The 143,774-nt window shown below is 40.2% G+C and overlaps 6 protein-coding genes across 8 annotated transcripts in view; 2 read left to right on the top strand and 4 right to left on the bottom strand.

Annotated features, from left to right (window-relative positions):
* Window positions 1-38,449, bottom strand: part of LOC129100199 (dedicator of cytokinesis protein 3-like) — a 55,742-nt gene extending 17,293 nt beyond the window's left edge. Inside the window, 33 exon segments of the mRNA XM_054609772.1 lie at window positions 1-6; window positions 102-250; window positions 353-411; window positions 505-605; window positions 734-809; window positions 1,013-1,107; window positions 1,217-1,315; window positions 1,405-1,551; window positions 1,724-1,851; window positions 1,957-2,149; window positions 2,822-2,992; window positions 4,169-4,250; window positions 4,345-4,445; window positions 4,548-4,631; window positions 5,097-5,194; window positions 5,955-6,126; window positions 6,869-6,975; window positions 7,111-7,273; window positions 7,420-7,544; window positions 11,579-11,704; window positions 13,864-13,952; window positions 15,085-15,232; window positions 15,332-15,392; window positions 15,786-15,867; window positions 16,051-16,205; window positions 17,912-17,953; window positions 19,370-19,454; window positions 21,374-21,522; window positions 23,068-23,164; window positions 26,771-26,826; window positions 28,849-28,889; window positions 30,875-30,958; window positions 38,413-38,449. The exon segment at window positions 1-6 is cut by the window's left edge and continues 80 nt beyond it. Of these exon segments, the coding sequence (XP_054465747.1) occupies window positions 1-6; window positions 102-250; window positions 353-411; window positions 505-605; window positions 734-809; window positions 1,013-1,107; window positions 1,217-1,315; window positions 1,405-1,551; window positions 1,724-1,851; window positions 1,957-2,149; window positions 2,822-2,992; window positions 4,169-4,250; window positions 4,345-4,445; window positions 4,548-4,631; window positions 5,097-5,194; window positions 5,955-6,126; window positions 6,869-6,975; window positions 7,111-7,273; window positions 7,420-7,544; window positions 11,579-11,704; window positions 13,864-13,952; window positions 15,085-15,232; window positions 15,332-15,392; window positions 15,786-15,867; window positions 16,051-16,205; window positions 17,912-17,953; window positions 19,370-19,454; window positions 21,374-21,522; window positions 23,068-23,164; window positions 26,771-26,826; window positions 28,849-28,889; window positions 30,875-30,958; window positions 38,413-38,449 (3,408 nt within the window).
* Window positions 38,450-43,890: 5,441 nt separating this feature from the next.
* LOC129100196 (DDB1- and CUL4-associated factor 1-like) lies at window positions 43,891-62,211 on the bottom strand. The gene is made up of 25 exons (XM_054609768.1): window positions 62,004-62,211; window positions 61,159-61,279; window positions 60,506-60,582; window positions 60,336-60,409; window positions 60,126-60,239; window positions 59,271-59,408; window positions 58,513-59,100; window positions 57,211-57,312; window positions 56,967-57,125; window positions 56,128-56,307; window positions 55,722-55,931; window positions 54,888-55,057; window positions 54,630-54,754; window positions 54,058-54,293; window positions 51,168-52,243; window positions 50,864-51,062; window positions 50,449-50,531; window positions 49,187-49,271; window positions 48,851-49,084; window positions 47,507-47,600; window positions 46,845-46,949; window positions 46,298-46,371; window positions 46,082-46,177; window positions 45,727-45,991; window positions 43,891-44,634 (listed from the first exon to the last, which is right to left on the bottom strand). The coding sequence occupies exons 2-25, from the start codon at window positions 61,269-61,271 to the stop codon at window positions 44,579-44,581; spliced, it is 4,653 nt and encodes a 1,550-aa protein (XP_054465743.1). The 5' UTR covers window positions 61,272-61,279; window positions 62,004-62,211; the 3' UTR covers window positions 43,891-44,578.
* A 142-nt stretch (window positions 62,212-62,353) lies between these two features.
* Window positions 62,354-68,169, bottom strand: ssuh2rs1 (ssu-2 homolog, related sequence 1). Of its 2 annotated transcripts, XM_054609769.1 has the most exons (14): window positions 67,976-68,169; window positions 67,856-67,887; window positions 67,651-67,715; window positions 66,994-67,098; window positions 66,120-66,195; window positions 65,360-65,489; window positions 65,156-65,216; window positions 64,941-65,062; window positions 64,785-64,847; window positions 64,567-64,649; window positions 64,382-64,474; window positions 64,159-64,264; window positions 63,259-63,366; window positions 62,354-63,113 (listed from the first exon to the last, which is right to left on the bottom strand). In XM_054609769.1, exons 2-14 carry the CDS (start codon window positions 67,876-67,878, stop codon window positions 62,973-62,975), a joined length of 1,176 nt encoding a protein of 391 aa, XP_054465744.1. In that variant the 5' UTR covers window positions 67,879-67,887; window positions 67,976-68,169; the 3' UTR covers window positions 62,354-62,972. The 2 variants fall into 2 exon arrangements, with proteins under 2 accessions (XP_054465744.1, XP_054465745.1); XM_054609770.1 differs by lacking the exons at window positions 67,651-67,715; window positions 67,856-67,887; window positions 67,976-68,169 and adding an exon at window positions 67,355-67,635.
* A 260-nt stretch (window positions 68,170-68,429) lies between these two features.
* On the top strand, window positions 68,430-72,565 carry rpl32 (ribosomal protein L32). Its single transcript, XM_054609771.1, has 4 exons — window positions 68,430-68,481; window positions 68,922-69,022; window positions 70,035-70,216; window positions 72,400-72,565. Exons 2-4 carry the CDS (start codon window positions 68,927-68,929, stop codon window positions 72,527-72,529), a joined length of 408 nt encoding a protein of 135 aa, XP_054465746.1. The 5' UTR covers window positions 68,430-68,481; window positions 68,922-68,926; the 3' UTR covers window positions 72,530-72,565.
* A 2,298-nt stretch (window positions 72,566-74,863) lies between these two features.
* Window positions 74,864-113,984, top strand: grip2a (glutamate receptor interacting protein 2a). The gene is made up of 24 exons (XM_054609542.1): window positions 74,864-75,041; window positions 82,719-82,799; window positions 83,454-83,592; window positions 86,507-86,652; window positions 88,008-88,091; window positions 88,186-88,261; window positions 88,899-89,044; window positions 92,903-93,050; window positions 93,130-93,299; window positions 97,195-97,320; window positions 97,569-97,733; window positions 98,835-99,021; window positions 102,295-102,440; window positions 102,529-102,609; window positions 103,428-103,491; window positions 103,862-104,007; window positions 104,873-105,017; window positions 105,295-105,434; window positions 105,991-106,173; window positions 106,272-106,431; window positions 107,766-107,880; window positions 108,242-108,472; window positions 111,224-111,370; window positions 112,100-113,984. Exons 1-24 carry the CDS (start codon window positions 74,864-74,866, stop codon window positions 112,295-112,297), a joined length of 3,402 nt encoding a protein of 1,133 aa, XP_054465517.1. The 3' UTR covers window positions 112,298-113,984.
* A 2,400-nt stretch (window positions 113,985-116,384) lies between these two features.
* Window positions 116,385-137,449, bottom strand: slc6a6a (solute carrier family 6 member 6a). Of its 2 annotated transcripts, none has more exons than XM_054609541.1 (14): window positions 137,314-137,449; window positions 132,330-132,559; window positions 132,102-132,236; window positions 129,296-129,530; window positions 128,543-128,675; window positions 127,016-127,150; window positions 124,967-125,070; window positions 124,688-124,812; window positions 123,001-123,113; window positions 121,840-121,977; window positions 121,297-121,399; window positions 119,091-119,191; window positions 118,777-118,947; window positions 116,385-118,158 (listed from the first exon to the last, which is right to left on the bottom strand). In XM_054609541.1, exons 2-14 carry the CDS (start codon window positions 132,556-132,558, stop codon window positions 118,003-118,005), a joined length of 1,878 nt encoding a protein of 625 aa, XP_054465516.1. In that variant the 5' UTR covers window position 132,559; window positions 137,314-137,449; the 3' UTR covers window positions 116,385-118,002. The 2 variants fall into 2 exon arrangements, with proteins under 2 accessions (XP_054465516.1, XP_054465515.1); XM_054609540.1 differs by lacking the exon at window positions 137,314-137,449 and adding an exon at window positions 134,619-134,671.
* Window positions 137,450-143,774: the final 6,325 nt, after the last annotated feature.

The raw sequence follows: 143,774 nt of genomic DNA, 5'->3' as shown, positions 1-143,774 counted from the left end.
TTCCACCTACACACACACACACATTCAGCCATTTTAGCAATGTTAAGTCAAAAAAAGCAACACACAATCTGTAGCTCATAACGTAACAATGTCACAATGACCTGTTTGAAGTTGCCGTTTTTCCTCTGCTCCCAATCCATCATGTCGTGGAAAATGGGGATCATGATGTTTCGAACCTCGATCTGAGGCACCAGGGTCACGCCGAGGAACGGACCCATCATTCCTGGGATGAAGTGGGGCTTGTTGTCGCCTGGATTACACACATTCACAAAGATAGGAGTCGTTTTGATCTTGCATATTTCATAAAAATCGAGTAATACGTGTTGTGTTTGAGTGTGGAGTTGGGACGCACCTAATTTTTGCCACATGCTGAAGAGCTCGTACGCCATAGTCACTCTCATATCTCCATGCCTAGATAGAGAGGAGAGTGATGTGTACAAAGAGAGTTAAGTACTGGAGAAAATGGAGAGAATACATTCAATGAATACACGGCTGTTTTCTTACTTGTCCAGGACTTTCTTCCTCTTAGCCGGGCCGAGCGCCTCCAGCTGCAGACTGGGCTGGTTGATGTAGAGGACAGTGAGGCTGAAAAACGAGTTCCACACCTGAAACACACCACAGATAAAAAACAAGAGTAAATAAATGATACGTTGAATCATTAACACTAGTTCCAGAAAATGAATTATGGTAGTACGTGGGTTTCCTAAATGTTCAAAGACACACACACACACACCTTGAAATCAAAATCGGCCTCTGAGAAGTTCTTGTGCAGCGCAGGAGACAGGAACTGTGTTGTCACTACGATGATTCTGCAGAAAACAAACGATACACTGTCAGCTTAAGAAACGATGTCGCTGCCAAAAATAGATGGGAAAAAAAACAAAAACTTGCAACACAAGCGTCACCTTCAGAGCAGGATAGTCTGAAGAGTCTGATCTAATGGTTGGCTGTATTCCCTTACCCTCTCTGGGACAAAGAACACTGCATGACAGATATGGAAAAGCAGACTCACTGACTAGTCAGAAGCCTCATGACGCTCCAGTCTCGGGGGAAGATAGTCAGTTTCATCAGATTGCGGAACACGCAGAAGATCTTCAACAGGAACTCCTGCCAGGGAAGATAATAAGAACATGTATGCAGTCAAGGTATGTAGTAGGCAGGCTGCGGCAAAATGCTCGTGATCATGTGCAGCTCTGTGACTCAGAGAGGTTCACACCTTCAGCTCCTCTTTGCTATGGAAGTTGTTGAGTAGATGGTGGAAGTGGAGCTCCGTCATCTGCCGGAGCAGAGAGAGAAGACAGGAAACATACTCCCCCTGCACCAAGGGAAGCAAAAAGGTTAATCAACGCAAAATCCACCTGTTTTTAAATGTACACAAAAGAGGTACATTGAGTGGAAGCTCACCGTTATCTCGGCGGTGCACTGAGGACAGCGCTGTCCTCTGGCCGTCTCCACAGAGTGAGACTTGCTCATGATGGACAGCAGAGTCTGCAGCAGCACATCCAGGAGGCTCTCCACCATCATCTCCACTTCCTCCTGAACAGAAGACTCCTGAGGAAACACACAGATGCAAACATGCTGCTTAACGCTTCAGTGTTTGTGCCAACATGCTGCAGCTGCATTATCAAAATCCTATATACTTTATAAGGAAATAGACATTTTATAGTGCAACTCCTTTTGTGATCACATGTGATTTTAAGTCACTCGGTAAATTGTACTGTACCATGGAGCTAGTCTTAATTATGGAAAAGATGCTGGTAAGGATCCCAGAACAGATGAGCAGCTCCCTCTGCTGGCGCAGATGCAGGTGGATGTGATGCAGAACCACCGGCAGCAGAATACTACGAGACTCTGAGGGAGGAGAGTAAAAAAGAAAGGAGGAAGAGTGAGGATGAAGCTGAAAATGTGTATGTTTTAGTTTCGTTAGAGAAAGAAAACACTTCGTAATTGTCTCACCGGGGAAGAAGAAGAGGCGGCTCTCCACCGTGCGAGCGATGGACTGCAGTTTGACTACATCCATGGACTGGCCGATGTCCACTGTGCTGGGCATGCTCCCTAGGGTGCCCCTGACATATTCGGCCACCTCCTGAACGGTGAACATCTGCAGCAGCTCATCAAAGATATCAGGGAAGCTGTTCAACAGTGCTGCCTGTGAGAGGGAGAAGCAAAGGACACAGAGAGGGAGTTTGTAGCGCACATGAGGAATATTGTGTTTCAAATAAGATACACTTACGTTAAAACATCACAAATATGCTTTTTTTCTGAGTGACACTGATACAAAACAAAATAGCCAAAAATGAAACTATTCTTCTTCAGAGAGCTCCCAGATCTTAAAAGAGCAACACCATTTATCTCTTTCCACAGCCATAAATAATCTCTGTTTCTATCTAAAGCGCTGGCTGCATATCAGTTACTGAAGAACACATCATCCTGGACACACAGCATCTGCTGCATGGAGGAACCAACACAGGGGGGCGCTGTGACTTACTGAGATGGACGAGAGCCCAGAGGCATGACCACAGAGAGGCATGCAGCTGATCACACCCCTAAACTGTCCCAGAGCAAGACAAGGACGGGGGGGAGGGAGGGAGGCGTGGGATTGAAGCATCAGTCACAAACATGCACAAAATGAAAAGTGAAAGAATGAAAAGTTAACAGACAAAAAATAATCAGTGAATCATGAACGCAAACTAAGAGGATGGATGAAAGAGAAAATAAAAACATGTATAACCAAAGATTTGAAAAAGTAAGGCCGCAGAGCAGGTGACGTCATCAGAACAGGAGACGGTGTTTGATCATTGTCATGTGTGAACTATCCGACCTGCGTGAACACCAGGTTCTCTGAGCTGCGGCTGTCCAGACTCAGGACGAAGCGGATCGACTGGAAGAGCTCCTGGATGCTGGCTCTGAACTGCTCCTCCTCCATGCCGCAGGTGGCTCTGGAGTACAGGATACGAGACTGGACGATGAACTTGAACAGGTACTCTAGAGCCTGAGGGGAAGGCGGAGACGTACAGTCAGCGAAGGTACACGTCATTCTGTTTGATAAATTCAATCAAAGAAATTACAATGAATAAGAAGTGAGCTCTGAATGGGTTTGTGGTTGATCGTCCAGAGAAAATCAATACATAATCATAAACTTCACATTATCTCATCGGAAAAGTACATTTCAAAGACTGTGTGAAAACTCTCTTCATGCCTTTACACAATTCTTTTTTTGGTGCGATTATCAGTACGTCAATATATTATATAACTGTTTTTGCGCCGAAGAAGCCCAGTCATTTCTGTCCGGATCAAGGTTTCCCACCGCAATTAAAGGAACCAAACAACAAAAATAATAATAAATTCATAAATATGGTACTTTTCAAGCCTTTTTTTTCAAGCAAAGTGCTTTCTGGATTAAAATATTTACAAAATAAATAAAAAATCCCCCTGCCCCCTCTAAGAAATGCTACAAACAATAGCATCAAGCAGCTTGAGGTGCAAGTGCGAAAATAAGAAATATGTTCATATATGTAATTAAGAAAATCACAATCACGTTATCTTTAAAACGTGCGTCGTAAAGTACAACAACACAGGGCTTTGTAGTCCGAACCAGGAAATCAAACTTTATTACTACTTTCAACCTTGACAAAGGCATCGCAGACCAGATCTTTCCCTTTTTACCTCTCACAATAAAAGCCCTAGACATATGGACTGTGCAACTGCTAACAAGGGCAAAATTCACTCAGGGCATGTCACTAAAAGGAAACTCAATAAAATATCTCACAGTTATTTAGACTATACAACAGTCTACCTCAGACGGACTGCTCTGGGTCAATAGGATCCTGGTAGTTGGTCCTCTGCCTGCACAAATCTATTGGACCCTATTATTGAAAAAGTGTTGCAACTGTCACAAATTCACATCCCTGCCAGTATGAAATATTCACAGCTGAGTTCTTTGCATAGTCGTGTAATTTATTAGTCTTGACCCCAGGTGTGTAAAGTCCTGCAGAAGACGTCAATATCTGCAGAGATTTCAAATAACTTCCTTTCTCTCTGGAGGCAAGTAGAGCCTTTTAAGGCATCACATAAATCCTTTAAGTCCTTTTGTTACCATTCCCTACTAATTAATCCCAGTAGAGGGAGCGAGGACGGACCAGGAGGAAGTGTGTGTGTGATACTTTACCCTCATGGCCTCCTGGATGTGGTCCTGTCGTACGACCTCAGCCGAGCGGTCCATGTACCACTTCAGACACCGAATCAATTCTCTGCAGACAGATAGTTAGAAAAGAGTCAATATCAAGTGTGACTTTTTGCAGGTATCTTAATTCAGATTTTTTGTGTTTTGCTTTGTTCTTGTACTTGTATGCCAAAGCTCCAGCAAAGTGGTTTTGGATGTAGGAGTCCATGACAGGTCTGAAGTGGTAGAACCGACTGTCCCTGAGCAGGTTAATGATGAACACCTAAGCACACAAACATATATATAGATGTAACTCTTATACCCGCTACTCATACATCAGCAGAATAAATCAAATATTATAGTTGTCCTCCGTTAATGTTCCTACCAGTGACTGGAAAACTAGTGGCCCGTATTTATCAGTGTTGTCATCTAACAGACAGAAGAGCGTATCCAGGACATCTCGCAGGAACTGTGATAAGAAAAAGGAACAGCACCGAACACAAGCATCACATTAAAGGACGGACTAAAAATAGAAACAAAGGGTAGTCCCTTCATCCAAAAAACCATGGCAATAAAACCTATTTTTAATTCTGAGATGGTGATGTGACTTCTAAACAGTATCGAGTATGTTTTACACAGTGAAACAGATGTTTTACCTGAAAGACTCAACATGCATTCTGAATATAAAATCATGTGAATTCTAAGCTGTAAAAGCTTAATATCCAATCGGATTAAACACTATATAAGAATAGCATTTTAATTTGACCTATTATTAATAAAGTCACACTTAAAGTTTTTAACTTTATTTGTTTCTCAGCCTTTCCTCGTGATGTTCTAAATGTTTGTTGTTATCAAGTTCACCCTACAGCCACACAGAAGGTAAATACACTCGACAGCGTTCACATCAATAGATAAATAAAGTGATGACAGCGACCTTGACAATCTCCTCTCCGCTAATCTGACGCAATCGACCGAGGATGTCCAACACCCGGTCTGGATGGGCCTTCCAATTCAGGAGAGCCAGCAGGTCCACTGAAAACAGAGCGAAATATATTAAAGTTGAATAAATTTAATAAGAAGAAGACATTCTATGACTTTTTTGACATACTATACTATGACTTATGATAATTCTATAAAATGATATATTGTCTTTAAATGGATTCGTATGTTGATGACATATTATATCAAGACATCGTAATTCACAATTACGTCCTTTAAATTGATATTAACAACAAGCGCATACGGATCAGATTTCTCAGAAAATCTAATCAAAACTCAGTTAAATCAAACTATTGTCTTCATCAAATTAGTACGTATTTGTGTGAATGCTCGTGATCATATTCAGAGTATAGCTAGAAATGTTTATTTTTTCTATTTATTTGTCATTTATCTAATTCACACAGGAGTATGCAAAAGTTATTTCATGAAAACTATTAACTTATTCAACTGCAAGAAAACATGCTATATCATGATGTATATCGTCATTGAGCATATGATATACTTATATGGAGTTTAAATATTTTGCCCATATCCCCTAGCCTTAATAGAACTATTTAAGTGTTTACTTCTCCTTACTACTTTATATTCTGTATGTGTTTACTGTATTGATTACCTTGTATTTGTGTGAACGCATTTAAACATAGTCAGTGTATAGCTAGAAATATATTTGAATAAAACATGCTATATCGTGATGAATATCATGATAAAGATATGAAATTACCCATATTGTGATAGTAAAGCCCTAGTGGGGAGTGAAAATACATAAAGAAGAGCATGTAAACTGTTTCATTACCATTCTGTGTGAGTTTGGTGGAGCAGAGTATCGTGGAGACCCAGAAGGTTTCTTTGGGGCTTCTCTGGAAGGGCAGGTTGGCCGGCAGGTTGGGGCAGCTGTTGAAGTCCTCTTTGCAGCAGGGCAGACTGAGGTACAGGCCCTGGTTACTGAAGGTGGCATTCTCATCACACTGGAGGACGGACATCAGGGGGAAAAGAAGAGGTTAACTAAAGTAATGGAACAATGGCACTACACCAAAGAAGTTGACGTACTGTTTTAGCATCTTAGCACAATATACTTTGAGTAAGTTTCTGGCTAATGTGTTGGGATATCACACAAAAATGTTATTCTGAGTGTGACAGAGCAAGCTAACAACCAGCTTTGTTGCTCATACATACTGCTAGCATGCAAAAAAATATTGGCATGTGTGACGGGGATATAAACTAGAATAGAGTTTGGGGTCACTCGCTTCCAAATGCATAGACTAAAAAAATCCTCACATACATAATATTTACATCCTCCAAGTTCGATGTCATATTGTGTCATATTTGAAATGATTATTTATGAGACAGAGGTGTGGTCCTCCTTCATTTTAGGGCCTTATAAGGGGAATCAGAGGCCAGAAAACTCAAATGATTGCCTCTAGACAAAACACTTTTCATGGTATTGATGGACTAAGATATCACAGTGTAGCTTCTGCACATGTTTTGGTGAAGGAGAGCAAACAAGATGGAAAGTGCATTTAGTTCGATGTTCTCAGACTGCTGAGAAAATACATTAAAGTCACACAGACAGCCGTGCAACTTCAATGCACTCAACTAGATTTTTTAAAAAGACACAAAAGGTCAAAGTAAAGACGCACCATACATCTTAAAATGTGTGTGTGTGTGTGTGTGTGTGTGTGTGTGTGTGTGTGTTAAACCTGCACATACCTTGTACACATATAGCTCATGGCTTTCATCTGACAGTGTGGTCCCGTCTTCTCTCATCAGAGGAGTGAAAGCAAAACCAAACAGCTTCTTCTCTCCTTTGTCTTTAGCTGAAAGGAAGCAGTATCGTGCATCAATGTTGTGTATCTACACAGCACAAAACCACACTGGTATAACTCATAAACGTGACCCAGTCTGTCCTAATAAACCTGTGTGCTGAGGGATGGGCCGCATTAGTGACTCACTGGAGCAGTGTCTGAACTCGAAGCGTAGGTGGGATCCTCTGAAACGATCTATGGGGATGGGCAGCTTGACCATCTCACTCCAGCGAGGGCTGTTGTTGTGGTAAAGGACAAATGAGCGATATTCACTGTTGTTGGGCTCTCCGCTGCCCAAACTGATGCAGTCCTGAGAAGAAAAAAATAAATAAAAAGGAGGCATGGTGGATTGTTTTTAATGACAAAACATCCAAATGAATGTGTGGGTGCGTGGCAGGAAGGTTACACTGATCGTGACTCATGCATGGCACACAAAAACTCATGTTTGTGTCATACTTTCAGTGTGTCCCCGTCGGCATACAGCACATAAAGCGTGACTTCGATGTTCTTCTGGACGCTCTTGCCGCCCCTCTCAAACTCCCCACGCTCCAAGGTCAGGTACAGGTCGTTGCGTGTGTCACCTAAGACGAAGTACAGAGAGGGAAACTTTAGTTAAAAGGGAAACTTCATCAACATATCAAAAACTGTCTACAGGTCTTAGAGGGTACTACTGCATGTTTAAAGCCCTTTGTGGTTCCCTCTGGAGTGCCTCAAGTGATGTCACCTGAGGCGACTACACTTGTGGGAACTTCATTTTGAATCTGGTTTAAATCTGGAGCATAGATGTGTTAAAAGAACTGGAAAAATTCATCAAGTTGCTTTACTGTGTATTACCTGCAGAAAAAAATAAATATCAGCAACTTTTGAGTTTCTGCCTTAACGCTTCGTGTTCCCTCCCACTCGCTCCTTAGCGGTGAATAACATCACATTAATAAAAGTTGTTTTGTTCTCGATTTTTGGAAAGATTAATATTTATAAACCTCCATTTATAAATAAAGAAAAAGAAACATAAAACAAAGAGTAAATAATGAATTTGTTCACAGTTTGAGGTGTTCTTTCAACAGTTTACATCCGTCTCTTCTAAATAAGAGCATGTAGAAAAACAGAGTGAAAAGATACATTTTGATTTAACTGAGTTCTATCAGATTTTCTAAGAAAAACTTCTAAGTGTGTGTTTGTCATTATGATATATATATGTAGAGGACTTTATTGTGTATCGCTATATCTCCATATATGAATCCTCACAGTACAATTCCATTTAAAGACGATGAATCATCATATTGAATCATCACCCAGCCCTAAAGCCTACCTCCTTCTGTAACTTAAATAGTGAACTGACACATAAAGAAAAATAATCTTCATAATGAAACAAATAAAAATAACGACAACATCAAAAACAAGCGTCATAGTCCCAAGAGAGACGGGACCCTTTCTTCATCCCTGTATCTCTCAAAAACCTTCTTTTATTTATATCTTTACTCTTTTATAATAGCGGCCTATAGGGAAAATAGTCTTTGGGCCTCAGGTGATATTTTCATTAAAATATCGCAAGTGGCTACTGGAATTAATTTGTAGGACGGCTATTTGTCTGTATCCAGCTCTTCTAACATCTATGGTGTGGAGGAAATGTGAGGCCGTGTTGCATTGTGGGAAATGTAGGCGTCAGGTTGTGACAAGAACAAGAATGCGTGGAATACATAAAGACAATATCTGTGGTTCTGCGGCATGGAGTTTCATCCTGTGCGATGCTAATGCTAAACCAGTGGAGCACTCTTTAATCTACACACACCAACTAGGACGTCATGCACAAAAGCATTGCCCTGTTGAGGGCCGAGCTAGAGGCAACAACAGGACAAAGACATCTCAGACAGTCCCAGACTATGAGGACAAACATGTCCCCTGCCTTGGCGATGTTAATAAGTTATAATGTACATGTCAGCCTCTGCTTCACAAACTGAACCGCGAGTGGTCAACATAAATTAAGACTAAGATGTTCACCACACGTCATCGCTCTCTGAGATGAGAAATGACCCCGCTGAGTCGTAGCACACTGTAGCTCATGACTGCCTCAGCACCTTTTGTGAGGTCAGTGTTTAATGCAATAAATATCGGCGGCAACAGCGGAGGAAGATATTGCAGTTATTTATAAAATCAGATTATAGTTATTTATACCCAAGTCATTTCCTTGGGGACGGATGAGTCACAAGGGGTGATACTGGGAGGTATTTCAGGCTAACTGGAGAGGAGTGGAGAGGAGAGGAGAGAGGGAGAGAGGAGAGGAGAGACAGGAGAAGATAGGGGAGGAAAATGAGGAACGAAGAGGAAAGGAGAGGATTGGAGAAGGGTGAATGTGAGAAGAGAGGAGAGGATGGGGGAGAAGAAGAGAGAAAGGGAGAAGGTAGGGGGAGGAGAGGATGGGATAGGAAACGGGAGAATGAGAGATGATGGGAGAAGGTAGGATGGGAGAGGATGGGGGTGAAGAAGAGAGGATGGGAGAGGAGAGGAAAGAGGAGACAGGAGAAGAGAGGGGAGGAAAATGAGGAAAGAAGAGGAGAGGAGAGGCAAGGACAGGAGAAGGTTGAATGTGAGAAGAGAGGAGAGGATGAGAGAGGATGGGGGAGAAGAAGAGAGGGGGATTGGAGAGGATTGGAGAGAATGGGGATGAGATGAGAGGATGAGAGAAGATGGGAGAGGAGCTGCAGAGGATGGGAGAAAAGAGGAGAGGATGAAAGAGGATGATGGGAGAGAAGAAGAGAGGAAAGGAGAAGAGATGGGAGGAAAGGAGAGGATGGGAGAGGAAAGAGGGATGATGGGAGAGAAGAAAGAGAGAAGGTAATGGGAGGAGAAGAGATGGGAGGAAAATTAGGAAAGAAGAGGAGAGGAGAGGAGAGGATCTTACACTCTTAAGGCAGAACAATGTTATCTGATGAAATATACCGAAATAAACACACCTCTCCTTTTCTCTCTCTCACTCTCTCTCTTTCTTTAAGTTTTCTTTGAAGACCTCTGCTCCTCATAAGTTGCTCAACACCTGACCTAAATCCTCATCTCACGCAAATAGGGAGTGACAAATCTGAGAGCCTCCTAAATACCAGTGGTGGAAGAAGAACCACTAACGAAACAATCATTTAAGAATACTCCACTAAAAACATCCTGCAGTCAAAATTGTACTTGTTTATACTGATGCATCACACCCACACTCATCTTCCACTATTATTCCGAATATGACAATATTTTGAATGTGATATGGTTCATGTAAACATCATATTCTGTTTTTATATACTGAATAAGGTCTTATTCTGTATGCAGCATTTTCTGATTAAAACAAGTGAGATATGCACATATTATTTAGGTTTTAGGAACATTCTTTGAACATGTATACAGCTCATTCACCATATGTGTCTCAATAGTTTTTTTCGGTACTTTGCCAATAGTTTGCAAAGCTGGAGTAGAGATGGATGCCCACATTTCCATATTTAAAAGAAAAACACACCTTGAACATTATGGAGGACTTGTATATAAACAGGTTTTTGGATATGCACACGTTTCGCAACATCGACCTTCTCCAGAGGATGGTTGAAGGAATGAAAGAGGGAGGATGAGTTCACACAGTCCAACAAGAAAACGTATTATTATAAACTAATTAACATATTTTGACGCAAAGAAGCAAAATGCCACAAGCAGCTCCTGCCTTTCCACCTTTTTCCATATTTTGACATGATAAACAACATGTCAGGGCGTTGACTCTTGTTAAACACAGCCGAGAATGGCGTCCACGTGAGATTCACTGGTCCAGGTGCTAAGGACGTGTCATGGGGTCATTTTACGTTAATCAGAGTTTATGCACAGCTGCATTTAAACGGGAATATTAGTGGAATATTCATCTTAATTAGCCATGTAAAAATCGTATTGGGAATATCTTCTCTTTTGAAATAAGGGCAAAAACTGGTATATTTGGTACATGTAAACGTAGTCAGTGTGTAAGTAGCATTTTGCAGTTGTAGCTAGTTGCTGTGTGTCTAATTTTAACTACTTTATTTGCAGTTATTTAATGTTCCCAACCTAGGGGTCGGGTCACCTGATGGGTCACCAGATAAAACAGATGGGTCATGAAATGATTAATGAGATACAAAAGAAGAAAAAGTTCAAAAAAATATATATTTTACGTCTTTGAGCCTCATGAAACTTTAAAGCTTTAACAATTCATCGACATCTAACATGTAATAAGAGGTCACTAGTATTCTACAAATGTCGTACAAATATTGTATTTTATCAGCTTAGTGAATGTTTTTAATTCCTATGAAAAGTAACTGTAGCAGTAAGATAAATGTACAACATTTTCTGCTGCAGTATAGAAGTATGATGTAGCATCAAATGGAAGTACCTCAATGTTGTATTTAACTACAGTACTTCCATACAATCTTTAACCCCTATTCTAGCTGTTCTTACATCCTTCTTGTCCTATCCCTGTCCTTCATCGGTGCCCGTCTCCTCCTTTCATATCCTCCTGAAGTGCCCGTCTCCTCCTTTCATATCCTCCTGAAGCCTTCTGTCCTCCACCTCCTCCCTGAACCTCCTCCTCCCCCATTACCGCCCACTGCTCCGTGCTCCTTACCTGGCAGGATGACATCTGGGAAGCCCAGTTTGCGCGTGAGAGCCAGGGCCCTGTTGAACACCGCCTGGTTCTCCCGTCTGATCTGCTCCAGCTCACCCCGAAGCAGCTGCAGGGAGATGATGAGGCCTGGGGGGAGCAGGAAAAGGGGGGGGGGTTGAGGAGGTGTGGGGTTGTGGGAGGAAAGTTAAAGACAGTAAAGGGACAATGGGAGGGACAGAGGGGGGTTTAAAAGGACATTAGTCAGAATGTGGGGGAGGAAAAGAAAGACACAAGAGTGAGACGTGATCAGAACCATGGAGGGAGGGAGGAGAAATGGTGTAGTGGATTACAATGGAAAAAATAAAGGCTACCACACAAATCTAGTGACAGATTGTTTGTGAGGAATGAGTCACGTATCAAACTGTGAATTGCTCATAAAGAAAGAGAAGTAATAGTGAATTTAATCGTGAAGCCATTTTGATAAAACTCCACACGGTAAGAGTGTTATTTACCAGATATTTTAAGGAATACTTTGACATTTTTGCTTTCTTGCCGAGAGCTAGGTGAAAAGATCTGTACCACGATCCTTGTAAATAAGAATCTAGAAAAAGCTGCGGGTTAGCTTAGCACAAAGATTAGCAATCTTTAGCAAAAGGTACCTGCTTTACCTTTTCATAGGAGCGAACACAATAGCTGAGCTGATGTGTTTTCTCCTTCAGGTGATTATTATCACAAAGACAGCTATGAGGAGGGGGTCATATACTGTGAAGTCATTTTAATTGATTTTCATAAAAATCAGGGTGTAGTTTCTATTCCATCTTGGATTGTAAAACCATTTATTGATACATAAACCAGAGGCGAACGTGGTTTTTTTGTCTGATCCAATGACTAAAAAATGAATTTGGGGATTTAAATTATTCGCTTTCAGAGCAGAAACTATTACTTATTGCCTAATTGGTTTGTCGATCAACAGAAAAAATAATAAGGAAAACAATCTTCATATTCAGTTCATCATCATTTTAAAATGTTTTAACAAAATTCTGAAAGATTCTAAAATGTGAATATTTGGCTTGTTTTCAAAGTCTTCTATGAACAAACAATATGAAATACGAAGACGTCACTGCTTACTTTTTATAGGCCAAACAATCAATTCAGAAATGACTCTGCAGCCCTGTTCACTTTCTTGCCGAGAGTTAGATGGGAATATCGATGCCACTCTCTAATTTGTCCTTTCAGTACGAAGCTACAGCCAGGAGTCGATTAGCTTACCTAAGGACAATTTCTGATTCTTGGCTGCGAGTAGTGAAACATGAAATATTCCCCTCACATAATCCCCAGTAAAATCACAAAGTGTTCATGTGTTTGTTTGGAATAAAAACAAGAAAGAGATACCAGGCTTTAATTCATGAGTTTTAGAGGTGCTGGTAGGTGTATGCTTTATAACTATTGTGCAGATCAAAGCTAGCTGGTGCTAATCTTTGTGCTAAGCTAACCTGCAGCTTTCTCTAGATCCTTATTTACATCGTAGTACAGATTTTTTTCAGCTAACTCTCGTTAAGAAAGCCAAAAAGCCGAATGTTGAAATATTGCTTCAAGAATCTGGAAAAAGCAACGTCCTTCATTACATTGCAAATGCAAAAACAGCAATAACTTAATACAACCAGAGATGTTAAAGGAAGAGTTTCCTAAATAGTATATGAACATTAATTTAGAACAATAGTTAGAGTTAATATAAGTTAATCTTCTCATGGTTCATATTATCATTTTAACTTGAAACTATTCACAAAAAAGATTTTTCTTTTTGGCATAATATTGATAATTTAGATTTTGTTGATTTTACATAGTCGTCAAAAGCAACGTGTCTTTCCTAAAACAGTTTCCTGTCTTGTCAGAATAATCGACAGACCGTACAAACACAATTATCTTTGGAAGTGTTTTCTACGAAGGAAATAATAATTCCTATAAAAACTGTAGACAGCATGTTCACCATGACGCTGTGTCTAGAGAGACTTTCAATGTTTTAAAAAGAAATGAGTGGGTGGAAATTTCAAAATCTGGGAAAAATAAAACCCAAACTGTCTGTATGTTTAGATACCAAACCATAACTGCATATCCTTCTCTTTAGCCAATATACTGTATATATATCAGCAGTCACATGACCCAAGACTGGATTTTGGGATTAAAAAACATCTGCAATAAACATTTACGTTGACTTTTTCCGCTTTACATATAAAAAAAAAAGGTGCAAATCTAATCACTGAGGAGACCAAACAGGTTAACAGATCTGCAGAGACACACATATTTACCATAGTTGGTGCTTGGAGCTGAGTACTTTGTGTTCGACTTGCGGATGATGTTCTCCTGTATCTGGTGCCACTCGTTCTCGTTGTTACACCTGGAGACAGAAAAAAAAAGGACAGGTTGGGGCGGGACAGTTAACAACGCACCCATTAGTGGAGCCCAGATGGAAGGAATCGGATCTGAGTGCACGGGGACTACATGAACAGCATGTGTCCCAGAGCCGATTTCCTCCTGGAGAAAAGGTAGCAGCAGGGGGAGGCGCTATCAAGCAGCACATTAGCCCAAATGCACAGCTCACTAAGCAAACCTGACAGCCAGCTCTCTACCAGCCTTTTTCATTACTGTGGGCCCGAAGGCCCCTGGGATGGCATGGGGAAATGCACAGACTGGAGCGTTATAGGAGCCGACAGTTTGGAGGCAGCTCGGCACTGAATCACTGCTTGCGTCTTCTTCTTTTTTTTCCCTTCTTTTTTTAAAGGGAAGAGCTCTTCGCCTCGGCAGAAGAATCCAATAAAAACGACAGCTTTCTATTCTGGAAATCTTTATCTCACACTGAGCTGTAAAGTTATCCTGAAAACACGAGGAAGAAATGTCTCTCACACACACACACACACACAACAGGATTGCCAAGTGTGCAAATGACCTCTGACCCTGAGAGGACGCTGAGGAGGGCAGCGCAGACACAAGGAGACGTTCTTAGCTGTTGACTGACACAAGGATATGCTGAGCTTGTTGTTCTTTGCTTCTCTTCTTTGTCCTCTAACTTCTCTCCATTATCCGAGTGTCATCTCCATCTCCATCTCTTCCCCTTCTCCTTCTCCGTGTCTCACCCTCCTTCACTGCGTTGGCCGGTGTACAGGAGTGGCTCTCTGTGGCGAAAGCCTAACAGAAGCAGCCAGATTCACGACACGCCAAGTGCCCTATCTCAGGCACCGGGGTGAGCAGCTATTGATTTTCCCGGAGGACACTTCATTATCATTCTGGTCAAAACACACCAGGCATCAACGCTGAAGCGCTAGGTTGTCATGCACGACATCTGCAGGAACATTCCCGCTCCAATGCTTCTTTAACTCTACACCCAGAAGAACAGACGCCATGCAGCTTAAAAATATACTGACAGCTGTCGATTGTGGGTTTTTTTTTTTTGCACTTTTAAAAGAAAATGCTATTGAGTTCTCTTTTTGTGCTGCTCTATTTCTAATCAAGGGCTTCGCATGTGTACTCACGTGTACACTTTGAGCACAAAGTCCTTCTCCTCTTTGAGGTCCGTGATGGTGTGGAAAACATCACTCATGGCGAGAACGGCGCAGCCATAAGGTCGTCTGTACTGCACGTGAGGCGGGCCTTTCTTTGAGTCGTTTAGCAGCATACGACCTGGAAACAAAAATAAAAGGAGAGGGACAAACTTAGAAGAAGGACTAATAAATAAAAAAATTAATTAAACTCTGTCATTAATCACTTTACTTCACTTACCAGTTCTTATGACATGTGCAACTATGTACAGGTCTCTCTTCAAGTCTTTGCTGCTCAGGTCCTAAAGAGAAATGGTAAAAATTGTATTTTTTTCAGTTAAATTCAATGTGGCTTTATTGACATGAAAGTCTCAAAAAAACAATGTTGCCAAAGCATCAAAATAAAATAAATACACATTAATATTAATATGAATATTAACATAAAATTAACATAACGTTACTTTTGTTATATACAAGTTTATATACAGTATTAGAATTACATTTCAGCAAACACTGTCGCATGATTGTTGCATGATGATACATATATTGGGCTGCATGACTCCTTCTTCTAGGGGTGTTTCTTATTTTGTCGGGTTTTCTAAATAAATGTTCCTTGTTTCATTGCTTGTTTTACATTTGAGGAGTAGGTGCGTCTCTGTTTGTGTATTTATGTCAACAAGGGGAAAATACATTACCGTGAAGAGAGCACACAGACGATCGACCTTCTCCGGATTCTTTGGTCCTCCGTTTTTGTTCAGTTTCACCATGAACTTCTCGCTGCAAAAAGAACCGAGTTCACAGTTTCAGAGTGTCTGTCAACCACAGAATGCCTCGGTCAATCTGCCGGTCAGAGACAGTGTGTGGACATACTGTGTGTGCTTGCTCTTTGCATGCACACACAATATGGGATTATTGTTATGGGTGAACTGACATCTCTCCCCCCTCCTCCCCCTGTGGTACCTGATCTGTTTGGCCTCCCGAGTGTCGTACAGGGAGAAGAAGACGTCTGCATCCTCGCTGATGCTGTTGTATGTGAAGCTCTTCAGATTGATGAAGAGGTGGTGAGACACGGGGACACGGCAACCGTCACCGTGCCGCTGTCTCGTGCTGTCACCCTGGGAAACGGAGAAGAAAGTGACTAGACGGGTCCGTGCTGCGAGCCAGGCCAAGTACCTGCCACTCTGTGTATAGATAAGCTTATTTAACAGATCAATGAGGGGAGTGTAAGCAGTGAATAATTCATTGATAAATGCTCTCCTGTGTGTTTCCCTCCTGTCACATGTGCATGCTGTTTACAGTAGACTGAGTAGACATGCACATTACAAGAAATGATGAATGAATGATGGAAACTGCAGCTGTGGAGGGTCTGCATTTGCTGTTAGAGGATGCTGGGAGGAGGGCACATTCATTCTGTATTTATATGATTTATGGCAACTTTAACCAAACTTTCAGTGATTCTGTCCCTCTCAGTCTTCAAGGAGGATCACAATCTGCCATATTTTCTGTTTTGTTGTTGGAAATTACTTCATTTATCCTATAGAAATTAGATTTATCGTTGGACTAGTATCAGGGATATTGTTGCCTTTTCAATGAAAACGATGACAACAAATTAAATACTTTTTTATTGTTAAATGGTTTTTTTTTTAGCAGCAACGCTTTGGTCTGTCTGTCTTCACCAGCAGTTAGCTTAGTTTTGAACAAAGATGGAAGACAGGAGGAAGCAGTCAGTCTTTACTCTGTCAAAATGTATTAAAATCCATGTTCCGCCTCTCTTATGCTCACTGATTAATGTTATATCTTGTTTATTTAACATTATTTTCAGGAGCAGAACTGTTCAAAAGTCAGAGGGACTATTTTGTCACCCTCAAACAGAGCCACGCTAGCTTTTCCTTGTTTCCAGTCTCTGTGCTAAGCTAACTAGCTTCTGGTGGTAGCTTCATATTTAATGGACAGACATCTATTCTTTTAAGGGCATTGTATCGGTAAATGTGAGTTTATGGAAGATTCACAAGGGTCTACATGAAAAACTAGGACAGAATATTTTAAAAAGTCTTCAAACTGTTTTTTTCCACACAAATGAAATTCAGAAGACACAACTTTCTAAAGAGCCCTACAGAATCATTTATGAAACACATCTGGGCTTTTGTCATCCCAGTGGGAACCTTTAGTTGGTATGAGCTTCTTATGGAACATTGCAGCGACACCTTGTAATTTTAATAATCTATGGAGGGCTTTTAACCCTACGAGCTAATGTGCACTTTCGGTTCCCTTGTCTCAAAGTCAATGGGTTTTCTGAATGTGTTCTAGGTTACATGCCTGAAATAAGGTCTGTGGTTAACAAGAGCTTAAGAGATTTAATGTTTTGTTCTACAGTATCGTCCTACACGTGTATGTGACCGTGGTGTCGTTCGTTTGTAGCCTGACGTTAGCTTCTTACTTATGGGGAACGTATTCACACTTCAAATTTTTTTAAAGTGGTGTTCATTTGTGAAGATTATCTTGCTGAACAAAATGTGAAAGTATCATAAACGTTTGTTTTCAACTGCGCTTATTTTTCTCCAATAATCCAAAATCAAATAGAAAAATTGGCTTTTTCTCGAGGGAACCAGTGGGACTCTAACTTCCGAGGTTGGCCTACAAAATACGTCATCCAGCTAGAGACATTTGTGGATCACCAGGTCTAAAGGTGATGAGTTCCCTGACTTCAGGTCACTTACTAGCTCCAGAGTGATCAGAGAGAAATTCAAAATGAGAAATGAAGAGACCAACATAGTATGAAAGTTTCTGATGATTTTTATAAACAGTTTTGAAATGACTATACCTGCGTTGTGCTTTGCTGACCACAGTGTCTGCTGGATACATGCTGAAAGAGACGGAAAGGTTCAAAGCAAAGATGTCAGATCAGTCGGTCCATTCTTTGCTCTTCCCACACAGCATTGCACTCATATACCTAACAGCAGCTTCAGACACACACCACCTGAGCGACACCAACATTTTCACCTACGTATGCTGCCGAGTGGACTATACTACAGCTCCTGCAGCGCTAAGAGGGAGCCTACGTGAGGCAAAACGTGAGTGTGTGGGAGAGGAGAGGACAAAGCCGGTGTCGCCCACACACACACACACACACACACACACACACACACACACACACACACACACACACACACACAGAGACACACACACACACACCACTCTGTTCGGCAGCCTAAAAGAACTCCTCTACTCCCCTACCTGACGAGGTGCCAAGGCCTCGCGACCAGCCAAAAACAAGCTCACTTTCATCGACAGAGTCAGGAGGCTTTTTGGCAAAGGAAGAGCCTCGCTGTTGTTTCTGGACCGAGCTTTTAGTGCACAAACATTCTGCGTGCAAAGCCGAGAAACACGGCAATTGGATAATGGGAGGGCTGTGGGGCGTTTGGAGTGTTTCGATCAGCATATGGAGCTTTGACTTCTGACCACAAAGGATCTCCCTTCCTGGATAACAGTCTCCAGCAGTATTACATCTGTGCTGTAATCGCATATTTCTAAAATTGGATCTGCTTCAGTTATTCTCCCCTCTCTCTCTCTTTGTGTGTGTGTCTCTCTGTGTGTGTGTGTGTGTGTGTGTGTGTGTGTGTGTGTGTGTGTGTGTGTGTGTGTGTGTGTGTGTGTGTGTTTGAAAGTCACATGTCACTGAAGCCAAAATACATTTGAGGCATTATTTATTTATGGAAATGCGATTCTAGTCTGCTTGCTGGATTACAGCAACCAAGACTAAAATATGTAAAAAATAAAAAATTAAACAATAAAAAATTGATTTGTATGTATTTTCCCATAGCTTCACCCGGGGACTGTAACTTTGCATCATGTCTGCAAGCTGGCAATCACGCTAGTGAGAGTCACGTGCATGCAAGAAGAGGGACACGCTCAATATGGCGGTAAGATAAGCATAAAGAACCGGTCACATGAGGCAGCTCCGACAGCTGAATCGCTCGCTCTCTTGTGAGTCACCTTCTTATGGATGATTTGATAATCGGTACATTTCACACATCCCTACACATCCAACAACACGTTCTTGTATGTAAAACCAGGCTATGCAATAATACAAAAAAGGTCATAGTGTGTTAAGACGGCATCATTTTAGTCATTGCAATAGATCAATGCATGCAGAAGGATTTAATTGCATTTCTATCCGTCATAGAATGCACATTTGCTTTATTAATTTATTGTATTCAATAATTCATGGGATGACTTTGTACAGCATGCACTGGTTGAAGAATATTCACACCCAACGTACCAGTTTGTGCAGCTCTGATATGCTGATCTGATCCGGATCCACCATCTCAAACTCTTTTCTGGGAACGAGGTCTAAACCGAGGTGCCTGGTGAAAGAAAGGATTAAGTATTAGGAATTACAAAGAAGACAAAAAAAGACATGAATCAGAGCTTATCAAAAAAAAATGAGGTTCTTAATCAAACAATGTCACATTACAGCTTTTAGTGTAAGTGCATTAAATGTTGAGCTTTACGTATTCATTCTTTATGATCTTGTTCACTAGGAGTTGGTTATTACAGATAAGATTTTTACAAACTTGCCTCATTCAACTTTTTAATATATCCAAATCAAATCTTAAACATTTCTTTATAGCCATGCTTTGTACAGTTACTTTTATTAGGTCTAATAAAAGTATTTATGTTACATACTAAAATATTTAATATGTTAAATATTAAACTTTTAAAATAAATAGTTTGACATTATGTGTAATATATTTATTGATTTCTGTCGGAGAGTTAGATGAAGTAAGATACATGTTTGTGTATGTTAGCTTAGCTTAGCACAAAGACAGGAGGAAACAACATGGATCTGCCTTAAAGTGGCTAAATCTGCCTACCAGCACCTCTAAAAGCTCACAAATTCACACGTTCTATCTTGTTTGTTTAATCTGCACAAAAATCAAGTGTAAAAGTGTCTGTTTGCTGTTTAAATGGGGGTTTCAATGTGCCAGACTGTCTCTTGGCTAACTTCCTGTCGTCTCCGCAGGTTGCCTGGCAACTGCTCAGGACCACGATTAAGTGGTAAAAGGCTTATTTCTCAAGATGTTGAACTTTTGTTTTAAGATTTCATTTAAAATCACAGGATTTCTTATTAATATCAAACATCATGAATCTTTGTAGGTTTAGTAACTACACAGCAGTATTTAAAATTGATAAATGTTATCCTCGAATGGCTGCAACATTAAAACACTGATATTAATATATATTAATGCATGATTTTAATAATCAATGATGTCATATATAATACAATACAATAGTAAAAGGGGCCATTCTGCATAATGGAAGCATTTCTTATTTTCATAATGTACTGTTAATTGGTTTAAACTCCAGCAATGCATCATGAAATAATTATCATTATTATAATGTTTTCCTCCTTGTAAAAAAAATTGCTGTCAGAAGAATGAAATATGGTCTAATATTGACATTAGAAGTAAATGTTATGGAGTAAAAAATATAATGTAAGAAAAAATCAAATCCAACCGACTTTTCTTCGAGTAGTTTTGTGCATAAAACATTTTTGGAAACTTTGGAAACATTTGGATCTGTAATTGGGATTTACGTGTTTGAAAAGTACTTAAACACTCAACATGAGTTTGTATTAAAGCGACCCATCAAATAGTCTTTAGGGATTAAAGAGGTTAAGTACAGCACTGGATTAAATGTTTTCTTACACCTCGGGTTCATGCTCTTGTTGTATCATACTCTGCAGCCTCAAATCGTGGAGTACTATCAGCGCTGCTGTGATCTCTTGACCATGAAATCAGATCACTACAGCGCTCAGGTCAGTGTGCACTACAGAGCACTGACTTCAACACGCATTGGTGAACAAAATACAGTGAGTTTACAGACTCTACCTATGAGGTTTTTTTTTTTTTAACATTAACACATGTAGTTCAAGTGAATTTCTGTGCAATGAATCTTATAATAAACTGACAGATGGGCCATCCACATAAAGACCCCTCCTTAGCCGAGCCGGAGCCATCACATCTTTATCTCTGTTATGGATGCCTGTCACAGCTCAGTACGAGGGAGTGAACAGTTAGAATATGGCTTTACAGTGCCTCCAGGGGGATGTGCGTTGACTTTAAGCCGCTTGAGATTCACTCATCTGCTAAATGACCATAAAATTACATCATGGAGGATGCTATTTCGCACCCACTCATCCAGTGTCGTAGATCTCTCCAAGTGCCAAAGGAATATTGTGTATTTCTTTGGGAGCCGATCTCAGTGCGAGGGGTTAACTCACTCATTGCCCCAGTCGAGCCGTACGGTGATGTGCCGCTTGATCTCCCGGGTCTGGTCCTGGGCGAGGTGACCCTGGATCAGCTGCCGACGCAGGTCGATGAGCTCGTTCATCACATGACGCAGCTTATGGAACAGATCCACCTTGTGTTTCTATTGAAGCAGCCAAACAAAAAGCATTAGTTAGGGCATGTGATCTCCTTCTTTTGTGCAGCATCTTTGTAGGGACTATTAATGAAATTCTAATCCAGAATGTACTTGATTTCATCTGTTGTGTTTGTTATATAGTATAACTATTACTACAAAGCTGGACAGTAATAAGACAGAAGTCTGGTTCTCTGATATCAGACTCAGATGAAATCCCATTCTAAGCACTTCTTCCAGCCTGCGCAGGATAAATAAGTGTTGCTACAGATATTTAAAGCCCACTGGTTTTGTTAATGAAACAAAAAAAAAAAAAAAAAGAATTCCCCTTGCAAGTCCGCTTTGACCTCCTAACGGTAATACATTTCATCACCAATTTCTCGCAGACCAAGGACGACACTTTTAATTCAGGCATTTTCTGTTCTCCCTAATGGCACGACAAGACCACATTACCGCCCAGGTTTGTTTACATAAATGCAAAGATTAAGCGGCGCCACAATGCCGATGTAAATTTAATGAGGATAAACACTGCATGTTCTCAAAGGCTGCTGGGAAAACAAAGATTTTTGTCAGGGTTGATGAGCCCTTTCGGGTGCCTGTTCTGCGGGGCTAATTACCTACATTATAACAGATACACAGTTATGCTTAGGCCATTGCTCCCTGAAGTAATAACATGGATTGTAATTGGCAACAATAAGGTGAAATGTATCAACATCCAGCCAATGCTACACCCCATTATTATGGATGCAACTGTGGCAACACGGCCCATATCACACAGAGGGTGAGCACCAAAAAACGAGCACTGTGAAATCAGCGCTGCGCATTAGTCGAGCTTCAGAGGAAGTTACATCACCACACCAGAGCCTCGGGCTCCTCAGTTGCTCAGAGCATGAGCAGTCCTCAGCGAGAGGTTATGTAAAAACCCGCTGCCAGCGCTGCAACGTATCCACTCAGCTCCCAACTCAGAACCCTACCAACCATTTTCTGCCTGCCCCCTCGACAACGTCGCAGGATTAAGGACGTTTTGGGTTCCCAGTAATCACTTTTGCCCGGCGAGTAGAGGCGGACTGAAGGTGGCGAGCTGAGCTGGATCTTAAGATGGCGCAGGAACTATGAGGGGCAGGCTTAAATCAAATCTAGGACTGAATGACACAGCATGAAATTGCATACGACATGTCTGTAGGCCATTATCTGTGTCCAACCACCATTTCTGTTCCTGCATAGATCGAGTATATGAAAATGTAGGGTGACACCCAGAACGACATGCTGTGGGGAAGAAACTAAAGGAGCTGTCACTGTATGTTTAGACTGTATCTCTATTCACGATGCCTACTGGTTCTACCAGGTGTTGAATTATGTGCAGGGAGGAGACAACATACTGGAAAAGCTTATTCCACCAAAACCCCCTAAGGAGGATGCAAATGAAACAACAATGGATTCAATTTCTTTGTCTCCCTTAGAGATCTTGGTAAAGTTAGATTCAGTCTCACATTTATTGCTTTGGTGTTTTGTTTTAAGATGAGTGAAGATGAATTGTTATGTAGTGCTACTTACCACATAGAGCTGCTTCCACAAGACCCCCCATTCCTGCAGTGTGGAGGTGGTCTCTGTGATAATGGGGTCCTCGAGGGGCACCACCGTCTCACACAGCCTGCAGCCAAATAAACAAAACAAGCACGAACACGAGTGTGAGTACACACAAATACCAGCGTTGGACAGTAATGCAGTAAGTAACAGTAAGTAACAGTAATGAACCGTTTGAGGCATTAAAACTAGAAATTCAGTGATTACATCACAGTTGCTAATCCCAGTTATGCTTCGTTACGTCAACAATTTGGGGTTTGACTTGTTTGTCGTCTTAGTGGCACATTTATTGAGGTTTGATATCAGTTTGGTCTCTGTGCGTTCGGTGGACAGGTACTTCTGCGGACCCCTGATAGATTTTTTTGTGTGTGTTATTCAGTAGAAGGCGACAGAAATGCCAAGTATGTGATAATTGCTGGATGCAGCATTTTCTTCCAGGTTCGGGTCAACTGAAGATACATTTCTGACCGAGGCCGTCAGAAATTGTGACTCTACTGTGTCTGGAAATTAAACAAAAATATGCAGCATCAAACTATTGTCAAGTACTTTGCCTTTTCTTTTCCAGCTTTTAAAGATGTAATATGTTTACATACTTTTTGGCTCAGAGAGAGCAGCGATTGGTCGAGCCAGCTAGAGAGCAGAAGTGACGCCAAAGCAAATGAATCAGAGGAATAAAACGTCATTTCTGTTCCGATCGTTTGGCGGCAGTTACGTTCCAAAGCACAATTAAACACTTCCACACCTCAGCACAACCCTGAGGGAAGGTACCGCGTTAACGTGTCTTTTTAATGACTGCAGCCGCAGGGCAGACTTTATCCTGAACATTGTGTGTGTGTGTGTGTGTGTGTGTGTGTGTGTGTGTGTGTGTGTGTGTGTGTGTGTGTGTGTGTGTGTGTGTGTGTGTGTGTGTGTGTGTGTGTGTGTGTGTGTGTGTGTGTGTGGCTCGAGGCTGCTTACGGTCAAACTGACACACTGAGAGCTGCTCTCTGCACTCAGCAGAGGAGAGAACGAGGAGCAAGGGGAATACTGGAGCACATTAAAAATACAAAAACATTTAACAACATGTCCTCGTTCCTCAAACACGGACACTTTGTATCTGCCAGAGCTAAAGTGGGCCTTGTGTCCATGGATGTAATGCTTTGTGCCTCAGAATCAGATGTTAAGGGTGTGACAAAGCGGCTGTATTAGACGTCCTAAACAGGCTGCGCAGCCTTCACGCTGTTATTGGCCGGGGGATACACCAACCATGTGAGGCCCAAAGGATCTTTGCTGACACCCAGAAATGTCCGCAGCAAATTGAGAAGATGTAAAGATAAAATACAGACAAAGGGCAGGGTTTCTCTGTAGACACACACATTGTCACACACTTCTAATGGAATATAAATCTATACATTGTTTTGTTTTTAATTCCTGCACATTATTCCTTTGAAAACGGAATAAAGTAATATCTATAACCACTTGTACAAAGTAACATCTATATAATAGTGGAGCCCCTTTAAAACACCACACAGTGGTCACAGAATACAGAGTAACACCAGTAGTTAGCAACATGCTAGCTTGGCGAGTGGACGAGGTTAGCCGCCACCGGGACTAAGGTGGAGTGGAGTCCGTCCATTATCTGTAACCGCTTATCCCGTCGCCAGACTATCGGAGGGCTGACATTTATAGACAGACATCCACACCTAAGGGCAGTTTAAAGTCAATAATCAACCTAAGCTGCATGTCTTTGGACTGTGGGAGGAAGTCGGAGAACCCGGAGAGAACCCCCACCGACAGGGGGAGAACATGCAAACTCCACACAGAAGGCCCATCTAGCCCGGGAAATTGAACCCGGGCCCCTAGCGACAGTGCTAGCCCCCACACCACCGTGCAGAAAGTAAAGTAATGAGTAATGTTATATTTAAATAATTACATTTTCGAGTAACCTGGACTGACAAACACACACACATGTAATGTTATATTTAAATAATGATGAGGGACAGTGTCAATTTCCCAAGTCTGCACTTTTAATTGTTTGAGTGCAATCGAGAGTCCTCCTGCTATGTGGTAGCTCAACTGGAGGGGGTGGGGGTGGGGGGGGGGGGGTGACATGACAGTAAACTCCCAATCCACACCGAGCCACAGCTCCCAGTCTGCTGAGCTAACACCCACGAGTTCAGGCTGATAAAGAGCTCTGCTGCCTGTTATTGTCCTCGCCTTTATTCTGGCCTCTACAGCCATGGACGGCCATTGTGTCGGGAACTGTAGATGACCGCCGCTGTGTGTACATGTGTGTGAGAGAGAGAGTGTGTGTGCGTGTGTGTGTGTCAGCGGCTGGTATTTGTCTTGAAGATTAGATCGTCACAGATCATCATGTGCTGACATTTGATGAATCTGTATGAAACTCCCTGTTTAATGAGTGAAGGAGAGCTACTGACCCGCATAGACTAAACTAAATTGTCTCATCATCATTGCTCACATCATCCACCAATATGTCTCAATAAATACAGCGTTACATCTGTAAAGAGAAACCAATGCCGATGTTGTTGCGTATGCAATAAATCAACTCGCTTTTTTTTCTATATACGTCTACTTAATAATACATCAATTTAAATTCACAGATAATGTAATGTTTCCTGTAGATTTGCAAGTGTTCTTTTACTCTATTCGTGTCACTGCACATTTAAGTCCCGCCCACACCGGAGGGAAAAAACAATTCATCGCTCTCCATTGACTTTGTATTGTGTAAATGTGCCTCCTTTACACATTTGTCTGCTAGCAAACAACAGGAAAATGCCTTAAAAGCTGCTGAGTAGTGGTATTCACTACCAAGAGAGTAAAGAACCGAGAAATACCTTTTTATAAAATCGAAAGAATGAGGACACATGCAATAAGATGTGAGGAATTAGCATGAAGAACAGGAAAGCTGTGGGAGTGGATATGTGGGTAGTGTAGATACATCAAAAAAAATGTAATTATAAAAGTTGAACAAGTTCATCCCTTATTGACCCTTCGCTTGGTCTTATCCACAGTAGCAGACTGGCCAATTGCATAGCGTAGCAATTGCAACCAGGCGCCGACAACCACCCGCCTCTGCTCCATAGACTCTCATCCATTGTTTCAGATGTTCTTCATTGTTCAGGCTGGTTTAGTGGATTTGGAGCTCGTCATGGTTAAACATTGTGTAATAGTGATACTTGTTACCCGGAGATTGGAAGCAGATATAGGTTTCTAAAAAGTCCATTAGCACATCATTAACTATCGTTAGCACCCCTATGCTACGCTAGCAACTGAAGTTATACTGAATGTATACACGTGGTGCTTTTGCTTTTTAATGATTGTAACAGTGAATAAAGATCTACCCGGCTTTACAGGAACACTGATGTTCCCTAATTTCATTGTCTTCTGTTTCGTTCACCAGGTGATGTGATGGTTCACTTTTACACTGTGATCTGTAACTGTAAGCTTTTTAGATATCCTTCAAATACGTAGTGTAGACCCTTCTATCTGCTTCTCTCTGAAATCACTTTTTCGTTTCTCCCAATAAATGTGTTGATATAACTTTAGTGACAGTGTGGGCTCCATGGTAGCTCTGACAGCTTGACAGAGGAGCAGCAGGGGGCGGGGCTTAGCAAAGGGTCAATTATGATGCTGAGCAAGCTCAAATAAAAAAACACTTCATCATACAACTTACCCTCTGTTGGTCACTGTGGATTTCTTCAAGTGGACATAGCTGACTGGGAAAATACCCTGTGGACAGAGAGGAAGGAGCCGAGATGTTACCGAGTGTGACAGGATCACGTTCTTTACTCTGCCGCTACATGGAACCAAAATGTACAGTATTGTGTTGTGTTTGTGTTATGAGGTAAAAAAAAAAAAAAAAAAACCTAGACTGTCTTGAGTGGAGATTATACAATTCTGCTGGCGACACATATAATGTGTTGAAGAAAAATGCAAGATCACGCTTCCCTTTATACGTATTTTGACAATGTCTGCTTTGCTGTGCGCTGACATTTTCTCTGCCATGCAAAGGGAAGAAAGAAAAAAAAAGATACTGTTTGCAGACACTTCAGAGACGAGAGGCAGAGTAATGTGCAGGAGCCCTATTGTGGCTTGGCTTAGCGAGGGGAAAGGCCACGAGAGACCGGAGTGCTGCCAACTGCCACCCTTGCAGTTCATCTTTCTTATTCTAATCTGCCAGATGTGGAGAATTGGCCACAGTGAGCACAACTAATTCCTCTCAGCACAGAGAGAGAGAGAGAGAGAGAGTATGGGGGCGACTGAATGTGGGCAGCAGAGTACATAACAAAATGGAGGGGTGTTAGTAAGAACTGTAAATAGCTGATGAGAGTGGAGAAGGACAGCATGTAGCCACTAACACCTACACATACCAGGACTGGACAGCTTTTGTGCCTTCTTTAAAACATTACAGCAGCATCACATAACACTTCAGTTTTTTAACATTTCAGTTTGGACGTACGAAATAGCAAAGAATTACCTGCTCTCATGTTTATAATAATACGTCGGCTATTCATGTCTCTGATGAGACTACGGTGTGCATCGTGGATATGCAAACTCTCCACCATTGTGTGGTTTATTCTCCAGCTCTGCTACAGGTTATGGAGAAGGGAGTCTCTCATAAACAGTCTTTACTGAACAATCAATCCCATGGGAAGCAGATTTGTCAGTCGTATATAATAACCACTTACTGCAGTGCAGAGTATTGATCTCTGTCAGCGGTGATGGTGTTGTATCATTCGGAGTTCTGCACCTATGGTTTTTTATTCTTACTGAGCAGGATGTGTCATAATGATGCTGCATGCATGCATGCATGACTGTTAAGTAAGAGATTTGGATTCAATCTCCCCCATCCTTTCCTCCATCTTAACTTTCACTCTGCCTTTATCAAAGATCTAACAAGTGTGTGCTGCATCTCTCCTGCAGAAGTCACTGAAAAGACAATCTCTTCAATGTTATGGATTAGAACTACATTGTTATTTTATCTTTTTAGAAACAGCATTTTTGGGTAAAAAAATTGACTGGTTTTCAAATCACTAATTGCACCATCTGCTGGCTGAAAGGAAAACAAAATGTGGATTTTCTAAAGATTTCTGCACAGGAGAGAAACTGCACAATGGTGAAACAACACATAGTCAGATTGGTGGGTTGAGGATGCGCTGATAAGGAAAGATCATAAGTTGATCTTTTCTTGTTATTTAATTTCCCTGTAGTTTTTTTTTGTCACTATTTGTGAATAGCATGTTGAAGCTGGCACATTAACACACTACATGTTTTGCTTTTTGCTATGAAGTCAAAACAATTTGGTTAAAACTGTATTTTTATGAAAGCACATCTGGAAAATACAGGTCAGGAGATTTCTATTTTTGTCAAATCAAAGCTCTATTCAATAAATTAATCAGTCAATAAGCTCTTTGTTGTCTAGACAGAGTTATTTCTGGGATGAGCATCTTTCACATCACATTATCATTCACAAATATGTATGGACTCTGATAAAACCTTCCTGTGGAGAACAGTTTGTATTACAAGGCAACCAGTTTTACAGATGTTTTGGTGACTCTTCATAATAAAATCTTGGTTTCAATTTATTATTTATTAAATACTGTTTGCCCAGAGGTTTTTTATTTACAATCCAAATAGTTTTAATCTAGTGAAGTGCTTTAATCAATCCCAATTCATTAAAATGCTAAATATTGTAGACAGCAGGACCCAACACAATGTCAAACCAGAATTTGTGTATGCTGTTATAATTACCTTGATAGAAGGCTTCTTGGTAGAAAAGCCTCTGTACCATCCTAAAGGAAGAGCAAAGTACACATCAGAAAACTTCACGATGACAAATGAGAGTGTATACAACATGTGCCATTACATAATATTGCTTAAGTACTTGGTTTCATGATACAAGAGGTTGGTGGAGTGCTGCAGCCTAGTTTAGTTTTTTTCCACCACAAATCAAATTAAACAGTTACTGTAAATGTCAGTGTCAATGTCATTCTCTGCTGTTAAAACGTTGCCTTTAACACAAAAGCTAACATGATTTAGAAATATATATATATATATACATATATTTGACAATCATTAGCAAAACATGCCTTTCTTAAATGAGGCTGTGGACACTTCTTAGTCAGTCAGCGTGAACTTATTAGCCACAGACTAACACACAGATAGAGGCAGCTCTAAGTTAGCCGAGGTTCCGTAAAATAACCTTGCAGTTAGCTCGGCTACATCACCAGTATGATGGATTAAAAATACAAAAAGGAGGGGCTGAGAAAAGTAATGGGATTAAATTTCAACAAATGTTAGATAAAAATGAGCTCAGTATGTTTGAACTATTGGTATTTATCAGAGTTAACAGGCTTTTTTTGGTTCAGCCTGAATCTGTGCCATCCATTGTACTCTAGAGCGATTTTACAAATACTGTGTACATGAGTCAAAGTCCCACCAGACAACCAACCCCACATACTAAAATTATATAATTAACAGATTTTTTTGTAATTTATTCATTGAGTAAGCTCCAGTGATCCTTTCTCTACGTTTTATTTAACACTAAGTGGCAGAAGTCTTTCTAGGAAATTAATCTGGAAAATCGACAACTGCTTTTAAACTGAACTAGACTCTAACTAAAATGTGTTTCAGAACATTGCCTCTATTTTACCTTTAATTATTCCATCATACATAGTTCTTGACAGGAATTTATATACATATTATGATTATAATTGTTCAAATCCAGATTAAATGGAAAAATGCCTGTGAAACTATTTACCAAATATAATACATTAATTTCTACGTATTTCTATATTAAATCCAATCATCTTTTCTTCCTGTGAAACAAAATAGGACGTGTGCTTACATATATCAACCCATTTAAACCAATAATGTCATGACATCCATCAATCAATATGTAACTTTTAGCGACAAAGGAAGTGTATGTTGAGCCAGGAGGTAAGCATCACTGGTTCCCACCACATTGGGTTTTGGATTATTGCAGAAAATAATCTCTGTGACAAACATACTTAAAAGTTTTGTTCAGTAAGATATTCTTCACAAATGAACACTACTTTTAGGATTTTTGAAGTGTGAATGCTATCTGCATTAGGAAAAGGCTAACGTTAGCTATAAAGGAACTACACCAAGCTCACGCAACCGTGTGATAACATTTGTTGTCTCATTTAGCCGCTTGTCAGCAGGGATATTTCATAACAAATTTATATCATATAACATAACTTCATAATCTCTTAAATTTGTGTTAACCACAGGCCTTATTTCAGGCATCTAAGTGCAAAACTTCTGACTCATTCCCTGGTGCAGCACTCTATTGTACGCCACTTAAATATTTCCGTTTTATTGGGGATGATCACATTAGAGAAGATCAAGACACTCTAACTCCCATTCAGACTTTAAAGTATAATTTCCCAACATAAAAGTTGAGATGCGGTTTCAAAGCCCTCTCCATGTTGCTAGGAATAAAGTTCTGGTGGACAAGTTCTGGTTGGACAAATACAGAATTCTTTATTAATTTATTTGTCCTTAAAGTTGTCAAATATAAATACTATTCGACTTTTTACCTGCAGAATGTAGATTACCCCCAATATAGCTAAAAAAACAAACAAATTCCCTGATAAATCACTGAGGAGGACGTTGAAGTCCCTGGGTGAAAATGGCCGCCACACAACAGTTACATACCTGATATCTTTCTGCAGAACATTTACAATCAAACACAATAACCGTGCATCAGTTTATGATAAGTATGCATTGCCAAAGGAGATCGAATCGCTTTTACCTTCACTCTTCTCCAGAATCTGCACAGTTTCCCCGATCTCCAGCACCAGGGCCTGGCATATTGATGATCGGAAGTTGCAGATCACTGTGCAGAAAAAAAAAAGACAAAAACAATCATGAGACAAAAATATTTGACCTTATAGTAGTTGACTATCAAGAATAAAAAAAGATAATCCATGCATGGTTTGATCTATGTGACCTCTGATTAAGCAACATCCCTCCCCTCCCACTGTTGTGCCTCCACACAGCTGGTGTTTTGGGGTTTCAATAAGCTGTTTAATACATCTGAACACGGTGTCACACAGGAACCACTGCTTAGCAAACTGTAAACAAGCTCCCACCCTGAAGTGGGTAGTCATTTTAATAGGCAATTAATTCTTTAAGCGGCCTATTTTTTTTGTGCAGTGTGAAGTTAATTGAACTGTCTCCCAAAATAGAGCCCACACAAACTGCTTAGTAGTAAACGCTGCTTTATCATAAGTTGGTATTAGCATAAATCTTCCATGCCTACTACTTTTTGCAGTGCAGTCTTTGACCATACATATAAAAAAATATGATTAAAAGCATGATTATTCCTTTAGGGATTGATGCCACAGGAAAAAGGCCTTCACAATAGCACTGCCTCTGTTCATCTATGTAACACAAACGCCTCAGCGAAGACAAACTTGTTTAATGATGACAGGGCTCCACTGATGATTAAAAAAAAAAAACCTACAAATGGTGGCCCTTCAAGGAGAGTTTGGTGTGAATCATTATGCTAATGAACTAGCCAGGGGACCCAGTGAGGGGGAGGAGGAGGAGGAGGAGGAGGAGGAGGAGGGGCTCGGGCTCGGCTCCGTTGCCTGGTTGAGGGTAAACGAGTGCTCGGTTTCCTGCGCTCGGGTAACTATGGCAACAGATGATCTACAAAACTGGAGGGGCTTTCTTCACTGTAACTGCTGCGGGGATCTGGGCATTTAAAAAAAAATAAATGGCAAAGCTTATTGGATGCTGCATGGCACTCGTGTTCAAGTCAAGCGTATTGGGCATGTATTAGAGTCGGAGAGACCGATCGACATTAAAGAGCCTCCTTGTCACCTTTCTTTTTTTTTTTTTTTCCAGTCTGCCTCGGGGTGTCCTTTTTCCAGCCGGGGCTAAGTATTTCCCTATTTGAGAGTGCTATTCTTTAATGGCCTCTATTTCATTTGAATTGCAAAAAAACCTGCACTCACACCGTTTGAAAGACTCTCTAGCGGAGGCCACGTCAGAACGAGATGAGCTTGTCATGCTTTCCAGAGAGAGATGGGCGCATCAAGCAGGCTCATATTTTCATAGTCCACCCTCACAAAAAAAAAAAAAAAAAAAAAAACTCAGAGCTGTGTAAACACTCTTTCATTGTGCCTAAAAGCTTTCGGCATTTGCATATCCACACATACACACACACACACCTAAACACAAAAACAACACACAACAAAATTCATCTTTCTACTTCAACATGTTGAACGTAGGATGTTGGAAGGGCTGACGGGACAGGCAGTGGAAAATGTTGGCAAAAGCAAACACTTGTACTTAGCAACGGTGTATCAGTACAGACTGTCCCTCTATTTAGTTGCATTCAGAGTCCACATGGCATCTTATGGACGCCGTTGTGTAACCAGTAACTCACTGGGAGGAATTATGGGGCTCGAGCACAGGAGGAGGCTCCTTCTGTGCGCCGCTTTTCTCTCACCTCACCACACTTCCATTGTTCCATGTGCGACAAATATATATATGTTTACTCATCCATAACTCAGACACCAACTGCATTCATTTATTATCAAGTTTTGGGGCGCAAGACTGCTTTTTTAATAGTGCTTGTAATACATAATTGAAACCAAAAAATTAGAAGAATTGTTTTAATCAATAAAAATACAATATTTTATTTCCCTATCATTTGAATGATGTGTTTTTATGAAGAAAAAAACACTTTGAATTACTATAACAAAGGAAAAGGATGACATTTAGAAAATGTGATGGTTTACTGACTTAAGTGCGGTTGAACTGATTTTTGGGACGGTGGCAAAAATAATAAAATAATCTGGAGCCTTATAGATCAGCTGCTATAATAAAACATATAAATGGAAACTATAGCTACCAATATGGATCCTCAATTATCATCAATTAGTATAAATTGGCAAAAGGAACGTGATCAGGGATCTCTTAAAGTTACTGTATATTTGCTCCCTTTTTTCTTTTGTTTTAATCCGACCTGTGATCCGATCCACTCATTTTGAAGAATGTTTCATTTGTTTGAGGTTTTGTAGGTTAAAGCCAATCCATGTTTCACAACATTTCATTATGAAGTGCAAGTGAATACAGCACAGGGCAAGAACCTGAATTCATCGAAGGTCTGAGAAGCTACAGCTCCTACAGCCGAGGAAGAAGTTCCCCAAAAGTGGGATTTCTTGAGTAATCTGGTTGTGACATTTTGCAGTTTAAAGCAAAGTGAGGATGTTGATGGCAGCAAAGAGGTGAAAAGCCTTTTCAGATATAATTATAAACCTTACAAAAGCATAAAGACCAAAAGCAAGTTACTTTTAAAAGAAATACATTTAAATAAATAACAGAACTACAACTTAAAGCCACACAGGTTTCATCACAAAGTAAAAAAGTATGGTTATGTTAAATTCTTTGGATTTAAAAAACTAAACAGATCTATAGCAAAAGAGTAGATATTTACTCTGTGTTTTCAACAGGCAAAATATATTCTCAAAGCACAAAATATTCTCTATTTTCTGTTCTGAATTCTTCTTCAGATATCCACCAAACATTTTTAAAGTCTCTTAGGAATCTAGTTTTCTGTGTCGGCGTGAAGTGAGAACAGACGCTGGAGTTAGTTTGTCCATAAACGCACATAATAACCACCATCACCAGCTCCTGTAGGACAAACGTAACATTCCTAGAATTTAATTATGCAGAAGTTATGACATTCAAGCCATGACATTAACACAATATATCACTGTAGTCTATCATTGGAGGAAAATCACCTGGTGAGTTTGAGGCATCAAGGTTTAAAATAAGATTTAGACTCAGGAGACCGGAGATAAAACGGTACATAAATGTAAAAATACATTTTAAAATCATCGAAGAGGCATCAATTCGCTAATTCGCTTGCTCTCACACAGTGTTTTAGTGGGAAAAAAAACGTAATAGGGAGCCGAGTGAACACTAAAAACCTCCAACTCAACCTTGTTGATTGAATCCTGCAGTAAAAAATATAAATGGTGATGATTGCAAGAAGAACTGTGGCGACTCCGAGCCCTCCGATGTGTTAAAACAGAGAGTTGTAGCTCCACAAACACATGGGGCCTAATGTGTTGAAAGGTTTGTTAGCAAAGTGTATTTCTTTATAAAGATTAAATTACTTTGTCTTTGCTGTGTTCCAAAAACCACTGATAGAATTAGCACATATGTCCAGAGAAAGACAGTCTAAGGTATTTAGAGACGATCTATTGACGGTGACCTTTGACCTATTTCCCCTGTCTACCCTTCACTTTCCTGTTTCCTGTCATTCTCTGTCATTTTATAGTCAGGCCAAACCCAATTAGAAAGCTATCATTCGTTACAAACAACATTTACCACAGATGAAGTGACACAAGTATCACCTTCCAGTGTAAATATCATAACATGCTGCCATGTCTTGAGGAATGTTTTTCCCCTATATGTAATACAGTGAAGCTTAACACATGGCCTGGTGACCTTGTAATTGAGTCAGTGAGAGTCACAGAGAGCACCTAACTGCACAACGGCTCACAGGGGATACATATTCTGCAGAGAGAGGGGAGATGTCGTCAAAAAACCTGCCAGTACAACAGTAAACACTGTCATGGATTATGAATTATCTGTTATTTGCTCCTCTGTACTGGGAAACGTTGTATTAAAGAGGACACTGCGCTCCTCCAAACTGCAGCACTGATATTTCCTTTTGGGTTTCTTCCGTCCCTTTTGTTCCAGTCTAAATCGTGACTGGTGTACAACTGGAGCAGAGCTGCTTGCTTACTGAGTGAATCCTTTAAAACCCCGCTTCCAGTAATGCAATGTGAGCACGAGGACCACGAAGGTCCTGCTTGAGTAGTCCTGTCCCAGATCCAGCCAAGTTCAAAAAAAAAAAAAAAAAAAAAAAAAAAAGAAAGAATTCACACAAACGGTCTCCGGGCTTCGCCCACTGAGTCATGTTGCTCGGCACGACTCGAATGCACACTCACTTACTCTGACACATTACTGCGCTGAAGTCCTGCTAACGTAGGGATTCCTGCCGGAGAGGGTACAGGAGCATTTTACCAAATCTGATCCAAAATCAGCGTCACAGGAAATGTAGGCACGCTAACCGGCTGCAGGAGTCCGTGTAGCAGCGAGATGAGGCTCTTATCATAAAACACTTTTAAAAGGACCATGTACACAACTATAAAAAGTGTATTTACAGTGCTGATGTGCAGTTAAGCTACAGTACCAAGGAACTGTGTGATCCAAAGCCCGTTATGAATCCAAGAAGTGCTCACCAAAATGAGGCTGAGCAACTTTTCTACTAAATATCATGGCTAAAACCCACAGAGAAATGCTACTTTCTGCTACATTAATCTCTGTAATCCCACTCTGAGTTGAACATTAGCTCTATCTTCTGCTCTGTCGTGAACACGTTTGATCCTCTGAGCCGTCCAGTTCAGATAACGGTGGCCAAGCCTGCTTGATTATTACTCATGTGCTGCTAAAGACACACACAAAAAGAAATCCTGGCAGAATATGTGGTCACTGCTCCACAGGAGAGGTTGAGACAGAAATGCGATTCCTTCTAAAATGTAAAACAGTCAATGGATTAAGGAACATTTTATTTTTGGCAAATTCTACACTGTAATCCCAGATTTCAAAGATTTTAATAACCTCTAATGCATATCCTCTAATGTGTATCCACATGCCACAACCTGAGGGTTATTATATAACAATTGTAATGTTTTGTTAGTTTTCATATCATTTTATGGTGTATTTTCTATTTTTAATGCTTTGGCTACAGTTTATTTTAAAAATTCCAAACCAACAAATCCAGATTTAATTTAAAAATATATATAAGTTTTCGTCTGGACCGCGTCCTGTGGCCAAAAATAAATAATATAAAGCTGACTTTATGATTCATTCCACTCATGTGGGCAGGTGCGGGCTTACAGTCGGAGCTCTCTCTAACAAAAGTGCAGAGAAATGATTTGCTTATATGAGACAAATCCATCAGTGACTCATTTTCAAATCAGAGAAATCCCAAGAAGACTAAACTGAGGATTTATTTCATGGTTGTAATTTTGACAATTCATTGCAACTTAATAACTTAAATTCAAGATATTAACAATTTATATCACAAGGAGCTCATATTTCGTGTTTTACTGCAAAGCGAGCGTTTCCATTTGGGTATTTTATTACATTTTACAGACTAATTATTAAACGAGGACCAAAAACCAGTAATAAGAGATTAGTTGGTGATTAAAATGATTATCTGTTGCAGTTCCAGGGAGGAAAAGAGCCGAGCCGCCTTCCAACCCAGGCCTCTGCTGCCACTCCACATGTGATTTACAAACTAATATTACTTCCTGCATAAACAAACACAGTAATGAATAGGCAGCGATTCTAAGAAAAGGCATTAACGTTTCATGAGGTGGTCTCCAACTGCTTTCCCTTTTGTTTAGACGGAGCCCATTAAGACAACACGGAGAGAAGAGGGAGAAGGCCCGGCTGTCACACACACACACACACACACACACACACACACACACACACACACACACACACACACACACACACACACACACACACACACACACACACACACACACACACACACACACACACATCGCAGTTTCATATCGGTGAGAGGTGCAATTTACAGGCAGAAATAAGCAAAGAAAGATGGGGAAATAATGTGCAAAATGGTGCCACTGTGACAACACAGATGGGCTTCATCCACAGTGAAATGTTGAACCCATGTCAACACCTTATATGAGGCGAGGAGAGAGAGAGAGAGAGAGAGAGAGAGAGAGAGAGAGAGAGAGAGAGAGAAGGGGGAGGGGGGGTAAATTGTACCAGAGTAACACGGGCTGCTTTACCAAGGGTACAGTACGTTCTGGTTCTGTGTAGGTGCACGGCGGCTCTGCTACCCCGCATTTCAGCACCGCGGACAGCGCCAGGTTGACTGGATGATGCGGAGGCTGCACCGACACACACACACACACACACACACACACACACACACACACACACACACACACACACACACACACACACACACACACACACACACACACACACACACAGACAAAACACTACCTTCCTCCACTGTTAAAAACCCCTGCAGTGGCTCTGTGAGGGATGCATGGAGGATGAAGAACACATTCCATAATGTTGCTGCAAAGCCAGGAGGAGAGCTGAGCTGATGCTCTGGAGGACCATCCTCTCATCCTGCAGTGTTTATGAAACCATCATGGCAGATTGTAATGCCTCCAAATAAAGTGTTTAAGTGTGTGTGTGTGTGTGTGTGTGTGTGTGTGTGTGTGTGTGTGTGTGTGTGTGTGTGTGTGTGTGTGTGTGTGTGTGTGTGAAAGCTGTGGAGCATCTGGACATGACTCACTGCCCTGATGAAACCCCCCTAATAGGAGCATCATAGTTTGTGTCGTGGCTGTGTGTTCAGTTTTTAATAACAGAATTATCTTCTTCTTTTTTGTTGTTGTTGTTGTTGTTGACTTATTAGACTTCAAACAGCTCGCTTTGACATTTCTTTTTACCTACATAATAGGATTATCTGAGTTATGAAATACTCATAATTGCACTTACACCACCTCTTCCTCTGGGGGAGGTGGGGGTCAAAGTGCAAACGTGCAGAGAGAGAATGTAGTGCAGTACACCCCCACCCCTGTTTTTGCAGCATTAGGGCAGTTTTCCCATCTACAGGTAGACTCCAGCTTCACTCCAGCCTACACCTGTTGGAGGGGGGACGCAGTCACGATGCCCCCTCGTGGTTTCAACACGAATGGTTCTTTTTATTTTTTCCCTCCCTCTCTCTCTCTCTCTCTCTCTCTCTCTCTCACCCCCCCTTTCAGATATGCTACTAAAAAGAAAAAAGGGCTAGAATGCCACATTGACGCATTTTTTTTTTTTTTTTTTTTTTACTAAAACACACAACTACAGAGTGATGGAGCCAGATATAAAGCACCGCCCGCGGCTGTGTACAGACTGCGATAGCATCTCTAAGGTGGTGTATCATCCCACGCAATTTCCCCCCTTTCTATGCAGTCCCTGCCCGTGTATCTCAGCCATTAGAAGTGTATGTGTGGGTTTTTTTTTATTTCTCATAAGGTGTAATAACATAATAACAGAAAACACACACACACACACACAGCCTATGCGGGTGTCGATGAGAAAATTGGGTGTTTCTGGTGCAAAAATTCCCATTATAATGCTTTATGATTGAAGTCAATTAAAAAAAAAACACACACTAGAAAGCAAACGTTGATATAATGAGAATAAAAGGCGCAGTTGACTCACCAACTCCGATTTTCTCCTCTTCTGTTGGTATCCACATATTTGGTTATTTCCCCTCCGGTAGAGCAAGAAGCCACATTATGTCGATATCGTGAGATGATGCTGCTGCTGGGAAGAAAAAAAAAAATGGGAGCTGAAGGCTACAAATTCTCCTGGCTGCTGGAAAACGAGACTACATGTCTGGACCGGAGTCAGGATCCTGGTGTGTGTTTGCAGTGAGGAGAGAGGAGGCAAGGAAGCAAGGGAGGACCATGAAAGCCTGGATATCTCCTCTCTAGTATGTCCCCGGTGTGTCTCCAGTCTGATGCAGTCTCCGTGTCCACCTCATAACGCACACACACACACACACACGCACGCAAAAGCGGGGGGACGCACGCAAGCACGCACAGGGGTGAGTGGTTTTTTTTTGTCTCCAAACAAAAAAAAAAAAAAATATGTGTTATTGCAGAAGTGCAACCAGGATGTGTGTTCATTTATTTTTTTTTTTTTTTATTGTTTTTTTTTTTTTTGAACTCTTATTTCTGCTCCAGCCAATAGGGGCTGCAGCGCGTCCTGCTGATCCGACACAAGAGGCTGCTCAGCCGGCGTGGACGGGCTCCATCGCTCGGTAATTAGGAGGTAATAAGGGTCGAGATGTGGCTCTGTGGTCCGAGCTGGAGAGAGAACCCCCCCATGAGGAGAAAAAATACAAAAACCTGCAATATACCATAAGCTGCGCCATCTTTCAGGCCATCACATGACTCGATTTTGTCAACACCAATGTGTCAGGAGTCTGCAAATATATATATATATATATGCATATATATGCTCTCTCTCTCTCTCTCTCTCTCTCTCTCCATCCATCCATCACACACACACACTGCGTTTTCTGGTGTTAAGGATCAGAGCTGACCATGTGGGGGAAGCACCTCCTGGTTGAGTCATTTAAAAATAAAAAATAATAATAATAATAATAATAAATAAAGAAGCAGACCCAGGACCGGCGGTGCTTTGTCATAGTGCAGTCATGCTCCACACGGAGGAGACGCAACTATAACTCCTAAAAGGCCAATAAACCCCACCTCCTCCTCCTCCTCCTCCTCCTCCTCCTCCTCCTCCTCCTCCTCCTCTTTGGATTTGATGAAACTGTGGGTTTCCCATTAAGGCTGCATTTTTTTTTTTTTTTTTTATTAGATGCCATTCACATGAAATAAATGATGTAATCTTAAATTGTCGCCATTTATTCCACTTCGTTTTGTAGATTTAAATGTGGGCGTGACGTCACTTTGGACTTGGAGTTGCTCATCCAACAGCAGGTTGGATTTTCTTCTTGAGTTCAATCTGTTGATGTGACTGATTTAATATCAAGTGTACCTGGAATTGAGTATTTGTATATATTTTTATATATATATTTGATTTATTGCTCACTTTTTCTGTATTTTTTTGCAGTTTTTAAAGCCTCCATCATGCTGGGAATAAACATTCTAGTGGGGAAGTCATAATTAGCTGGTTCAACATTGACTTATTCATCTTTTTATGGCTTAAAAAAACTGTATCATGACTAGAAAACACAAAATAAAATGCTTTCCTATAGGCTGATTGATTTGAATATTAATGCCGTTAATGTGATGGAGAATTCAGTAGTTTTTTTATGTGACCACTGGTTTATCGTTAAGTGACTCACTGCTGTTTAAACAGTCTGCGGGGTGATGATCAACACAATGTACATCACTTTGATGTGACGCGTTAAACCTGTGGAGTTAAGAGTCATCACTATCACATCCATAAAACCTTCCAGTGGTTTCAGTTTACGTCAGAGAGCATCGCCAGTAAACGCAGCCTCACATTTCCGGGAACATTATTAATGTTTTGCATTGAAAATGTTCCTCCGTCTCACCAAGACCTTGATCTGCACATTTAAACACCAGCCTGCTGAGTGAAGAGAGCATACCTTCAGAGATGATGCTTTCAAACCAGGTGAATATATAGTTTTAATCTTAAAAAATCTTTGTCACATCTTTTCCTGTGTGGACAAGGCATTCAGGAGCAGAAAAAATAGAGCCATTTGTTGAATATTGAGCGTCCAGTGACTTTGATGTAGTGTGGGAGGGAGGGCAGTATTCAGGGAGGGTAATTTCTCTCCATCATAGCGGCGCTGTGACTGACTCCCATCTGTCTATTACTTCAAGTGGAACACTGTGGGCGGTGTTCCAATCACATACATAAAGCTGGAGGAGTGTGGGGCGTTTTTTTGGTAAGCTAAATATGCATCCCAGCTAATAAACATTTGAGGGATGACAAAAAAAAAAAAAAAAAAAAAAAAAAAAAAAAAAGATGCAACATGGTGAATTATAAGCTTCCATTGTTCTTGTACTGGAAACACAGAGACATGTTAGACAGAGGACATTTTAAAACATAAAAGATCTTAAAAGTGCACTTTTTTTTTGTTTTCTGACAGTATTTTGTACTTGAGAAGAGCAGTGGCTACATTTAGCTCTGCTGCAGCAGCACTGCACACAGGAGTTGCCTCATACAGTGAGAGCTGCTATCTGTTTCAACACTCCCAAAGCTAGCAGGCAATAAGAGGCAGCCGAGGAGGCAATAAGAAGAGCGTCCCCCCCGACTCATCCATCACACAAACATTCTTATTTCTTTAAACGGCTCGGGATCGTATGTTTCATGCACTCTGTGCTCCTTTTATGAAATAACTACCGACTGCACACATGGAGGCACACGAGACAACTCGCACTTCATTTAGAAAAAACATTTTGCTCCTTTTTAATGTGGTTTTGGTGAGCATTTTAATGAGTTCTATTATTAACTGAGAGGGAGGCCACTGGAACAAAATTGTGGTGAATCCCTGCACGCACAACATTATGCATCTAAACACTTAATGATGAATTATTCACGTGCAAGTAATGTATAGCATAACGAATATATGATTAAAATGTAGATATAAATGTAAATGCAGGTGTTTTCATATTTCATGCATCGTGCTAAGAAGCAGCCAGGAAAACTGATCACATCTCTGTGGACATGATTTACAAAAGCTAACGTTACTGATACATAGATTGTGATTTGGGTCTCGATGTTGAGGAACATACATCATCATGTTCCTCAACATCATGAGGTGGATCTGTTTTGCAAGAGAGACCCGAGTACGGCAGGAAAAAAAATCAAAAATCAAACAAAGATAAGACACACAGAGCAAAACACAGACAGTCACATCCAAACAGCATCAAATAAAAAAGCGTCCAATTGGACCAGACTTTCAAATGGTAAACTGCTTTGTAATCCATTCTGCTTGTATGGTGCCAAGTACTGAAAGGCAGATCCAGTTCAGTATTTACTCGAGCCGTATCAAGAATTAGCCGGTCCCTTTGGTTCAGATGAACATTAGTTTTCAATTAGTGAGGAGATGTGATATAGTCAGGCAGCTTTATCAGGATACATGTACAAACAGTGATGGTGGTGTAGTTCTCTTCTTGTTACTGGTGAGGCGGACACAGCAATGTCTCCATAGTCGAGCACAGACATGACGGTCGACAAAGAGAGGAAAACACACTTTATTCCGATATAAGAAACACACTTTTAATCTTCAGATTATGTGCAAGCTGTTCCACATGAGGTTTAAAAATAAGACAGATCAAATTCCCAAATACGTCTATTTCAGTGAAAGTTTGAGGCTATGCAGAGATGTCTGAGGAACGTTTGACATGGCCTGATTTGGAGAGGAGACGCGTATAAAATTGCATCATCTACATAGAAGGGGATATTATACGTCTGAGCTGAAATAATAATATATGTAGATAGCACATAATGATAAGCACGAAATCTAATGGTAACACTTTGGTTATTAAGAGGGAGGTCCTTTAACCACAAGTCTGACGGTTCGACCCCTCTACCTCCTCCTCACTCCTCCTGCCCGTCTGTCAAAGTGTCCTTGAGCAAGACATTGAACCCGAAAGTTGCTCCTAAATGCTTAGAATGGGTTTAATGCTACGCTGTGCTGTTTATGTGAAGGTAAGGTAAAGATCCACCGTGTTCTGTCAAACCAAAAGTTCACTACAGGTCAAAATATTTACTGAAAGGTTCCCTTCAGGAGCTCCTTGCTTGTAGGAAACCGTAAAAACGATCAAGTTTGTGCCTCTTAAAGTAGCAACTCTTTAATGTCTCCTATCACGCACATTTCCAGGTGCATAGTTGTATTTTTATTTAATTTTTTTACTAGAACATGTTTAAACGTTTTAATTGCAAAAAAACACTTTCTTTTTGAAAATGCACGCTTTCTAAAACGCTGTGTTCTAGCGAATTTTAACAGAATTGCGTTGCTAGGCAACAGCTTTTGTCCACATTTACTTCCCTTCAGCTGATGTCATTCACATAAATTGCTACTGGAAATAAACTCAGATACATTTAGAATGTATGTATTTATTTCTCTATGGATTGAGCATTTTAATACTTTCACAGTATTTAAAATAACTTTATAATAATCGAAAGAGATTAAAATCTTTTTTCCTTTACAATGTGCAACGTTTATGATTTCAGTCCTGGTTGATTTATAAATTCTATCAAAGGAAATGTGTTTAGAGTTTAGCAGTATGGAGTTTTGTTGTTGATTCATGACCTTTAAGTTTTCAGAATTGTGTGCAAAGTTCCATTTTTGTTTGTATAGAATGGAGAAAAAACTGTAATACAGCATTTTTCTCCTCGATCAGAACACTGCAAATTCATAAATATTGCAATACTTTAATCAATTGGCCAAAGGGCCCATTCACCAATGTCTGCCTGCGATCATCGTTCACTCTTCATTCAAGAAGCACACAAAGCTAATTTTTCCTTCTTTATTTATAGTAAAAATACTTTAGATACATACAAGCTGTACATAAACTCAGTCTCAAGAAACTCAACATCAAGTTCTTCTCATGGAAAAAAGAAAACCGGTAAAATGAACAGATACAAGGCAAAAAAAAAAAAAAATGAAAAAACATGAGAAAAATCCAAACGATTTCAAAAAAGTGTGCAAGTGAAAGGCATTTGTTTTTTCACAATGTGGAGAGTTTGAAGCCTCCCGTCTCTTTGCTCGGAGGAAACTTAAGTTTGTAACCAACATCTTTTTATTTCCAATGTTTCAATGTGAGCTCTCTTTCAAAGTTCTGCAAGTTCGATTTCATCCTCAGTTTTCTAACATAAGATAAAGTCACATTTTCACCGTATGATTGGACTAATGCCTTCATCAACAGCACTGAGCCCTGTAACCTTTTTAGGAATCATCAACTAAGGCCGAATCTTTGCATTGGCTCAATAAAGCCTCGTAAAATAACATAACCGACAGTGAGCAGGTGTGTCAATAGTTTTTGTTACAGTGTCCACACTAGGTACGGTTTCAAATCAGAAGGCGACGTTCACGAATGGCACTGCTGTGTGTGTGTGTGTGTGTGTGTGTGTGTGTGTGTGTGTGTGTGTGTGTGTGTGTGTGTGTGTGTGTGTGTGTGTTGTGTGTGTGTGTGTGTGGGGTGTTTTTTGGTCATCAGTTTTATAGGTAAAAACCTGAAGGCGCGCTTTGAGGCCATCGTCGATGTGTTTGTGCATTACATTAGCTGCCTGATTCAAATGCTTTATGACTTCTTGGTGATTATTCCAGTCGGTCTGGCACAAAAACACGAGCTTTAGAGAGCTTCGTATTCCGTTGCCACACAAACGCAGACCTGCAGCGCTGAGGAGTGAGCCTTTCCCCCAGCAAACACTAATCTGTGACCAAACAGAGGCTTTCAAAGTGAGTGAATCGATACCAAATGAAGAGGCTCGCTTAAAAAAAAAAAAAAAAAAGCCGTAAATGTGATAAAATATAAAACTTTTCTTCACCGCACAGATTTCTCTCATCATCAACCCCCACTTTTTTTTTTTTTTTTTGTTGTTGTTTATAAAACTATATCGTTTACAATCATTTTCGGCCCACCAGTTAGTCAATCTGTGTGCAAATCTCGATGAGATGGTTCTTCCTCGGTGTTGTCACTCAGAGTGCAGACACCTACTGTTTCAAACTGGCAGCGCTCCGAGTTATCTCCCTCCTCATCGGCTGATACCATCCTCTTTTCTTGCCTCCCGTTCGGCAGCTCAAACGTCTGCGAGGCGGAGGTCTCGACATGCTGTCCGGTTCCTTCCTTCGGTCCCAGACGCCGGTGGCTCCTCACTCGTTTAGGGATAAGATGATGTCATCCTCGAGGTCGGAGTTGTCGGAGCTGTCTGTTTGTGCGACAGACAAAAACTGATTTAAAAATTTGGGGGTACAAAGACTAGGGGGAAAAAAGGGAAATTTATAGGAGCACTATATCCATATTTATTTTTTCCCAAAGTGCAGTTTCTCCTGTCATTCTCTGGAATAAACCACGGCAGCAGTTTTTTTACATTCCATTGGGAAAGAAAGAATTTCCTCACGCTGACCAGACAAGCATGAAAACACAGAAACTGGACCAAACATCAGCCTCATTGCATCACTTAATCCCCTTTCCCACTGTACAGGTTAAAATCTGCATTCATTCCCAGTACAAATGTGTCTTTAATAGTCATAGGTATTCATTTATTTATTAAGCTCCATGGAGCTCCATGTCTATGGAGACACGACAACCTGGTGAGACACAAATTTTGACCCCTTTTCCGGCACTTTGTGTGCAAGAACAACCGCAAGTTCTGAAAAGTGTAGCCTCGAAGCTGCATTCTCTCTACTGTCCATCAGGGGGCGACTCCTCTGATTGTATAGAAGTCAATGAGAAAATTACTTCCATAGACCATAAAGCAGCGTATGCTTTAGGGGAGGGCTACACAGTGATTGACAGGTCTCTACCACGGTGTTGTCAGGTCTGTGTTTATGTCTTACAACTTAAACCCTTTCAGAATAACTTACATTTAATAAATAAGATAGCAAGCTGGTTAGCTAATCGCCAAATTGGTGGTTCTTTATTTGACTTATCATTTTTGAATACTCCACGGTTAAACAAGCAGTGTGGAAGTGTGTCTACTGTTTCTGGCAGTGAGAGTTACTACTAAAAAATGTCGACATATTCTCTCTCTCTCTGCAACAATGGACAGTCTCACACGGCAACCAAATCCAAAAATGGTGCCATAAATTTCCAAATGAGTGTTATTTAGATTAACTGATCACTTATTCGGACTTTAAACAGTAACTTTTTTTCCCTGAAAAATGATCAGTTTCATTTCTTTTTGGCAAGTAAAGGATGAGCCGGAGACACTTCCACTTTAAAAACGGAAGTAAAACTACAAATCCCACAATGCATGGGTACGGAGAATAAGAATTAGCTCACTTGGAGCTCTACTCACCGTTGTCGCCATCCAGATCAACGTCGTCATTATCGGAGTCGTCGTCGTCGTTGTCATCCTCATCGTCGTCGTCCCCGACGTCGATACCGTCTTCGAGTAACCGCGACACCTCTTCATCTGACGGAGAGAATTCATCGTTCCCATCATCCTCTTCGTCATCATCATCGCCGCCGTTCTCGTTCTCGAGCTCGGCGATGAGGGGATCCGTGTCGACGTCGTCGTCTGAATCGTCGTCGTCGTCGTCATCATCCTGATCGTCGTCCTCCTGATGACAAAGACAAAATGGTGAATCACAAATCACAGCAACCACAGAGTCACGGTGATACCCAAAAATGAAAAAGAACAAAGCTGGAACCTGATCCTCTTCATCCTCCTCCTCTTCCTCTGCAAGTCTCTGCCGGCCGACTTCGTACAGTCTGCACACTGTGTCAGTGTTCACAGAGTCTTGGTTCTACGGGACAGGCAAGAGGATAAATAATTATTCATTCATTCATTCATTTAAAAAGACATAAATTATCACAAACTTAAGCCAAAAGGTAACTGCTATCTTCACATTATGATGAGCATTTACCTCAATCACAGCAAGGTAGCAGTCTTTGGTATCAGTGCAAAGGTCAAATATATTCCTCTTGACATCGATAGTGGCTGAGAAGAGAGAAAATGTGTAAGAAGTCAATATTCTGAAAATATTACAATACATGTACAAAATATTATAGTAATCAAACATGATTACCAACCACTGCAGTGTGAATGTGAATATATATATAAATATATAAAATATAAAATATATAAAAAAATAAAAAAGTATATAAAAAAAATATATATAAAAAAATATATATATAAAATATATATGTATAAAAAAATAAATATATATTTTTTTATATATATATATATATATAATATATTTATAATAAAAAAAGTATATATAAAAAAATAAGTATATATATATATTTAAAAATATAAACACATATTTATCAAAAAATATATATATATATATATATATATAAAAAAGTAAAAAAAAAAACTTTAATCATCATAAAATATTTGAAGAATAAACTACCTAGTTTAATCTTTTCTATTTAACTAAAATAAAGGGAGGAGAGGGCACGACGCCTTACCGATTGGTTTGTAGTCCGTGGCATTGAAGGTCCTGAACGATGAACCAAACGGACTTTTCATCTGCATCTCCATCATGTCGTCTTCATCGTCGGCCTGCAACATTGCTGCAAAAGCCAAAAGAGCCACAGTATGAGAGTGAGAGAGTGAATAAAAAAAAAAAAAAAAAAAAAAAAAAAAAAAAAAAAAAAAAACACACAGAGGTTCGGGCTCCGCGGCCGTCCTATTGAGACTCTTCTTCTGAGGTGGGCTGAAACCAGCTGGTTCTCTCTGTTGCAAATCCAACGCTGAGCCTTCTGCCCATATGGCTCTGAGTGACGGTGGTCACACACACACACACACACACACACACACACACACACACACACACACACACACACACACACACACACACACACACACACACACACACACACACACACACACACACACACACACACACACACACACACACACACACACACACACACACACACACACACACCTCTACAGGCTCCGTTCACACCTCTCTACAAATACACACATGCTCACTTTGCTTCATAATTACCCGCCTTTACCTCAAACACACCTTTCACACACTTTCAGCCGACTGTGGAGCGAGTTGCAGGCTGGATGCCAAAACGCTGTGAATTACCCATCATGCAGCAGCTGCTTCTGTATTTACCTCCATAGATGACGGTGCCGTTGTTGTTGAAGACTATTCGGCACTGATCCAGAGCCGGGACCGTGTGGAGGAGGTGGAAGGTCCTCAGGTCCCACTGAACCTCCAACTAAGGACCATGAAAACGTTTTTCCATTTGTATCAACTCAATCTGCTTCAGATCTAATTGGATAGCAATTAAAACCATCCTCTGGGCAATGATCAATATTCAGTGCAATAAATATTTAATGTTAAGCAGTGAAATTAAAGCTCATCCCATCATTGAAGACTTCGAATATAAACACTGATTTGATATTGTTTTCATCCAATCCAAACAAGCCGTCTTGAACTGCAATATTGTGACTATTTTTAATTTAAGCAATTAGTTACAAAGACTGTATGTAGGTCTCTTAAATGCAGATTTTTTTCAGCATATTGTGAAGTCAATTTTTAGTATTTTTTGTTTTTAATACACATTTTTTATCCACCTATTCTATGAATATGTATGAACTCATTTTACTGCCTCGCACTTTCTGAAAAAGCCCATAAATTACATTTTTAGCCATGATAGCAACATCTAAGCGGCTCGAAGATTCAGACTGAAATATCGCAACAACTTCTGAATGGATTGTCATGACTTTTTATACAGATATTTGTAGTTCGCCAAGTATAACTCCTACTGACTCGAACAAAATAAAAAAGGTAGAGCGTCCTGTATAATAATTGGATTTGGCTGCAAAATATTTACTCAATTGAAGATTTTTTTTTTTAAGACCTCCTGTTTCTAAAGTGTCTTAAAACAAATTGGCTTTCTTTGTATAACACCTAGACACGTCAGCAGCGCTTTTATCTGTCAAGTATTCGTGACAGTCTCGATAGAAAAGTGCTAAATTTCAGAAATTTCAGAGATGCAGGACCAAGTTCCACAACCACGGCTCTGCATAACGCTAGAATAAACTAAGCTCCAAGCTTTGTTCCAAATACTGCATACCTTTTCTTTTTGCCTTTAGTACTTACTGCAGCTGCCCTTACAAAGTACATATATTATTTAATGCATTATGCATTCGATTGGTTCATACTACTTCATCATAACACTGCATATTGACCTTTAGATCTATTGCTCATATATTCGTTTGGCAGAGGATTGTGGGTCAGATTAGCAGGAAAAGCATGCTGGCTTTCATGCGTAAAAATTGAGTAGGACATCATGGTATTTGTGGCATACTGCATTTGACATAATATGTATTGGGACATACTTGCTCTTTTTCTCTAGCATACTAAATAGTTTGGTAGTATGGGTATTGGATCACATAGTTAGTCTACTGTACTGTGCTCTCATCGATCCATCTATTTAAGTCTCAAGGATACAATCTCCGTGTTGACGATGACCTCCAGGCCGTTGGGATGGAACACGCCGCTGATGTTCATGTTGAACTTGTCAAACTTGTGGATGGCCTGAGCCGTACGAACGTCCCACAGCACGCCGTCATTCAGCACCAGGTCGTCTGTCGGGTTGAAGGTGGCGCAGTTCCTCTTGTAGTTGTTGGCCAGGTCTGGGTTGTTTAAGGTCAGAGTCACCTGACCCGTCTGGATGTCATAAATCTGGCAAAGAGAACAGCTGAACGTAAGCCTTCCCCCACTGATGGGTAATGTTTTGTCTCTATTTATCTTCTCATATCATGTAATAAATGCTGACATACATACCCGCGCTATGTGTTCCTTCGTCCCAATGACACGATCTTGCGAGAGCTTACTGAACTCCACGTAATGGTCGCCCAGAAAAGAATGCCTGAGGAGCCACATTTCACCATTTCATCAAAAAACATGGCGCCAGTGTGAGTAATAAAAAGCTGAGTAGTTAGAAATGCCAGAAATGCCTTGGTTAAACTGCAAGGATGAATGATGCCAAGTGCTTGTGTTCCATGAACTGAAGACTGCAGCCCTCGGGCTATTAGCGTGCATAATTAAACAGCATGTCATCTCTTTTTCTGCAGCTCCCCTTCTTTTGACAACATAAAGCTGCTGTAGCATTGGGTGGAGAGGACCACATACATGGAGGCAGGAGCACAGACAGGCTTAAAGGGGGTTTTGAGGTGGGGCTAAATGAGGGGCGTCAACAAAATCTATCTTAGGCACATAAAATAATTAATGTCAGTCTTAACTCTAGGCTATTTTTTTCGGGTAAATTTGTCTTGACACAGCTTTTCAAAGTTTCCAACGGGGAACTGAAGCCGTTAAAGATGCTCTAACCAAAGCCACCAGACTCCATTGTAAAAAAAACAGTGATTTTACCTTGTAGAACACGTAAGTTGCTGGTCTAATGCCATATTTGACGGTTAGTTTGTTTGTGTTATTGTGTGACGTTGGTTCATTTTGACTCATCAAACAAAATGACCGATCAAGACAATGGTAGACCAGTAACTCCGCAATGTTCTGGGAGGTAAAATTACTGTTTTGTTTTTTGTTTTTCCAATGGAGTCTTGTGACTTTGGCAAGAGCAGATGGATACGACAGCTTGAGTTCCTTATCAGAAACGGCTTTCTCGTCGCAAAGTAAACAGGCAAAAATATTCTAAATACAGCATACACTTGATAAATAGCATATACAACCTGATATTTATTTTTTTGGTATGGGCCTTTTTTAAAAAGGTGGCTAAAATACGTTTTGCTGACCTCCCTGTCCACAGCAGTACATTGCTTTGCTTCTTTGCAGTAACTCCTGTATGTTTCTACACACTGGGGACGCGTTGACCGTCGTCTACTGTACAAGTACCTCATACAACCCCACTTCAAAACATCCGAACTATCCCTTTAATTAAGTCGGTTAATCCATCGTCTATGGTCAAACAACATTCATGTTGACATGCTTTCTTGCAATTTTGCACTGCAAATGTTTCAATATCTAAGATTATGCATGCAGCTGGAAAAAAACATCTGGCTTTAGCCTCTTGTATCAACATCACTTACTTCATAATGAAGACTGATTTCATGCCCCACAGAGCAGACAGCGGGTAACTCCAAGAGGCTGATGTTAAGAGCAGAGAGCCGTCCTAAGAAACGCAAAATAAGATGGTTATACATCTCCTCCATACATGTTTTGTAAACAAACTCTGCTTAGACTAATAATGTGTAATATGGTTTCATCACATCTACTCCTTTTTGGAGTACCTAAGAATCTAAGAATATGCAAATATTGTTAATTTAAAAAGTTGAACTGCTGGATGTAAGATGCCATCCTCAGTGTGTATCTTAAACTCAGACATCCAAGTAAAGGAACATTTTTACACAACACCTTTTTTGAATATCTTACACATAGAAATATAAATAGGAATATGCACAGCAATGACAGCAAGACAAAGCACAAAGCAGTTTCTCTACGGACCCGTGAGGGCTCCAGGTGGGTGATGGCTGAGCTGTGACAGCTGTAGCTGGCCTCCTCCTGGCCTGTAAACACGTTGTAGAGTTTGAGCTGCCCCGTGCACGTCCCGAGCATCAGGAACCGCTCGCGAGCTGAGAAGGCACAACACATGAATCCGCTCTCGTCCTCGTCCGCCTCCCTGAACACGGAGATGGGCCGGAACCTGGGAAACGGAAAAATAAAAAAAGGGGGAAACGTTTTTTGAGGATGGTCAAAAAAACAAACAAAAAAACACATTGTGCTCAAGGAAGCAAACAAAGCGACCTACCTGCTGAAGATGAGATGTCTGTCGAAGCAGCCTCCGTCCACTCCTCCGTATTTAGGATAAATAACCCTCCGATTGTGACGGGATGTGAAGTTGATGGGTGCTTGGCGTCTCTGTTTGGGTTCGGGGCACTGATGGGGGGTGAAGAGGGAGAACGGCGGGCACGTCGCCACGGGGTTTTTACACCGAGCGTGCTGTTCCCTCAGGTACTCCGTGATGATGCTGTCTAACGCGGGGGGCGACGGCAGGTGCCGGTCAAACTGCTTCTTCATGGCCGGACTCTGGCTGAAGGCGCCGTGGTCAGACTTCTGTCTCAGCACCCGGGGCTTCTTGCAGCTCACCGTAGTGCAACCCGCCTGGCGTTCGCGCGAGAAAACGATTCGCCCGATGAGCGGGGAGCCGTTGGTGCAGGGCGCGACGGACGTGGAGGGGAAAGCAGCGGAGGAAGACACGGTGGATTGTGACGTGGAGGGACGCGTTTGTAGATTGCTGGATCCCGGGGTGGACAAAAGAGAGGGATGGTTTATGAGTCTTGACACGACGCCGTTGGCCAGCCGTGGGGTTCGGGGCAGAGTGGCAGCAGGGGAGGCGGGCAGGGGAGGAGCGACGGGAGGGAAAGCAGAAGCTGAATGTGTCGAGAGAGACACACACGCCATCGGGAGATCCGCCTCCTTTGTGAGGGTGGTGGCTGTGTCGTGGAGGCCTTTGGCCATAAGGTGGTTCCTAATGAGCAGCAGTAGCTCCTTCTCCGGGAAGGAGATCCTGGACTTGGCGACCACGCTGGCCCTCTGCAGCCACGCCAGAGACACGTCCGTACCGATCATCAGAGGCTTCCCGGAGATCCTCTCGATCAGCTCGGCGGCGAACTTGCAGAACTTGACGTGCTCGCTGCGTTTGTCCTGGAGCACGGGCTCCTTCATGAGCTGCTGGATGTGTCCGCTGCTGAACAAAGGCAGCTTGCTGATGATCTGTCTGACGGAGGTGGAGCGGGAGAGGCCCACCAGAGCCTTACAGGCCAGAGCTCGGATCTGATCTGCGTCGGTGATGGGCATCTTCACGGTCAGCAGGGACAGCAGCACCTACAGGACAGAAACAGGAAGTTAAGAAACAATAGTTGACAAAACAAAGGGTAAGTCGCAGCCATGATGAAAGCAGGACAAATCCTCTGAATGCTAAGGAGAGATGCTTCAGGGCTTTGCTTTCTTATTTAAAAAAAAAAAAAAAAAAAAAAGTAGGGAACACAGAGCCTTTCTTTAAAAGAACATAGAAGAAACTAATGTCACACAATTCTTTGTTGAGGCAGCACACAAATCACAATGACATTCCTGACAAAGGTTCCTGTCTGTCTAGGCAACTCTTATACAAAGATTTGGCCTTGATGATAAAACAGCAAAACCACTGAACAGAACCAACAAAACATTCAATCAAATGCTCGAATGTTTGGAATGTTTGTCTCATGTCTCATCTTTACGTCAACTAGTTTAGGTTTAGCCTCTTTGCACAACAACTGTCTTCTAAAATCCCAATTTTACTCCCTGACATATACATTCATATAAATATTATACTAGATAAAGACATCCTGTGAATTAGCATGTCATATTGTCTGGACAGCTTTCCTTCTGCAATGTCTAAACTGCATGTCGGTGTGATACTGAACCCAATCTGCTGCTGTGGAGGTCTGTGCCCTGCATATATGGATGTGTGTGTGTGTGTGTGTGTGTGTGTGTGTGTGTGTGTGTGTGTGTGTGTGTGTATTTAAAAAGTGTGCACTGTTCACAAGATAAAAGGTGCTTTATACCTCCAGTCCATTTACCACTGCAGCTCTTAGCAGCATCAGTCACAATGCAAAAATATGTCAGCCACTGCAGTCTTACAGAATGATCAAAGACTTTAGATAAGAAGTGGACGAGGCCGCCGTGATGTCACCCGTTGGTTTGTGGACTACGGTTTTGAACCTCGAGTTTGTCACCATCTTGTTTTTCTAGCAACCAGACATGAAAGGTTGGAGCAAGTAAACGCCAACATTGAATAAGACATTTTTAGGCGACAAAAGACAAGAAGACTTTTATGAGGTGAAAACACACTGCGAAAGGGTTAAAGTTGTAAGACAATACACCGACAATACCGTGGTAGCCACCTGTCAATCAGAAGGTAGCCCCGCCCTAAAGCATACCCAGCTTTATGGTCTATTTCAGTGGTTCTCAACCTTTTTTCAGTGATGTACCCCCTGTGAAATATTTTTTCAGCCAAGTACCCCCTAACCAGCGCAAAGCATTTTTGGTTGAAAAAAAGATGTGATACACAGCGCTCTGCCTTCAGTGTCTGATTTATTAAACTGGCAACACTGAAGATTGCATTGTTGCATTGAATTCAGTTTATGAACTTACACTTGAATATTTATTAAATAACTATTTTTAAAGGATTTTTGAATGGATGCTAATTTTAAATATATATTTTTTTAAATCTCACGTACCCCCAGGGGTACACATACCCCCATTTGAGAACCACTGGTCTATTTGACTCTAAATGGAGCATCATTCACTAAATGAACATCATGCTGTATTGAAGAAGACTTGAAACTAGAGATTGAGACCATAAACTCATGTTTACAATGTTTACTGAGGGAATAAATCAAGAGAGAAGTAGAGTCATTTTCTCATAGACTTCTATACAACCAGAGGAGTCGCCCCCTGATGGACATTAGAGAGAATGCAGGTTTAAGGCACTTCAGCATTGGCTTCACTTATAAGAACCAGCCTGAGAATGACTAGAAAAAATATTTTGTGAGGTCAAAGTGACCTGACGGACAACTCAAAACATAATGCCTCCGTTTATGGATGTCAGCGGCATAACAATCATAAAGGCGTCTGAGCCTGGAATAAACTAACTGTACCTTGATGCCGTTGTTGGACTGCACCACATTCCACATCTTAGTGAGCACACTCTCGCTGGCTTTGGTCTGCTGAGGCAGGCGGCGGCGGGGGGTGCCTGCGATGAACTTGCCAATGCTGGACATGCGTTTGTCCGGAGCACAGACGCAGTTGATGACGACCTGCAGAGCTGACTTCTGAATGTCGGCATCATTTACAAACACCTCTCCCTCTGCGACTGCCAGGACGATACTCATTCCTGAGGGGGGGGACGACAAATGACAATTAGATGGAAAAGAAACACAAAAATAAAACTTGGGAGTTGCGCCATCTCTCAGCAGAGCTGGGCACAGGGTTTATGAAATGAACAAAAATAAAAAAATACAAAGCTACTGCATGTTATTACAATCAGTGGAGAGTGAATATAGTTCAATTTTATGACACACTAAATATCCAAAAAGCCAGACCAAGGACACATTTACAATGACCTAAAATACTGTATGCTCTGCTGCTTGAATGTGTTGGCGACTTTTCAGGGTATAAATTGCTGTTTCATGTAAAATATAACACACTTAAGTAGCATCACAACACGTACCGACAGTGGAAACAGTGGATCCTCCCTCATCAAGCACAGCGACGGCCTCCGACAACAACAGCTGGGTCTTTGGAACAACTGTGAGGATGCTGAGGATGTCGAGAGCGTAACGCACTGTATCGCTCCTACAGGGCGGGAAACATTCAGCATTTTATTGTCAAATCATTATACTGCACACATAACACATGAAACCTGCTCTTTTTGTACAAAACGTAACAAAGAAAAAAGAAGGAATGAGAGTTACTTCCTGGTCCTTACCTGCCATAGTAGGTCCTCCAGTCACAGGCGATGGAAATGAGCTGCAGGAGGAGCTGCACACATGACAGCTTGTGAAAGACCTCTGCTGGTTCCCAGTAGAGTCTGAGTGGACCGTACTCTATCAGAAACTCCATCATTTCCACCACCTGCTCGCGGCTGTAGCTGACCGCCTGGAGAACGACAACACAAAATGATGCAGTGCAGGAATACAGACGTGTGCAAATCATTTACGCTGCCATTCACAAGTTTGGGAATCGATGATTTGTTACAGTCAGGTCGCTGAGAGGGAGACTAGATTTTTAATCGTCTTTTTTATGGTTTCAGGATGTAGAAAGTCCTCTTTCCGAATAGATTTATTCTGCATGAAGGATTTGTTTTGTACATGGAGAACAAAACGCTGTACAATAGTTCAACCAGACTGACAATTAAAAGGGCAGAAAGAGACAAGGATCCGGCTGAATAAGAATAAATCTCCAGTCATTGGTAAAAGAAACTGGAAGCTCTGCGTCAAAATGTGTGCACATTTAATGAGGAATAAGCCTGTTTCAATGTCAAGTGCACAATAATGCCCATTAAAAGGCAGGAAAACAGAAGGTAAGGAAAAGATTTATCATTTAATTCTTCTTATTTCGCAGCGAAAACTGTTTTTTTAATGTAATTAATCCATTTGGTGTCTGAATTATATTATTTATGTCTCTTAAAATAGTCTTTTTTGATAGAAAGAAGAAAAACAAAAATACAACAGTTGACTCCCAACGTTTGAACAGCAGTAAACAACTACTCCAAAAACAGAGAAAAATAAAGTGTCCATTTCTCACTTCTCCTTTGTCTTACCTTATAGTACGGTTGGGAGTGAATGGGGGCGCCCCCCTCTGTGCGCTGCAGGGATTGCTTCACTTGCTCCACCTTGATGGCCAAGTGGGCCTCAAAGTACCTGCGCAGGGCCATGCAGGTGTGCTTGGCCGTCTGCCTGCTGGAAAAAATCTCATCATCACTCAGCAGCGCTCCCTGGTCCTCCGGGTTCAGGATCTCCAGAGTGCTGATCTGGAAACAGTCAGTTCATATCATATATATAAGTAAACCCACACAATCAGCATCGGTCATATGTTGTGATATTGAGGTGACTGCTTGGTTTGTCAGTTCTTAAAGGAGATATCGTGGTTTTCTGTGAATGATGCAGATGGTTTGCGTCGACATGGTTACAGTGCGGATCACATGCAGCGGTTCCGGTCGGTCCTACCAGGTTGACGAGGCGTCGGAGCCCGTCCTGCCTGTCGAAGAGCTCCAGGACGGCGCGGAAGGAGAAGGAGATGGAGAAGAACATGGTGGCGTGGCAGCAGCCCGATGCGTGAGAGCACTCCAGCAGCCACAGCGTGTAACCGACCACGTCTGACAGGATGGAGTGAGGCAGCATGCACACCTAAGAGGAGAGGACACACCTATGAATACAGATGTGCACCGCTACTAGAGCTATGCAACACTGATAAAAACACAGGAAAAATCATTTTTATATTTATGTCAAGATGATTTTGTGAATTAATATAATATATTACTATATTATTGTTATTTTAATTGCATTATTTGTATAGCGCATTCCTTTTTTCCACAACATTTTCTGATTTTATTGTATTTATTTTTAAGACCATGAAAAAAACAAAAACATACAGTTGCTGCATTAACTCAAAAAAAAAGAAACAAGAATGCTCTTCCTGTTATATTAATTACCAATCTATTCAAAACAGAGTATATTAATTGCAATAAATGCAAAAAATAACAACTATCTCGGAAAGATGGCTCAGAAAACTGCGTTGTCCACAGAAAAAAGTAATTCACTTAATCATCTGTTAAATCTAAATCCTTCACATAATTAAAGATGGGCTTCCATATATTTTTATAAATATAAGCTGTTATCCTTTAACAGCTTGGTCTGAGAATATTTTTCTATAGCAGTGCAATTCATTTTTTGGGAGTTAAGCAAGCTCAGGTCTATGAATTGTTAACTTTTACTATAAATGTTTCCCTGGATAAAAGCCCAACAATTTCCAGTAAGATTTGTAATAAATGAATCTCTTCCTGTACCCTTTCCATGGCGTCCTGGTTATAGGCGAGGTAGTAGAGGCACAGAGACACTCCGGTAGCAGCCATGGACGGCCTGGGGATTTCCAGTAACTTCTGAACTCCTCCGTGAGCCACGAACTCTGCTGCAAACTTCTTGTGCAGCAGCAGAGACGCCAGGTACTGCGAGAAGACAGAAAAGTCAGAACAGCTTGACCTCGTGTTTTTAGGCCCCATGGAGGGTCAACGAGGGGAGAACGTCGTTTACCTTCAGAGCCTCGAAGGTGAGCTGCACGTCATTGGTCTGCTTTAGATCCATATAGTGCATGAGCAGCTCACGAGCTCCCATCTGCATGAACACCGCCAGCAGCTGCAGGAAGGAGGAGGAGGAGGAATGGGCATCAAGAAAACATCAATCATGTAAACAGGAAGATTTTCTCTTGACCAAAACATGTGAATGAAAACGGTTCTATGGAAACCCACAAGTCACCTCTTTACAGACATGAACACTTTATGCAAATACCATGACGTTTGGCAACAACATGCAGTGTAGTTGTTATTTTCACCTATTCTAAAAAGTATGTAAATATTTCTTGTATGTAAAACAGATTTTTTTTATTTTTATGTAAATAATATGTACTGGGGTCTCTAAGTAGTCTTGGAATTGCATCAATTGGGTTTGACTGGAAAGCTGAGACTCTTGTGGTTCAAAAGAGCTGAATTGTGTTCATGTGTGATGATGTTAGTCCCCATAGTAGCCATGTTTGTGAGACAATTATTTTTTAAACTTGTCGTCACTGTACAAAATGTCCTGCTGTGACCTCGAGGATAACCACAGCCTCATGAAACTTTACAACCACAAACTAGACACCTGTGACCTTGAGAGGATGTTTGGCTTTCCTTGGTTTAGTGACAATAAGGGGGGGTTGCTGAGCAGTTTCCAGAATAAAAGCGCTTGTCATCCAATCGCCGAGAATTGCAATTCAAACGTTTTTAATACCAAATCTCAGCATGGATTTTCTTTGATGTTACTCAAGGTTTGGTTACTTAATGTGGTATTTTGGAAGATTTTTTGGTCACTTTAATTGGTAAAAAATTGTTTCATATAGCACCATGTGTGTTATAAATAGCATCAACCCCTAAATTACTTTAACAATTTATAAGACATAAGTGAGCGTGATAATGGCCATCATATACTTCCATCATAATGTTCTTAGCCCTTTTACACTTTCACAAATTATTTTATTTCATTAATAATATCAGATTTACAACTAGAACAATTTGACACAAACTGCTGAGCTTCATGTCAAAATAATCTTCATGTTCCCAGCTTTCATATGATGTATACCACATCTACTGTTGACTCTTTATCTCCCCCTTAACATCCCCTGTCCACAACCAGGGGCCCTCTAAAAAAAAGGGCCAGAGCGGTAAGAGGTGAAGGAAGACTGACATCTACTGGTGAGTTTGTGACAAGACAAGGAAATGTAAAACTTGCATAAAGTGGTGAAAACATTTGCATGCTTTGCATTTTACTTTACACTGTGTGGACTGATGGAAAGTGACAAACCTCCTGATATTCTCCCAGAGGTGTGAGATACTGCAGGATGAGCCTCTGCTCGATCTCTGGGGTCAGAGGGTAAAGGTGATAGTTGTTGCCGATCACCCAGGGGCTCATCTCAGACCAGCTGCTGTTGGAAAGCTCACTGAAGTTCCTGTCCGGGTCGGGCAAAGAGAAATTTAGCTTCTGTTTCAAGGTCCTGCCGCTCTCCCTCTCTGCCTTCCTCTTTAGGTAGCCGCTGCTGTCCGACACGCCCTGGTGCATCAGGGCGGATATGGGCTTCATCATGGTTTTAACAGCCGAGTTGGCACGGCTGCTGGTCTTGTGAGGGGAGTTGAGTCGGAACGAAAGCTCGTTTTCGGGCTCGATGGTCGTGAAGGGAATGTCGCCGTCCTCCTCCGGGCCCGCCCCCTCCCTCTCCGCTCCGTTTCTCCCCGGTGTGAAGGGCTTCTCCTCAAAGCCTCCGTCAACGGTCTCCTCGTCCAAAGGCAGCAGCGGCTCGCTCAACGTCTTCCTGGGGCTCGGTCGTTTGATATCCCTTTTGTTCTCTGCATCCTTGTCCTGAAGCTCGCGCATCCGATGCAGCATCAAAGGCACCTGTCAGAGTGAGGCATAAAAAAACCAAGTTGACGGAAAAGTGGCTCCTTCACATCACCTGCTGATGATGAGAAAACTGCTACTTGTAATACCTCGTCTGTCACTTTGTACTTTCACATTATTCGATAAAATAAAATGTGACTTTTGAGAGAGCAGAATCCAGTACTGACCAAAACAGAGTTCTCCTCCCGGTAGTTGGCTGCGATGTCCTGGTTCTCCATAGCGCCGGCCAACAAGCCCGTGGCGTAGATTCTGAGGGGCTGCTCGGCCTCCTGAGCCCACTTAAACAGCCTTTCAACTATGCCCTCCTGAAAGAATGAACACAGGACAACAATGAAATACATAAAGAAACAATACTCTGAAGATATTCTGTATTTTGTGCTGCATTTTGCCCCAACATCTTCTCCATTTCTGATTGCTTCCATCACAATTTATTTAAGTGTAGCTCTAAATAAAAAGTATCTGTTAACTTTTCAAAATGACCCTTTAAAAGATTTTGTAAAAGATTCAGGTGAAAGTTTATCTATGTCCTCACAGAGCCGCAGTCAAAGCGTAACCAACTTGCAGGCTGGACTGTGACTCCACAAACAAAACACGTCGTTTTTGGAGCCAGCAACTTATGTCGTCACCACTAGTTATCTAAATGTGATGAGGTTGTTGTTTAGTAACATTTATTCAGTAATAATTTGTTTTTAAAATTTTACTTTGTAACCCTACTCTGATTTGCCTTTACCTTCGGGCCTATTCCATTTTCAACTGCTTAAATACCAAAGAAACCAGAGTGCCTGAGTACAAGTGAAAATAAGAACTATTCCCTTTTTATGCAGCTTCCTCTGTTTTTTGGGGATGTTTCCAAATACAAACTGTCACCAGTAGAAGGTGTGTAAACATGTATTACCTAAAATACATTTAACCTCTTAACACAACATGTTGGATGTGCAGCTAGAAAACTAAGGTAGCTTTAAGGCTGAAATAAATAAAACACTATATGCTGTTATCTTGTCATGAACTCAGAAATGACCCACCTTTTCCTGAAAGACCACGGCTGTCTCCAGTCCAGGCATGATGTTCTGAAGCAGGCGACACGCTGCTGCATTGAGGGAAAACTCTCTGCTGGTCATCACATAACTATTCACCAACTACAAAAGGAAGAAAGAAAATAAATCACCTTCTGACTCAAAAATCCCCCTTATTTTGAATAAATACAGTCTAAAGATCAGTCTATCCATCCTCACCGTGTTCATAAAGTCATCATTCTTGAACAGGATCTTGAGCAGGTGTCCTAACACGCATTCCGGATCGGCTCTCCCTAGTGGCCGAGAGAGAAATGTCAAAAACATACACATTCAAAATTCAAATCTCCATTAATCTTCACATGATGTGATGTTTTGTTTTGTTTTCATACCAGGGTGTCGGTCATCAAAAGGGTCGGGGTCCGCTTTGTGGTACTCCTCTGTCTCTTTCTCAACAAGCTCTGAGATTCTGAAAGTTACAGCACATTTACCACCATTATAATAACTTTAATAATATTATTAATAACAACTTTATTTCTATAGCATATTTTAAAACAGATTTTACAAACTGCTTTGACTGACAAAGCAGCAAAAGCAAAGACAATAAGACAACATAAAGCTCAACAGTGAGGCCCAACAAAGCAAGACAAACTGAGGTAAGAGTTAAAGCCTGATAAAACTGTATAATAAATGAAACAATAAAAAACAATCGATATGATAAAAATAAAATAAGAAAATAGACTAAGAATTAAAATTAAAATAAATAAAAAATAAATAAAAATAATTAAATAAATAACATAAATAAAAAATAAGAATTCAAAGAAACATAAAATAAATACAATAAAATAAATAAAATAATTGAGTAAAAATAAAATAATGATATCAATATTAAAATAATGAAGTAAAGCGACTACATCACAATAAAGCCAGTTTGTAAAAATAGGTTTTAAGAAGTGATTTAAAGGAGATTACTGACTACTTTTAAGTCAAACACACCTTGTGAAACTAACTTATTTTAAACAAACAAAGAAGCACATCCACTTACTTCGTGAGGATGCTGACCAGCTCCTGTGTGCTGCCTTGCTGCTCCCTCTCCCACTGTTCCAGAAGAGCAGTCAGCTCTGCCTTAGAGTCCACACTGGCAGATGCCGAAGCCATGGAGCAGCCTGTCAGGATGGCATGCACTTAATATGTTTTCATTTAATTAATAATAATAATAATAATACATCCAGTCCAGACTTCTCTGCTGCTCCTGTGGATTATAACAAAGTGTGCTGCAGTTTCTCTTGGTTTAAAACAACCATCAAGACCCAAATACAGGGATGCATTAATGCAGCTTTATGATATATGCATCTTATAATCAGGAAATCAGATTCGCTCCACTAACTTTAAACTGCAGTGTGTGCAGGTGCAGCTGCCCTCCAAGGACTGCAACTGTCAAACAATACTTTTCCAACTTTGCATATGAGATTTAAATACATTTTGCATAATTTATAACTGAATTACAATATGCAATCTCAGCTCCAACAGCAGCATGTTTCCTTACAGTTACACACAGCTGTTGACCACTGAACCCAGCAGCAGCAAACTCCCTCTGCCTGTTGCGATGTTTGGCTAGCTAGCATGCTTGCTAAACAAGGAAGCTAACACACACACACACACACACACACACACACACACACACAGCTCTTAAAGTGCTCATTTTTTAAACTTTCCAATGCTAAAGTCTGTCATGCAAAATGAGCTGTGCAGACACACACAGCTCATGGTGTCAGATATATAAAAAAACACATCATAATTGAGCAAACAGAAGCTGTTGCCACCTTAGCATCGCGGTGCTAGCAGCATCACAGGTGAACCGGAGCTAGCTAGCTAGCATGCTAACTTTACCTCGTTGTTCCGCTCTCTTCTTCTGCAGGTTTTATTAAACTCTCCCACACTTGTATCCGCCGATATCGGTCCAGACTTGCGTGCTCCTGGCCGGCTACCCACGTACCAATCACCGTTTCCCCCGCAGCCGGAGCTTTAAACGTGCTTTAGTGCAGCTTTGTGTTCACGGGTTTATTATCATTATGGCGAACACACGTTCCCTACGTCATCAAACGCGCGACAGGGGGGGTCCACTTTTAATGACGTCACGACCCGACCAGCAAAACATTGCGAAATACCCATTTGTAGCTTGTAGAAGGCCAAAAAAAATAATAATAATGAAATAAAGAAATATCTTTTTTTTATTGAAAGTTATAAATTGTTCGAAATGAAATATTACATGATTATACACATTTAACAATTTTTTACATTCACATAATTTTTTTTAATAAATTCTCAAATACATATTACTAACATTAAAAAAGGCACTGCTGTCAAAGGATAATATGGAATCGTTTTTGTATCTGATGTTAAAAAAAAAAAAATCACTGCTGCCATAGTAGAGTTAAATGGTTCAGGATTTAGTGAATAAAGTGTGATTATGGTTTATATTGTGTCAGTAAACTAAGTAAAAGCGTCTGCTAAATGACTGTAATGTAATGTAATGTAAACTATTATTTTTTCTTTGGTGCATGCATACAGATGGCACGTAACAATACATATGATTTCTCAAACATTCATTATCGCACAGTGGTTAGTCAAAGGTAAATAGACGTTCTGTGTCGCCCCGAAGGACGCTGATTTAAGATGCATCATCAGTTCTGGTAACTTGCGAGGCCTTGATAGTGTTTTAAATGCAGTTGTTTGACTCAAACTGAACATGTCAGGGAACTCCTGATTAATCAGTAGAACTGACTTGCATATAAAACTTCTTTCGATATATCTAATCATGTGGAAAGGAAGAAAACCTTCAAACACAGACGTTGCCATTTACATTACAGTGCAACAACAGGTAGCAGGGTAGTTATCTGCATTTACTTTGAACTCATTCCCGTAAACAAAGTAAATGTGAGATTTCCCTTTCCACGAGTAGGTCACCTTGGTGACGGGGATCAGCTCTATGGTTTGACGCTGCAGGCAAAGAGAGAAAATATGAGCAGGTTTCACAAACACCAAGTTAGGCTTTGACCACAAGTATTGTCCAGTCTTTTGACATTGGGAAAATATAATTTTACATCCAAATGGAAGGCTATAAATGAAGTAGATGCTCTTTTACCTGTTGCAGGATGCGTGATGTCCTTGAATACTTTCCCTGGTGTTCACCGATGAGGCGCTCTGCAGCATTCACCACTACGGGGTCTGGGAAGCCCATCACTGGGTAAATCTGCACAAAGTAATCCCCCAAAAAATGAATAAGCGCTGAAATACTGTTGATGACTTTCATTTATGGATTGAGGGATCGAGCAGGTTAACAAAACTTGTGTTTGGGACAATTATGACCACTGGAACAGTCTGAGAGCTGCTAGAAGGGTTTGAATCCTCAAACGTAAAATATAAAACCTACTTTTGATAAGAACAGTTTATGGACATTTTAATTATTTTAGTCACATATTTAATTGAATCCAAGTTGTAAAATTCCACTGTTGTATTGTTACTCTATTAATTACTTAATTTATTGTATTTATGTTGTATAATTTTATTTTAAATCTAGTTTTTATTTCATGCTGTTTTACTACAACTGTTATTATAGATTTTTATTCTATTTCATCACATTTTATGGTCTCACATGCATTTATCTAAAGTAGTTACATTATAATTTCTTTAAATTTTAATATTCTTGCTTTATATCTTGTTACGTCTGTCCACATTTGTTCTGTTTTATTTTTTTGTCTTGTCAGTCATCTGCAAAGCACTTTGAACTGCATTAACCTGTATTGAGAGGTGCTATAAAAATAAAGTTTTGATCGATTGAACACGAGGTCAAAGCAGTACAGAAGGCTGCATGTCAGTAGCAGCAGCTTCAGCCCTCCATCAGTGTCACACAGGATGCGTTTAGCGGATATACAGATAACAAATCTAAATCTAAGCAATATGCACCCTCTCTGTATTCAAAAAACATATTCCTCCCATGCCACATATCTGGAACCCCCTGAGAAAGTGAGAAACAATATTTTACCATGTACTGAGAGTCCCTGAAAAGCTCCTTGCCGGACACTTTGCTCAGGTTGTCCAGCTGCAGTCCACTCGACTGTTCCACAACATAGTTATCAGAGTTGTTGGCCCTGCAAGCACGAACATAAAAATCAAAACAGTGTAAAGTAACTATAAACCTTAATGACTTTCAGATCGTTAAGAAAGACCATTCAATGCAATAGTTAAGTGAGACATTCATGACTCACCATGTCACAGTGAGGCGGATGTAGACCAGAAGCTGTTGTTTTCCATGACAGGTGTCACACTGCCGGGCTCCTTGACCTTGACAGAGGGTGCAACTGTGAACAGAACACCGTCTATCAGCATCTTTTATGAGAGGCACAAAACTGTACTGTTTATTAACTGTACTTTTACTTCATTAGACTCTTACTTCTCCCTCCCTCTGCCGCTGCAGTGGTGGCATCGATCGTCTCCGTGGCGATAACCGGACCCATTGCACACCCAACAGACTTTCTGACAGGAGCAAAGAAAAAAAGAAATCACATGATCAGATGAAGCTCATAAAAAGGTCTTTATATGACTGTAATGTAATGTAATGTAATGTAATGTTATATAACCCTTTGAATGAGCTCTGTGGATGTTACTTACATTACCAGCACCGGCGCAGTCTTTGCAAGGTTTTCGCCCCATTCCCAAACAAACGTGGCAGGCCTGTACGTGAAATATTTTTCATCAGGAACGATAACAAAAAAAAGCGAGTACAGAAGCTTTTTCCTTGTGAAAACCTTGTGTTATATAATTCACCTTCATGGACGACGTGTAGGGAACCTTCATAACCTGTTTGTCATCCACAAAGAAACTGGGGGCTTTAGCGGGAATGTCCCAGGGACCTGGAGGCGGTTGGGCAAAGGCGTCCACTGGCTGGCCTGATCCAAATATAACAACATTATCAGATCATCAGTGACAGAAAACAGAGAATTCAACTCATGTATTTAATGCACTAGGTGATGGTCCTGTACCATGGTACGGCTCATGACTCCACTCTGTAGATCTGGATTCAGTGAAGGTTTCCAGGCGGTACTACAGCAGAAAACAAACAAAAATGTCTTATTCATGCACTGAACATCCAAAACTACTATGAAAGGTAATACTACTATTGATTCACCTGCTTTCTTCACCTCTTCCAAACACACACAAACATGAAAAACAGAATGAATGCTCACCCTGTACGTATTGAATGCTCCCATGCTGGTGATGACTCCTTCCTTTACTGGTGCTCCACTGTAGCAGCACTTGCTGGAGGCAAACAGGGCGAACGCCTCCCGAGCAGTTTCTTCACTTATAGATGGGATACTGTCAAAAAAGAGGGAATGAGATGCAGTATGACATGGAGTTTAATCTTTATTCTTTAATTAAAAAAAAAAATCGACAGGTTTAGAGATTCAACAGACAAAAAGCCAATGTCAACGCAAAACAGGAATGTAGAAACTCAATTCAGGGAAAATAAAACATCTGGTGTCCATGTGAGAGAGCACAGCTGTAATTGTTCGTAAACACTAACCTCCTAAGTTAGCTGTAAAAGGACTCCAAGTTTTGAAAAAACTAAAAAGGTTCCTCTTTTAAATAAAAGATGAGAGCTTTGAGAGGCATGAAATTTAACACGCTACTTATGCTCTGTTAAATGTTAAGGCGTACCTCTGACACCCACTTAAATAAAAACACATCTCCTAGCAGAGGAGAGGAGGATTGAATGGAGTAGGAGGATTTTTGGGGGGATTATCTTTACCAAGAATGCACGTTGAAGGAAAAAAAAAAAAGGTCACCGTTTGACCAATTACGTCTTTGTCAATCTTTCAAGAGGAAGTGGCTGTTTTTATAGGAACAGACGTGCATTGGTTGTTACAATACATCATGTGATTTGTTTTGTTTTGTAATATCCTTAGCAGTGATGTTGGAAAAAAATAAAGAAATAGTTTGGCTTACTTCCAATGTGGCTGTTCAGGTCCAGGTTGAGGCTGGGGAGCTGGGAAGGCCGGCATCGGAGGGGGCAGATATCCACCTACAGCACATAATGGATATTTATTTGTTCTGTTTCATTGCTTTATCTTTACAGCAGTCACTCCTAGGGCTTTTCTTTTTTTTTTACTTACATATACACTCAGTGACCACTTTATTAGGTTCACCTGTAAAATCCAATACATCAGTCCAGCCCTAAGTTCTACCTCTACACGGATAATAATGTTAATTTTTGCATGAAACTGTCAGAAAGGTTTTGATTATACATATATATATATATATATTCAAGCATCCTTGCACTCTGCATCATTGCACTATTATCTCCATTTCAATGTCATTGTTTTTTTGTGTTTTATGTTATATATACTTTTGTATTTATATTATGTGTATATAGTCGTTAAATGTTTATGGTTACATTTGTTATTCTTTGTTGTCCTTGTTTTCTGTCTAATTCTGTGTTTGTACTTTGAGAGCAACGAAGAAAAAAAGTCAAATTCCTAGTATTTATGGCCAATAAAGCTGATTCTGATAATTATTATGGAGGTTGTAGTTTAATATTGAGAGTTGTTTTTCTAATGAGTTGTCTCCCCAATTTACAAACACGTAGGGAGTAAATATTACACTACAAATGTCAATATAATGCAGTCCAGTTCAACGCCTTGGAAAATGTTAACAAAACCAGACCATCATAATCTTTGTGATGAGGAATAATAGAACACACAGCAGAGCTTTGCTGCTGGATTGTTTTAGATTGTATAGATGTACACCAAAAACAACAACAACAACAACAACAACAACCAGGGAGTGACCATGAAAGCACTAGGAAGGATGTTTAATGTACCTCCTCCCCCCGCCATGGTGCCTTCATATCCAGGCATGTTGTCGAACATGCTGGCCGGAGGAGCGCTGGGGCCGAGGAAGTCAACGGTGGGTGGGGCATACATTGCTTAAAGAAACCAGAACAACCAGTTCAGTCATGTAAGTGGATGTCGAGCTGGATTAAAACACTTTATAACAACCTTTCATACATTTCACAAAGAGATCTACATTTATATATATATATATTAAATATAAATGAGGCAAAAAAACTGAAAGACATTCCAACAAAACATAGTATTTACCATTAAAAACAAGCTGAATTCTTGATGTTTTTACATGTGAGCACCAGAAGGCGGTGTGGAGAGACAGAAACAGACACTTACCTTGTCCCTCTGTGTTAGTATCCATTCTTATTTATTGTGACAGCTGCTTTAAAGGGTTAAAAACCTTTCCACACAAACACTATTACTTATGTATAAGTGTAAGACACCTCCGAGCGACGCTCACACAGCAGACTGGAGCGCACTGCACGTCCTAAATGACGTCACTCCTCTGTATGTGTGTGTGTGTGTGTGAGCGGAAGTGTGCAATTGTAAAGATTATTGCAAAAGACTAACATCAGAAATAGTTCTTATAATTAAGATAAATAAGGTGGAACAATCTCCTATGTGGAGCTTACCAGGTCCCCCTGCTGCTGCTGGTATAAATCCAGGATTGGCAGCTCCATAGTTTTTATTCTGGTGGCTGCAAGTAAAGGAGAAACGAAAGTAAATAAGGTCAGGGTGGAGGGGGGGAAAGAGCATGATAAACTTTAAAAACAGAGTATAAACGCATTAAATAATCATTTAAATAGTTGTGAATTTTAATTATAAAGTGACGCTCACCCTAAAACTGGTCTGTGCTCCATGTCAAAGCCCTGAAAAACAACAAGAAAACACAACCTTTCATATGTGCTCTAATCACACCATCACCATCATGTGACAACAATGTAATTATTAACCTACCTTTATAATCCCACCACAACACTGTATCCAAAAAAAATAAAATAATAATGTGCCAGTCAGCTCCTCTTCTTGTGGCAGTCAAAAAGGAATAAAACTTCTTTTTTTGGGGGTGTTTTTGGTTCAGTTTGAGGTCTCAGTGTTTTTGTGAATGAGTCTTTAATGGTCAGTTTACAGAAGTAAAAGTGAGCCTCCCTCCAGGGCAGAAACCCAATATATCCCGGAAGTGCGCACATATTTATTTATTTTTTTAAGCAGTAAATATATTTAAAAAAGTGGGTGTGAAGCTTAAATCATACTAACATAACATTCACACAAACACAACAACAAATATACCACATTCTTGTTGTTTAACTTCACGTATTTCGAGAAAGAACTTTGCATTTCCAGTGGAAAGTGCTGTGTTCTGGGGAAAAAAATACAGTACCCATAATGCTTTGCGGCAGTAGCGGAAGTCCTTTTCTCTCCTTCCGCCGTCGCTGAAGTCCCTTTTGGATTTACATCGGCGGGTGAGTCGATGCAATCTATGTTCATCCGCGCGATATATGGCGTTATTTAACCATCTTGACGTTGATTATCATCAACACACGTCCATTGTATATATATCAGATAAAATGGACAAGTTCTACATCGTTTATATTCTTTAAATTGTCGTTTTGGGGCGACTGCTGCGATGCTAAGAAGCTAGCTAGCTAGCTAACGTAGCTCTACACGTTTACCTGATCAGAACACTTGTGCATTTGGTTCATTGCTGTTAATCACGTGATCAATACTTGTTTTAAGTGAGATTTAACACCAGTGTTGTCTAAATGTGTCAAACTAGTTGCAGGTTGAACACATGCTAATGAATGTTTAGTAGCTAATGTAGCACGTTGTGGTGTCAGGCTGCAGCTCTGACATGGACCTGCATGTGTTGTAACCTGTGTGTTCTGTTTGGTTCTCTCCTCAGTCACCATGGCAGCCCTCAGGCCCCTCACTAAGCCCAAGATCGTCAAAAAGAGAACCAAGAAGTTCATCCGCCATCAGTCTGATAGATATGTCAAGATTGCGGTGAGTCTACATGTTGTACTCTACAGGCTCAGGGGAGTACTTCTCCAAAGAGTACTACCCTGAGCCTTCCACTTACCACTTAATGTATTCATATTAGTTTGTTGCACTTATTGTATTCATATTAGTCTGTTTGTTGCACATATTAGTCTGTTTGTTGCACATATTAGTCTGTTGCACTTATTGTATTCATATTAGTCTGTTGCACTTATTGTATTCATATTTAGTTATGTTTAGCACTTATTGTATTCATATTAGTCATTTGCACTTATCCAAAGTATTCATATTAGTTTATTACACTTATTGTATTCATATTAGTCTGTTGCACTTATTGTCATATCCAGTCCACACCGATGGCAAGCCTTCAGGAGCAACTTATTGTATTTCTATTAGTTTGTTGCACTTATTGTATTCGTATTAGTTTGTTTCTGTACTTCTGCTCTGGTTTATGCTCTTAGATGCTTGTTTAAGAAAGGAGATGCACTTATGACTTCTGGTGACTAGTAGTTCTCTTGAATACCTATGTTGAATACACTTATTGTAAGTCGCTTTGGATAAAAGCGTCTGCTAAATGACTGTAATGTAAAATGTAAATTATTTGCAACTCTAGTCTGGAAACATGTTTCTTTAAGAGATGCACACTGGTAAAGCATCAATCTGCATTTTCCTCAAAGTTCATTGAGCAGCAGTTTGAGATATTATAGTATCTTCATTATCATCACTGGCAATAATCTGCAGCAATATGATTTGACTTCAGAACAGCTGTTAAAATAAGATTGTTTTGTAAACTGCTGCTTCAGATGTCTTGGTTTATGCTCTTAGATGCTTGTTTAAGAAAGGAGATGCACTTATGACTTCTGGTGACTAGTAGTTCTCTTGAATGTTGAATACACTATTGTAAGTGGCTTTGGATAAAAGCGTCTGCTAAATGACTGTAATGTAAGGTGCATGCTCAGCTGCAGGTCAGACTGCTGATTTCAGTCCTTGAATATCTTTTTTTGTGTGTCTCCAACAGAAAAACTGGCGTAAGCCCAGGGGTATTGACAACAGGGTCCGCAGGCGGTTCAAGGGCCAGATGCTGATGCCCAACATCGGTTACGGTAGCAACAAGAAGACCAAGTACATGCTGCCCACCGGCTTCAAGAAGTTCCTGGTGCACAATATCAAGGAGCTCGAGGTCCTGATGATGAGCAACAAGTAAGTTGTGTGTGTGTGTGTGTGCACATACTGTGAAATAATGTAGGTGTTCTATTTGCAGAGATTTTGAGATATCTGCTGAGACTTCTGCTGCCACTTAAGTATAATAGAGGTGAAAGGAATTCTAAGTGTAATGCATATGTTTGGTTAAGGCTTTAATTAGAAATGTGCATTTTGTATTTTATAACCTTTGACTTGACTTACTACAAAGTTTTTACTGTGAAGTTATTGAAATGTATGTTTTCAGAGCCTTAAGCACCGTATATAAGTGGTGACAGAAGTTTCAGTAGCAAAGATCTCAAATCTCAGCAAAAGAGTAATTGTGTGTCCATGCACATCCAGGACAAAGTGGATGAACTGAACATAAATGTCAGCAGGACTTGGAACTGGTTCATCCGGTTATAACTATTCAATAATTATGATCACAATTACTTATGTCTGCTGAGTCTCATGAGAACAATAGACTTTTTAATCAGGAAGTCAAACAAGGTGTAGCGGCCTTTAAAACAACCTGATGCTGACATTCCTGTGTAACAGTTGTCACTTTAGTTAACCAGAAGGTGCAGCTCTGAGAGGAGAGGAGTTTGTAACAGTTAACACTTTGGGTCAAAAGGCTTATGGAGCTTAGGGACATTTGTTTCATGCAGTTTCAATTTGAAGCTGGTTAAGGAACAAGATAATCATGTTTCTTAGGTATGTAATGACACAGGTGCCATCTGTAAAATGTTTGCCTTTCTTTCTGTGTAAAATCATTTGTATGGGTTTGACCACGGCATTCTTAGGTTTCTGATGGGAGGGAAGCTATCCCCATGGAAACACATCTATCACTAGAATGTGTTTACATCTTGACTATTTATATTCAACCAGAAAATATGAATAACTCAGTTGATGTGCTGTGGAGCGAGCAGACTGGAGCTATGCTCAAAGCATTAATTCCTCTAAACTAATTTGACTTCAGTGAAGAACGGGCAAGAATCTTATGGTTCTCGTCATTAAAGGACCTAAACAATAGAAACTCACCCGTTTTAGAGCGTTGGTTGAACTGTTCTGGAAATAGTTTGTATCTGTATTCTAAACAAATTCAGCGGTAGATAAGAATCGATAACGGATGCTTGAGTTAGGGCAAGGACAGAGTTGGATCATTTGAATCAATGTGCAGAACTTAAAACCTGTGCACGGTGAGATAACTAACACAGTTCACCCGGCAGCTAATGTTTAAAACCCTACCCACACCGTTTACTCATACAGGGAGGACTGGGTTTGGGATTGTCACTCTAACTGTGATGAATCTTAAAGGAGCCACCTGTTCAAAGGGACATGTTTGGCTTTTCCCATCTGCTGTTTGGATCCTGGATCTAGTAGCAGTTTGAGCAGCCAGTTGCTATTATTGAGCTAATAAATACATTGAAATGCCAGTTTGGTTAATGAGGTAGATTAATATGGTTTACTGTTTGAATGCAACATAACAATCTTATCAGCCCAAATTTAAGAAAATCCACCGATGGTTTAATGATTTACTTTAATCTTCACAGAGAAGAAATTGATCTCACCTCTGTGAAGATTAAAGTAAATCATTAAACTATCGGAGTCCAGTTGATTCCAGATGTGGTGACATCAACTTTAATGGAGACCAGTTTCATATTTGACAAGTGAGAAAGTTATGGTAACTATTTAAAATGTAGGCGATCACATGGATTTCTTTTAGTTTGTCACATTTAGTGGAAACTTTGTTATTTATCATCAGTATTTATTATTGGCTTTGGGTGCTTTAAGTGAAGCTGTCATGACCTCCAATTAATAGCATGATTTTAGAATCATTAGAAATTTCCGTGTGGCTTGGTTGTTAGTTTACTTAAAATTTAAATATAAAAATGTACAGCTTGAATTATTTCTGCAATGCAGGAGTTATCCTGTATCAGAATTTAAAATAACCAACTAAAGCAACAGGAAATTATCTAAGAAATTCAGGCTACATGAGACAAAATCTGCATTAACACTTAACGGTAATTTTACAAGGGCAACCTGTGCTCGTGAGAAGCACAATCTTTCTTTTTTTTACTAGACGGAAGGCTTTTTGTGTTCTCCACTCAATTGACATGTTGAAACCTGAACACACTACCGCCCTGACATTTCAGTGGAAACATCTCGTCACTAACCCGACGCCCTTCCTTCTTTCCCCGCAGGACTCACTGCGCCGAGATCGCCCACAACGTCTCCTCCAAGAACAGGAAGACGATCGTGGAGAGGGCGGCTCAGCTGGCCATCAAGATCACCAACCCCAACGCCAGGCTCAGGAGCGAGGAGAACGAATAAACTGGTTGTTCATAATAAATGTTTAAAAATGGAAAACGGGCTTGTGGATCTTTTTTCTTTTGTTCCTTTGCTTGTTCGGGTCTGAAAAATCTTTCCATGTGTGAAAGTGTCAATCTCAGGTTAATTCTATGAAAGACAAAGGATTATCTCAGTTTAAATTTAGTTTGTTGCTTTTTGACTGAGATGGTAGAAAGTTTAGTAATTTGGACAAAGACAAACCTGAAATGTACTCTGGATGTTTGGTTGTCCAAGATACCTGATAACTGAAATGAGTATCTTCAAACAGTCATTTTATTTGCCTTAAATCAGTCAGAATTGCCCTCATGTAGTATTTTAAGTATTGTTAAGTAATAGAACTCCAGTAATATTAAGGTTTATTGTTTTTAAAGAAACAAAGTTTGATTCTGACCCTCATCTAAGTCACTGGTGGAGGGAGGGATAATGTGTATAAACAGGTGTTGCTGTGACCAGAGAGTTATAAATGGAAAGTTAATTTGGGGAATGATGATTAAAGATTAGAGCTTATTTATGTGCATGAGTTGGCCTCAACCAATCTACTCCTTTGGGTAGAGGGGTTTTTCCTCACTTCTCTTCCAGATGACTGACGCTGAAATAAAACAAAAGGAGTGAAGAGGCCTGGAGAAGAGCTGACCCACATTCTAAACACAGGAGGCTGCATACGTTCATATAAACACTGTTTTCCTTCCTAGATGTGCTCTAGTGTAGCTCCTGAAAGAGCTCCTGCTTTTACAGTTTGTTGGGCTTCTTCCTGTCGAAGGAAATTCTGGACTCAATTACTTCTGTGTTGCTTCAGTTAGCTTTGAAAAGTACAAGTTGGAGACGTTTCAAAATGCCACGTTATTTATTTATCCAAATTGTTGTGTAGGAAAGAGTGCAAATAAAACAAAATGAAAGATTATCAAAAAAGATGTAAGAATAAAATCTACACTATGCCAGAAATGTTAGCGCTATGATGCAAATAAAAATGCCAAGAAGTAACTGGTTAACGGTTAGGATCATAACTGATAAACTGGTAAAGAATGAGATGCAATTCCAAAAAATCGTCCACCTCTGCTGGTGGATTGATGTGTCAAGAAGAAAGGATTTCCCATGGTGCATTGTGGTGGTTATAGTTTATTTGTGTAGCTGCTTCCTTGCATGTACATGTAATAGTCTTCAAGCAAGTATTCTTTAATAAGCAATGTTTGATTTATAAAATTTAAACAACGAGGGTTATACAGGAAGTTTAAAATACAATTACACTCCAAGACTACTATGTACATTAAGTTTGTGTGATATATGTACACACACGTATCACTTTAAAGTTTGACTCCACTACTTATCAGAAGAATATATTTCACTCTTTACTCCACTACACGGGACTTGCAGCTTTTTTGTTACTTTGCAGATTAAGATTTAACACACAAAAATGATTCTAAAATTATGATGCATCAAAAACAACTGAATTATCCAAAGTAGTCGACGTTAACCCCACCTCGACTAGAATACAAACGGTGCATAATAATAAAATCCATTGTGCCCAATCAGTACTTTAGCTTTTAATACTTTAAATACAGACAATAGAGTTTATAGAGTGGTATTGCTACTTTTACCTTAGTAAGAAATGGGAGTACTTCTTCCATTACTGGTTATTTGTGATTCCATTAACCACGACAGGCAAACTGATCTCGATGTGTAAAGTTGGTGGACTGCTCCTTTGAATAAGACACCGTATGAGGTTATAATAGAGCAAGCTGAGAATGGATTCATGTACTTTTAAGACCATATGTTTATTGAGAATGCTTGAAAAATATGTTAAAAAAAGACAATTTGGAATTCTGTCTCAGCATGTTCAGCTGTAGCATCAATACATTAAATATGCTGCTATCAGAGGTGGTTTCCTTGAAATGTCCGCCTCAGATTGTATTTTTTTCTGTGATGTTCAGAGTCGACTCCCTGTGGAGAAAGTTTCCATCGCACTCTGGCAGACAAGCTGTGTCCTACAGCCCTGAGCCCTCCGCCATCTGCTCCTGCAAACCTCACACTGCCAGAGATGCAGGAAAAAAAACACAACAACATTACGTTAATTCAGCCAGTCAGCTTGTGGCTGTTTGATACGGAAGGAAGAGAGTTACCAATGCACAAATAACCTGCACAGTTATGGACCTGAATCCTTTCCTCGTGCACCTGTTTTCTGGAGATGCTTTGGACGACTCACATGAGAGGACTGGAAGTTCTCCAAAGAGGGAGGAGAACGTGAGAACAGCAGGACAAGGCGACGTCTAAGAGAGTCAGGAAGAGGACAGGATCTTTTTTCTCGTCTCTGGTCAGAACATGAACATGTCAGCCCGGGTGGCCTTTGGAAAGGGTCGCCTCACCCCCCAGCAGCTCTCCTTCGCCTTCCCCCAGACCGACTCCCTGAGGAAAGGCAGCCGGTCGGCGGGAGGAAAGAGGAGGATGTTCTCCTTTTCTCTCAGATGTCGGCTGGGCGTCATCAGAGGGAGAACCAAAGGTAAAGGACAGGTGTGATCTGTAGGGGGATGGTGATGTGTTCGAGAGAGGTCTTTGATATTTTAGGATGTGAGACTTGAAAGGTTGAGCTGTTACCTATGTATGCAGGTCTAGAAAAGAGAGTTTTTTTGCCTTCACATTATAGCTTTAGTTCATCTGTTTGATTAATTCCCCAAAATTAAATATATTAGTTGAATTAATAAAAGAAAAAAGAGTTAAACTGTGTGTTTGTATGTGTGAAGCAGGCCTGTTAAACTGAAATCTGGGCTTTTAATACATTATCATTATTATTATTATTATATTATTTTTATTATTATTATTAGTAGTAGTATTATTAATAATAAATACATTTTATTTTTATACCACCTTTCATGAAATAAAATGCTCCTCAAAGTGCTTCACATGAGAAACAGATAAATTACACAGATATTTAAAAACTGGGGACAGAAGAGGGAAAAAAAGAGATACAAAACAGTCTTAGTAATAAAAGTTGATAATGGTAAAAACTATTTTAACATATGATATAAACATAAAAAAAAATATGAGAAATATAAAATACTTACAATGCTGTTAGAAAAAAGGTCATAAAATAAGTTTTGAGCTCGTTGGAAATCAATTCCCAACGTTACAGGTAGCCAGTTTAATGATTATTACACTAATAGAGTAACAGAACAGGTATAAATTGTTCTCTTTTCCTGTTTTTTGTGGCATTTTCCAACTACAGCGATATTTGTTAAATGATAAAAACACAATCTTTGTAATGTTGAAGATATGTATGTATATGTTGATTTACTTCAGACTCATTCTGTAGAGCAAAACTTACAAATTTGTTAACATCTCTTTTTCTCAGTTGCAAAAATGTCTGTTTTATCTTCATTTTAGGACATATGTTACTCATCCTCTGTGTTTTTGGAGAGGCAGTTTATTTATTCATTTATCTATTTATTTTTTAAGCGACCTTGAAGGTGAGCACTGCAGCGTGAGTGTGTGTGTGACACATCCTTATCCTCTGGCTCTGTTCTTTGTCACACACTGATCCGGCTGGCCGACGACTGAATTCGTCATTATGCTTGTCAGACTTCTCGTTGCACCTGGAGCTGATGGCCACAAGAGGGAGTGGGGCCACTTTGATAGCAGGAGCAGGTTAAGAGTCAGGCCCTCCCACCTAAAACACACACTTTGTCTGTGTTTATTGGAAATGTAGGCTATTGTCAGAAGGGTTATATTTGCGATAATCAAAAGAGAACATTGGGAGAATGTAGAAATCAGCACTAAATAGTGAACACAATTACAGGTTATTCTCTTTTTTCAGTCTTTTTAAATTCTTCCATACTTTGTTTCCTTTTCGGTGGAGCATTCCTAACCTCTATTTAGGATTTTCTACTATTTATAATCTAATCATTCCATTATCACTCACTCTTCGACTATAATGCTTATATAAGTGCAAAATAGTCGACATTTATGAATTAGCCCGACGTTTGCCACCCTGTTCCCCGGGGTTTTTATCTCTCTCTCTCTCCCTCTCTCTTTATTCTGCTGGAAATTAATGAGTCTCGCTCTGAAAGACTGCGCTCGGTCACATTGTAAACGAGGTATTAAGGACAAAAGTCTCAGAGGAAATTATCTACACCGAAGAGTGTTGTGTCCACTGGAACGGCTGACTAATTAAGCTCCACGCGACAGCGGCTAGAAAACAGGGAAATGTTTGTTTGCAGTCACTTTGCACATCTGTAAAAAACAAAAAAAGAAGCAGTTATGGAACAGAGGGTGTCATTTTAAATTGTGACTTTTTGAATTGTGTGTGTGTTTTAATTCCCCCCCCATTCCTGCATCCAAAGTCTCAGTGAGTAAAGCAGATTGTCTGCAGAGAGCAAAACAAATGAGGCAGAAGAGGCTCGGAGGGGCTGCCAGTGGAGCTGGTGGAGGCCTTTGTTGTTGTTGTTGTTGGTGGTGGTGGTGGTGGTGGTGGTGGTGGTGGTGGTGGCAGCAGGGGGTCAGGAAGTGGCAGGCGTCGAGGCTTGTGTGAGTGTGGCAAATGGTTGGACACGTGCGGCGACGGGTCAGTCAGCAGAGCGTCTGTGTTTGGGTGGGGGGCCTCGGCGGGGCTCCGGATTAGCAGAGGGCCCCTTCACCCTCCTGAAGCGAGAGCATTTAAGATAAGATAAGATAAGATAATCCTTTATTAAATGTGCAGGCTTACAGCAGCATAGAGTAAAGTGCACACAAGAGACATAGTAGAAGAAAGACAAGATAAAAATAAAAAATGAAAATAAAAAAAATAAGAAGTATTATAAATAAGCAATAAGAAACAGTAGAAAAACAACAATAACTGAAATATTACATTTACAGACAGTGTAATGTATTGCACAGGTTTTTATTGTCATGTTTTTATTGTCATGTGTCATGTGGTCTGCTGGGAGCAGAGCTGGTTGTGCAACCTTAAAGGGGAATGCATTTTACTTTCACTTCTAAATGTTCCCTTTTTTTTTTTTTTTTGCTTCTATTTGCTCGTCACTTCCTGACGAGGGGTCGAATATGTCGTCGCGGCCTCGTGCACGACAACTGCACTTTTATGAATAACATGTTCAACGGCATTGACATCTCAAACAGACAGCTGCTGTTCTGCAGAGGAATTTCAAAAATCTTTTTCCCCCCATTGTGTGATCGTGTGTAAAAGAGAGGGACAGAGATGTAGATACAAGCTCTGTGAGAAAAATGGGTGCAGTCTCTACGAAAAAAAAAAAAAGAACGTGACACAGTGCAGGGCTCATTCTGACAATGAATGTGCAGGTGGTGTTAATTGTGCAGAGAGTTGAGTGTGTGCGTGTCTGATCTGGGTGTGTGTGAAAGTGTGTGGGTGGGTGTGTGTGTGTGTGTGTGTGTGTGTGTGTGAGTGTGTGAGTGTGTGTGTGTTGCTGGGGGAGGGAGTGACGATCGTGTGTGCCTGCCTCACTGAACCCCTCTGGCAGAGCGAGAGAGAGAGAGAGAGAGAGAGAGAGAGAGAGAGAGAGCAAACACACTCACTCACTCCAGCTCTGTGCGGGAGAGGAGGAGTGTTGTGTGTGAGCTCATGTGAGTGTGTGAACAGAGGATGATAGACCCTCTGGAGGAAAAATCAGGACGACTGATTAGTGAGAATAGCTCAAAAATGGAACCACGGCGGGAAGGAAAGAAGAGGACATGAAGCACTGCTCTCCATGCTTTGGATTTTATAGATTAAAAAAGCTTGGATTTAGATATTTGAGGAGTTTCAATAGAGAGTGTAAATAGGGGACCATCTGAGGATCACAGTTTGCCATCTGGAGCCAAATTCCTCTGTGGTTTTCTTTTTCTTTTTTTTTGCAAAACGAGGGACAAAAGGTTAAGGATGATGAAGAAACGATGATGGTGTTTCATGTGAGCGGCTGAGACTCTTTTTAAAACCCTCAGCTCTCGGTCCACTACCAGAGATCAGCGAGGTTACTTCCTCCAAAGGGCGGCTACGCTGACCAAAAAAAAACAAAAAAACACTCCAGCCATGCTGTGTGGTCTGAGGAGAGACACCAAGAACAGCATCGGTAAGAGAGCGGCAGCGTGGAGTCAAAGAGGTCGTCATGTGTGTTAATGTAGTGGAGGATTGTGCCACTTGGATCACCTGTTCTCTGTAATCTGTAATCCACACTGATTCAAAAATCTGAGTGTAGAATTACTATAATGCATGAATCATGGCTGTGATTGGCTGTGAGAGATCTTAAATGTCAGTGGACTTGGCCACCAGCTCTGCATGCCACCACGCTGTGTGTAATTGGGGCAGATATAGCATCGTAAACTGGGTCTGGCAGGGCCCCCGCGTTTATAAATAAAGTTTTACGTTCTGAAAATAGCGTTATGATTTCATTGTGACTGTGAGTGCCGCCCCCCTTATTTAACCTACATTCTCATTGGTTTAGAGGACTGGCTCACAGTGCCCTGAATTAAACCAGGAGTTAATTAACCCGCCACATATTTATGCCATATAGCATAAATGTTATTTCAGTCGCTGCGGCGCTCCGAGGTCGTTCAGATGCAGAAACTCATCCTCCAGCTGTTAACTAACCTCCTCTGCAAAGACAACAGAGCGGGGCAGTTGTTTCATTGTTGGGGCTGTTTGATTAATCTCCATTTAAATGGCCGTTAGGGTGGAATGATGAGCTGGAGGGGGGGTGGCTTGACGGTACAGTAGCGCTCAGTCACGTGCACAGCGCTGTGCCTACGTTACCCAGAGCTTATATTGCCTTTTGACTGCAATGACAGCTGCTGGACTGTCAGCGGCCCCCAGGAGCCCGCGTGGTCACAAGGCTTATTCCGCCTCGGCCCTGATGTGTTTGTGATGTGTCACTCACTTTGTTTGTGCCTCACAGCTACCGAACAGGACATTTGTGCAGGGATGTGTGTGTAGATTAGTGTGAAATACCATAATATGCATATGTATGTATGTTCCATTCATCGGCAGATATTTCTGTGGTTGAGGTCTGACTCACGCAGCTGTGAGCACAAGAATTTTTCTTCTTCTTTGCTGCTAGTATCTGCCCGGAGGTTTAAGGTCAGAGAAGGTTTGACAAAGGATCCATGCCTCTCAGCTGTCTAAAGGCCTCATCTTCACATGTAGATAACTGGATGTGGACAGAGAGAAGGCGGTGTGTTCGAGGCCCTCCGAGCACTTTTTATCCCCCAGTTCAGTCTTTGCAGATCAGCACAAATAAAAGATTGAAATGGGGGAATATGAGTCATGTCATTTTTCATGTCAGATTGATAAACTGTCAGGCCGGGGATGACGCCTCTTAAACGATGACAGGTCTAATTTCTGACCTCTAGAGCACAATGAAAGTAGATCCTTCTTTAGATGTATTTGATTGGTAAAAAATATGCCATATATTATAGGTCTGTGTGAAGTACAACATGTGACTCAAGGTATAATATCATTTTTCGATTTTTCTCACCTTAATTATTCATTGTCCTAATTCTATCTGGTAGATAATCTACGTTTTAGGGGATGTAAACAGGAAGTATAATGTTAGTTGTGGGATACAACTTACATTTAAAAGGATGCCGAATTAGCTTTTAACTGTTCCTCAAATGCATCGTGCCCATGGGTGTACAACTGACTGTCGCTGAATTACTGTGACACTGGAGAAAAGTTAAAAACGTGATGATTCTCAGGCAAGTTTGGTGTTAAAAGGAGCGTTTTTTACAATGCTTTCGAAAGCAACGTTTTGAAAGTTGATTTCGTTGTACATCAAAATCAATGACATTCTTGCAAAGTGTCACATTGTATCTAAAGTGTGTGCATCATGGCTGTGGGTTCATATTTGTACCCGAGAAGGAGTACTTTCTTTGACGGCAATCGTGGTAATCGGGGGCTTAAGACTGTAAAGTACCGTAATTCCTTGAAACACCAGTGTGCAACTGTCGTTTTCCACTTACACATCTGTCTAATGCTCCGAACAGTTTGAAAGCTTCTGGTTTATAAATTATTTTAGAATATGGGGTGTTAGAAAAATACGTTTTTTAACAAGTTTCTGTACTGCATAGTATTAAATCATAAACACTCAATCTTGTGGTGTTTGATGCCTGTAGCACAAGGCGCTAACATGGCCCCTCCACTCTTTTAAGAAAGAGACCTCTTTAAGTTTGTGATATGATGTTCACTCAGATGAAAAGGTAATCTGCAGTGGACAGGATTAGAGAAGTGCCACGTCCGTTTCCCTGCGACTGCTGACATGCTCGTATGGCTGCATTCAGGTTCAGAGGGCCGAGCAGTGGATCTGCTAATCTGAGGCCCATGCCTGTGCTCTGTCAGGAGTGGGTCCCACTATGAGTAATACAAAATAAATAAAAAAACATCTGTCTCCCTGCAGAGAGGATTGAACATTTCCCAGCTTTTTTTTGTAGCAGCTACTGTAAATGACATGAAAATGATGATTTCCTCTCCGTGCCTCGAACAGTCCATTAACCGCATGCTGCTCCTTCAGGATAATTCCCATGCTTTGGTAGCTGCATACGTCAAACTCGCCCGCAAATGTATTCTGGTGTTAAATTAATGGTTTTCAAGGGTCTCCTCTGCAGACAGAGAGGGGCTTTTAAAAAGAAAAAAACTCAACCTTTAATGGGATTATGGAAAAAAGGTGGGAACACCTTCCAGGGTCTTTAGTTCAAGCTGGTCACTCGGATTCAGTTCGGGTTCGTTCAGGCGGGTGGAGAAAATGCTAAAGTGTTGCATTCTCTCTACTGGCCATTAGGGGGCGACTCCTCTGGTTGTATAGAAGTCTATGAGAAAATGACTCTACTTCTCTCTTGATTTAATCCCTCAGTAAACATTGTAAACATGAGTTTATGGTCTCAATCTCTAGTTTCAAGTCTTCTTCAATACAGCATGATGTTCATTTAGTAAATTATGCTCCATTTAGAGTCAAACAGACCATAAAGCAGGGTATGCTTTAGGCCGGGATTACTGTGATTGACAGGTTGCTGCCGCTACCAGAGCCTTTCACCACGTCTCTACATCACTCCTCCACATTCTATCTATGGTAACTTCCGTTCATTGGTTGCGAAAAAGAGAAGAAATCCCTGAACTTGAAGCTTCATAACATCAGTCCACAAACCAATTTGTCGTGACGAATAAACCACACGAAATTGTGAGATACTCGCCTGTGAACATGGCCTTTTTTTGTAAAAATTTAAAACGGAAGGAAGGAATAGATTTGGGTTGCGCTAATAAAGTTTGCCATTTTGATTTTGACTACAGAGCCTCCGGGATGTTGTTTCATATATATATAGGCGCAAATCAACCTGTGTGCCCAACAATGTGATGGTTGATGACGTCATTTGATGTGCAAAAGCTCAAATCAACAGTGTTCTGGGCAAAAATGATCTATTTTTCGCGTGATAGTATTCATGAAATACAACTGTTCAAAAAATATATATATCGACGTATGAATTTAATTGTATGAAAAGTGCACCTGGTTTTAAAAGGCCTTTAACTGAAAATTGAACAACTTAATTCTTTATCCACTAACTCTTGTCACAGCGTAGGAGATCAGGTCCCTATCACCAGATGAGTGACGACTTTTGTACAGCTCATTTTCTGCAACCAGTGTAGCATGAAATCATGGTCCAATTAGCACGCCACTTAACTAAACAGCTGTCTGCTAGAGAGCTAGCTCGGTCCCTGCGAGAGAATTGGAGTGATCGGAAGACCGGAAAACAGAAAACAGTCCTATGTCCATTTTGTTTCCATGCCACCGTCATACGGTCCATGAGTTTGAATTTTTAATAGTTTACTATGACTAAATTTTGATTGACCAATCATGAAACTGTAATTAGTGTTATTTTTTTTACCTCATAGTTGGTACACGCTGTTTAACTTTGCAGTGTGTGTACATGTTACTGCTGGATTTCGCTGCTTTCTTCGCTAACATCAGTGACGTGAAAACCCGACAGTTTTTTCTGAGCGACTCATTAAAACATGAGTCAGTAAAAAGAGTCGAACCCTCCACCCAGTCTCTACCTCTCATTATTACCCAGGGTGCATTTCAAAGCGCTAACATGTGTGCAGCTGTCACTTTGCGCTGTCAAGTGGACGGTCCTGTTCACTTTAGCCTCCCTACATGTCACCACAGCGCTTCATAACAGCACCTTCTCCTCCCTGCCGTCTCCTCAGATGAAGGGCCGTACTCTAAGGGGGGCAAGGAGTCCGGGGCAGCTGACCAATCACATTCGTCCTGCAGGCGCAGCTTCTCAGGTAGAAACACAATCAAACCTGACATCTTCTTTTCTTTCTCTTATCTGCGTCCCTGAAAAAAAGAGTCATGCTGTCTTTGACTGAGATGTTCTGTCTGCATGCATGTGTCTGTTTTCTTTGATGTTGCAACGTTCTGAATGCTTAGATAAGGTAAAAAAAACAAAAAATGCATGTGTGGCATTCCTGTCATTTGCACTAAACCACACTCGGTAGACTTCACGTAGAACATTTCTAACAGCACAGCAGAACGTGGACCACAGGACAGAATGAGTCCTGTAACTATAGAGCCACGTATCACTCAGAGTCAAGAAGCTCAATACAATTCACTTCATGAGTCTGCAGCTCAATGAGTGATTCTTTGTTGTAATAATGCATTGTTTTCTTTCCTTTATAAGTATTGAGTTCTATTAATAAAACTGACTGCTACCTCCTCCTCCTCCTCCTGAATCCGTCACAAAGATTCACTCAGATCGAGAGATTTTAAGGAACAAGGACAGGACAGGGAATGTGAGAAAATAAAAGTATGTGGTCGTGTGTGTCAGAGGGCATTTGTGTGAGAGATCCAGGAGAGAGGGATTGAGTCGCCTCTCAGACGGGGTGATCCTGTCAAGCGGAGGCTAATGCTGACTGTGGATCTGTGCCTGTGTCTGTCAGCAGAGGAGCACCGAGGAGTGACCACGGTCGACCTGATGAAAAGGGAAGGCAGCAGCCTTGGCCTCACCATCTCTGGAGGCTCCGACAAGGACGGAAAGCCCCGAGTGTCCAACCTACGGCCAGGTGGCCTGGCTGCCAGGTGAGATCACTGCTCTTGGGATGTGGTTTAAAAGACCTGGCGACCACACCGAGCTGTCCGGACTTGTTATTGTGCGCGGCACAAACGTGCACGTGTTGCAAAGTTACACCAGCTCTCCTCTACTTTAGGACTGTAGGGGTTTTGCTGGATCAGTTTGATGCCATCCGTGAGAGTAAAACCCGAAAAGTCCCCGATCTGTTGTCTTAGATGGTAATATTTGCCTGGAGCAAATTTCTTCAAATTCGGCACAAACGTCCACCTGAACTCAAAGTTTAACTGATTGGATTTTTTGAGGTCAAAGGTCACCGTGGCGTCATGTTCGTTCCATTCTCAGGAACGCCTTGAGCTAAGTTTTCTTCAAACCTCCACTTGCACTCAAGATTAAACTGATTGGAATTTGCTGGTCAAAGGTCCCTGTGACCTCTCAAAACACATTTTTGTATAACTCAAGAATTCATTTGTTAATTCTGAACATTTCAGCAGGCCTGGGCTAAAATTAAATATAATAATTTAATGTTAATAGGATGGCCATAAATTGGTAAAAACAAACACATAATAACTAAAACGTCTATTAAGACTTTTGTCTTAATCTGATCACTCGGTATTTGTGTGCATGCATTAAAACGGTGTGTTTACTTATTAATTTCACTTGAAATTGTTTTTAGGGATTTTGCACTAAAGTTCTTAATGAAATGAGGAAATACTTTTCACTTGCACAACAAAATTCAGTTGCAGCCTGTTTGTAACACAACAAACACATGATAAACAAAACAAAGCAGTAGTACATTCTTGTAGTGCTTTTTTAAAATTTGCATCATTAGGAATGTAAACAGCAACGACAAAAACAATTCTCTGGGCAGATATGTCCGACATCTTCACATTAAAAATTATGTATATGTATTTTATTCACAATATAGTATCGTAAATCGCTTTATGATGTGGTTATTTCACAAAGACTATTAGTTTATTTAACTACCAAAAAACATACTATATCTTGATTTATGCAGTTATCAAGATATTAAACCTGAAAATCTATTGTGATAGAAGATTTTGGCCACAACGCCCTAAATTTCACACTAATGTAATGACATTTTGGACAGAAATGTATATAAACTTCTTGTATATAAACTGCAATGCGGCCGCTTGGCAAAACTAGTTTATTGTCAGTTTAGTGATATTTATTGTGGCTTGAGTTCCCAAAGCATCAAAATACAAAAAGTACACACTAATATTAATATAAATATTAACACAACAATTGTTCACTGTATGGTTTCTTTTTTCTTCAAAGATGCTTGATAAAGACTCAATTAAACAAATTTTCCCAGACGTCAACCCGACGAAAAAGGAAAATGTAGTGGAGGACCTACGTTTCATGATGATTAAGCATCGTGTGACTGAAGTGTTACACGCACACGCACACACACACACACACACACACACACACACACACACACACACACACACACACACACACACACACACACACACACACACACACACACACACACACACACACACACACACAAACACTTTTGCAAGAATGACACAGCCCCTCTGAAAATGTCTTGGACAAGTATGCCATCGCCTGTCACATCCGAGGAGTTTCTAAAGACAGACACGGTGCTAATTCTTCCAAACAGCTCGTCTTCTCACAGCAGAGTTCAAGCTCGTGTTGAAGTGCTGGCTAACTCACTGGGAGGAGAGACACGCAGGCAGACAGACAGCAGAGAGAGAGAGAGACAGGCAGTGATGACAGAGTGACAGGCCGGTCAAGACGTCTGTCTCTCTCTGTCTCTGTCTCTGTCTGCTGTCACTGCTGATTGGCAGTAGCCCAAAGGTGAGAGAGGGCAGAACATCTTTTTAATTAATTAGCCCTCCAATGGCGTGTTGACTCACAACGTCAGATGTGAGACAGCGAGTACATTCATCTGTGTCAGTGTTTGAGGATGCTCTCAGCCATCCGCTCACTGTTAGCCTACATACTGACTAACAGATTATTAGTACTGTTCGGACACAAATGTAATAACTGTTTATGTGTCTTTCAGACAGTTTGAACAGCCAGATTATTAAATTTCCAATCAGACAATTGCGTCTCATTTTGATTGTGAATGGATCCACTTGTTTGTTGGTGTAGTTTTGGTCCAGCTGTAGGAAAACAGGTAGATTAAAGTGAGTTTAGAGAGAAAAATGTGAGACGTAGAGCCAATAAATTGGCTCACTGTTAGTCGAAATACAGATTATTAGTACAGTTTGGACCCAAATTTAATAACTGTTAGTTCTATTTATGCAGATTTTACACAGTTTGAACAGCCAGATTATTCATTTCCAATCAGACAGTTGCGTCTCATTTTGATCATGAACAGATCTGCTTGTTTGTTGGTGTCGTTTTAGTCCAGCTGTAGGAAAACAGTTGGATTAAAGTGAGTTTAGAGAGAAAAATGTGAGACGTAGAGCCAATAAATGAGCTAAAAAGTGGCTAAAAATGAGCAGCGTGTTGACTCAGAACGTCATATGTGAGACAGCGAGTACAATCATCTGTGTCAGTGTTTGAAAAACCTTTTAGACATCCGCTCACGACATGCTGACTAACAGAATTTTTTTTTTTATGTTTGGACAGTTAGAACAGCCAGATTATTAATTTCTAATCAGACAGTTGCATCTCATTTTTGATTTCATGAACGGATCAGCTTGTTTGTTGGTGTCGTTCGGTCGACCTGTAGCAAAATTGCAGTGAGTTTAGAGGAAATAATGTTAGACGTAGAGCCAATAAATGAGCTTAAAAGTGGCTAAAATGCTCTGCAGAGTTACATTAAGGATGTATTTGCAATTACAAAACCAAAGTGACGTGCAGTGAAGCTAGAGGCCCGGTTATTAAACCAGCCTTAATCTTGACGGCCTGTCCATGACTCTACAGGAGTGACCAGCTGAACGTAGGAGACTACATCAAGTCAGTGAACGGCATCAACCTGTCGAAGCTTCGCCACGATGAGATCATCAGCCTGCTGAAGAACATCGGGGAGCGGGTGGTGCTGGAGGTGGAGTACGAGCTGCCTCCATTCGGTAGGTGTAAGTTCTACGAGGTGAATGTTCTAACCAACAGATGCTCAGATGTTTTAGAGACTGTGACATTTAAACAAAATGCTTTGTGGTTTCAAATTCAGAAAGGAAGGAAATGGGTGGAAAGTCAAAATTCTTTCTTTTTTTTAGGAGCATTTACATATTTTTAGGAGACTAGCGGCAGGTTATGTTACCCACTGGTTTGTGGACTTCAGTTTTGAAGCCTCTAGTTTGGCATTCTGGCCGTCGCCATCTTGGTTTTTTGCAACCAGTGAACAGAGGTTACCATATTTGGACTGCAGAGGAGTGACGTAGAGACGCCGTATACGGCTCTGGTAGCGACCTGTCAATCACAATGTAGTCCCGCCCTAAAGCATACCCTGCTTTATGGTCTGTTTGACTCTAAATGGAGCATCATTTACTAAATGAACATCATGCTGTATTGAAGAAGACTTGAAACTAGAGATTGAGACCATAAACTCATGTTTACAATGTTTACTGAGGGAATAAATCAAGAGAGAAGTAGAGTCATTTTCTCATAGACTTCTATACAATCTGACTTCATTTTTTTACAACCAAAGGATATCGCCCCCTGCTGGTCAGTAGAGACATTGCAGGTTTAAGGCACTTCAGCATTGGCTTCATTTTTCAGAACAGGAGGTTGCCTCCTGTACCTGAGTCTATTAACTCCAATGGGAGAAGGTGAACACCGATTATAACCGATTCTTTTGCTCCACTGTCACCAAAGTAAATATTGGACCGGACATTCTGACACTAAAGTGGTGTTTTTCAAAAACTCAATTCAGGAGAAAATTAAGGCTATTAGCTGTGTAAATATGTTAGCAAAAGAAAATACAAATACATAATGCAAATATATCCACATTTTCAATCATCCATTTTGCATTCATATGTAGAATCTGAAGATTTCGTAGTCCGAGTAGTATCGACCAATCATGTTTAAGCATTTCATTGTTTTAAAATTAGCTTCTAAACTAGTTGCTAATCAGACAAGCAGCACATGGAAAAGGAAGTCTTGGCTACAGCAGAACCTCGGACAAAATAACTACTAATAAGTACATCCCTGATTTAATTAGACATCTTTCGTCCTGCAAAGCACCGGATCAATACTTATTGGGTTTCCTTGATGGAGGCAGTTGGTCTCGGGGCTGCTTACTGCTCTCCAATCATTAGCATGTGTCAAATACATACAATTAATTACCCCACTGAGATTGATTTAACATATTTCCACAATGCTTCATTCACTCTAATGATTCAACACTCTAACAGATGACATTTTAATCAAAATCGCTAATAATATTTTGCTGAATCTGTCCTTTTTTTTCCTGTTCGACTCTTAGTCCAGAACCCCTCAGGACTCTTAACCAAAACCATAGAGGTGTGTTTACACAAGGAGGGGAACAGCTTTGGATTTGTCATGAGAGGTAAGTGGACGGCTCGTTCTCTGTGTAAATCCTTCAGTGAAAATAATTCACTTTAATTTCTTTTTGCACTGATTTATGTTTTTGTTTTCTTCAGGAGGCTTCCACGAGGACTGGCGCAGGTCTCGTCCTCTGGTGGTTACGTACGTCCGGCCTGGAGGTCCCGCCGACAGGTGAGGGCATGAGGGCTGAGTTAGTGTTTCTGTTGGTACACAAGTCCTTCTATTTATGTGGCTTGAATGCATTTTATGTCTTGTTCACGCATGAACGAGCCCATTCAAATTATTGTATGTGTGCATGAATGAATGTTCCTATACACAGTATATTTAGATGTATGGACTAATGCACATGTGTTTTAGTAATTGCTTTATTTTTGGTCCGCAGTAATCATGTGGGATTAGATTATTATTAATGATAATGCTTTTTAATCAGCAGTTTATTTCCGTGCACATTATTTCTTTGGCATCAGTCTTCGCTCAGGCCGGTGCATGAAATTGAGGCGGTGACACATGTATGTTATCTTCAAAGCAGAAAAGGGCACTGCTCATCCTGCGGCTAATGCAATATTGCACTTTTCCCCATTTCGAGAGCACCGAAAAAACACACTGGAGCAAACATAATTCACCATCAAAGACTTTTACGGCCTCTTATCTCGTTTATCCTTCTACTCACCTGGGAGGCAACGCTCATGTGGAACTGTTTAATGATTTACCGTGACCGCTGCTTTAAACGCTTGTTGGAGCATCTTGTGCCAAATGCTTATTTATTTTTTTATCTTTTCTGTCTTTCTCCTCCTGGGTTTTGCTCCAGAGAGGGCACTTTGAAGGCCGGAGACCGAGTGTTGAGCATAGACGGGATGCCTTTAAACAGGGAGAAGCACGCTGACGCTCTGACCATGCTGATGCAGAGCGGCCAGGAGGCTCTGTTCCTGATCGAGTATGACGTCTCTGTCATGGGTGAGCACACACACACACACACACACACACACACACACACACACACACACACACACACACACACACACACACACTTTGCTCTGAGGGTAAATAATGTGGCCGTTTGGCTGCGTGGATGTGAGGGAGCGTCGGTGCAGGAGACGCCACCAGGGGAGTCACTATAGCCCAAGAGCACACTTCAACAGTGAAAGGGTAGATGGGTAATATTTAGCATTGTATAATAGTGTGTAGAACTCTCTCTACTCCTGAATCATGTCAACTTCAAACTCAATATAAATGCAATATAAAGAATCTGTGCAATACTTAAAATGAATCTGTCTTTTTATATAATATTTTAGTTATTGTGGATTTTTTTTACTTATTTATTATTATATATTTACTGTGTGATTATTTATAATACTTGTTTTGATCTTGTTTTTTACTATGTCTCTTGTTTGCACTATTCACTCTGCTGCTTTAATCCTGCAAATGTCCCCGCTGTGGGACTAATAAAGGATTATCTTATTTTATCCTATCTTAAAGAAAAATTGCTAGTAAATACTTGTATCAGTATACAGTAGGGCTGCACCTAACCTATTTTTTTTATCAATTAATGTGGAGATTATTTTAGTCGATTTATTCAATAACTAATGTATATATTATTTTAAAGATTTATTTTATTTGCTGAACAATTAATTTAACCAAAATGAATATCAACATTCTTTATAATTTAAAATTTAGTATTTTAATATTTTATTAATTAATTTTAACTTAAAAAAAAAGAATGTAACAAGATAAAATACCTTATTTGTCAGATCTGGACCTCAAATTCAAAAGGATTGTTGTGATACACATACAAATAATTAAATCGCTGTATCTCATAGCAACTCTTTCCTCTATGTTTACTTGAATTCTTGATTTTAAAACTTTAAATGGTTATGACATGGATTTATTCCATCACTGGAATAACAAGATAATCAAATGTATTTTTGCCTCAGTGTGTTGCCAGAAAAAATAACTGAAATGATTCACAGACGGCAAAAACAGACTGTAATGTTAGTGAATGCAATTATCACACTCACAGTCTACACGGCCAGCGAAGTAAACAACAAACATAAAACGGCCGAATAACAACGTTAGATGACGCATGGACTAACACAGGAGAAGGTAACCGGAGGCAGCTTAACCAATGGCCCACGACCAAGAAGTGTGCAAGAGAGTTTTTTGGGGGAAATGTTGAAATGCCCTATCATCTAAATGCCAAATGACCCGTTTCACAGCCATCGGCAGTCGAGCTGCCTGTTATTCACGGTAGTTTGATTGATTTTTTTTTCCTACCCTCCTCATTCTTCCTCTGATTGGCTAATACTTCTTCCCAGAATGTATCAAGTTGTATAGCTTCTTCTTGTGCAGTGCTCTCAGATATGTCCTGTTAACTGGGGGAAAATGTTTGGTTTTTAAATGTTTTTATCCAAGTTGCCGATAAGGATGGTATAAAATTACAGTTGGAGATTGAAATGTTGATGTGGTGCCATAATTAAGCTTAAAGTTTATGTGAGGAACTTTAAACTTGTTTTGAAACAGTCTCAAATAAATACTGATGCCTCTTTATGACCTACATAAGTAAACAAGACCATCAGCGAGAAGATTGTCTATTTCTATATATTATTCGTAATAAATGTCATCGGTGCCAATGGGTCAGATTCTGGTGAAATCAGATCAAATCATGAAGGTTCACCAGAAACTCCTTCAGCTCAGACTCCAGCAGGGCCTCCAGCTGCCACCAGTCCACCGTGGATAGACCCAGAACTTTGCTGCTGCCTTCGACCTGCAGTCAGAAGCTCCGGTGGGAAGAGGAGAGCTCAGCTCCCGGCAGCAGCAGCGTCTCCTCCTCCAGCCAGGAGCAGAGCTTCTCCTCTCTGCTCCTCCTGTTCCTCGCTGGGAGCCAACACCAAAACCATGCTGCTGGAGACCCAGACCGTATTGCTGGACCCGCTGGAGGGAAGGAAGGCCCGGTGAAACCAGAACCAGGACAAAGTGGAGCAGACTGTCAGACCCTGCTGCTTTAAAATGAGAGGTTTTCTAAAGGGAGTCTGGTGCTTCAAAACAATACCACTTTTGTCCACAGGGACCGCCAAAATCAACACAAAATGAAAGTTCCGTGTAGTAACTTTAATGTTAACCTTAATGTTGATATGTCATACTGATTAACGATACTATTAAAAAAATGACATGTCATATAAAAGAGGATGCTGACCCCGGGCGTAATGTTTTGTTACCATAATAACAGCGGTGAAGAAATTGTAGAAAATCCATTTTAAGTGACTATTATGAACACGTTCCGCTTTGGTCTTGCTGCCGTCTTGACATTTACATATTTAAAGCCCATTTGTCAATACAGGTTAATTCAGTTGTTTCTTCAGTTCATTTTGACTAATTTGATTCTAATGCATGAATAACCCCCAACGCAGATCAGTGTTACTGTGAGTGTACAGAGCGAATCCAATCTATTTTGAGTTAAAAAGCATCCTCTATTGGGTCACAAAGTAGTAAAATATGCTCACTGAAGACAGGAACTCACTACAGATTATAACCTCCATTTGGTCATAGTGACTAATTCTCCATAAGATCACAAACTCTGCTCTTTTTAAACTAGGGCAGGTCACCAAGGACGTTTGACACACATTATCCCTCTGTATGTGGGAGTTTGGGATCCAGACCTCCTGCCTCCAGACTGAACCAGTCAGAGGGTTCACACATAAAAGAGACATTTCAGAGCTGAAATCTGTGAAATATGCAAACATGATTTTTCAGTTCAAGCTAATTAAACTTTTTCTTAATCGCTTAAACCCATTTTGTGTAACACTTTTGCAAATCACATATCATTAAGAGCAATCATCACATTGTTTTATACTGAAGCACAAGATTGTATTTGTCATGCAAAAGACAAAATCATTTGTCCCTTTGTCATTGTTCAAGTCAAGACAGTTAAATGTCTGAGAAGGTGAAGCAAAGGACAAGACAATAAAAATGTACTTCTTTATGTAATATCTATTTTAAGAACCGGAGGTTGCCGCCTGTTTCAAAGTCAGCATGTAGGCTCTGTCCGTTCCTCTTCCTCTGATAACGAAGCTAAAGCTGAAGTGTCTTAAAGCTGAAGTGTCTTAAAGCTGCATTCTCTCTACTGACCACCAGGGGGCGACTCCTCTGGTTGTATAGAAGTCTATGAGAAAATGACTCTACTTCTCTCTTGATTTATTCCCTCAGTAAACATTGTAAACATGAGTTTATGGTCTCAATCTCTAGTTTCAAGTCTTCTTCAATACAGCATGATGTTCATTTAGTAAATGATGCTCCATTTAGAGTCAAATAGACCATAAAGCAGGGTATGCTTTAGGGCGGGGCTACACTGTGATTGTCAGGTCGCTACCATGGCGTTGTCCTGTTTGGGAGTTGTCTGTGTTTTTGTCTTACAATTTAACGCTTTCCCAGTGTATTTTCACTTCATGACAGTTAACTGTAACATTTTTGGTTGCTTAAAAAAATATTTTTCATTGTTCGGTTGTACTTAGCTCCACCCTTTTATATCAGTCTATGCTTAAACACATTCAATATACTGTTATATCTTCTTTTCTGTAGGAGGGTCCCTGTTGTCTTTCTCTGATGATTGTCCCGACCATATTGAGTAACTTTAACCTGAAACATTTTTGCCACTGCATAATTAAAAGATTAATGCCAGATTAATGAAAATATGAATCATTTATGCGTGAAAGGTTATGAAGATTGGGTGCAATATTTATAAATATTGTGTTCTTGGCTTTAGCTGCATCAGGAATCTTGTGGTGCTCTCTCACATCTGTGTGTTTTTATCTGTTTCAGACGCAGTACAACAAGCCTCGGGCCCTCTGCTGGTGGAGATAGTGAAGGGCCCCTCTGCCAGCCTGGGGATCAGCCTCACCACAACAATATACAGGAGCAAACAAGTCATTATTATTGACAAGATAAAGCCAGCCAGCGTGGTGGAAAGGTAAAACCAAACCTCAAAAAGTATACTGCTCCAGAGACACTTACCTTTTCCTGACACAATCTGTCTAACAATCTCTCAGATGTGGAGCTCTGCATGCAGGTGACATCCTTCTGTCGATAGACGGGACCAGCACCGAGCACTGCTCTCTGATGGAGGCCACGCAGCTACTTGCCAGCACTTCTGACGTTGCAAAGCTGGAGATTCTCCCGGCCAGTCAGAGCAGACTTCCTGTCAGGCCGCAAGACACAGGTACGTCCTGGAGGTGACACAAAAAAAAATTAAACTCTGTGAGATACTGCAACAGAACAATATATAAGAAAGAAAGAGGATATTACTTCAGAAAAAAGCAAGAGACAAATACGACAGTAGATCATTTAGGGCTGCAAACTGAAAAAAATAATCTTTATTGTTGATTGTTTTGAGGAATTCTCCTTTTTAATCAATTAATATTTGTAGTAAGACAATGGTGGAATATGCACATTACAAGTTTCAAGAGACCAAGCTGTCAAAATCCAAAGATATTCAGTTTACAATGATAAACATGACACACTTATAGAGAACTCTGCATTGTTAAAGATTAAAATAGAATCAGTAGTTTCTAACCTCACTTTTCAGATATATAGGAGTTGCTTAATTCTCACCAAATAAAAAAAATTCTCTAATCTTCTTACATTTCATTTCATTTAAATAACAGTTTGATGCCTAAAGAGGTAAAAGTATCCAATATTTCACAAAAAAGCCAAGATTTAAAAAGATGTAATGAAAACAGATTTGTGCAGCAAAACATGGTTGTTGTTTTTTTCAAATATTTATGACTTTGATGAAACGAAGCTAATTTATTTCTTAGAGTTAAATTATCATAACTAATTTATACTAACAGGATCTTAACAAAGCTAGCAGCTAGCTTCTGGCAAGCAATTCATCATCCATTGATGCTGATAATGTCATTATATCCTTCCATAGCCTACACAAGATAACTACTGACCTGATTAAGCTCATCTTAGTTTTCTGCTGTCATTTTCTTTTGTGTCTTTAATATCAAATACGTACGTTACATAGATGTACTGATGTTCTGGTTATTGGACCACAAATGAGACAAGAATTAGCCTTAGCTAGAAGTCTCTCCACCTCACTCCTTACTGGCAGATTACCTATACTACTGCAGAAGTACTTTCACTTTTGATACTTTAAAGTGTAACAAAAAGTCATCCAATATAACAGCTAGTTACGGTAGCTTGGAAAATTGCGGCATGGCATGGGGCACAGAGTTTATTGTTTATCATGCCGCATATGAGACAAGAATTATACTCCCTTATATTCCCAGCCCACTATTCTGCTCAGTTTACAGTAACCAGTTTAACGTTAGCATAAAAACATGGTGAAATTAGCAAGATAACGTTAAGTAAAAAAGTAAAAAAGCTGTGTGGAGAGGCTAGGAGGGAGGTCTGATTAGACGGAGTTAACATTGTTTTATTTCATGACGTTTGTCAAAAGTTGGCCTCACAAGTTTAGGGCTGATTTAAAACAGTAATTGTCCATTTGAGTTATTTTGTACCAAAAAATTACAGATTTTCATACTACATTTGTTAAAAAATGGAAATATTTGCACCAGCATTGATGTGTTTTATCAGTGTGCAGTTACCCTTTTGGTAGAGTTTGATATACAGTACCAGTCAAAAGTTTGGACACACCTTCTCATTCAACTACTTTGAAGAATCTAAAATATAAAACATATTCTGGTTTGTTGAGCATTTGTTTGTTTACCACATAATTCCATATGTGTTCCTTCATAGTTTGGATGTCTTCAATATTAATCTACAATGTAGAAAAAAAACTTTTGACTTGTACTGTATCATTATTTAACTAGGATATTGTAGGTAGGACTTTTACATGGAATTAAGTATTTTTATGTTTTTCTAGTGGTACTTTTAAGGATCTTTGAAGGATCTAAGTACTTCTTACACAACTGTATGTAACATAATATTGAGTTATGAATGTTAAAAATGTAAAATTCTTCTACTGTGTGTCACAATTGTAGGGAAAACTATGCAAAAACATTTTGTACACCCTCGAGTGCAAATATGCAAACGTGCAGGGCAATGCAAATTATTCACATGTGGACAATGTTGACTGTAAAACTAATTGTTTCAACACAATTTAAATATTTCTTTGTGTGTAAACTGTGGAGGCGTTGTACAGTGCTGGAGGTCCAGCGTTGTTTGTCCTCAACATATGTTTAGTGACGGCTCTCGGCTCGTCTACCTACAGCTGTTAAGAGCGTGGCTGCCTCCCAGCTGCTTTCCCCCTATATACTGTGAATCAGTGTGTGTGTGTGTGTGTGTGCTTATTAATGTGTGTGTAGCAACAAGCCACACACATGCACACACCGACACACTTTCTCTGTCAGGGATCATATTCTGCAGACTTATTTCTGGGTCAGCAGCTGCAGGGGCTCCTTAACATGTGAGCATGGGAAGAATCAAACAGCATGACAAAGGGAATAAGATGTAGTTTATTCTGCTCTGGCAGTCGCGGAATTCTTCTTTCCATAAGTTTTCTTTATCCTTATATCAGATCCAGTCAGCAACACTCTCCTAATTTATTTCTACATTTATACATGTGGGTTAACTAATCTGAAGAGGGCATACAATTTGATATTTTCCAAGACTTCTCTGTGAATTATTTAACATGCATTTTACACTTGTTGACCACAAAGAGGTGCATCACGTGTGAGACTTCTCTGTGAAATGACAAGGCCATGCATCTTGTCTTCTGACACTTCCATTCAGTAATGATTCCCTGCTTGAATAAGGCACATTGATGTTATGATAATATGATATTTTCACAGCTTCTTTTCCTTCCCCCCCGGGATAAAGCGTGATTATAAGATGCAATTTGTCTAATCTCCTCTGGGGATTTTAATAAGACTGATATGGCCACCAAGAGATTAGGAGTTAATGTTTCTTTTTCCGCCAGCGTCTATCAAAAAAAAAAAAGCAAAAAGCACAGTTTTTCTTGGAGAGCTTCCCCTAGGTGAGCTTAACATAAGCCGTCAGAGCCAAAGCTTCACAGGTTTGATTGAGTCCGATAGAAACGGAGTTCTTCCTGCTTGTATTCTCATTAGATATGGTTGGATTTAACCAGGTTCCTCTGAATATGGCAAACATCTTAGCCGTCGCTGCAGCCTTCCCATGTTTCCAGCAAATCCTCCATCCATGTGAGCAAGTTGTTGGGAGATTAGACGCCTGCAAAATGAAGCAGCGAGGATTACTGTCACATGTAACGCTCTGTGACAATTTTAGCTGCATGAATCTGTAAAGGGAAGTTAATTACGTGAGGTGGGTGTCATACAGGAGGTCACTTGTTTCCCTTTGAGTGCTCGAGAGGCTCCATTTGACTGAACGCTCGTGTGTTTATTCATTTGACACGAGGGATAAGACGCCTTTTAGAATTAAAAAATCTGTGCTTTCCATTTTGTACAAAGCTGGAAAAGTCAACAGTATTGAAATAAATAAAAAAAAAAACATATGAAGATGATTCACACAGGATTAAATTAAAACACATTAAGACCAAACTGCCTGCCAATCAAGTGCAGAAAACAGACTCTGCGTGATCAGCAATCAAGCGTTCAGCTGCGTCCAATCAAGCCCCATGACTTCTAACAGCCGGGATCACTTCCTGTGAACACGACAACATCATGCCCAGCGGCCAACTTTCAACTCAGACTCTTCATGCACCTCCTGGCTCTTTTGAAAATTAACTTATAAAAATGATCTACAGTTTGCACTTAGCTTTTTGGAAGCTTGCTAGTAAAAGTAAGGTGTTTGTGGGTTGTGGTTTTTTTTTTTTTTTTTTTTTAGATCTGCAACTTCCCATTCAGCCAATTCAGCTCAGTGTGTCTAACTGATTGTCATGAAAACACATTAAACCACTGGATTTAATCTAGCGTACCATGACGAAAAACATTAAATATCAATTACTCTGCTCTGAAATGATCCTCCAGGCGCTTGGCGGTGGTGGTACAAATTTAGACATGGGGAATGAAAGAGTGGATTTCATGGGTAGAATCTTAAGAAAAGTGCAAGAGGAAGTGGATCCTTCTGACTCAGTGGACGTGTTGTTTTTTCTCTCTGTGTTGGTGCAGTAAAAGTGCAGAAGAGCAACCATCACTGGGACCAAAGCACCAACTACTGCCATCCCCCACATGCCAGCCACGGCAAGACATGGAGCAGCCCGAGCCACCCACACAACCAGCAGGACCACTGCAAATGTAAGTTATCACTTGTGACAGCACCGCTGCTGGCAAGACACCATAGCAGGAAGCCTTTTTTTCCCTTTTTTTCCCTTCAGTACATTTGTTAAATCTTTTTTTCCAAGAGGTTTACTCCACCACGGTTTATTTCTTTTTGTTGCATGTTCCTTGTGCTGCTGCTGTGAATAGAATGAAGCAACGTGGTTTGGTGTAATCGCTCTGTACCAGCCTCTTTTGATTCGTGTAGTGCCATTGTCTGCTTTCAGCTCTGGTGAGCGGTGGCTTCTCCCCTTCCTCCACAGCCACCTCCGGGTTCAGCAGCCAGGGGAGCAACACGCTGCCCTGCCCCGCCATCCCTCCAGCTGCCCCCACCAGCCCCCGAGGCTCCACGGGCAAGAGGAGGACCCGGAAGAAAGACCACAAGAGCTCACGTATGACAAGCAGTCTGCCTCTCCCCACCCCCTTTTTGTTTTTCATATTAAATGGTTTGTTCAACCGAATTAACCAATTTGAATATTTTTTCCAACCCATTTATATGAATGAGGTTAGGCTTATTTTACTATTTATTGCGAGACTGCATTACTTGGAACTAGAAGTATCTAATAATAAACTTGAAACTGAGAGAATGTTGATTAGATTTGTGCCTCCAACCTAAAGGGACAGTTCACCCATGAATCAAAACTACTGTCCTCTTACCTGTATCGTGTATAAAAATGGAGATATACATTTTTGCAATGGAACCTTTCATTTCAAAAAGTTGCTAGTTGCCTAGTTTTGGAAATATTGACAATAGAGATGACTGACTTCTCTCCACTATAATGTAACTTTATGGTGCTCAGTTTGTGGTGCTCAGAGCCTCAAAAAAAAGGAGCTTTTTCAGCCATAGTTCCTACATGAAACTGCTCACAACAAGGTCAAAGGTCACTGTGACCTCACAAACATGTTTGGGGCCATAACTCAAGAATTCAAGCTGTTTTATGACAATTTCACACAAACAGGATAGTGATGACATTTTGGACAGACATGGATGTAAACTGTAACCTGACTGGTTGAAGGAGGCGTACAACCGTGAGGCAGTCTAGATATTTCATTTTCTAAATCTTAACAATAAAATAATCAAACTGTTTCCATGCTGACATGCAAAACTTAGATGTTAACATTATACCTGTTAAACATCAGCATGGTCAATGTTAACATTCAGCTGAACGCTCAGAATTGGGATTGAATAAAACTAGAATAGATATCTGCAGGACGAGATACAACAAGAGGTTAAGTTATGTTTTTCTTTCCCTCAAACATGTTTTGCTGCTCTGTTTAAACACCTTTCCCTCCCGTTTCACCGCCTCAGTGTGTGAACACACTCCGCTGTTCACTGACGTAAACTCTGAGAAGTGACTCACTGTCGTCTCCATGTGTGCACGTCTCTTCCTCTTACCCTCCTCCACTTTTTTTGTCTCCCACAATCCCTCTCTTGCTCCATTCATCTGCCACCTCTCCACTGATATCTCTTTCCCTCTGATGTGTCCTCTCAGTGTCTCTGGCGTCCAGCTCCGTCGGCCCGGGGGGGCAGGTTTTTCATGTGGAAACAAGCGAGGTCTTCCTGAGGGGGGATCCGCTCACAGGTTTTGGGATCCAGCTGCAGGGGGGTGTCTTTGCAACAGAAACCCTGTCCGCTCCCCCGGTCATCCGCTTTATTGAGCCCGACAGCCCAGCTGAGAGGTAACACGCCGAGACACCTAACGAGTAAACAAGCATCATGTGGGGAGTCACCTTGAACGAGACGGCTCCAGTGCTAATCATTCAGCCACATTTAACAAACCAAAAAAAAAAATAATAATCATGTCAAGCTTGTGTCTCAATGAGTATTTCAGCTGAAGGCATTAAAGCTGCATTTGTTTCATGCTTTGGTTAACAAATTTGGGGTCTTGACCTACTGAAGGGGTCACAATATGATTTAAAAGCAGAAAAAATATGAAGCTTTCCCCCCCCCCTATCTTTATGGAAGAATTTGTGCTTTCCATTTGAGAGCATGACTTCAGATTTAGTAACGTTCTCCCTCAACCTCACACTCAAATAGCTCCTTTCTTCTCACACTGTATCCTTGCACTCAGCTATATTATGGCCTGCACAGATTTCCTGCACTCCAGCTTCAGTGTTTTCTCCTCACACTCAGGCTTCTTCCGTGTGCTCCTGAAACATTTGCTCTGAGTATTGAGTAACTGCTCGTCAGGGACACTTTTGCCAAGCAAGCGCACCTACAACGAGGCGGGGATCATTTTATCTGTCAACACTACACCTGGTTTTTTTTTATTGGTTAGGGTATTTTGAAATGGTTGTTGCACAAAAACAATCCAAGAACAGAGAGGAAAAATGTTGGAGCAGATGTTTCACGAGCTCACAGAAGCAGTGTGAGGAGAAGTGCTGACCTGTTGGGGGAAATAAACTAAAATACAGTCTACAGTATGAAGTCGGATAAATCTTTGCTCCACATCCTGCTCCATCGAAACTTAACTCTCATTAAAACCACTTAAAGGAGTCAACCCAAAATTATCCAATAGCATTACGGACTAGAGGAGCTTTCATCTAAATAGGGCAAAAACACACATTAAAGCACATTTTGCGACATGACCAATTACTTTTATTCTATTATATATTAAGAGTTTTAAAGGGCTTACTTTTGCAATGAAAATAAAATACTAAACTGTAATCAATATAACATGACTCTTACAATGAGCAATAGAAACACGTGTGTCACAGGATGTTTTTTCTGAGACAGGAGGAAACCCTCCATCGATTCAATGCAAAACACTTCCTTAAGTTTCCAATTATGGGAGGATTCCTTATTTCATGGGACAGTTGGGAATCGAGGACGCTAGTAGGAGGTTTTACTAACTGCTATACTAGAGGCTCGATACAAATATTGAGGGCCACATTGCTTAAAATATCTGTGTGCAGGTGATTACTTCCTTATGATAATCTTAACAACTGTTAAAAGACCCAATGAAATGCCACTTCAAGAACGGTAGAGGACTGGGAGAACTGGCACTCCACACATAAATGCCAAAGATGCTTTAAATTATATTTTAAATCTTTATTAATGTTTGAGATATTGGAAAATGTGAGCTCAACAGCTGGTTTAAGTCTGTTTTTTTTTTTAGTTTATTTCTCCACGGAAGTCATCTCTTGAATATATAAAACGACACTATCACTAAATCAGCTTCTTGATAGGTATCGGCAGATCAATCGGCTTTTTCCTGCTCGAAACTAGCATTATTATATCTGCCTTTTAAAAATATGCTATCAGTCGACTTCTAGTTGGCAACCCTGCTTTGTTGTGAGGAGTCACAAGCCAAGAAAAGTTGATGCTGGCCAGCCCTCAGCATGGTAACGGTTTATTTGCTTAGCTTAAATATCATGAGGTCAACAGAAGTACTCAGCAACTTTGAGGAGCAGCTAGTTAGTAGATTTATTACACATTAAACATATTGATGCAGCCAATGTTTTTTAAATGGTGAAAAACCCCATTATTGTACTTTAGTATTGATCAAGACTGTATGTTGCGTCTTTAATTAACACACGGGTCATATCAGGTCAGTTTGTGTTGCATCCGTCCTCGTCCTGTGAGATTAATGATGGGGTCTGTGGGGCCCATCCTGTGTCCCACGGGGGTCACGTGACACAATTAGTCCAGCAGCAGTCGGACAGGCGCGAGCAGCACAGCATCCGGCGGTGACGTTGGTGTCTCAGCCTCCACACAAGGTTAACGAGCAGCAGCGGCTGGTTACTGAATTAATATCAGCTGACAGTGCTTCGGTGTTTGCCCTTGCAATCAGGGGTCTGATTAAATGTGTGATATGTGGGGATTTTTCTTTTTTTTTTTTTTTTTTTTATGAAAGAGTTCTCGCTTTGCAGAGGTGATTTTTGTTCAAGTAAGGGGAGTGTTCAGTGTGCGTATGTCGAGCCCAGAGGCCATATCATGTTGGAGATGGCATTTCAAACACTCGGACTATGTGGCATGTGGTGTCACATAGACTGAACGTGTCAGAATGCTTTCACCGAAAGCAGAAACCCAAGGCCTCGCTGATACTAGTGTGGTCATACTGGAACCATTAATCATCTAAGTCGGTTGTAGTGGCCGTTTACGAGGATCATGTTCGTATGCAAAGTATCTGAGCTCTGACGAAGACCCAAAGTACTTAAAGGAGCTAGGAAAAAGATGAACAAGAGTTTATTTGAGATCCACTACAACGTGACTTGATGTTTCAGTATAAATACATTGGTTATCGCTATCACTTTACATTATGAAACCATCAATGCGGTAAAAAACTTGTTGCAGACTTCAAAGCATTTTAAATATCTCTCTCATAAAACTTCATGAATAAATAAATCTTAACTAAGTTGAAGACATTACCTTGGGCTCTGAAAAATTAGAATTTTTCACTTTTATTGTGGGCAAAAATCAACAAAGTATTGATAAATTATTTTTGAATAATGGTTAGTTGAAGCCCTAGTTGAAATGTGATCCATTTTATCTATTTAATAAGATTTATTTTATGATTCTGTTACATTTGCAACCAAATTACATTTCTTCTTAACATTTGTATTTCTTTTTTTGTTTATATATAAACACATTTCCCCTTTAAAGTATCAGTGTCAATGATTTTTATTTAAAATAATGTCTGTTAAGTCACTTTTTATTGCCGAAAGAGGTAAAACAATGATGATGAAGCCTATGGCATACTGATGAAAGTATTGCAATATTAATATATATTTACACTATTAAAAAAAAAAATGCTGTTTTACAGTTTTTCTCTGTTGCATACACACAATAAATGGAAACAAATCTGAAAAATAGCTTGTTAAAATGGAATTTCAGACACATTCAAAGTCTTTTCTATTTTCTAAATCACCCAAGACTGAAATCTTAATTATTCACACTTTTAAGGATTTTGTGTGTGTGTGTTTTTATTATTTATTTTTTCCTTTGTGAAGGTGTGGGCTGCTGCAGGTTGGAGACAGACTTCTGTCCATTAATGGGATCCCGACTGAAGATGGCACTTTGGAGGAAGCCCATCAGCTGCTCAGAGACTCCGCTCTAGCCAACAAGGTCACAGTGGAGATTGAGTTTGATGTTGCAGGTAATAATATTATGAAGGTAGATTCTTATAAGAGCATATTTGTTTACTTCCCACTTACATTTTTTACTCCACTTTAACTTCCAATTAGAGTCGGTGGTACCCAGCAGCGGCACCTTCCATGTGAAGCTTCCCAAGAGGAGAGGAGTGGAGCTGGGCATCACCATCAGTGGTGAGTTTGTTATAAACAGAATGTACAGCAGGGGGCAGTGTTGCTCGATAATACTCCAGACCTGCATACAGTAGCTCTCCTTTGAGTCAATGTTCTGTGATCCATAAAACTCAGGCTTGCAGAACCATGAGGGCTCATCCCTCATTACCTCTGAATAAGACCGGCCTCACCCAGCATTCATTTGTGCTCTGAACAAACCAAAAGGAGGCAAAAGATGATTTGCGCAATAAAAAGAAAAGGGTGTTGAGTTGTTTGAAATGCTTTTCTTACTCATATCTTACAAAAGAAAAGTTTCCACATCAAGAAAGTCACAGTTTGTTGTGGAAACCACTCAGTGAACTACATCTATGGACTTGCACAGTGTACGTCACCAACACGACTGTTGGCTAACGTTAACGTAATCCTACTTGATGTTTTTTATACAGCAACTCTTTTTAACACCTGAGAAGCCAAAGAACAATCAAGACCTGTTGTTGGTGTGAGAACATCCGAGTACAAAATAAGGTCTCATGGTCGTCCACCATATAGGGCCAGGACTTGTAGTCTCTTAGCAATTCCACCAAAGAGTCATTTTCTCGTAGAATTGAAATAATAAACAAGTATTTATCAATATTCCAGAACCTGAAAATGCCTTTTAGAAGCTTTGGTTGAGTATTTCAAATTGTTGTATTGGTACTTTAACTTCTTCCATCACTTATTTTTAGCCATACAATGTTCCAAAGCAGTACAATTGAGAAATACGATCTGTTGGGTTGTTGAGTTGTTTCTTTTCATCCTAAAATAAAAACATGGACATTTTTTTTATTGTGATTTACCAGCAAGTAAGAAACCTGGCAAGCCCCTCATCATCTCTGACATCCGAAAAGGAAGCATAGCACACAGGTATGTCCAATCATCACACGGAGATCACATTAATATTGCTGAATGTTATTGTTCTCACAGCACAAATTAATTAAAAATATAAACGACTATAATTGCTTTCAGGTCACATTATTTCTCTCAACTTTACATTTAGGGTAAACAATGTTTTTTTTAGGCTTATGTGGGATTATTTCCTCAACAAAATATAAGTTTCCACTGTGTAATATTTACCTAATTGGACTGAGCCATCAAAAGTGGATCAGTAGGGCAGGGCAGCTACATCTCAGAAGGGCTCGGTGTTGATTAGGTTGAGGGTGAGTTTACGACCACCTTCCAGCTCCCCTCGGCTAACCCTGATAGCTGAGATCCTCTCGCTGTTCTGTCCCGGTAGAACAGGCACTCTGGAGCCCGGAGACCGGCTGCTGGCCATCGACAGTGTGCGTCTGGAGAACTGCACCATGGAGGACGCCATGCACATCCTGCAGCAGGCCGAGGACATGGTGAAACTCCGGATCCAGAAAGACGAGGACAACATCGGTACATTGAACCCTTAAAATACCCAACATGCATCTGTGGAAAGTAACAAAGACGCATTTACCTATTTATTAGACTTGAGTATTTCCATTTGATGCCACTCATTACATTACAGTCATTTAGCAGACGCTTTTATCCAAAGCGACTTACAATAAGTGTATTCAACATAAGTATTCAAGAGAACTACTAGTCACCAGAAGTCATAAGTGCATCTCCTTTCTTAAACAAGCATCTTAAAGCATAAACCAGAGCAAAAGTATAGTGCAGAAGCAAATTACTACGAAAACAATAATTGCAACAGACTAATACGAATACAATAAGTGCTACAAACCACTACGAATAGGATAAGTGCAGTAAACGAATACAATAAGTGCAGCGAACTAATACGAATACAATAAGTGGTCTATACTCAAACTCCACTACAGTGCAAAGGAGATATGACAGTTTATGAAATACGCAATATTCTCAAAGATTAAACCACTAGTTCCTTTTTTTTTTTGGCAACAAAACAAAGCAGTGTTGGTAGAAGACAGTCCTTCCTCTAACGGTTTCCCCTCATGGGACCTTATTTCAGACCACTGCATGGAAAAAGACAAATATACATATATTGAATTGCGCTTTGAATTAGACATTTTTGTTTATTTAAAAGATAATTTTGCATGTCAAGAAACTCCCGGTTTGTTGTAGTACCATTATAGATACATAAGAGGTAATGGTCTTTTGGGTTATATTACTACTATTTGTCCCTTTGCTCAAACCTTTATCTACATATTTTATTAAAAATGTATTCTATATTTACAAGGTTTATGTCTTTATAATCTTATGCTTCTTATGCTTGACATATCCTGTTTTAACCCCTGTGCTGTAGATGAGTTGGAGATGTCTGGCTCCATAATCTACACAGTTGAGCTGAAGAGGTATAACGGACCACTGGGCATCACGATCTCCGGCACAGAGGAGCCCTTTGACCCCATCGTCATCTCGGGCCTCACCAGGAAAGGCCTTGCAGAGAGGTGAGGAATGGTTGAACAGGACAGGTCGGAGGTCAAGATAGTGATTGGAGAAGATCGGGACTTTTTACATTTGTTGGGAAAATCTGTGGCATCCCAATTTGGAAACTTTTTAAAAATAAACTGGACGCTAAACAATGTCCGTCTCATCTTTTTCTACAACAAGGAGCCTCTTTGTGTCCGTCCCAGTCGGCGCTCTGGCAGCATGACAGGGTTCCCGGCTCGGTCGGTCTGGTACTGTCTGGTTTAACTCTGCCTCTCTGTTCTACTGTCCCTTTAGGACCGGGGCCATCCACATAGGGGACCGAGTCCTGGCCATCAATGGGACCAGTCTGAAGGGAAAGCCGCTGAGCGAGGCCATCCACCTCCTGCAGATGGCCGGGGAGTCTGTCACCCTCAAGATAAAAAAACAAGCCGACCGTATGTTTTATGGTTGTTGTTTTTTTTGTCTCAACTCATCATTTAGTTCCTTTTGATTTTTTGCCGTGGTTTGCAAAAATTCTTACAAATAAAGTTGGATGTTTAAGTCAAAAAGTATAAAAAAATATATAAAGTGTATAAAAATGTATATTTCACTTTTTCACATTTCTTTTGGTTTGTTTCATTGGCCTAAAACATAATTTATATTCATCAAATAGTTTCCATAGTGTTAGCATTTGCAGTAAAATGTTTGCTGATCGTACATTTTTATCCTCTTGATGTCATAGTGGGAAAGCAAACTCTGTTTATGAAGTGCTTTTCAAAAAGTTGTACAACACTTTGCAGCAGGAGAAAAAAATAAGATAAACATATAATCAAGAGACAAAATGCACAAACTAAGACAAAATAAGGTTGTAAAATATAGTTGTTTTTTTTAAGAATTGCACATTGATTAAGCTTCTTCTGATGCTTTAAGGCAGTGAAGGTGATTTCAAAATGACAGGAAGTCCACTACGTCCTTGTTTAATGATGCTTTGACCCCCTGTTCGTTCCAAAGAGTCTGACGGCCGGCGGCCTCTAGACAGAGAAGCTGGGTTTCTAAGTGACCCAGAGGACGACCTGACAGACTCCCAGAAGACCAGTAAACATTCAGAGGTCTATTCAGCCACTCTGCCCAGTATAGACTCTGCCATGAGCTCCTGGGATAGCTCTGGGTTTGATGCAGGCTACAGTAGCCAAGGTGAGGTCCAACGCAATGCTCGCTTTCTATAAATCATCCATTTCCTGTCTTGCATCCAATGAGGTTGCTGTATTTTTTGCTTCTCTTTGGTTCTTCAGGGACGTATCTTCACAAAGCGTCCGATATGTTGCTCAATCCAAACGAGTGGCGACGCACAAAGCACAGGAGCCAAACCAGTTCCAGCTCTGCGGCTCTAGTCCACCACGCAGCGCTGTATGATGGGAGATTCACTGAGGATGACTGGGACAAGATACCTGGGTAAGTGCTGTAGTCGGCAGTTTCATTTCCTGCCAACATCTTGTGTCATGTCAGTGCAGCTTTGAGTGTTTGTGATTTCACAGTAAAGGTCATATATATGTAATTTAAAATCATATCATGTGTAAAAACAGTGGTGGAAAGTACATTTAATCAAGAACTGGTGTGAAATCTTTGGAATTTTTATTCCACCACATAACTTTGACAGATATAGTTACTTATTATTTTAAAGATAAAGGTTTAACATAAAGTGCATGTAATAAGGAAATGTAAAAACACACATTGTTAAAGATTAAAGCAACCTTTTTGCTATATGATCCCCAACAAAATAAATCTACTAGATGACTTTAAGTTGATGGCAAAGGAAAATGTTACCTCTAAATTTCTATCATTGTTTCATTTAAAGTTACTGTGAGGAACTTTTAACTGGTTAGTGGAACCAGGACTGAGAGGGGCGGACTGTCAGACCCCGCTGCAGTAAAATTAGAGGATTTCTAAAGGGACTCTGGTGCTCGGAAACAATACCACTTTTGTCCACAGGGGTCGCCAAAAACAACACAAAATGAAAGTTCCTTGTAGCAGCTTTAACCAGTTTAAGACGTAAATAAGTCAAATGATCAAATATTTCACAATAAAAGAAAAGATTAAAGAACAGTCCAAACATCCTTGTATTGGCACTTTAACCTGAAATAAAGGATCTGAGTACTTTTCCACCACTGGGTATAAATAAGAGCTTCTGTGATTATTATTTCCCCTTCTTTGGGTTCATTGATGAAAGCAAACTGCACTGTCTGAATTATTTTCAGTTCGTTTTGTGTTGTGTGCTTTCATGTTTTGTCCTTTTTCTCTTCTTCCTTTCTCAGGTATTCTCTCTCTCATCTGCTTTACTAACTGCCCACGAGCTCTTTGGTGTTTCACATAGATGCATCTTTTTTCTGTCACCCCTTCTGTCCACAACAAAAACATTTCCACAATAAAAAAAAAAAGCACCAAAAAGCGCCCAAGGATACATCAGCCTTATCTGTGTCTTCACACTTGACTTTTTTTCCTGACTTTTGTGTTCAATTTTCTGCTTTTTTGGGGGGGGATGGGCCGACGTTGCTTTTGTAAAACTCTATTTTTAAAGGCTTTATCTAATCTAGCGGACTCCTCAGCGTTTGCCACAAGCGGGGAAAAAAAACCCCGTCAATGTGGCCCTGAGAGATTTTCAAAGGGATTCTCCAGCCGGCGGCCCAAAAAAAAACTGCATTTCCACCCATGCTGCCTTTTTGAAAAAGCGGCACCGACCACGAGACCTGCAGGGCTGCTCTCATGTTCTGGTTCCTGCGTTGTCATAGATTCGTCAGCCCCCCTCGTTGCCATGGCACCCTGAACCAGGACGACAGCTTCTGGTCCCAGGCTCTGCAGGACCTCGAGACCTGCGGCCAGTCAGAGATTCTCAGGGAGCTGGAGGTAGGTCCATCCGTCATCAGTGGCCCTGCCTCCCCCCTTCCATTCCCTGCTCCTGTTTCCTCTCCTCCTCCATCTGCTTTGTCCTGCTCATGTATTCATAGACCGGTGTCGGCCTAAATGACCATGCCAGATGAAGCATTATGATAATCGCCAGAGTGTATAATCTGTTATTAAATCTGACAAGATAGGCCGGGCACCTGCTGCCATACTGACCCAGGAAAGGCTTTGGCCCTCTAATCAGACTCTGTGTACACTTCATGAGATATTATATGCTGTGCTGTCCAAAATTCGTTCTTTTTTTTTTTTTTTTTTTTAAATACATGACGCTCTGATAATCCCTTCCGGTTTTGTGCCCTTTCAGGCTTCCATGACGGGTAGCGCTCTCAGTCTGTACCTAGAGGAAACCAAGACCAACGACGACTCGATGTTTCATTCTGAGTTCAGTCCCATTAAGAGGGAGGGAATGCACGTCGAGTCTAAGAGCAATAACAACCTGAACCTGAACATGTCGACTGGAGGCAGAGACGTACCTTCACGGTGCAGAGGGGACCCCTCCGATGTTTTGTCCCCGACCACTCTGGCACTGCACAAGGTAGTTCTGTTCGGGAATGATGACTAAACGTTTCTACCAATTGGTTTTCACACTGGTTGGGTACGAGGGCAGTAGCACAGGGAACAAAGAGGTGACACATGAGCTTTTTAAGAGCGACACAAGTGCTTTTCAAATTACCCAGTAATTACAGGGTTCAGACATGGGAACACGCTGTATGTCGTTTTACAATAAGAGTGCCATAAAATTAGCCAAAACCTCTTGTGGACAAAAATAAAGTCGAGCATTGATCATCAGAATGATCCTACACAAGATCCCCAAACTACATCTCTGTTTGCCCAATATTTCATTATCATTTTAAAAACATACAAACAAATAGTTTTATGGATAGAGTTGTAAAGCTGCACCTCTTTTTCCAGACATAGCCTAATAATTTGATCCCCAGTTACAATAATTATGTAGAAAAAGAAACTTCTTACTTTTTTTTTTTTTTTTTTTTACGTGGAAACAGTATTGCTGTACCCTGTAATTATTAAGAAGGTACTCAGTAGTTTAATAAAAATATACTTATCTTTTAAACCCAGTTACTCCTTTAAAGACACTTTCACAGCCATCTTTATGATAACGTCACATTGTAAGCTTCAGGCAAAACAGAGGAAAAGACCGGAGGCTAAACATGAATCACCTCGGATGTGGAATAAGGTTACACATCGAAAAAATGTCATCTTGCTGTTTCGGTTTAGGCCAGAATCAATTTTGCAAACATTTGAGATGAGAAACTTTGATTCGAGGCTCTAGCGAGCTACAATATTGAAACGAAGCGATTCTAAGATGGAAAGAAATGTTGCTAATAGTTTAGCTTCGCTTTTTGCTAATCTTGGGCTCACCACTCACGCAGCAGGCTAAACTATTAGAGAGATAAATGTTGCTAATAGGCTAAACTATAAAAGAAAAAGACAAATGTCGCTAATAGGCTAAACTATTAAAGATGGAGCTAAATGTTGCTAATAGGCTAAGCTAGCTTAGAGATGAAGAGATGGCCCGCTGTTGGGCTCCTCTGCAACCATTGCAGCATCAAAGCATGGTGGAAACAACAAGCCAACCAGCTACATTGCTAATTCCGCCACGCTTTAATGTTAACTTTCTCAAACAACAACAACACTCTCGGTCCCAGAGAGTGAGTGACTTTACATAATAAGAGAAACTTATATTTTCTTTAGCCATTATAAAATGGAAAACAAGACAACAAAACTTGTTAACCAGCATTTGATAACGTGTTCAGAGAATTATTCTGCCTCCACTGACGAAAATACGCCATCATATAAATGTGTATGTGTGTATTTGTATATAAATGTATATCCCAAGAAGTATTTTATTGATATCCCATGTTTACTTTACTGTAATCTAAAGTGTTATAGAAACATTTAGATGAATATGCACTCCCAGTTTGTTGAACATGCTACAAACAACAGCGTCCTGAGGGAAAATCGGCCCGTTATGAAGTGTGTACCTGTGTGCATCCTTTATTGGACTCGCTGTTCCTGTGTAACTGGGCCCAGTGGATACCTGGCCAGTCAGGACTTGCTGTGTGTGTGTGTGTGTGTGTGTGTTTGACAAAAACAGACAACACTCATTAAACAGCGTTCCCTCAGCAGCTGCACATGCTGTGACCCCGGTCTGTGCGCCCTGAGACGTGGTGTCATCCATGTTTGAAGGAGTGACTGACTGGGATGAAACTGAGGCGGCAATAATTGAGCGCGTCACCGTCCCGCAGCTTGGAAATTTGATATGTTTTGGGTTTACACATCTTCAATGATATCATGCAAAGTCATCCGAAGTCTCACCTTTTTAAAAGCTGTTTCTTGTTAAACCTGCTGACCTTGTTGTATCGTAGGTATATCCAAACAGAAACAGATGACACAGAGAGTTGTGGCTGTGAAAACGTCAACTGTTTACTATAAACAAAAGGTGGACAGTGAACACAATAAGAGACACTTTTATGTATGTTAATAATGAGTGTGCTTGTTCTCTTTGGACAGAGCCAGTCTTGCCGTTTAGCCTCTTTTCCAGTAATTATGCTAAACTAAGCTAACTGGCTCCAGCTTAATATTAAATGACCAGATATGAGAGTGGTATCCCTCTCCTCATCTAGGTGAACTAATTTATTTATACGCACATTTCATACTCGGAGGAAGAAAGTGCTTCACAGATTAGACAAGAATCACATGATTAAATAAAACATAAAAGCAAGCCAACAACAGCCTGCAAAATAAAACTATAAAAACACACAGAATAAATGAAACAAACAAATAAAATAGATAAATGAGACTTTGAAGAAAATTCATTAAAACCAATTGTAAACCGGTTTGATAGAATAGAGATATTTAAAATAAATAGGTATATAGATATGTTTGCTATATAAATAAAGTTAATTGAGTTTTTCAGTTGACTTAGAATGGAGAGAAACACTCAAATAGTGTACAAAACGTTGTGAGTTATTTACGCTTGGTCTTTTGAGATGTCTTTAGAGACTTTAACGTTTTTAACATAAGCCTGTTTAGAAACTGGAGATGTGCAGCTATGAAGTTTCAGGCATTCAGAATCCAGCAGGATGTTTTTAGACTTGTACTGATTCTATGGACTAAAAGTCAGAATAGCTTCCTAAATAGATTTTTGACAATCCCTTTTAAACATGTCCCTGCAATGTTAAATCGAGTTTTGACATAAAATCTCATGTGTAAAAGCCTCTAGGTATTTATGAATGCATGCTCTGTTTATTTCCTGTGTCTGCAGGTGACTATGAGGAAGGACCTCGAGAGCCATGACTTTGGTTTCAGCGTATCCGACGGGCTCCTGGAGAAAGGGGTTTATGTCAACATGATCCGCCCCGATGGCCCCGCTGACCAGGCCGGGTTAAAACCTTACGACCGCATTCTCCAGGTACTCTTTTAGAGAAATTTGACATTTAGGGAATTTTGCTTTTTCACTTTCTTGTTAGTTTGATAAGAAGATCAATACTAGTCTCATGTCTGTACACTAAATATAAAGCCGCTGCCGATTAGCTTGGCATAAAAACTGCGTCTCCTGGCTTTATGAGGGAAGATGCTCATTTTCTTGCATTTAGATAAGAATATTGCCGCCAATCTCACAGTCAACCGTGGTATTGATCTTATATTTCCGTAACATACTAGCTGTTTTTATTTTACCTCCTTCACAAGACTTAACTGCAAGATTTGGAGGGAATAGCCAGAACCATAGAAAATGAATTAAATCATTTGAATTTTAAGATACATTTTCTGACAATCCTAACTAACCTTATAAATAATGCCTCAATTCAAGAATTTAAAGATTTATACAAATATTTCCGTGTCCTGAATCAAAACTGTAATCACAAAATCTTAGCCCTTTAAATTCAATGTTGCCAGTTTCTTTATATATTTGAAAATCTGCTAAATGTTGCATTAGTTTTATGGATTATTGGCTTTTTAGAAAATAGGTGTGTCCCTCAGCCATTTTTTTTTTTATATGAAGGATGTTTTTGTTGCTATTTCATGTGTCTTTGTCCTCACTCAATTGGTGAAACTTTTAATGGTGAAAGTTTAATTTAGCTTCAGGCAAGCAAATGTGAATGCATTAGTAAGATGAATGATTTTGATTGTCATCCTCCAGGTGAACCGTGTCAGGACCAGGGACTTGGACTGCTGTCTCACTGTGCCTCTAATAATAGAGGCAGGAGACGGCCTGGACTTGGTCATTAGCAGGAATCCTCTGGCAGCTGCAGACGCAACGCTGCCCAACGACTGTGACGACCATTCAAACTCACTGTTCTGCTTTCCGGAGCGCAGGACCAACAGCATCGCCCTGTGACCCCCCCCAGAAACACTGACCACATACCTTTTGAAACACTGGGACCACAACCACACACACACACACCTACACACACGGTTACGTTTGTCACATGGTGATTCGCTGACAGACCTTCACACTCACGCAGAGCATCCTCACATAACAGAGCTACAGAGTGCATGTGCTCACCGCTGCCGGTTTTAGTCACTGTGTTCACATGATGCAGTTCAGAGGAGGATCTGGCTTCAGGGCAGCCCCAGCCCCCCTCCCTCCCTTCCTCCCCCCACCAACCCCCCACTTCCTCTCCAGAGGCAAAGCCACATGCAGGCTTATATAACAGGGGGGAGTCATAGCTTCTGCCTGAGCCAGGATGTCAACACTCACGCCTCAGCTCTGGAGAGTAAAATGCTGCACACACATAAATGTACCATTCTTTGCTTTAATGAGCTTGATGCTCACATTTTTTTTTTTTTTTTTTGCACATGCAATTCTTTACATGCATATAAAACACACACACACACACACACACATACCGACACACAGGGTGTTAGTGGACACAAGGTCCAGGCCACATTGTGCTTATTTGCGTTATTTCAGCCACGACTTTGCTCACTGCCCTTGTTTTTCCAGTCTCTCCTCCACTCTGCTGACCGCCTCACAGAGAGCGGACAGTGCCTCCAAATAGACAGAATGCTCTCCGCTACTTTCCAAATATCATTGGCTGTATTTTAAAAGCCCCCTTTAACAGCTTAATACCAGGAATGCTTGTAAGGACACTCTACCCTTTCTGTTTTTAATGTCGGCGTCCTTTGACGGAGGTTAATAGTTTCTGAATTGTTCCAGAGTGACTCCAGAGATATGTTGCGTTTTTGTTTTGTCTGTTGCTTCACTTTCACTTCTTTCTGCACGTTTCTTTTCTAACACTGCATTTGCACATGCCACACATTTCTTTTTTTTTGTCATGGTTCATAACTCACTTTATTTCTCACGTTGCACTGTTTGAATCTGTGTCTCTGTATGTGGCATTACACCAGAATGACTTATGGGTTGTTAAGTGAATTGCATCCTTAACTAAACAGGAGGATTAAATGCCTTCCAGTGTTCAGTGGTTAATGATTTTCTTGTTTTCACTCTGTATCCATCAAGATTAATGTTCCTCTCTGGGGTAGCTGTTTTTCCCACAGATATCACGCAGCATGCATAGGGTTCGTCCTCGGAAAGTAGCTCTTCCTTTATAACAGAACAGTACTGGGAGTAATCTGTTTTTGCTCCGATAGGATCTTTCTGAGAGTGCCCCCCTTTTTTCATCATTACATTGTGTTTTTATAAAGCTTTTATGTTTTAAATCTGGCCTGCTGATCCATCTGCCTCTCTGGAAACTGGAAACATGGATGTGAGATGCTTTCATTGTCCCATTTAGAGCAGACTGATTAATCTTTGGGGCGGTAACCTTTTCTTTTTATGTCTTGTATTAAATGTCATGTTGTATAGAGGCCTATTTTTAAGGTTTTATATTAATTTAATGTATTTTTTTTGCTGTATAATGTATCATGGTTATGCAGTGTTTTATTTACAGTAAATACACATTCAGTATTTATCTTACTGTGATGCTGAATGTGGCTGCACATAGTTTGGTTAATTTCCCTCATCCTCCCTGGAAAAAGTCAGGACTTGTTTCAGTGGAATCTGAAAGATTTATTGGATATGATTTTATTTTTGTTATTTAATTTATTATAAACTAAGAAATGTATTTCTTTTTATGAGAATAAAGTTCATGAAACCATAGTTGATTTGGCTATGGTTTCTCAACAATACTGTTGTTTTATTTGGCTCTCTGCACTTAGTTTACACACACTGACCCAAAGGAGTCAACACTTGGATGTGATGTCTGTGTGAATCAATGTGTCCGTCCACCATTTTAATCCAGACCAAAATGTCTCAACTTAATGGATTGTTGTGAGATTTGGTTCATTCTTGTTTCATTTCAATTTAATTATAACGTTTGTGTTGCCCTGACTTTTCATCTAGCACCCTCATCAGGTCAACATAAAATTTGTCCAAAAGTTTTATGTCCAAATCCCTGCAAAAATGATGATTATCCCATCAGCCTCAGCTGCACTTTGTTTATTACTTCTTTGCAAATGTTAGCATGCTAACTCCGTAGGTGAACATGGTAACCGCTTTACCTGCCAGTATGTAAACATTGTCATGTGTTAGCATGGCAAAATTAGCATTTAGCTACAGCCTCAGTGAGCCGCGAGCATGGCTGCAATAAGCTGTGTTCGAAATCTATACTAATCCTATACTTTCTGTATAAACCACATAAAGTTTCATACTGTTTTTAGCTTTGAAAAGGTTTGGGAACATTTCTGTTGCCTCTCAACAGCTCTCAATATGGCGACGGATGAGCTGGCGTCTTGTAGCTAACGGTGTTTACCTGAGGGGGAACAAGAGGGCCGCTAGGCTTCAGGACAACTTCATTCTCCCCTCAGGCAGACATTATACTATACACTATATCTTTAGATAGCATATAGCTGTTCGCTGCCATATCAGTGCGCCAAAATATGTAATTAAGCAACTAAAAAACTAATTTATGTTAAAGGGAGCTTCAAACACTAAATTTGAGTGTTGACTTTTCACAGATATGCAAAAAAATCTAAATAACATGATTTCACCAAGAGCTTGACCATTGGCATGAAGCATTTGGAGCCCTTGTACACATGTTGATCATCCAGGTGACAAAGTCTTTGGGGGTTCAGTTCCTCTAGGGCTTAGGCCGGACCGTTTGACACCAGAGACATTACCAAATAAGCTAGTGGCATCCTTGTGGGTGAAATGTCAATGAAGTTCCCACCTGCTTGGGGGCGTTAGCTTGATGGTGGGAAACATTTAGGCCAAGTGTCAATGAGCCGTCACATGGAGCGGTCTGACGTGGGAGACGTGGTGGCATCTCGGTAATATCTTCTCAATGAAAGACGTTTAAATTAATATAGATAGTTTCAGGGGTGGAATCAAAATGTATCATGATTTGTGTTAAGTGGCACTTTCTCAAAACAGACAGTATTAATTGTAGGGACATGATGGAAACGATACTTGTAATCAAGTATGATTACAAGTTTGATTATTGGGTAAAATCAAAGGCAAAAACCTTCTCTAAACCAGAGACTAGAGGAAGTGCACACACATACCACGTGAATGTAATTAAGTCATGTTGAAAGTTAACAACTGCAATTATATCCAGCTAAGCGTCATTCCTGTAGTGCCTGTACGTCTACAAAGACAGAGAAGATGACATCTTAACAATGGAAAGCCAAGTTGCGGTGTGTTTGGATAACAGATAAGATAAACTATCAGTACACACACATTCTGCTGCATATCTCTCGGCCGCTGCTCACTTTTATTGTATTAGAAGGTGTGTTTGGCTAACGGAACTACCAGTACACTACTGCTGAGTACCTTTCAGCAGCTTGCTTTTAATTGTTGTGTTGTGTGTTCGGCCCATTATTTGCACACACTATCGGTTCTAAGTTGGCTCACTTTTATTGCTTTGTAAAGTGTGTTTGGCTACCTACTAACAGCTAACGGAACTACCAGTACACGCTGCTTTACAGTACCAGTCAAAGGTTTGGACACACCTTCTCATTCAATGGTTTTTCTATATATATATATATATTTTTTTTTTTCTACATTGTAGATTAATATTGAAGACATCCAAACTATGAAGAAACACATATGGAATTATGTGGTAAACAAACAAATGCTCAACAAACCAGAATATGTTTTATATTTTAGATTCTTCAAAGTAGTTGAATGAGAAGGTGTGTCCAAACTTTTGACTGGTACTGTACTTCTCCGCAACTCAGCTGCTGCTACGCCTGCAGACAGCGTGATGATTTTAATTTACTTTTTGGCAAGAAATGAAATGTCTATACAACCATTGGTGGTAGGTCAATTAAGGGTTGTATTAATTAAATCACACAATACAGACGTGGTCCTTGCAAACACACATGGCGGAGATCTGAACTATACTGAGTGTAATTAATAATAGTAATAAATATTTGAGAGAAAAACGTTAATATTAGAAATAAAGAAATCTTAAGACACATGCTCCAAAGAAAAAAACGTTTATTTGTAATCTATATAGAAATGATGCAATGTGCATCTCAAAAGGGGACAACTGTGAGACAAAAATACTTTGGTACACTTGAATCTCCAAGATTTTAACAGACAAAGCAGCACGTTACTGTGGTGGCTACTGCACATGCTTCAGATTTTGTATCTTACTGTGCAAGTTGTTGAATTATTGAACAAAATTCTAAATTTAATGGTGCATTTTGAGCGAGCAGAGGATGCCATTGCTTCAATGAATAATGCACGCTGAAAAATGTAATCCTGGCTCACAACGTTATTAATATTTAGAAAACAAATTACGTTTGAGTTTTCAGTAAAATGGTGATGGTATTCATATGATGTACAGTATAAAATTGTTACAAAAAGGCATATGTGATTTACAAACAATTCAAATTCTACAGTATAAATGCCTAAAAACCGAACATTAGGAACTAGAATCCAGTGGTAGTTCTGCAGAGCGCATCTGCTATTGTAATGAGCACAATGGAGAGAGCGTTCAGGATGTTAAGATAAAAGGTCTTTTTTTTTTTTACTTTTAAAGTGATCTTCTCACAGATTCTTTCTAAGAATATTTGATGTCAGATTTCTACTCTATTTCGTAATTGTCTTATTACCCAGACAACTAGATACTGTATGTCAAAGTTTACAATATCAAAAAGTTAGAAGCTAAAAATATTTCCTCCTGAAATTTGTTGCAAATGCAACTCCACATACCTTGCAACAGTCAAAACAAATACTACAATAAAAGGTGGAACGACATATAAAGTGCAAAGAGAGGTTTCAATAAATGCACTGGGACTGACTATAATAGTCACACAGGCTGTGTACAAATACTCTAAAAATGCCACTTCCCTTTTCTCCTTACTTCCTCTTGCTTAACTGTTTTTTTCTTTTTTCTTATATAGTCTCTGTTTTTGAGGATGGATCTTTTGAATGCATTTCTCACAGTATTTGGCCAAGGCCTTGTTCAACTTGTAACTTAAAGGATGTCAAGCAAAGATTAACTCTATACACTGCATATTGCCACTTAACGTGATATGAATTTGTACTCTGAGAAACGTTGGTGGCTCACTTACATTCATTTTCACTGCAGGGATGAACGACAACAACAACATATTAGAAGTTAGTTTGGGCAACGAGACTGCCACAATCACGTGAGGGTGTTTAGACGTCATCTACCTTTCTACGTGGTTAATTGCTCGTTTAGTTTACTGAATTTATGTGAAATGAGAATTTCTTCTATTTCACCAAAATAAAAAGAAAGCAAATTCCTCATCTCTTCTCCGGAATCAACAGAATGGTAGTAAACATTGAACATTTTTTTCTATCTCAAAATACTGCCTTATCTCAGATCAGTGCCAACTACAGCAATAACAATTGTAACATCATCAATATCGATATAGTAAAAAATAAAAAAAAATACAAGAGACAAAAAACCCCATTACAACAGTAATATATAACTCTCCTCATAGAAATCAGACCAGATTTTCTCTAACGTGAATATATTTGACGATGTAAACCTACCATTATCAAAGTTAGCAAATATGATAATAACACAGAAAGCACATCAATCTTAATCCTCTCACAGAGAGCGCTCACATCGTTGTTTCTACAATGGTGTGGGTGGGCTTCATCAAGCCATTGTTCCCGTTTGGGTTTAGGGGCTGTGTCAGCTCGCTGGGCGTCAGGTTGTACTCTTTCGGGCGAGAGCTCACGCCTGACTTCGCTGGGGCTGCCACCTTTTTAATCCTCTGAGGGAAGGAAATGAAAGATTACCATAATGATCATCACAAACTGGTGTCAGTTTTAAGGCTGAACATGCTCAGCAATCAGATTTTAAATGTAAAAACAAGATTTGTATTTGTAATGTACAAAAAAATAAATGCTTTTGCCGAGACTTGGTAAGATGCCTGGCAACCTCATGGTTACAACTAACTTTCAAGCTAATCTGCTAGCGTGTTTTCTACACTATTGGCCGAAGGTTTGACAATGGTTTATGATAAAAAAAAAAATGGTTCAATGGACACATTTCAGTGGAAAATAATGATAGAAAATTATATTTGTTGTCTCATAATTACAACGGCATTGAGCTAATGTTAGCTAATATTTGCGTGAGATTGTTGTAACAAGTAAATTAAAAAAGAGAAAATGTGTTAATTTGTGAGCTTTAGAGGTGCTGGTTGGTGGATTTTCCTACTTTCAGACAGAGCCAGGCTAGCTCTTTAAGCTAAGCTAACCATCTCCTAGATCAAACTTCATATTTAGGGTACCTGTAAACGAGTGACATCAACTACCTCTTGGCAAAAACACAAATAAACGCATTCCCCTTAATATCTGTTTCTTTAAAAGTACTAAAAGATTGAGCTCACCTCGATCAGGGATCCCTCAGACTGTAAGATCTTGATGACCATCACCATGGGGATGCAGATCATGGAAGACAGGGCCAAACACCAGCCTATACCGATGGCCCAGTCCGGGTACTCATACACCTTGTTATAGGTCAAGGGCTTGTACTTCACCAGGGAGAAGACAAAGCAGCCCTTGGGGAACAAACACATACTTCTATTAGCACAAGTTGTACTTTTCTCTCTGACTTTGAGAAGTTCAAACATCAACATTTGTCACACGTCGTCAACAATATCTTGTCGGAGACATTACAGTAAAGCTTCCGCTGATCTCTCACCATGCAGAGGACAGGAGTGATTACGGTCCAGCTCCATTTCATCCATGCGTTTGGTCTGTAGCCAATCATATCCTCAACGCCATCGTAGAAATTATCCACTCCTATCCAAAACAAAGAATAACATGAGTGTTAGCATATATACATATATATATATATATATTCATATACTTGCAAGAACTGTACATAAGATATCAGCAGTCTGTACTATTCCAGTGTTATTGTTTTGTTATTGCAGAATGACTCAAAAAAGGAAATAAGCCTCTTATCTCTGGTGTCTGCCCTTAACTGCAGTATATATCCACTGGGTCACATACAATATACTGTTTAAAGTATAAACAGTCTGGCTTTGTTAGGTATCACTGACTCACGAGGTCATCATTTATCAGTGTTTATGGTAGCGATATGGTTTATGGTTGCGAACTGTGTGTTTTTATGGCATCATTAAGTCGGGTGTGTGTGCTGTACTGATGTTTGTTATTATGCTTCTTTGTTAACAATAAGTTCTTCTGTTCTGTTTTTAGTTCTTTTTATAACATCTGGCGAGGGACTACAAATACAAAAAGGACCTTTGTTATGCTGCTACAATAGCATCTTTTGTAAAGACGACAAACAACAGCTTCGAGAAGTCGTTCCAAACTTTTTTGACCTGTAATAGGTTGCATATGTCTACTGGCAGTGAGTGCTTCAACCAAAGAGTGATGTTCCCTTCTTATGTTGTATATTTGAATCATTTTTAAGAGTCCTGAAGAGGTAAAAGTCTTCAGAACTCCACAAGAGATATAGAAATATTTGAGAAAAAACTGAAATAAATATCTTATTTTGTGTAGGAGATATTTACTTTTTATTTGATAATCTGTTCAAGCCCTTGGAATGAACTAGATCAGCACCATTTAAAGTTCAATAAGTTCAATAATTCGTAAACATTGTGTAGATAAGCAACTTGCACATTTTTTTCTGTGAAGCAGCACTTTGAATTGAAAAGGACTGTTGTTTAAAGGACAATATTTGTTTTTTTATAAAGGAATAGACTTCAGTCTGAAAATGTGTACTCAGAGAAAATGTTGGAACTGTGTTTAAAAAGGCTATTTTTGGATTATTGAGGAAATATTGACCATAAACAACATTTCTGGGTAAAACTGAATGGGACAATTGACTGAAGATGAGTCGAGTTAACTTCTTATGTTTGCCTGAATATTTTATTTGAAGTATTGTTCAGATTTTTATTCCTGTCATGGTGTTGTTGCCTGTGAATGTTGTGATAGTGGTAGTGATACAGAGTTAGTGGGTGGCGACCAGTTCCAAGTAGCAGTAATGAGTAGGAAAGAGAAATTAAATATCATGGATTTTCTGAGCTCCTTAACCAGTGGCCATTTGCAAGAAAGACCAAAACGCCCTATGGGTATGTGGTTTACACAGGGAAAAGAGGCCATTGTCCATGCAACATTATTGTATATTTCTCCAAAAATAACCAAATAAAAGAAAAAATGAAATCATGGCTATCACTGCCTTTCTTTGCTCTGGTTCAAAAACAACAACAACAAAAAAGCCTACTTATGAAACCGCAGGTGCCCACATTGTGACCCAGTCCACAAACCTAAACACTAATTAGACATAAATATACTAAAGTGGAAAATAACACTATAAGCTAATCAAATAACTAGCAAAAGAAAAACCCATCTAATCTCAATAAAGCAAACATCTGGAATTATCAATCAAATACTACTTATTATGATTAAAACAACAACTACATTCAGCCTCACAGTCACAAATGTATACACATAGTGGTTGCACGTTTGGCAGATGCATAATTTCTTGCAATAAGCAGAATGAAGTGGCTTTGCAATAATAGTAACCGAGTTTATTTGTGGAAGATGCAGCGTTGCTTTCGTTCAAATACGGCATTTTTGTTTTTTCTCATTAGTTTAAAAGTTCTTCCTGCATTAATAAAACTAGGATGTAATGGGGTGGGAGGAAACCCTGGATAGCCAATCACAATCCAACACCCCCCCTCCCCTCCCCCACTGCTCCCCCTCTTGCAGTTAAAGTTATTTACTACTGACGTGGGAAGAACCACAAGGACACCTTTGTTTACCACCAAAAGACATCATTTGTGCCTTTTTATTGGGTTTTTTCCTCAACTATTCAGGATCATTAATTTGAAAAACGACACACATGTCACATAAAAAAAAAAATCGCCTCCACTTACCATAAACCCAGGCTACAGCGATGCATTCAAAGAATGCAACCCACAGAAGGCACACACCACTGGCTGCATAGTAGTCAAAGAGTTGAAACACATACATGCCACCCTGGAAAGGAGAGAAAAGAGAAGGGAAAGACACATTAATTCTCTCTGTGATGTGTGTCCTACTAAAGAAAGTCACACATAGATGGAGGAGGGTATTTAAGCAGAGCGGGTGGTGGGGTGTTGATGCCCAAGAATGCTGGCGCCCAACCAATAAAGGCAGAGTTCAACAGGTGCCGAGACGCCATTGAAGCACGGTTAACTGCTAAACGGAAAAAACGGCGTTCCAAATTGTTCCATTCACGCACACACACACACATGGTGACGTGAGCGGTGATTGTGGACAGGAGGCCATATTTGGTGGTAACAATGAGGCAGCCGACGGTGGAGAGTGGAAAGTCTGTGGCGTTATCTCTGCAGTTGATCCGAATGCACCGACTCCCTGTCTCCTTTTTTTTTTCTGAGGAGGAGGACGTTAATGAAGTGACTGCTTGGTGAACTTACTTTCGTTACCATGGCGAGCCCCAGGAGATAGCTGCCGAAACACATCATAGCTATGAAGATCTCTCGCCGGTAACCCTTCCTGAGGAAGGCCGGATACAGATCCACGATGGAGGTGATCTGTCCTTCCACTTCAACAAACTGTGGGGGGGGGGGGGGACAAAAGCAACTATTAAGTTCTCAGAGGAGGGAGAGGAAAATAAAAAAGAAAAAGTGTCTTTCTGTGTTTCCATGCAGCTCTTGTTTTGCCTCCACAAACCAGTGATTAGAGAATGAGAGCTGTCTTTGTTGAGCCGTAATGAGAATTTAAACAGGGCTCCTCTCTGCAGCGCTGGTTTGTTGCTACCAAGACACAACAGAAACGAAACAACAGTGCATCACTGTCCCTTGTCTTGCTCCCCTGTGTCTCCTCGTTGCCTCACAGGCTGCAAAATCGTTCCTATTCACAAAGAACACGCTTCTTTGTCATGGCAAAAAAAAAATGAATGAATTTTATGATCAAGAAACGCTCCCACACACGCATACAAACACACACTGTAACTGGCAGCATTTCTCTAATGGAAATAGCCTCATGTGTATTTACATCGGCTCAAATTTAGAGCCTGATCTCGCAGTTTGGTGAGAGGTGTGCAGGACTGAGTTAGCACGGGAGTAGAATTACACTTGGGAGGCAGGAAATGTGAGATGGCCGGCGAATCCCTCTGGTGCACACTTGTGTGTTGTCTACACAGATTATCTTGTCTTAAATCAAAGCTCTGCCTCCCATCCAAAGCTAAGAAGCTTGCGTCCAAGCTATTATAAGGACTCCTGCTAACTAAATGTTTGGCTTTTGACAGCTATCGACTTCTAGAAAACTTAATTTGTGGCGTTACAGGGCATTAAAAGGGATATAATCCTCACACAGTGCAGTCCAGAGTAATAGTAAAACGCCTTTGTGGGATCTCTTATCTGATTGCTAGAGTTTTGGTAAATTTTGTAAAAAGAAGAAAAATAAGATTTAATGAAATCTTAAGTGAAGAGGTAGAATGAAACACCAAAGTATTGTTTGCATTTTGCACAACCATGTCATGTGCAAGTGCCTTCATCATTTCAAGAGTTGATTGTAAAAATAAAAGTTATTTGCACTTTATTTTGATTTTACGCAGCGATCGTGAAGGTACTGACCTGGCTGTCGAGGCCCAGGAGCAGCAGCATGATGAAGAAGAGGATGGCCCATAGGGTCGGCATCGGCATCATGGACACGGCTTTCGGGTAGGCGATGAAGGCCAGACCGGGACCTGGAGGGAGGACATAACGGGGGGGGTGGGGAGAAGGGGAGAAGGACAGGATTAATATTTCTATCTGATTTAAAGCTTGGACGACATAAAGGGGATTGGAAAAATAAAAAATGCAAAGATTGAGCTACTGGAAATAATCTACAAGATCTATATTTATATAACAATAGTAATGTTAATGTTGTTTTAATAATCATATTGATATTATTATGTACTTTGGCAATATATGTTTTTTTACTTTCATGCCAATAAAGCCACATTAAATAGAAATCAATATGTCCAACAATTTAAAGACATGTGTTTATTCTTTGTTGTCTGTGTGTTGAGTTGCTATGAGGAAAAAAAGTGTTTTTTTCATGCTTCAGTGTTGCTGCAGGAAATATCAACAAACAATTCAGCTCTGAATATTGTCTCTTTTGCATTGAACATATTACATAACTGCCTTCTGTTTATTCTGTATAAACACACCCAGACCATTCTACTGCACATGCTATTCATTAGATTCTGTTCATACTGCTGCTTTACATTTTGTATATCCTTTGGTATAAATCAAATTTAACTCTGTATGCACTTTTTGCTACTGGTTGCATTATCTGGCAAGATCCTCATCTGCATTTCTGGTACTTACTGTGAGCAATAACAATAAAGTGGAAGCTAGACTAAGCAAAGCAGATGAGGACTGCTGCAAAGCAATAAAACATATCAACATGATAATAATAGCAGCATGAGGCACAAAGTCAGCAATCACATTAATTAGTGCCTCAATTGAACATCTGAGCAAAATTATTATTTCAACATAAGAAAAAAATTAATTAATGAATTTTGGTGTGATTGAAAATCTTGTATGTACACGCTAACATGCTATAACAGAATGTGTTGTCATTATTATACACTTTGTAGTTTGATTATGTTCAAGTTGCAGTCTTAAAAGAAAGCAAGAGTTTAATTTGAAAAGTGAACAGAGTGAGAATGCAGAAAGAAGACGCATCTCCTCGAAAGTCCACATAGAGTGTAAAAAGGAAGGGTGGGAAAAAAACAGAACCGGTGGCGTCCACCTCAGGAGATCCACGGCTTGTTAACAGAAACTGGGCTTACAGTGCAGTGCTGGTCAGAAATATCACAGTCAGGGTGCCAGTGCACATACAGTAGAGTACATTCAGTACGGTGCCAATCTTCTTAGCAATGTCCCCTGGTCAAAAAGAAGTGAAGCTACTTAATGACGTGAGCAAGTTGCTGTAATGACGAGGAGCTCTTTGACACCGCCGTTCATTGTGTAGCTAAAAACAAGTGGCACCAATGCCATGCCATGTGGTGCACCGGATTTCACACTGAAGTAACAATTCTGTTTCTTTTGAGGGTTTAATTCAAGGAGTGTGCCATTGCCGATACCTCTACATTTCAGCATCATCGTTCGCGAGACTTGACTCACTTTTTCCCCAACGTTATTTAAAATTTCGAGTGCTCTTTTGATAAGTTTCCAATTGTCTTTTTTATTGTTGTTGTTGTTGTTGTTGTTGATGTTTCGTTTGGCAACAGCGCCCACCATCACTGCTGCCATCAACCTTGGACCCTCGTACCTGACTCTGCCACATCGGCAATGTCCACCCCTTGTTCTTGTGCCATGAAGCCCAGGACGGAAAATATTGCGAAGCCAGACACAAAACTGGTACCGCTGTTGAGGCCTCCCAGCAGCAAACAGTCCCTATGTCACACATATGTCATGGAGGTTGTTAATGAACACAGGCGGAACCGAAGTTCCCATTTTCTTTTCACCAACCGTCTCTGACACGAGTTGCTGTCACTACTACAGTCCCACTCTCTCCCCCCACCGCCCCCCCAGCGGAAACACAACTCACCTGTAGCAATTGTATTTGTACTTGTTGTAGCTCCCCAGTGACGTCATGGCTCCCAGGCAAATGGCGTAGGAGAAGAAAATCTGGGTTCCCGCATCGATCCACACCTGAGGAGACAGAGGAAGAGACGAGTTTTAAAGTGTTTTCCGGAATAGAATTTTAAAGCATACAGAGTGGTTTATTGTGTTACATTTGTTATTGTAATGAATTTGTTAAGTTGCCTTTATTTTTGATATTCCTCATGCTTTTACTTTGAAAAGGTATTGGACGCAGATTACGGAAGGAAATTGAAAGAAAAGGGTAAACAGCACAGTAACGTTAACCAAATTAAAAAAACACGGAAGATGACCAATATATAAGGACGACCTGGGAGAGAATAATTGCAGTGTAGCTCCATTCGAGAGGACAACAAGGTTATTATTTGCATTTATTTGTATCTAAACGTCCAATAATGTGAGTTTAGCTTGTGTTAAGTCTTACGTTGGTCGATTAAATTAACGGAAAACAGAATAAACTGCGTTAGATCTTCAGGCAGGCTTATGCTTGTGACTGTTATGCTAAATACATTTTGTCATGAGATCCTTTCTCTTTAGCTGATCAAATTTAAGAGTGACCGCTTACACCGAGAAGGCAAAAATGTTATTAAACAGGCAATTACTGTTTTTTTGTCCACTTCGGAGCAGCAGACACAAGTTGTGAACACAACACTGACAACCCCCTTTAAAGGCTTCGGGTTGATAAACTTGATAAACTTGCAAGAGTACACTAGATTAAAAAATGATCCAATGGAAAAACCCATCCCAGTGTTGTCAACTCTTTTGCGGTGTCAAGTTAGAACAAGCTTGTGGAACAAAATTCCAGTATTGTTTATTTAGAGTCGTGCTTCTGGCAACATGATGAATGTAAGTCCAATATTTACTGTACTTTTTGCTCTGTTTTGGGTCTCTACCAACTCCTGAAGGAAATATCTGCCTCTTTAGTAGCTAAATGCTTCACTGTGTTCACCAGCTATTGTCTATCTGTGTCTGTCTGAGTAGCTGAGGAACAGGTGGTGTACGGTCAGTGGGTTTCCAGAGAATTTTTACTGAAAGCAGCCGCCCACTGCGGTGGAAAACAACACTGATGGGAGCGGCGAGACGAAACCAAAACAGTAAAAGGTGCAGACCAGAAAACCAAACGCTGAAAGATGCTTTAAGCTGAGAAAAGCGGAGTTGAGTCATAATTCCCTTTGGGAACGATTGACTGCTTTTACACTTAAGTAGTCATGTAACCCATTGCTAATATAAAAATATTGATACCATTAATTAAATAGAGCAATTTAATAACAGTTACCACAATTTTCTACATTAGCAAAGCTTCTACAAAGGCTCCAAAACAGAGAGTATATTCATATTGAATGCACACATAGCTCTTGAGCAGTGGATAAACGGCAAAATGTCATTCATTTTATCTAAAACATCATGAACAACATGCGCTCTATGATGCATAATCAAATCACATACACATGGGGGCTAGCCGATCATAATATACCAGCTTGGTTTTGATAATAATCCAATCACTTATGAGAAAATTTGAGTTACGTTACAAAAGAACAAAAGAAAAGTATTTAGAGAGTTAGATGAGAAGATTGATAGCACTTCAATCTCTTTCTGTTAGATATCAAGCTAGAGGCAGCAGCCAGTTAGCTTAGCTTAGCATAAAGAATGGAAACATGGGCAAACAGCTAGCCTGTCATAATTGGCATACAGAAATTAGAGTGGTATACATTTTCTCATTCAACTGTCAGCAAGATATAGACTACAACGAGGCTGTGAAGGCGGACTAGTCGGGGTGATGACTTTTAGTTGCTCACTTTGCCACTCCTTAGCAACCACCTTTTTTCAAAACACTTTAACAAAACAAAACCACAGACCTTATTTAGGCATTTAACCAAAAAGACTTAAACTTTGGGAACAGGAAGTGCAAGATCGCTGACTCATTTCCTGTTTTTAGGTCTCATTCCTGCAGCACTCCATAACAGAAGAAGAGGAAAAGAAGAGTTCTTGATCCTACCTCTGGGTCTTGTAGGCGGGTCAGGTTTGGGTAAAGGTAGAATTTGATCCCCTCAGATGCCCCAGGCAGGGTCACTCCACGCACCAACAGCACAATCAGCATCACAAATGGGAAAGTTGCTGTTATGTAGACCACCTAGACAGGACCATGGAAAGATTAGCCAAAATACTGAGCAGCAGTCACACACTTATGACTTATCATCCTAAAAATAGAATGGGACAAAAACTACTTCCTTTAAGAAGTTCTCATTTCTAACTTGTGTTTTTCTGACTGCAGGTCAAAAGAAACATTGTTCTTGTTGTTCAGAAAACAATCTCCCTCTAATGTCTGAAGTATTTTAACATAACACTCACAGTATTTTGTAATTGTTTTCAACGAGAGTGCTTTTGCTTTGTTGACCACCTTGCTTTTTTCCGCTCATGCCCCTTACTTTTTTGCAGGAGCACCATGGTGGCCTCGAGTGGAAAACGCCCAACGTAATTTGTATTTTCTTCTCATTGTTGTGACTTTTCCTAGATACCTGATGTTATATATGACTTTATATAAGAAGTTACCATGATCTTAACACCAAAACAGTGGGAGACAAATAAGTGTGGCACTTGGGATTTCTGGTAACTATTAACTTTGAGGTAGCGTACAGTTCATGGGTTTTGACAAACTAACATCAGCACTCATTCCGTGGTTGCCTAGCAACAATAACAGAAAAAAGTCAGATTTTACTCTTTCCTCTCTTTGGAAGTCTGATTCGAAAGAAGTGCCTGTCAATGTCTAGAACTTACCTATGAAACCATCTCCTTAACATACTTAGACATTCTGGCACATTGATTCAAATTCAATATACCTAGAGCAGCCTTTTCAAAATACTCTCGTCCATAAACTTCCATTTCAACGTCAATGTGATCCTGAACTGACCCGATTTTTGGGAGCTCTCATAGAAAGCCAAGTAGTTAATTCTCCTAAACAAAAAACTCTTTCTCTCCATCCCCCATGTGCTCTCCATGACTGGAAAATCAGTCAACTGTTTTCCAGATTTTTCCAGGTAACTTTGGAAACCTGATATCGCTGCCTACCAACATCATGATGAGGGTTTGAGATGCATGCCCACTAGAGCATGATGCTGTGCATTACACTTCATAAAGGCTTCTCACTTGCTGAATCACAATTTGGTTTAAGATGAATCATTTTCATGCACAACAATCCCAACGATGCACCTTGCGCAATACGTAAAAAAGACAAAATTTTCCACTCAGAGCTCCTGTTGTTGGCTCTGGCCCATTTTTTGACAGAGACAGAAAGAAGGCTAAGGAGCGGTGTTCATTGTTTAACAGCCGACAGTGAGTCTGGCCAACAAGAAAACTTAAAGGACAGCGCAGAAGCTCGTCTCTCTAAATCAACCAAATTAACTGCTTTTCAAGCATGTGGCTCTGCTCCAAGCAACAGTAAAACAAAAAAAAGAAGACGTAAAGGCCAAACAGCATCCAGGCAACACAATAAGTAACAGGACGCGTCTCAGGTTTAGAAACTCACTTTCCCCGTGGACTTGACTCCCTTCCAGATGCAGAAGAAGCAGATGATCCAGACTGCGAGGAGACACAGGGCCAGGTCCCACTTAACGGGCCCGATGTCCTCGATCCCACTGGAGATGCTCAGGACGTTGTGTCTGAAGAAGAGACAGAGAAGCACAACGGCTTAACGGCAGTTTGTGGGGCTCGAAACAGAAATCATGCACATTTTCAAACACACCTAAAGATCATGTGACAACCGTGACAAGGACAATAAAAGTGGAAATCAAACAGACACATGATTTAGCCTGTGTTGTTCTCCTGCTCTGGCCTTCTGAAGAGAAAGCTTCAAGGCTTTAACATTGACGTGTCTAATGCTGCATAAATATTTCCAGGGACAGTTATCTGCAAATTCAAACATGTAACAAAGCAAACTGGCACGAAAAAGACAACTTCAGTCAAAGTTTGTGGAGCTGCGTTTAAAGTTAAACAGACGTCAGAGCGCATTAGACTTCTGCACTTTGATGTTTTCTCCAGTGAAACTGAATATTTGATTGATGTACAGCACCAAGAGGGACTTAAATCACAAAGTAAGCTGTGCTGTTTTTGTATTCATTTTGCCTGTTCAAACACGTTTACGCAAGCAAGATAAAGAGGCAGTGTTACTTTAGTATATTCCTGTGTGTGTGTGTGTGTGTGTGTGTGTGTGTGTGTGTGTGTGTGTGTGTGTGTGTGTGTGTGTGTGTGTGTGTGTGGCATGCTGTCAGTGAATACTCACTCCCAGAACTCGGTGACGGGGGAGGTGAAGTTTGTAATGTTGGCTGCGAGCCAGAGGGTCTTGTTCCTGCGGACCGTGTCCTCTATACAGAATTCTGTGTTCCAGGCCTGCTTGCATTTGGCCCAGGGGAGTTCCGACTGAAAGCTATGAAACAGATAGTAGAGTCCCCAGGCCAAGATCACAATGTAGTAGACGTTCAGCAGGGACACGATCACCACGGAGGCGTAACCGATACCTGGAGAGGCGACAGGAAAGAAGGCAGATTTTCAGCTCCAGATATATCATCTAAGACAGAGTTATGATGTCTGTTTTGTTTATTATGAAGCTTTTATGTTTCTGGTCAAATGATGAATGAAAGTCCACTCTCTTTTAGCTCTGATTTTGGTCTCCACTAACTCCCAAAGGATTATTCTGTGAGGTTCTGTCACTACGACAGAACCTAGTTTTGTCTGACCTTGAGTTGTTTAACTTCTTGCCTTGCTCATAAACGTCATATAAGAAGTGGACGTTGTCCCATTGACGTAACCCATTGGTTAGTGGACTGAGGTTTTGAAGCCTCAAGTTCGGCATGTTGGCCGTCGCCATCTTGGTTTTTGCAACCAGAGATGACACGAGAGGGGTGGAGCTAAGTACAACCAAACATTTTTAGGTGACCAAAAATGTAACAATTAACTTTTATGAAGTGAAAACACACATGTGAAAGGGTTAAAGTTGGAAGCTGAAAACATGGAAAACTTTGTGGTAGCCACCTGTCAATCACAATGTAGCCCCGCCCTAAAGTACACTCTTCTTTATGGTCTATTTGACTTTAAATGGAGCATCATTTACTAAATGAACATCATGCTGTATTGAAGAAGACTTGAAACTAGAGATTGAGACCATAAACTCATGTTTACAATGTTTACTGAGGGAATAAATCAAGAGAGAAGTAGAGTCATTTTCTCATAGACTTCTAGACAACCAGAGGAGTCGCCCCCTGGTGGACATTAGAGAGAATGCAGCTTTAAGACACTTCTGCCTTCTAAGAACAGGATGTTGGTGTACTTCTGACTACACCCATGACTGATACTGGGTATAGATTTTCAGCCAGGTGGTAAATAACTCTTTACATGACGGCTTTGTGTGAGTCAAAGATTTTGGCTGAACAACTTTAAAAGCCATCACAAACACAATAACAAGCTAACTCTTCAGCCACTCAAAGAATGGAAACCATCCTGAGCTGGACTCCGCTGTCTACTGTTCTAATGTCCTTAGTGTTTTAACGCTATCTTTAGATGACTTTGCCACGAACGTGGACACAGAAATCCCCGGTACTCTCCCAGTGCTCATGGGTATTTTTAAACTCATCATCTCCGTCGCCCCCACCCGCCTCCTTCCCACATACCGAATGCAAACTGATGGACAAGTCAATGCCGTGACAGGTGTGTGTGTGTGTGTGTGTGTGTATGTGTATGTGAAGGCGAAGAAGGGAGGGGGACAATGAGGAGGTCTGTGATTGGCCAGATTTGCAGCCACATGTGCTGCAGCAGATGGATGGACAGCAGCCTCAGCGCTCCGTGAATAGCGAGAGACCGTCAGCAGCTGCTAGAGATCCGGTAAAGAAACGGCTTCCTGTGATTTGCGAGAGCATCACGGAGGCAGCTGAAAGCATCGGGGCGTCAACGCTCGTCTCCATCCGTCACTCACAAGGTGGAGGGTAGCAATGAACTTGGGAGTGCCTTAAAAGTATCAGTAGCTCACTGGTGACCTCGGGTCGAGAGGACCCACGACCCTGACGACGCAATCGGGGTATTTTATAACACAAACATCCTTTTAAGTTTAGACTAAACGAACTGTCAACAAAATAACATCGTGTTTTTCATGCAGACCAGCTGTTCCCATTGCTGGGTAACTTTGTTTTGCTGGTTTCCACGGCAACCAAGAATTTATCAATCATATATTTATACATTCTTTATATTTACAACTATTTTTTTTTAACTTTAATCCCGCCTACTATTTTCGTTGATCTTTCTAGCTTTGTTGTCCTTGTCCCTTGCTGTTATTTCTATGTATATTCATCCTTACATGTCCAGGACAAAAACATACATTTACAAATCCCTGCACAACTCTTCACGTTAAATCGACACTAAACACTTTAATAACATATTCATTTTAACATATTCTTGTATTGTTTGTTTTTTAGTCATATTCTATTGTAAATTTTGATATTTTTTATTAGAACTATGTCTTTAACTTTTGCACTGTTTATTGTCATGCACCAATCACCGAGATTCATCCAAATTCATTGTGCGTGCAAACACGCTCGGCAATGAAATGTTTCTGATTCGGATTCTTACTTTGGCAGCTTGATAAAGTCTGACAGCCAGTAACCCTGGCTAAGGAATGGACCAATTAGGATTTCTTTCTCCACTTTGACTTGTGTTTTTGTATTTTTTGTCATAACCTTTTTGTCATAATGCTACTGAGAAATATTTCAGCCAAATTTACTACTTATACATATACCAATAAAGCTGATTCTGAAACTACGTGTTCAGTCCTCTTTATATTCCCGCTTTACTGTGTCGAGTAATTTCATTCACATAACTAAAAGCAGCTTAATGAAGTAAAAGGGAGGGGAATGATGCAAAATGTTGAATACTGATGAAAACTGGACTAAAACAGGAAGAACATCAGGGCAGGATTCTTGTTTGGTGCAAATGATGCTTTTGCTCAGCGTTAAATATTGGATGATCTTGTAAAGGGATGATGTGAGCTTCAATGCAGAGCCACTTGTGAATACTTGCAGGGTTTACGTGCTGGGACTGACCTGTGAAGATGGGGCAGAGCTTGGCCCAGCAGGTGATCCCTCCTTCAGAGGTGTACTGGCCCAGAGCGACCTCCAGGAAGAACACCGGCAGGCCGCCGCCGAACAGGAAGATGAAGTAAGGGATGAGAAACGCACCTGGGGGGCAGATGCAGAAAAGTAAGACATCTTTAAACAAACACCAGATCACAAATTATTGGCTTATCGCTCTGTGGTGAATCTACGACCTACCTCCACCATTTTTATAACAGAGATAAGGGAACCGCCAGACGTTCCCTAATCCGACAAAGCCTCCGGCCACGGACAGGACAAAGTCGAGCTTACTGGCCCACTTCTCCCTCTGAGGGGCCTTTCCTTCGGCCTCGTCCTCGGGCCGCGTTCCAGGGCTCTTCCCCGGTGAAGGTTTCAGGGTGTCCTTGTGAAAGTCCTTCAAGCATTGGAGCTTCTCTTTTTGTGCCATGCTTGAAAAAAATAAAATAAAAAAAAGGACAAGTTAAGATGGAGAGAGACAAAGACAAACAGGGAGACAGAGGTGAGCGGGATAAGACACAGAGAGGGCGGAGCCTAAAGGGAGATAATGCCGTCTCCTGGTGGCGTTACAGCATGCTGTGTAGGCGCTGAGTACATGATACAAAGAACTTTGTCGCTAATCTCGCTAATCGGAACGACTGATGCACGGAGGTCATTCAGACAAGAGGGTTGTTTTTGAAACAAACTTCACAGCTTTTAACAAGGAATACCCACTGTGTCTCAATCATTCATTCTATCTGTGGAATAAACATATTTATTTTATATGATAGATTCAGATTATATAGGTAAAACATCACCCAAAGTTTTATGTTTTTATTTTATTTATTTATTTATTTATTTATTTATTTCTTCAGTCATTGATTTATAAAAAATGTTTTTATTGTTTTATCTTACTCCTGCTTAATTGACCAATTAATACAATTAGTCGAACTTTTTCGATTTCTCTTTCACCTGAATGTACCTTTTACGTAACCTTTGACCCTATAACTTTTTGCAAATCAATAAACAAAACAGGACAACCACCCTGGCGACAGCATGTGCACATTCACATTTAGACTATAGCTCTCTGCTTTCCAACTTTTACTCTCTCTGTATCTTTCGGCCCAGAGGGGGGCTCATTGTCACTGAAGGAAAAAGGAAGGGAATGTTTGGACGCCATACACGTCCTTTTAAAACCTCGGCTGACCCGTGGGGGGGAAAGTTTTCTCTTTTGCTTTCTCTCCTGCAAACAAATCAGCAACAAGTTGGCCCTCCTTAGTCCAGATTTAGCGACGCAGATATCCCTCTGCATTCCCAAAGCCTCCGGCTGCTGCTCTCAAGACGATACAACAGCTTAAGTTCACTTGAGTATTTGCACTGTAACCCGCCTTTCCAAGAAAGACAGGATTTGCTAATACAGATAGAGGTGTCTGATTTCCACTGCATGAGCCGAAGAGGAGAAAAGAAACCCCTAATAGGGACTGGAATAACTGTGCAGGACGTGCCAAGTCTGTGACCTAAGCTCCCAGCTGGCAAATAATAAAGAACAAAAAGAGGGACAATGAAAAAAAGCTGTAATTAATTGTAAGATACAGGATTAATTGAAAAAGGGGGGGGGGAATAGGAGCAACTTCACATACTTTCCCCTTTCAATCCTGCAGGACCCCAAAATAAAAATACATTTAGAATGCAATATTTGTCGAAGAACAAAAAAGCTTCCAAATGATTTGCCCAAAGTTTGGATCTCATTGAAAAACGAACACATAAAAAAACAGGGGGGGGGGGGGGGGTTTGCCTGAAGCAGGGACATTTTTTATTTAGTTTCTTATCAAATTCTACACTAACAAGAAGACTCCTCAAGCGCTCACATTCCTATCGGGAACTACGCTTCTCATCACCTCATCAACACTTCATAAACACTCCCCCCCCCCCCCCACACACACACACACACACCCCACTCGCATGTGTGCACACTGTGTGCCGTCATTTTCCAGGATTTCTCTCTTCCTGTTATGCATGACAAGTCAACTTGAACCGCTTTCCATTCTCAGACCGCCTTACATAACTGGATCAGTTCACTCTGCTTCTCATCCTGTTTTCTCTCTCTCTCTTTATCTCTTCCCCACCCCCCTTTTCCCTCCCCCTCATCTGCTTAGCGTATGCTTTCACCTGCCTGCGTGGTGTTAGGAGGCCAGATAAGACTTAAGACAAACCTGTCCTTGAGATTTAAACCAGACACACATGAATGCCTTCAGCATCTTAAACGAAAAAAACCTCATTTATCAGTCAAATCCTGTCAACATAAATCACAAAGGACAGAAATGTAATCTACATGCAGCTCTATCCTTCCATTTATCTAACCTTTAAACACACACACATCCACAGAACAATACAACTTCCTTTCATTTGATTATTTTAAATCCATGCATGCAGAAAAAAAAATTGCAAACCCTTTCAGAAATAAAGAAAAAAAAAATTCTCTTTCCAGCAAAGAAGTTTAGAAAAACTTACATTTCCTTCATGGCTGCGATTATGTATAGAGTTCCTCTCTCTCAGCTGTCACCATCCCTCTGTACTGAATGCCTTTATGCCAACACGAGTCACAAGAAGTGGAGCTGACAGTGGAGGAGGACACACCTCCTTTGGCTAAGGACCACTAAATCCAAAGTGGAGATTGGACGCTGCCTTGCCGTGACAAACCAACTCAGGTACCAACGTGGGAGACTGTAAATTTCCACTTCCAACTACTCCCTCCCCACAACCATACACACACAGCCAAGTAGTGTGGAGGGGGTGAGTAGTTCTATATGTTGGAGACACAGGGGCAAGTCGGAGAACCGGTCCAACACTGCGGTTTGGCTCTCAGTTCAGATCTTGAAGGCAGCGCTGACAGTTTAACCACTTCTTGTTTTTCATTTTTTTTCATACAGCACTTAAATATGAAGCTCTGTTTCACGTGGAGCCTTCTTTATAACGACATCAAGCCCCTCTCCCAAAGCATCCATGTGTGAAAAAACTATTTTTAATTCACGCTGCGATAAATCACAGACATATTTCGGAATCACCCCCCCCTCGTCCGTTCTTTGTCATGACATGTGGTTTGTTATCTGCCAAATGTAAACGAGTACAGTATCAGCGTATAACAACTCCTAATAAGGCCTGGCGTCTCTTACTCTCTCTCTCTCTCTCTCTCTCTCTTTCTTTATGCTGGTCTGTTTGGACACAATTCACTGCTCTGAGGGCTCACAATGGTGGGACAAGTGCCAGCATGCAGGAGTCAATAAAAAAGAATTATTATTTATTATGTTTATGTTTTAAAGATCAGTTATAAGCAAGATTAAGAGCAGTATGGTGGTTTGCCAGTTTGTGAAAAAATACAATTTGCAGGTGTTTATCCCTTCTGTTTGGTAAATATTCATTTTTTAAATGTTGGTAAGCCATAATGGGGTTTGCATTTTCTAATAAAGTTAAAGACATAGTTCTTTCTAATAAGGAAAAATGTTTATTCAACGTATGAAGTGTGTGATTTTGGACGCAACTTGGCCATGTGATGCCACTTTAGTTATTTTTCTCCATTCTTTAGAAATAAATAGAGAAAAGGGCATAATAAAAAAAAGTATTCAATTAAAGCTCCATCGTCAATTCTAATCAAATCAAGTGCCAGCATGCAGGAGTCAATAAAAAGAATTATTCTGCAGGATTTAAAAGGGAGGTGGTGGTGGGGGGGGGGGTGGGGGGGGCAGGGGTCAAAGATCAGCTGATGACAAGTTGTCGTTCAAACACACAAACACACATAAACCTTTTGACACCTCGTAGCTTTCCATGATCCATAATCTATCATGTTTTGTCATGCCATGTATACTATTTAGGGTTGCATAACCTTTGACTGGCGCCGTCTGATCTATTGTGCGAGAAAACACAGGATCTGTAGGCAGAGAGACAGCGAGTTTCATGTAGATCGTCTCATGAGATCAGACAGAGTTCCTCTTAACGGTGTGTGTGTGTGTGTGTGTGTGTGGGGGGGGGGGTTTTGTTGTTGCATACCATTAATTACCATTCCATAACATGCATACCATTATGATCTCAAACCGGCTCTGTACTTGTGTTTTTTGGAAATTAACATTCTGTTCTTACTGAGAATTCTGGTTGTGCAGGGACGCACGCCCATGTCAATCATTCATACACCGCTTTAGGTGGAAACTAAAACAAGTTGAGTCTTGAATCACAAGAGATAAATGACAGGCTACTTTTGCAGACTCTCCATTAAAGAATACATATAAGGGCTGGGTAATATGGAGAAAATCATTTATCACGGTATTTTATACATTGTAGAATTGTGCATTCTTAAAATATTTACTATATTTTCAAACAGTAATCATCAGAAATGTGCATATAATGGATGAGATGATAAAGACAGATAATATAACAGTCTGGCAAGTTCAGAAAATGACATCACTTTACTGTTATGCTGCGTTTAAAACCAGGAAAAGACAATTAATATAATTATTATTATTATTGCATGAATTCACTCATCCATTCATTTAATCAGTGGATGGCTTGTGGATGTGGAGGGTGACACACACACACACACACACACACACACACACACACACACACACACACACACACACACACACACACACACACACACACACACACACACACACACACACACACACACACACACACACAATGTCACTGTGAAGTCGGGGCTGCATTTGAACGCATCACAGCAGACCCTCCAGAAAATGATCAAAGAGAAACGAGCAGTCAGGTCTTATCAGCTACAAACACAGGAAACAGGGTTCAAAGGGCCAAAGCAAAGGTTTTTTTTTTTTTTCAAACAATATTTGCTTAAGTTTTTTTTTTTTTTTTTGTTAAAGCAGGAGGTTAAAACGACAGGATTCTCTTTTTATTATAGCAGAAGCCTTATGGGAATAATCGGGACACAGCATCATATCAAAAGAGATAAATCTGCTTTGTTTATGTCAGATAATAAAACAAACCAGCTGTGCCTGATGTTCAAATATGTAATCAACATGCAGGGTTTAAAAAAAAAAAAAGCTCCATAATAAAAGATTTCTCTTAAAACCGGATTTTTATTATAGTAGTTTTTTGTTTTTTTTAATCCATCGAGAGCTTAATTAATAAAAACAGCATTAACCATCGTTCAGTGGCTCGATAGGGAAAGAAGAAGCTGGATTACCTGTCCTCGTGTTTTACTGAGCAGCCTGTTGTTCCTCTTGCGTTTTCACGCTGAGTGAAACAATTTAATATCAGTTTGAGTGGAAAATCACCAGCTTCTCCATGCAACTACTCCTTAAAGCGACAGCCTCCCTCCGACCGCCTCCACCTGATCCCCAGTCAGCCTGCCACTGCAAAGAGAAGCCAATCACCGCTCACAGAACCATCTCATGCATTTAGATATGCATTAAAGTTCACTTGTGACATTTGCAAATGAAGTGCAAAAGTGTCATTTGGCAGATTTGTTCAATATGGAGTCTGATATTTGGCTGAAAATCTAAATAGTTCCAGAAAATACTCAAATAATTCTGATACTTGTTTCTGATGAGATGAAACTAATGGATGTATTAATGGTTAATTATGTTTTAAAGTTAAGTTATAAGCAAGATTAAGAGCAGTATGGTGGGTTGCCAGTTTGTGAAAAAATACAATTTGCAGGTGTTTATCCCTTCTGTTTGGTAAATATTCATTTTTTAAATGTTGGTAAGCCATAATGGGGTTTGCATTTTCTAATAAAGTTAAAGACATAGTTCTTTCTAATAAGTAAAAATGCTTATTCAACGTATGAAGTGTGTGATTTTGGACGCAACTTGGCCATGTGATGCCACTTTAGTTATTTTTCTCCATTCTTTAGAAATAAATAGAGAAAAGGGCATAATAAAAAAAAGTATTCAATTAAAGCTCCATCGTCAATTCTAATCAAATCAAATGATAGCGTGCTGATATGCTACTTTGTTTCATATCCCCATTTAGCAGTCATTGTGAATTTAGCTCCAAGCACCAATGTGCACAAGTACAGCCTGACAGAGCTGCTAGCATTGCTGTAGACTCTTAACCTGCCAAGGGGAGATTTTACAACCTGGCAACCCAAAAGTTGCTATTATTTGTAGTTCTGCTCTACAAAGTGTTACAAAAAAAAAATCAACCATTATTAAAGCCATTGGTTGCAATTTATAAAGGTTGCCTAATAAAAAGTGGTAGCTTAATTTTATGCAAAATTCAAATCAATTTCTATTTATGTATTTGCATCTAACACTATATATTACAAAAGGCAAACTGCAGAGTGATAATATGAAAAAAATATATATTTTCATCCAGTGCAGCCGAACAGATGAATGTAGATTATCTCTTATGTCTGCAAGACGTGTGCATAAAGTTCTTAATCTGGAGCATCAGCCATGCCAAACAAACAGATGGTGTGGCTGTTTTTTTACGTCAAGTATTGCAGGTAAAGTATCAAGATGGTGGCCATTAATACCAACCACACAGAGAGTTTATTAGCCATCATTGTTTGAACAGATACACCTTTGACACCTCTTAGCTTTGCATGACGCCATAATCCAGTTCTCCTTAACAAAGTACTTAAAAACAAACCTTCTCTGATTGAGTATTGTGTTTTTTTTTAGGTACACCACATGTCAATCATTCTTACACCGGATAGGGTGGAGACGGATGTGGGTTAAATGCAAGATAAATGTCCTAGTGCATCAGAGCTATTTGGCAGACTCTCTGTTGATTAGTTTTTCAATTAACTTGTTTTTTTTAATATATATTGAGTTAGATAGAAAAGTATTACATTGTGCAATTTTATGGAAAATAAACCACAATCAAATAAAGCTAGAGGAAAGGACAGAGTGTTTTGTTTTTGTTCTCTATTTCTATGCCGTGTATGCTTCTTCTTGCACACTTCCTCATTAGCCTTGGAAGCAACATTTCATGTCGTTGTTTTAAAGCAAAGTTTGTTTGAAAGCCACCGGGTCCCCTCGAGTTTCAGTGATGGTTTTTTCTCCCTGCAGAGAACAAAAGCTCTGTCAGCAGGACAACCGCTTTCTGATGCCTGAGGGTGAAACGGCCAGGAAACAGGAAAGTAACTGAAAAAAAACAGAAACCTGCAAGTTTGGACGCTCACTGTTTGTAACTGTGACAGAAACCAACCTTGAATCTAAAGTAGCTGAACACAAACAGGGGAGAGAGAAAAGCTTTACCTAACTGCTATTGTATCAGGTCACAATATAAGGCATGTGCACACGGTAAACATCTGAATCATTATGATAAAGTCATGTTTATAACATGGCAGTTTTTACAACTCTCATAAGGCCATAATCCTGTTTGGAGACCAGTTTGTGAGCTGTTACTTAAAATAATTATGAATAATCTTCACATGAAACTGTTCGCTGACAAGTTTTTATCATTTTGTATAGATCTATTTTGACTTTGGTTCTAATTGTGGAACTAAATTTGTAAATAAATGAAAACATCTTATCTCCAAAGTTTCCGTTCCTTGTCTGAAAAGCACCAATCAGAGCCATGCATGAACACAGGATGACCAATCAGGTTCCACCTCTTAACCGTGTGACCTCACTGCTCTGTGGCTCAACTTGAATAAGCTGAAAAGATCTTGAGATCTTGCAGAATTTTAGTTTTGAAACCTCAAAGTTGATGATTTTATGGAAGCATTATATGGATGAAACTGAATAAAACGCTGGTCACTAAGCTGAGATTTGTTCCAGACCTGTTGCTGCCTTATAGCTAGCTCATCGATGGAAATTGGGCAAATAAATGCTCCTGTTTGTTTGAAAGAATGAATGATATTATAAGTAAGTAAAAGTTACTGTGACGTTTTCAGAGATGACATAAATGAAAGCAAAATAAATTGACCAACGGAAAAACCCAGTCCAGTGTTGCCAACTCTTTTCCAAAAGCTGCTTAATCTAGTAAGAAAGGCACTGACAGCTCGTCCCTTCAGGCCTCCATCCAAAGCCACTCCCCCAAAATTATCATTGTGAACATAAAAAACAAACATAACTGTTGTTAGTAACCAGACGGCAACCTGGAGCTGCATTCTCTCTACTGTCCATCAGGGGGCAACTCCTCTGGTTGTATAGAAGTCTTTGAGAAAATGACTCTACTTCTCTCTTGATTTATTCCCTCAGTAAACATTGTAAACATGAGTTTATGGTCTCAATCTCTAGTTTCAAGTCTTCTTCAATACAGCATGATGTTCATTTAGTGAATGATGCTCCATACTCGTATTAGTTGTTGCACTTACTGTATTCGTATCAGTTCGCTGCACTTATTGAATTTGTATTTGTTTACTGCACTTATCCTATTCGTAGTAGTTTGTAGCACTTACTATATTTGGATTAGTCTGTTGCAATTATTGTTTCCGTAGTAATTTGCCTCTGCACTATACTTCTGCTCTGGTTTATGCTCTTAGATGCTTGTTTAAGAAAGGAGATGCACTTATGACTTCTGGTGACTAGTAGTTCTCTTGAATACCTATGTTGAATACACTTCCTGTAAGTCGCTTTGGATGAAAGCGTCTGCTAAATGACTGTAATGTAAATGTAATTTAGAGTCAGGTAGACGATAAAGCAGAGTATGCTTCAGGGCAAGTTTACTGTGATTGACAGGCCGCTGCAGCTACTAGCTCCTTTGCATTCCAAAATATGGTAACTTCTGTTCATCGGCTGCAAAAACAACTTGGCACCAAACTCGAGGCTTTATTTTTCTTGTTTTGTCAGAGCCTGTTAGAAATATGTTTTTGTAGAACTTTACCAACCCTCCCTTGAATACTTTGAATTTGTAAACTTAAAGAAAAACACAATTATCAACTTTTCTTGTTTTTCTTGCAGATAGAACCCTAACAATATCAAGGTCACGCTTTGTCCACCTCCACAGCAGGTTTGACTACGTCTATATCCGCCTGATTGTTTACAATTGAGGAGTTTGGGACCGGAGGTAGATGTCCTGGATAGATTTAGCCCTGTCTATTGTCAGACGTCTGTCTAAGGGCAGATGGGTCACATGGTAACGGTGTAATCCTCCCTCACATGCAGACGTTGTTTGTATCTATCTGCAGAGCTGGCCCTGTTCTCTGCTGCTAACCTTGTGACTCACCTTTAGTGGAGCATTACATCGCACTGAACGGCAACAAACGAAAACAAGATAGAAACATGTTGACGGATAAAGTGAACAGACACACAGTGGAAAAAGAATGCCCTGAATAAAATGCCCTACTGCAGAACCGGGATGCATTGTTCCTGTTATTTGCAAACGCATACATTTATAAATACTTTTCTTAGACTCTCAGCTCCCTCTTTCACAAAGCTGACTAATAAGACCACTGCTCGCCTGCTTTGTCTGTTTCCTGGCTGCTAATGCTTCAAGGGGAGCGTGTAATCCCATATTACCGTGGCTATGTTAAGTGTAAGCATCTGACTGTCACACGCTTCCGAGAGGAGCCGTCCCACTCCCAGCATTGCGATAATGTGAATTTCCAGGATTGACAAGCCTGAGTTGAAATCAGTTTTATCAAAACTTTATAAGCATCATTAACATGGTTTCAAGACAATCCTATAAGGGGATCTTCTTGGCGGGAACCTTTCGTTTAATTTAGTGCGCTTGTAGTCTCTGTTGTGACATTGCTTACGTAATGACCGGCTGGGAATACACAACTTCTGCTGAAGTCTGTAAGTCTGTAAGTCTGTCTGCTGAAATGCAAACACAGGCTTCTTGTGGCGTCGAACTCGGACTGAAACGAGCCAAATAAATACTGCATCTACATGTTGTGTGTATCGTACTGTAATATTGTTATTTTTAAGCCTGACAATGCAAAAGTGGGACATAAGATGGAGTGAGGGTGTTGCAGAGAGAGAGAGACAGATTTCCAGGTCAGTCTCCAGCTAATGGGCTTACTATTCTCTCTCTCTCTCTCTCTCTCTCTCTCTGTGCCTCAGGTGGTAATCCCTCACTAACAGCAAATTAGGATATTGGCAGTGACGGCAGCAGTGAGTTATGTCTTCCGTCGGCCCGGGAGGACATATCAATACTCAGGGACAAGGTCGCCATTGTGCAGGTCTGTCCAGAACACAACGCCTCTCAGACAGATGTCGTAGTTAAACTTCATTTTAGATGGTTAAACACAGGAAACTGTAAAATCCTTAGTTTAAGTGTATAAAGAAAATACTCCATTACACTGTATTGTGAATACTGTATAAGGTACCAGCATTTCTATGACTACCACTAATTCATGACTACCAATAATTCTTCTTATATTGATATGGGTTTGTGACCTATATGTTGTCTGTGTTTATGGTCAATTTAGCTTTTTTCTCATTTAAATTCAGAGAACAAGAATATATGTTTATTACATCTCTCGCACCTGCTGCAAAATGATTATGACAATAGATGTTAAAAAAATGTAGTAGAGTAAAAAGTACAATATTTACCTTTGAAAAGCAGTGAAGTTAAGGACACTGGAACACATTTTTATGTATATATATTTAAGTGTAAGGCAGCTATTGGAAAATAATTTCCTAATTTATTCTTGTGGCTATCATATTCTCTCACAGGCTCTGTTTGTTTTTGTTTGTTTCTTTTTATTTTACTCTTTCTTTATTGGTTTACACTCTGGTCAACATTTGTATATTGACAAGACCGTACAGTTGTGATACTCTGAACTAAATAAAAATAAAAAGTTTTTAAAAAAGCACTGGAGTATATATTTATAAATATATATATATATATATGGATATATATATATATATATATATATATATATATATATACATACATACATACATAGCCTTCTCCATCTGTTCCAACTGTAATGAATCCTACATGTGAGCAGGATATAGAAAAAACGTCATGGTCGAGATATTCATTCCAGGAAAGTTTGTCCAACAAACATGAGACAAGACATGAGGTAACACTTTATAACGACACAGCTAAACCTAAATGAAGGGAACTACCGAAATGAGTTTGCAATTTTGGATGTAAATGGAAACTAAAGTGCTCAAAAGAACGAGGAAAAATAAAACAGTAGAACAAAAAAAAAAAAAATCACGTATTTATTACAGAGCACATCCAAGTTTCAAACAAACAGCTGGACAGATAAGAACCTTTATTGTAAAAAGGTTAAATGAATTAGCAGGAAAAAAGAACTACACTTTGACTGGTAGATTTCCTGCCCTTCCAGATTCCTGTATGAGGAGACAAATGTCACAGTGAAGTCTCAATGAGTCATGGCGTGACATGAGTCAAGAGCCAAGAGGTTTTACCCTTAGCTGCTCTCTTCAAGAAAAAAAAAAAAAAAAAGGAAATAAATCAGTGCAAAACATGTTTTGGAAGGACTGCACAGGACACATGACTTGAGTATGAGTCAACACTCTGACGGACAAAAAAATAGAATACAGTTTTAGTTAAATGTCCTCTGCAAAAGAAGGCTGCATCTCGAGGAAATCCACACTGCACGGATGCCAGTATGCTGCAAGCAATTAGAAAATGGAAAATGATGATTTGAATCATAATTAGATGTGTTTGTTGTGAGACATCGAGGTATGTAATAGATAAACATAATGATACATACTATAGGTCACATTAGAGTTTGGTTTCATGCCAGCTGATATTGAGATGTAACAT

The sequence above is a fragment of the Anoplopoma fimbria genome, chromosome 12 (assembly GCF_027596085.1).
Source record: "Anoplopoma fimbria isolate UVic2021 breed Golden Eagle Sablefish chromosome 12, Afim_UVic_2022, whole genome shotgun sequence".
NCBI classification, from domain to species: Eukaryota; Metazoa; Chordata; class Actinopteri; order Perciformes; family Anoplopomatidae; genus Anoplopoma; species Anoplopoma fimbria.
Note: the sequence above shows the minus strand (reverse complement) of the source record. Positions and strands in the feature narration are given on the sequence as shown.

Bases quoted from the DNA above. Each gene is read 5' to 3' on its own strand.
- slc6a6a (XM_054609540.1), bottom strand. The intron at 129,531-132,101 runs GTCAGTCCCAGC...TCGCCTCTCCAG, and splicing joins GCTCTGCCCCATCTTCACAG to GTATCGGTTACGCCTCCGTG. The intron at 118,159-118,776 runs GTGAGCTCAATC...TCCTTCCCTCAG, and splicing joins CTGAGGGATCCCTGATCGAG to AGGATTAAAAAGGTGGCAGC.
- LOC129100196 (XM_054609768.1), bottom strand. From the start codon at position 61,271: ATGGCTTCGGCATCTGCCAGTGTGGACTCTAAGGCAGAGCTGACTGCT. The intron at 54,294-54,629 runs GTACGTGTTGTG...CCCCCCCCTCAG, and splicing joins ATCCACTGTTTCCACTGTCG to GAATGAGTATCGTCCTGGCA. The intron at 49,272-50,448 runs GTAAGTGATGTT...GTGGCTCCTCAG, and splicing joins AAATCAGTCTTCATTATGAA to GCATTCTTTTCTGGGCGACC.
- ssuh2rs1 (XM_054609769.1), bottom strand. From the start codon at position 67,878: ATGGAGCACAGACCAGTTTTAGG. The intron at 67,099-67,650 runs GTAAGCTCCACA...GGTTTCTTTAAG, and splicing joins AGCAGCAGCAGGGGGACCTG to CAATGTATGCCCCACCCACC. The intron at 65,217-65,359 runs GTGAGCATTCAT...TTTCTGCTGTAG, and splicing joins GAGCATTCAATACGTACAGG to TACCGCCTGGAAACCTTCAC.
- rpl32 (XM_054609771.1), top strand. From the start codon at position 68,927: ATGGCAGCCCTCAGGCCCCTCACTAAGCCCAAGATCGTCAAAAAGAGA. The intron at 69,023-70,034 runs GTGAGTCTACAT...TGTCTCCAACAG, and splicing joins ATAGATATGTCAAGATTGCG to AAAAACTGGCGTAAGCCCAG. The intron at 70,217-72,399 runs GTAAGTTGTGTG...CTTTCCCCGCAG, and splicing joins GTCCTGATGATGAGCAACAA to GACTCACTGCGCCGAGATCG.
- grip2a (XM_054609542.1), top strand. From the start codon at position 74,864: ATGAACATGTCAGCCCGGGTGGCCTTTGGAAAGGGTCGCCTCACCCCC. The intron at 97,321-97,568 runs GTAAGTTATCAC...GTCTGCTTTCAG, and splicing joins CCAGCAGGACCACTGCAAAT to CTCTGGTGAGCGGTGGCTTC. The intron at 105,435-105,990 runs GTATGTTTTATG...TTCGTTCCAAAG, and splicing joins GATAAAAAAACAAGCCGACC to AGTCTGACGGCCGGCGGCCT.